The sequence below is a fragment of the Nuphar pumila genome, chromosome 6 (genome assembly GCF_984573655.1).
Source record: "Nuphar pumila chromosome 6, dmNupPumi1.hap1.1, whole genome shotgun sequence".
Lineage (NCBI taxonomy): Eukaryota > Viridiplantae > Streptophyta > Magnoliopsida > Nymphaeales > Nymphaeaceae > Nuphar > Nuphar pumila.
Window position 1 is genome coordinate 105253536 of NC_143254.1, and position 124781 is coordinate 105378316.

Genomic DNA, 124781 nt, shown 5'->3' on the forward strand with positions numbered 1-124781 from the left:
TCCAGCTCGCATCACTATATCCCTCAAGAACAGCCAATGTAAAAGGTTGGTGAAAGGAGCACAATCAACCAAATAGAAGGTGTTCAAGCTCTGAAAAAACTGAGTCAGTCTCGAGTTCATGGTGAGTCCAAGTTAAACGAGCCAAGTTCAAGCTGGTTCGTTAATTAATAAAAAGTATATACACTTTTAAATTAAAAATAATAGAAATTGGGCTATAAAAAGCTATTAAGCCAAGCTCAATCTTGCTTATTTATGTATATAAAATAAGCATACTATTTCAAAGGTGTAAGAAATAAGATTTGAACTCTTAAACTTATTTGCAAACCAAACACTTCAACCATCAATGATATAACTATATCTAAAATATAATTATTAATTAATGAGCTTATGCAAGTTAAGGAAAGCCGAGCACGGACAACTTGATGCTGAGCTTTGTTTTGATATATATATTTGAAAGGAAAACTGGGTTATACAATTATATCATTGAGTTTTGAACCTGCAACGTTCCAACACAAAGTGACGTGCCTATCAGACAAGCAGAAACCCAGTTGGTAGCTTTTTTTTTTATACTTACACGGACCTAGCCGTGCTGGCACATCTTGATTCCCAGCACTGCTAATATATAACATGCCTTTGAATCAGTACTCTCCACTTTTCCCATCAATGATTGCCAAAAAGTTAAGAAACACAGAATGAGTAAGCATTATGGCACATGGCATGTCCCTCTTCCTTAATAATGTGAATAGTGCATGATGATGGTGATGTTGTTGATGATGATGAGGACGAACTGGCCAAATCTTCCGTTGACTCCATGGATGTCCCTGACTTTTGCAGTGTCAAAATGTGCAACGAATCACTTTGCACACTCTTATTGTTTCCATGAGTAACGAGTATGCAACTATGCATATAGTGTTTAATCTCGAAATAGAAATGTCTAAAAAAATTTATTGGAACAAAGATACTCTAGTAGTAGTCAGGTCTCTCTCTCTCTCTCTCTCTCTCTCTCTATATATATATATATATATATATATATATATATATATATATATATATATATATATATATATATATATATATATATATATATATATATATGGGTACCACCTGGCACGTGACACAAATTTGAACAGCGAGTTTGGAAATTTTTTGAAAATTAGGAAGCGAGGATGAGAATTAAAAGCATGTATTAAGAAAAATACTCTTCAATATTTTAATATATAAGTATTATTTATATTAAAAGTTATACCTTTTTTATCCAATCGTATAAAAAAGGACACGACACGAAGCCAAAATGACGTTTTCCTGCAACGTAGCACGCACAAACTCTCTCTCTCTCTCTTAGTTATGGTAAAAAGAGATGTGACTACGAAATTGAGTGAAAGAGTGGATAATTAGTCCAAGAATGCCAAAGGACAAAGAAACCATTTGGATTCCAGTGAATTTTCAGCCATAACAGAAAGGAGGACCCTTCCACTAATTTGAGAAAGGGACAATGAGATGTGCATGTCTCTTTATGAGACTGACAAAAATAAAGATATGCATGTCTTTCTTCATCCCACCTTAACCTCTACCTAATCAGCTATTTTTGTCACCTTGCAAACTTATTTTAATGACTAGAAAAGGAATTTTACATTTGAAAAATATCTAGGTCTTCTGGCTAACTGAGCATGAAAATTACCTTAAAACCCTCCAAAAATAGAGGTCGTTGGCCGATGATGATGTTTATGACAAGTATGCAATGAAGATAAAATATCTTTAAATACTTAATATATATTCATATTGTTTGATGTGAGACATCAAAAATGGGATTTGATCAAACATAAATAAATGAATGTATATGACAAGGATGGTGACTATGGTCATCAAAATGATAGCATCCAGTAGTGATTAAAAGCTAAGGAAGATAATCGTGACATGAATTGCCATCAACATCACGGTCTTAGAAAAGATTCTAATGTGCCGGCTCCACTTTGGCATCGAGCAAATATAATATGGGCCAAAAGGTATTTGAGTCTGGTGGAATGATTGCTTTCCAGGGGTTATAGATAACTGAAGCCTCTTCGGAAGGTTCGAAGTCATCCTCTCTCTCTCTCTCTCTCTCTCTCTATATATATATATATATATATATACTAAAGAAGTATCATCAGACCCCCTTTGGTCGGTCGAAATCAAATGTGCGCTAGTTGAGCGCATCTTTATTTTCGCTTTTGGACCCTTCGGTGGTCGTGGACCGTCGCTAAAAGTGCTAAAATGCAAAAAAAAGAACATTGTCTTTGATTGCATGTGCAATCAATGGGGGCACTTTGCTCGACGTATCATCATTGTTGTAAAATAGAACGATTTAAAAAATGCCTTGCAATTTGCAAAAATCCTTCTCATGTCTAAAATTTTGATTCTCAAATTCTTTAAGATATTTTTACCCTTCGCACAAACGAACTTGCTAATGTTCACGTGATAGAGACCTACATTGTCCGAAAGTCACATCTCAATGAAAAAGAAATTCACACTCATAAAGTACTTGCAAACATGCTAACCTGAATCCCAACACCAGATATTTGCATATAAAATGCATGGACCTTCTAATATTCGCAAGCCCAATGCGAACCTTCTATAATTTAAAAGTTTGAGCTTGACAGGTTCACTCCATACATTTGCAGCAATCCTGACATTTACGTAGATATCTTATGAACCTCCACTAACTAAAAACTTGCTTAAAGTTAGGATGTATGTCTGCAAATATATAATAAACCTTCACAATTGTCTATTGTAAATGTTTTTACCTTCACGTGTTTCTAATTCATGCTTGGCAAGTTCATGTCACACATTTACAGATGTCACGACCTTCGTGCAGATACCATGCAAACCGCTTTTAACTAAAAACTTACATACAGTTTGGACGTACGCAAGTCTACAAATATGTGTTTGACATTCACAAACATGTGTTGTGAATGTCCTTATATTCACATATTTTCTAATTGCAAGTTTGCATCATATATTTATGAATGTCACAACCTTCACACAGATTTCATGCGAACCTCCTCTAATTAAAACTTGCATAAAGTATGAACGTACGTCTATAAAAGTTAGACATTCGCAAATGTCCTTACCTTCACATGTTTTTTGTTTCTGATCGCACCATACATTTATGGACATCTTCCTGACATTTGCATAGATGACTCACAAACATCCTCCGTGCATGTGAAACTTCTGACCTCAATTGCAGACATATTGAATTTTTGCATAATCAACATGAGATTCGCAAATATTTTATATGGTTTTTGTGAATCTCCTGAATCTTGTGGTAACGTTTGTAAACCTTTGTATATGCATTAAATGTGACTCTCCACATGTATAAAAGCTTTATTTCCCATTTAAGGATCATTTTTGCATAACATTAAAGTTTCTTAGCAAGGATTTTATGGTCCCCAACCTTTATTCCTTGACAAGTTTTTCGGTGAGGTGGGGTTGATCTTGTCTGATCTCCAAATCGTGGTAGCACATCATTAGCGGCAAGATTTTTTGGTAAGCACAAGTTTTTTTTTTCTTTTAACGATTGAATGAGTTATTTCTAAAACAATTGTATGAAACTATTATTTTGTGAAATAGTGGCATGAATCAATTATTTTGAAACAATGGTATGAATTAGTTATTTTTGTATATTAATAGTTTAATATTTTTGTTTAATTTAATTTTATGTGAGTCTCCTTTGCTTACTTTTTTTCCTTAATTGTGTATGCCTCTATCTTCGAATTTGGTTATTTATCTTGTATTATAAAGATGATGAGGGAACAATTGCATGATTCTCAAATTGTTTTTGCATTTTAATAGCTTATTCTACTTGTTTACCACTATCCTCAAATTTGGTTGTGTAAAAAATTGTTCATCTTGTATTATCAATATGACGAGTGAAAAAAGTGTCATAGAGGCACCAACACCTACTAGTTCATCACGAAAATAGGTATGATATGTACATGTTATAAGTAGGTTAATTAAAATTGCTCTCTACCATAAACCTTGTGCAATATACAAAAGTTGCTTTCTTTTAAATACTATTTTTTTAAGAAATAATACCCACAGGTTGATGGTTCATACTATGATGTACGAGAGTAGCTTAATAAGTTTATAGATAGGAAACCTGCTATGTGGCCAAGAACATAGGTTTTCAATGTAATTTACAAGAAATACATCAGTAAGATGAAGCCAAGATTGAAAAAGGAGGCTTCTGTAAGAAAAATTCTTGCAAAAATAGGTTAATGTTTTGGTATCCACATTCATGTTTCTCATTTAGGCAACATTTAAAGAAGGAGAGGGGGATGTGAGTGTCAGTAGATAAGAAGTGTAAGAAGATAATGAATTTTTATTTCCTAACCATTGCTAACTTGCATGCCCAATTGGAGGAAGTATGAGATATAGCCACTTGTAGTGGCGATAATGAGATGGATAAAAAGAGGGCGAACATTGTGATAGTGGAAAGGGCGGAAGAGGACCCTCAGCAAAGAAACGAGGCCAAGGCTGAGGTAGAGGAGAGGGTAAAGAAGAAAGAAGATCCACCTCAAGTAAATAAAGAGGCCAATGTTGAGGTGGAGAGTGAGAGTATGAGTTGTAAGAGGACAAAGGAGAAACCTCAACAAAGGGAAGGTCAAAAGTGTGAGTGTAGGTGGTGAGAAGGCAAATGAGGATGACAATGATAAGAGGGTAGACAGGGGGGAAGATCATCCTATAGAGGAGAAACTACATGCTCCTATGAAAAGGTCATGGTGGATCACAAGGCCCAATGCTCGTAGATAAGTACTTTATAAATTTATTGATGTATATGCAATAATGGATCAATTATTTATTGATATATGTATTTATAACTAATAAACTAAAATAAATCACTTTTAAAGTTATATTCAATGATTAAATGATATGTGAGTGTCTCTGAAGCATGTTTATAAGATAATCAATAATATATTGCAATTCATTATCATGTATTCAATGATTGATGTGTATACAATAGTGAATCGATTATTTGTTGATGTATGAAGTTGTAACTAGTAAATTAAAATGAATAAATTTTAATAATATATTCAATGATTAAATTATGATATGTGAGTGTGTTTGAAGCATGTTTATAAGAAAACCATTTATATATTACAATTCATTATCATGTATTTAATTATTGATGCATATGTAACATTGGATCACTTATTTGTTAATGTGTGCAGTTGTAACTAATAAACTAAAATGAATCATTTTTAATGTTATATTCAATGATAAAATTGTGACATGTGACTGATTTCATGTAAAATTTATTATCATTACAGGATCCGCAACCAGAAATAGTTGATGAACAATTGTGTTTGACACATTGGTTCCATTGGTTCCATTGGTTCCAAGCACACGAATGATTTGTAGTACTATTGGACAAGAAAAAGGATTTACTTGATCAAATATACTTTCAACAATTCCTGAAGGTTGCACCATGAACTATTGGTTAAAGTCTTATAGATTTCATAATGTAGTTTTGGAATCTCACTACGAACACTTTTTAGTTCTTCAAATTTGAGTTAACCATCAGTTTGAAAGACATGACATGCATAATAGGATTAAAGTGTCACGAGGAGCCAGTAAATGCACCAAGCTTTGAAAACTTCAAGTATCAATTTGAAGTTTTATTGAGGGCAATCGATTGTGAATTTGAAGGTAATAGACTGAAGCTGTCATGATTGAAAATGACATATGATAGCAGCAAAGCGATGAGATTGAAGGAAAAGTTGCCTTATGTGGGAGGGAAGAGAGCTCACAAACTAGACAAGCAATTGAGGGCATTTATACATTCAAACATGAAATTACATGTAAATAATAAGTTTTTTATATTATGTTTGAATGTATGGATGTATTGGTAAGATTTAACTGAGTGAATGTCTTCGTAAGGTTTGAATGAATGAATGAGATTTTATATAAATAACAAGTTTTATATACTATCTTTGAATGATCATTTTCGCATATCAGAGTGTGTGAACATCAGAACAATCGTGCAATAACTTAACCTTCAAATTGAGTGATGTTTGTATATATCAATGTGTGAATATTAAGACATTCATGCAATAACTTAACCTTCTAATTTAGTGATGTTCACATATCTTAGTGTGTGAATGTTAGGACATTCATGTTGTAACTTAACCTCCTAATTTAGTGATATTTACATATCTTAGTGTGTGAACGTCAAGACATTCACATAATAACTTAACTCTCAATTCAGTGATGTTCGTATATGTCATGATGTTCACATATCAAAGTGTGTGAATGTCAAGACACTTGCATAATAACTTAACCTCTCAATTCAGTGATGCTCTCATATGTCCAAATGTTTGCATATCAGAGTATGGGAACATCAGGACATTCACATAGTAACTTAATCTCTCAATTCAGTGATATTTATCTATCTCAATGTGCAAACATCAGAACATTCATGCAGTAACTTAATTTCTCAATTCAGTGATATTCGCATACTGAGGTATGTGAACATCACCGAATCGAGAGATTAAGTTACTGCGTGAATGCCTTAACATTCACACATTTTGATTTGCAAACATCATAACATATATGAATATCACCAAGGTGGAAGGTTAAGTTACTGCGTGAATGTTCTGATATTTGCACACTTTGATATGGAAACATCATTGAATTGGAAGGTTAATCAATTGCATGAATGCCATAATGTTCACACACTTTGATATGCAAACATTTTTCGAATTGGGAGGTTAAGTTACTGTATGAATATTTTGATATTCATGCACTCTGATATGTGAACATCATATTCAAACATAGTATAAAAAACTTATTATTTTACATAAAATCTTATTTTTTGTAAAAAAATATATATTTTAAAAAATGTCAATAATTTATTCCTTCAAATCCTCTTAATACATTCATTCATTCAAACATTGTCAATACATTCACTCGTTCAAACTTTGTCAATACATTCACTCATTCAAACCATGTCAATACATTCACTCATTCAAACCATGTCAATATATGCATACATACAAACACAACATAAAAAACATGTTATCTACATGTAATCTCATGCTTATATCAAAATACATTAAAAATCTTAACAACACATTTATACATATCAAATACAATATAAAAAATGTATGTTATTTACAAAACATTTCATGTTTTTTTATAAATTAAAGCACACAATAGTTCATTTCAAAATGTTAAAGATTTCTTAAAGAACAACTTCATCACAAGCCTCCGGCTCTACCAGACTAGTTGGAGTCATGTCATGGTTGCCTCCGACTTTTTTTTTTTGGCATCTGGAGTCTGTCATGGTTGCCTTTGCTTTATTTTTTGCCTTTGCTTGCATTACTTTTTTTTTCTTCTTCTTCTTCAGTTTCTCATAGTATCTGACCATCAACATCCTTACATATTTTATGTCCTCCTGCAAAGGTAATCAACAAATAATTAATTAGATTATATTTTAAACACCCAACAAAACCATATATGACAATGTACCTAGTAAAACTGAGTTCTATCTCTTTGCCCAAGTACTTCATGGACATTAGCACAAATATATCACAAGCATTCATGTAACAATTGCATTGTCAAAAACATGTACATGTACATATCAAGTTAACAATTATATATGGAAATATTACTCATTATTTTGTTGAAGAACCCCTTGCATAGGATAAACTTGACATTCAATGTAAATGTTGTAGCCAAATTGCTCTACAAAATAATATACCTAAAACCTAATATTAATCATACCTAATATGAAAGTAAATTAAAGACATTATTGAATAAGTTAATAAGTCATACTAGATCTACAATATTCTTGTCTTTATTTGCTGTGGTTCTAATGAAATTGTATAACCTAAACTCCTTGGTATTCATTTCTATTTTCCAAAGAACCTAGTGTTGATTGCCCCAATTGGGAGGAATTAAATTTGCAACATAAATCAGGTTGAAGATATAAGCATGCATTATATATAGTGCAAATGTAAGTATGGACTATAACAAAGAACCAATACACTATGATAGATACAACGTCACGTTCCGTAAAATGATACTGTAACGCCCCAACTTTTTATTGTAAAAATTTTGGAGTATTTTTTTTAATAGCGAAAGTGTGAAAACAAGAGTTGGGTGCATTACAGGGTAAAAACAGAGAAGTACTAAAAGCATACCATTCATTAATTATAGCATTAATGTCATTAATTATATCTCATAACAGAAATATAAATCTACTAATCAGAGTTCAAACATAAAATACTGAATTAAATGAGATCTCTTGGCTATTATCCTGAAACCATTGGATTTTACCATTGGGTCTCATGAATCGGGTCGGATTATCGGATCTTGCCAAGATTCGAATCCAAATACTAATTTTGACAGTTTGTTACCGGTTTCGTTCTAGAAACCTCAAGTCATCAAAATTGTACTGCATAGCATAAAATCTTACTATTTCACATAAATGCTCCACTTTTATTCATTTAGAATTTCATAAATTTTACAGGTTTTACATCCTTCCCCTCTAAAAAGAAATTTCATCCGCGAAATTTGTAATACATATCAATCAAACAATTAAGGGTACTTGTCCTTCATTGTTGCTTTCAGTTCCCATGTGCATTCTTCTAAGCCATGATGTCTCCATCTCACTTTGACTAATGGGATGATCTTGTTTCGCATCACCTGCTCACTACGATCTACGATTTCGATCGGTCTCTCTTCTATGGTCAGATCTTCTTACACACTGATGTCCTCAAACTGTATCACGTGTGATGGATCTTGAATGTATTTTCTCAACATCGATACGTGAAATACATTATGGATCTTGGCAAGTTGAGATGGTAGCTCAACTCGATAAGCAGTTTTGCCGATCCTCTCTAATATCGGGAAAGGTTCGATGTATCTAGGACTCAACTTCCCCTTCTTTCCGAATCTGAAAACGCTCTTGGTCGGCGATACCTTGACAAACATTGCATCTCCCACTTCGAAACTAAGCTCTCTATGTCGTTGATCCGCATAACTTTTATGTCGACTCTGCGCTGCTCTATGTCAATCTTGTATCTTCTGTATTTGTTGAGTGTAATGTTCAAATACCATTGGTGACTCAACTGTTCTTTCGCCAACTTCATCCCAATATACTGGTGACCTACACGGCCGCCCATACAGTGCTTCGAAGGGCGCCATGCCAATACTCGCATGGTAGCTATTATTGTAGGTGAATTCTGCTAGTACCACGTGAGTGTCCCATTCGCCTTTCCAATCCAGCATACAGGCACGAAGCATGTCCTCCAGTGTTCGTATGGTCCTTTCTGATTGTCCGTCAGTTTATGGATGAAAGGCAGTACTGAACTTCAACTTAGTTCCCAATGCCTTTTGTAACTACCCTCATAGTCGTGAGGTAAACTGAGGGTCTCTGTTGGATATGATAGAGATTGGCACCCCATGTAGTCGTATTATCTCTTGGATATATAGGTTGGTCAAGCTCTCAAGTGACTGATTCTTCCTCATTGGTAGAAAATGTGCTGACTTAATTTATCGGTCGACCACTACCCAAATAGAGTCATGGTTCTTTTGGGTTCATGGTAACCCCATCACGAAATCCATTGTGATATGCTCCCATTTCCATTGAGGAATTTTCATCAGCTGCATCGTTCCTCCTGGCCTTTGATGCTCAATCTTGATTTGTTGACATGTCAAACACTTCGCGACATATCTTGCAACATCGCACTTCATACCATTCCACCAGTACCTATATTGTAGATCTTTAAACATCTTGGTACTACCCAGATGAATGGTATACTTGCTCTTATATGCCTCTGCCAATAACTCTTCTCTGGTCTCTAGATCGCTCAGCACCCATAATTGATCCTTAAACCATGTACTTTCGTCCTCTTTACATTGGAAAGCGGTGTCTTCTTGCAATGCTAATGCCTCCATCTTCCCGTACTACGAATCTTCCTTTTTGCTTAATCATGATTCGCTCTCGCAGTTTTGATCATATTGTCAGGCTAGACAGCCTAAGTATGCCTTGATCGTCGGAGAAAGGTCTCCATTCTGTGAACTCAAAAATCATCTTCCATCCAAGACTTACCAAGCTAGACAAATTTCCCTCAGCCTTGCGACTAAGGGCATCAGCAACTACATTTGCTTTCCCGGGATGGTAAGAGATTGTAAACTCGTAGTCCTTGATGAACTCGATCCACTTTCTTTGTCGCATATTGAGTTCCTTCTGAGAAAACAGGCACTTCAAGCTCTTGTGATCAATGAAGACTTTGAATTGTTTCCCATATAGATAATGTCTCCAAACCTTCAAAGCAAAAACCACGGCTGCCAACTCCAGGTCGTGAGTGGGGTAATTCCTCTCATGAATCTTCAGTTGTCGTGATGCATATGCAATGACCTTGCCATGCAGCATCAGTACACACCTCAGCCCAGTACCAGAAGCATTTGTGTACACCACGAATCCTCCGCTTTCAGACGGTAAGGCAACACCGGAGATGTGGTAAGTTTAGCTTTAAGAGTTTGAAAACTTTCTTCACTCTTCTCATTCCATTCGAACTTTATCCCTTTTCGTAAAAGCTTTGTCATTGGCATAGCGATTCGAGAGAAGTCTTGAATGAATCACCTATAGTAACCAGCTAACCCTAGGAAGCTTCGAATTTCGCTGACATTCTTTGGTTGTGACCAATTCATCATAGCTTCAACCTTGGCAGGATCCACTGAGACTCCATCCTTCGAGATCACATGCCCAAAGAACATGATTTCCTCAAGCCAAAATTCGTATTTCGAGAACTTGACATATAACTAATGTGTACGGAGGGTTTTCAAAACAATTTTCAAATGTTTTTTGTGTTCCTTCGCATTTTTCGAGTATATCAGTATGTCATCAATAAAGATGATGACAAAAGAGTCCAAGTATGGCCTGAATACTCAATTCATCAGGTCCATGAACGCTGTTGGGGCATTAGTGAGTCCAAATGGCATCACCACAAACTCAAAATGCCTATATCTGGTTTGAAACGCTGATTTTGGGATATCTTCATCTTTTATTCTCAACTGGTGATAATCTGACCTCAAATCAATCTTAAAAAAGACTTTTGCTCTTTTCAGTTGATCAAATAGGTCCTCAATACGGGTAGAGGATATTTGTTCTTCACAGTTGCTTGGTTCAACATTCTATAGTCTATGCATAGTCTCATAGACTCGTCCTTCTTTTTCATAAACAAGACCGGTGCTCCCCATGGAGACGTGCTCGGTTGTACAAAATCATGCTCCATCAGCTCTTGCAACTGCTTCTTTAATTCTTCCAACTCTATTGGTGTCATCCGATAGGGTGCTCTTGATATTGGCTTCGTACCTGGCATCAGTTCTATCCCGAACTTGACTTCCCGCTGAGGAGGAAGTTCCTCTGAAAATACGTCGACAAAATCGCAGACAATTTCCAAATCCTCAAGTAGAGTTAGTTTTGTTTCACCTCCAATCATACTAACCAAGAAAGCCATGTCTCCCCGACGAAAATACTTCTGGGCCTTGAGGGTCGAAACAACCCTTTTTTTAATACCTGATCTTGCCAGACGAAATACAACCTCTGGCATACTTGGTCGAGATAGAATAACCTTTCCTTCTCTATAGAGGATCCTGACGTAATGTTTAAACAGCCAGTTCATGCCTAATATGATGTCATACTTGGTCATATTGAGTAATACTAAATTAGCAGGCAGGTTGTGTTTCCCTAATATGATCTCTACTTCTGGCATATAGTTCACAAAGATTTCATTGAGCCCTATGGGGTTGTATACTACTAATTCATGGTTCAGTGAATCTGTGGGATTACTAAGTTGTTTTGCAAAATTAACAGATATGAAGGAATGTGAAGCTCCACAATCAAATAAGACAAGGGCAGCTTGGCCCGAAACAAGCATGGCACCTTGCACAAGGTCCTCCTTCTCCAGTTGGTCAGGTGTAGTGGCATACACATGCCCCGCTACACGTTGTGGGGCCACCTGTGGCTGTGGTGACGGTGCACGGTGCTGCTGAGGCTGCTGTCTTCCAGTGTTATGCCGTGCATCATCGGCCTGCTTCTTTTGACACTCTTTGATATAATGTCCCATTTTTTTGCAATAGAGACACCCTCTTGTCTCACGGGGACATTGTTGTCCAGGGTGAAAGCGGTTGCACTTCTGACACCTTTGATTTTGTCCTGGCTTAGGTTTGGTGTCATTCTCGTGTCGTGGCTTCTTATTCTAAGGGTGGAATCGCCTTCCACCAAACTTCTTCTTGAATTCGGGTTTTTGAACCCCGATTTTGTTCTTCTGTGACTTTTCACTACAAGAAAATTGTTAATTAGCGACGGAAATTAGGGACGGATTTTTCCCGTCGCTACTTAGCGACAGATTAGCTAGAGATAGAATCTGTCGCTAATTAGCGAGGAAACAACTTTTATCGCTAATCTGTCGCTACTTAGCGACGGATTAGCGACTGCATGTTTTTGTCGCTACTTTTTATTACAAGAACACCATTTTAGCGACGGATTTAGAGAGGGAACTCTGTCGTCGCTAATCCGTAGCTAATTAGCGACGGAGTAGTGACAGAATATATTCCGTCGCTTTTTTGGTATTTTGGTTTCGCGACGGCTTAGCGACGGAAAAATTCCGTCGCTAAATGTCGCGTAAATCCCTAATCCCATCCCTCTTTCTCTTTTCCCTGTTTCGCTGTATTGCTCCCTCCCGCCGCCCGTCGGCTCTCGCCACCGTCCGGCCGCCGCCGCTCGCCAGCCGCCGCTCCCCGTCCACCGCTCGCCAGCTGCCGCTACCCGTCAACCTCCCGCCACCGTCCGGCGACGCGCAGGTAATATTCTTCTTCTTCTTCTTCTTCTTCTTCTTCTTCTTCTTCTTCTTCTTCTTCTTCTTCTTCTTCTAAACGCAGGGGGTACGCCCCTTCCCTGTCGGAAATGCAGGGGGTTTAACCCCCTGCCGTGCTTTCCGGCAGGGGGGGTCGACCCCCTGCGTTTCCGGCAGGGGGGGTCGACCCCCTGCCGGAAAGGCATGGGGGGTCGACCCCCTGCCGGAAACGCAGGGGGTCGACCCCCCTGCCGTAAAGGCATGGCAGGGGGGGTCGACCCCCTGCCGGAAAGGCATGGGGGGTCGACCCCCTGCCGGAAACGCAGGGGGTCGACCCCCCTGCCGTAAAGGCACGGCAGGGGGTCAACCCCCCATGCCGGAACTGCCTTTCCGGCAGGGGGTTTAACCCCCTTCCCTGCCGAAAAGGCAGGGGATTTAACCCCCTGCCGTGCTTTCCGGCAGGGGGGGGTCGACCCCCTGCGTTATGCTGCCTAAGTGACTTGTCAAAAAAAAAATCTGTTTTTGAATGCCTATGCTGCCTATATGAATCGTTTGAAAAATAAAATCTGTAGTAGGAATAAACATGCTGCTGATGTGTATTGCTTTTAAAAAAAACAATCTGTTATGAGATATATTATGTTGTCTATGTGAATTGGTTTCAAAAAAATCTGTTTTTTAATGCATATGCTGCCTATGTAAATCAGTTTGAAAAAAAAAATCTTTAGTAGGAATACTATGTTGCCTATGTGTTTGTTTGAAGAAAAAAAATTTGTTATGAGATACCTACGTTGCCTATGTGATCTGTTTTGAAAAGAATTTTCGTTATGGATACCTATGCTGCCCATGTGATCACTTTTTAAAAAAAAAAAAAGTTATTATGTGATCCCTATGTTGTCCATGTGATTAGCTTGAAAAAAAGTTTGTAATATGTGTATATAAGATGTCCATATGGTTTTAAGTGTAGTTTGCATATATGTTGTCCATATGGATTTTAAGTTGAAATTTTTTTTGTAATGTATATATACAAGTTGTCCATGTTGTTCAATTTGTTAGTTTGTTAATGTCTACTGGTAGTTAGTTTTACTTCAATTTGTTTTCTTGAAATCTGGTTAGTTAGAGTATTTCAATCTATTAGTCTTTTATAATTATATTTTTCTTAGATAGATTGGTATTTAATGTTCTCACAATCAGTTAGTTAGATTAGAGCTATTTGAATTCTTTATGATAGTGGTGGTTAAACGGAGTTCACATCTTTTCTAGTAAACTAATTGATTGATTTACTATTCCTTTGCTAAGTAGTTCAGATTAGAAATTGTCTATGACTTTATGTTAGTCGACTGGTTCAACATGTTATAGCTGGTTTGTTAAATTAGCATCTTCTAGTTAGATTTGGCTTAACATATATACTATTTTTCTTTTCTCTTCTTTCAATTAGTTAGAGTTGTTTTAATTTGTTTTAATTTTTTTAGTTAGTGTTTCATCTTGTTTCATGATTAGTTAGTTTGTTACTTAATTTGTTTTGTTTTTGTACAGATTTTTCAACGGAACCAACTCGTGCTCGGCCACCTGTGGTAAGTAAATGACAAAAACAATGCAAATCGGGTAAATACCCGTGGTGAGTAAGTGATGCAAACGTATCACATGTTATTTAATTTATTGAATGCAGCACTTTATTGTTCACACACTCACTTAGTTGTTGATATCTAGGACTGCTTTGTTGGAGTTCGGAGATCATGCTGAGCATGATTTTAATGTAGAAATATGGAAGTGTTCTTATTTTTGGAGTACGGAGTCCATGCTAAGCATGGTAGTAGTTAGTGAGATATTGAAGTGTGTTTGCTGCAGGTACGTGTTTGCCATTTATTTGATATGAATGATTATGATGTATTGCAATGTTTGATGTAATTGTATTCATGCTTGCATGTAGTTACTTTCAATTTGATTTTGACTTCCATGTGAAATTTTATAATAAAAGCATGCTTCAAATGATTGTATCATGTCATTAATAGTTTGCACATGAAAATATTAAGTTATCAATGCATGCATCAAAATTCTTGTTATTGTTTGACATAGTATATTGCATGATAAATTTGATATTTTCTTCATCGTAGCATTCTGATTGTTTTTTTCTTAATTCGTTAGGATACTATTCGTAACATCATACGACAGAATGACTGCAAACCGTGAATGAATGTACCGTAGGATAGTGGACAATGAGTTATCGCATGAATATATGGATGGTGTCGATAGTTTTATTGAATTTGCAACGGCGAGTGTCAGTACGGTAGATCCCACAGGTCAGATTAGGTGTCCCTGCAAGATTTGTAAGAATAATCGATTTGTAGAACCTCATGGCGTTAGACATCACCTATACAGGAAGGGTTTTGTGAGTGATTATCAGAACTGGACGTTTCATGGAGAAGAATTTAGAAACGATTTTGATGCACGGGTGAATGTGGTGCACGATAATCCATATACGAATTTGATATTTGATGCTGCAGGAACAGAACTGGGTTCTGCTATGAGTTCCAGTGATGTAAGAACTGCCGTAGATGAAGAATCACCAAACGATGCAGCTAGTAGATTTTATGATTTACTTAAAGATGCTGATGAGCCACTTTGGAACGGTTGTGAGAGTCACACTATCTTGTCTGCAGTTCTTCAACTAATGAATTTGAAGTCCGAGTATAATTTGAGTCAATCATGTTTTGACCGTTTGTGCATGATTGTGAAGAGTATGTTGCCTAAAGATGAGAAATTACCACAAAATTTCTATCGTGCGAAAGTTATGGTCAACGCTCTAGGTATGGGTTACAAAAAGATTGATGCTTGTCCAAATCACTGCATGTTGTATTTCAAGAAGCAGGAAAATGACATATCATGCCCGTCATGTGGGCATCCTCGGTTCAAGCCAAAGACAAGAGGCAATGGTAGCACGAGATCAAAGGAAGTTTCATACAAGTCGCTCCGCTACTTTCCTATCACTCCTAGATTGCAGCGATTGTATATGTCTTCAAAGACAGCTAAACACATGAGATGACATGCAAATAAAGTTCGACACGATGAAAACAAGATCACGCATCCTGTTGACGCTGAAGCTTGGAAGCACTTTGATCGTACTCATCAGAACTTCGCAATGGAAGTGCAAAATGTTAGACTCGGTCTATGTACAGATGGATTTAATCCATTTGGGGGTAGATCAACTCCATACTCATGCTGACCAGTATTTGTAACTCCATACAACCTTCCACCAAGCTTGTGTATGAAACGTCCAAATCTTTTCTTGTCTCTGTTGATCCCTGGTCCGACCTCACCTGGCCAAAATCTTGATGTATATCTAAGGCCATTGATTGATGAATTAAAAGTACTGTGGGATGACGGTGTTACCACGTATGATGCCCACAAAAAACAAAATTTCAACATGAAGGCCGTTGTTCTATGGACAATCAGTGACTTCCCTGCATATGGTATGTTATCTGGTTGGAGCACACATGGGAGGTTGGCTTGTCTGTACTGCATGGAGGATTCCAAAGCTTTTAGATTGAGGCATGGAAGGAAGCCTTGCTGGTTTGATTGCCATCGCCGATTTCTACCCAGCGATCATCCGTTCCGACGTCAAAAGAATGCATTTACAGCAGGCACAACTGAAATGGAAGGTCCATCCTCAAGATTGTCTGGCATAGAGATTTTAAGAAGATTGCGATACTTTCCAGATGTATTAACAGATGCCCGCAGTCCTACACCCTTCCGTGGATTTGGGAAGGAACACAATTGGACGAAAAAATCTATTTTTTGGGAACTACCATATTGGCCGACCCTATTGATACGACATAATTTGGATGTGATGCATGTAGAGAAAAATGTGTTTGATAATGTGTTCAATACAGTAATGAATATTAAACGAAAAACGAAGGATAATCCGAAGGCCCGTATGGATTTAAAATTAATATGTAAAAGACCAGAATTGGAACTCAAAGAGTATAATGGCAAAGTACTGAAACCAAAGGCGAAGTACGTGCTCGGATCTGATCAAATAAAACATGTATGTCAATGGTTGAGACAACTGAGATTTCCAGATGGATATGTCTCTAACATTGCTCGGGCTGTGAAGATTGACGATGGACAGTTATATGGGTTGAAGAGCCATGATTGTCATATCTTTATGCAACGATTGATACCCCTAGCATTCCATGATATGTTAGACAAACCTATATGGGGGGTATTGTCTGAGTTGAGCGGATTTTTCAGAACATTGTGCGCATCGGAGGTCATTGTATCAGATGTAAAGAATCTCGAGGACTCTGTCATCACCACTGTTTGTCTGTTAGAAAAGATATTTACGCCAGCATTTTTCGATGTTATGGAACATTTGATCATACATTTGCCATATGAACTAAGGGTTGGTGGCCCTGTGCAATATCGATGGATGTACCCATTTGAAAGGTATATGTTTTTTTATATTTGTCTCTTTAATGACAGATATTTAAAATTTGAAATGTATATTCTTGTCAGATGCATGTTCGACCTAAAAAAAAAGGTTCGTAATAAAGCAAGAGTAGAAGGCTCTATTTGTGAGGCGTACACTTTAGAAGAGATTTCAAATTTCTCATCTATGTACTTCGAACCTCATATTTCAACACGTTACACATGCCCGCCCCGTAACGATGATGGAGAACAAGTAACTGTAGCTGACAAGCTGTCGATATTTCAACCACTTGGGCATGCATTTGGTAGTTGCCGATCAAGGCTATTGACAGATTGAGAGCAAGATGCAGCACACATCTATATTCTTTTTAATTGCTCAGCGATCGACCCATACATCGAGTAAGTATATGTATATGCAACTCAATTATAAATCCTTTTATGTTCTATATGTGGATACATGACTCGGTAATATAAGTATTTGTGGTTTGCAGACGATTTGATCTAGAGTTGCGAAACGAAGTTTCACATCTCACTGATGCAGAAGTACAAAAAAAACGTGAAACTAAGTTTGTGGAGTGGTTGAAACAGTTGGTAAAGAAGCTAACATAAATTTTGTACTTATAAACAACACTAAGTTACTTAATTGATCGTGATCACAATCATTGTTTATGTTTGTGCGTAGGTTCGCAATGGTGATGTTAAAGATCAAGGAATATGTGATTTAGAAAATGGTCCGACCAAAGTTGTGCAATGCTACAACGGGTATATCGTAAATGGTTATCGATTCCATACAAAAGACTACGGTATAAACAAATCAACGATAAATAGTGGCGTGTGTGTCAAGGGTAGCAGCTACGGTGAAAATGAACATGATTACTACGGTGTTATAGAGGAAATAATGGAGTTGACTTACTTAGGCATGAATAACAGGGTTACGGTATTCAAGTGTCATTGGTTTGATCCAACTGCAACAAGACTCGACAAATCTTCAGGCATTGTGGAGGTGAATCATAAATCCAGGTTTGGAACATATGAACCATTCATATTAGCCTCGCAAGCTCAACAAGTTTATTATACTTCATATCCGAATATAAAAAAGTCAGATAGAAATGAATGGTGGGCAGTTTGCAAGGTGAAATCCAAACTATACCCCGAGTATGATCTGTTACAGGAAGATGAGTTAGCTGAAGACAGTGATTACTATCAATCAGATGATGTCTGTGACTTTGCTTATGGTCACGATGTTGCGCATGATATGCATGTCATATCTCCATTGGCTGATGAAACATTCATAGAGGAATGTGATCCAAATGATGTACCAAGTGGATGGGCAAACAATGAAGAAGAAGAAAGTCAAACTAGTGACGAGAAAGAATTCTCAAGCTAGTGAGCAAAATCTTATACTACAAATCTCTATTTAAATGCATTGTAATACTTGATGTGAGTTGTATTGCAATACTTGGTGTGAATGATTAAAAATTTTATTTCAATGTATTGTAATACTTGATACGAATGATTCGAATGCATTGTAATACTTGATGTGAATGATTTCAATTATCTGAATGTATTATAATTTATGCAATTAACGAATGATTTGAATTAGTGCAATACTTGATGTCAATGATTTGAATTATTTGAATGCATTGCAATGCTTGATGTGAATGACTTGAATGCATTGTAATACTTGATGTGAATTATTTGAATGTATTGTATGACATATGTTATTTGTTAGAATATGGTTCGTGGAGGTTATAGTGGTCGCTCATCCAGTAGTAGCCAGGCTCAACCTTCATCTTCACGGGCTCCTGTGATAGGTATATCATATAACTAATTAGATGCTTGATTAGTTCAGATGCACATTCTGAGAATTTCTAATGTATTTTTTTACAGATGATGTTGCGCCTGTACACGACCCACCTACACCAGTTGATCGCACAAGTCAACAGCCAACACAGGAAACAGGGTCTTCTCAGGCTGGCACAAGAAGACTCATTCGAATAGTGTATATCGATAATCGACCGTAAGTATTTTGTTTTCAATTATTGCATATCTTTTAAATATTTTATATTGATATTTACTGTGTAACAATTCATGTGCAGCACGAGGTTTGAGCCACAAGAAGTAGTACGGGAGATTAGGAATTCACTTCTTCAACATCTACCAGGACCAGTTGCTCAATGGAAAGAGTACCCAAAGGAGGTGTTAGACAGATTGTGGTCCTCATTCATGGTATACAGTTGTTCCTCATAGTTAATGTGTTTCATATTTAATTTATTTAAGCAATGTCTACTAACTTTCTGAAAATATTTGTAGGCTTCGAATCGCTTTGCAACTACGGTGGAAGAAAATGATGCAAGGAAGGTGTGGCAGAAGGTGGTTGCCAATCGATTTGCAGACATGCTGCACACTATGAAGACTGCAGCAAAAAAAGCATATGGCGTAGTAGATGATCCATCTGCTGTATCGAATCGCTTCTGCAAGGAAGGTGTGGCAGAAGGTGGTCGCCGTTTAGTACCGGCGGATTGGCGACGGAATATAGCGCTCGTTATTCCGTCGCAATTAGCGACGGACTTGGCGACGGAATTATTCCGTCGCCAGTTAGCGTCGAAATATTCGCGACGTAAGCATACTGTCGCCGCGTTGTCGCTAATCCGTCGCTAACATGGTTAGCGACGGATTAGCGACGGAATGTGGTTGTCGCTAATCTACTGCTTTGTTGTAGTGTTTGTCCCTCCTTCCAGTCATCATCAAGGAGAGTTTCCACCTGTGTGTCCAGGACGGACAGAAACAATCCATTAAATTTAATGGTTAACGGTACCTTATAAAATTTTATGCAACTTATACTACGAAAAGAAAATGATCTTTTACCTGAATAGCCTCCTCAAGGTTCTTGGGCCCTCGAGTGTATAGACGGTTCTTCAGGCCCGTCTTCAAGCCTCGAGCAAACTTCATGGCTCGATCCTTGTCTGATGTGAACACGTTCGGACAATATCATTCCAAACTGTGGAACTTAGTGATATAATCGGCGAGGGGCATCTCGCCTTGTTGCAGATCCAAGAATTCTTGCATCTTCTTTGCCCACTCGTACTTTGAAAAGTAGGCAGCGTTGAAGACCTCTACAAACTCCGTCCAAGATACAGGACCATCCTAGAACTTGACTGCCCTGGTGGTTTTCCACCATTTTTTGATGTGGTCCTTAAGACGATATGTCCCAAAGTCTACCCGACGCTTCTCAGGTACCTCCAGTACACGAAAGATACGTTCAATCTCCCGTATCCAACTCTCAGCGGCCTTTGGATCCGTCTTTCCAGAGAAAGCAGGAGGATCCATGTCCATGAATTTCTTGTAGGACATAGTCCCACCGTTTGTACTCTTCTCATGGGCCACCTGGTGTAGATTGTCGCCCATCTGCTGCATCGTCGTAGCTTGTTGGCCTACTACCTCAGCCAGGTTATGTAGTGTCTCCATAATGTCATTGCAGCGGTTTGCCCCCAAGCCATCTATTTGAGCAATTAAAATCCATTATAACCTTAGCTATAATTTTGTGAAAGGATCGTATATACTTATGTGGTTTTTATCTCTATATTACAAAAACAGCATTCTTACATACTTACAGAGTCATCGCGGTCGTTGGAAGAGCCAAGATCTCATGTTTTTCAGTCCCGCTCTGATACCAAAGTTGTAATGTCTAAACTTTTTATTGTAAAAATTTTGGAGTAAATTTTTTTTTTTAATAGCAAAAGTGTGAAAACAAGAGTTGGGTGGATTACAGGGTAAAAACAGAGAAGTACTAAAAGCATATCATTCATTAATTAAAGCATTAATGTCATTAATTACATCTTATAACAGAAATGTAAATCTACTAATCAGAGTTCAAACATAAAATACTGAATTAAATGAGATCTCTTGGCTATTATCCCAAAACCATTGGATTTTACCATTGGGTCCCGTGAACCGGGTCAGATTATCGAATCTTGCCAATATCCGGATCCAAATACCAATTTTGAGGGTTTGTTACCGGTTTCGTTCTAGAAACCTCAAGTCATCAAAATTGTACTACATAGCATAAAATCTTACTATTTCACATAAATGCTCCACTTTTATTCATTTAGAATTTCATAAATTTCACAGGTTTTACAGATACCGCTGATTATAGTTCTCCAAGAAAGCACGAACCTCAAATCGCCCATCGAGTTTGACAATCATTTACTGTGAACAATAATGTTAAGTAGTTAGTTCCTATGAGTTGGGAGAAAAATAGGACTATTGCTTTCAGGACTCACCGAAAACCATAAGTTAAGGTAAATGATCTTTACTAATTTATTTTCTGTTTATTGGTCCTGTATATTGATGCATTCAAATTTGGTTATGAATATTTATAGATGTTACATAATCAACATTTTTGGTACATTCATGTTAGATTTAAATCAATATATATATATATAAAGAAACATGAAAACCTAACACTTACATCACTGGTCAATAATGTTCCTATGCCAAAGTCATATTCGTGCTCCACTTCCTCTAGCTATTGATTTGACTGATTTTTATTCACTTATTTTCATGCTTAATTGTAATTAAATATAAACACTATATGTACTGTAAATAAATATATGAATACACAACGTATTTTCTTATACATCTTACTACAATTGGTTGTGTTTCTACATGTAGTTATTTTATTGTAACCTTTTTTCTATCATGTTTTCTTTTAGGTGTTTTATTTATATCGCAAAAGACCTAAAATATACATAGAAGATATATGAGCATTAAATTCATCATCTCTCAATATTAGAGCAATTCATTAAAAAAACTTGAAAAATACATAAAAGAAATTCATTCAACAATTCTTAATAAATACACACATATTTAGCAACAAGTACTCAAACATAATATTATACGTGTGTCCGCCTCTCTGGTGGATGATTGAAATAAATGTGCTATATACAAAAGGCATGCAATTGGAAAATATGAGAATATATGATATGTAGTTATATACAAATCAACTTTGACTTATTTGCTGCAATAATTTTTGGGTAGTTTGCCCTCATACAAAAGGTATGTAATTGCGTGTTCACATGAAAATTCACTCACCTATCACCCATTACAAGTGTCCCATTATCATGTGTATATGTCAATCATGATAAGTTCATTCATTTTTCAATATTATCAAATATGATAATATGCAATCAAATAATAATCATGTGAACATACAAGTTCAGATCTATTACCGGATAAAAAAAAACTATATCCAAATCCATTGAATTTATACTAGTTCATTTCTGAAATTGGTTTCAAATGTTATCACCAAGTCCAACATGATTCATAGTAAAAATAGATCTCATGCAAGCTTAAATAGCTTTAAAAAAACCATGGATCACATAAGATTTATCTGTAGTCCAAATCTTTATCCGTAGGATACATACCCCATATCCAACATTATACTTTTTTTATCTATCTCTGGATTCATTCTAACATGGTCACATGCATTAAAAGATTTCAGGTTTATACTTCAAGCATATGCATGATGTGTGTTGCTTTTTCTTGCTTTGCACACAATATAAACTACGACTTTGGCAAAAAAAAGTAATACATATAGTTTTATTCACACACACATGTTTTGGGCATAAGTATATGGATATGTGTCATGTTGTGAAACATAAGAGAGGTGTGCAAGAATGTTTGTGCACACCAAGTGTTTGCTAAAATGCCTCAATGAGTTTGCAAAAACACAAACAAAAAAATACTTGGATGTTGTGATCCGAGTGATCAACACAATCTGACGACCCTAGTGTCCACAAGAAAAGGGATTGTCAACATAAATCTGATACCAACGTAGGAACATGATGGTTCCAAAATTGGGTATGGATGGAGTCGCTAAATCGAATGGGGCATGTGCCAAAAGGACTTAAACATTCATCTTCATGAAGACACGTGCTCTATTGGTTGAGCTATTTTAGCTCATCTTTAAGTATGGAATCTCTTTCAATCCTTCAAATGAGCTCACAGATTGCTCTCTGCATAATCTGTCGACATTCCCTGCCATGACCATAGTCTTATGTTGAGATCCATGAATGATTGAATTAATCCACTACTAACTTAGAGATAGTGTTCCATAAAACCCAATAACCCCCTCCATAACCCATATTCATTAGGTTACATGCAGCCCATAAAACATATTAAATTATCTTAATGAGCTCATCATTCTTGTGACTCTTGGGGTTTTATTTATGAGACCCTATGGCCATACTAGTTCTAACACTTCACTTGTAAGCTCATTGGTGTAAAAACATTGTCTCCTTTGCCCACTAGAAAATATACTCAGCTCGGCCTTACAACAAGGGATGTGTACCCATCTGTTTCAAACTTGTGACATCCTTTCAATTTGTTGGGTTCATGAGGAATCTCCGAGTGAGCAAGAAGTTTTATGATTTAAAAAAAGGGGAAAATGTAGATAATGTTTTAGGGCAGTTATAAGTGCCATTATTATGTGAGTTGGAAACACATCTTAGAATATTGGGCTTAGACAAATATGCCCAAAAAAGGCAGTTGCATTATGTGGTTGGCAACTTGTGTCAATGTTAACCAGAAGGATCACAATAGACTATCATGTGATTATTATCTGATTTTCAACATTTATTTTGACGAATCCACAAGCAGTGGTGGAGCCAGTGGTGGGCAATCGCCCACCCTAGAATTAGAAACCGAGTCAAAAAAAATTTGACACATGTCGGGCACGTGTCGAGGGTGCTCCCTTAAGTCAGACCCGGATCAGATCCAAGCCAGACCCAGACCCGGGCCCGACTCGGGCTCTCGATCATTCAAGAGCCTACATCTTTAAAAGACTCAAGCCAAAAGAGGTGAGGGGTAAAACCCTCGCCACTTTCCCTCTCTCCTCTGCTCCGCCCCTCCGTTCCCCATCTATCACCGGTGACCACATTCGCCAGTGCTCTGCCCCCGTGCTCTGCAGCCACCGATGACTGCATCGTCGGCCTCCCTTCGGTGAATCCACGGTGGCCCCCTTCGAGCTTCTCCCACTCTGCAGTAAGCTCCGGCGATGCGAGCTGTCGGTGTCAGACCTTCCTCCTCCTTCGTCATCTTTCTTTCGCTGGCGACCATCGCCAGCCGTCGGCCGTCGCAGGAAACCTCCTCACCCCCCTCTCTCTTGTTTTTCTAATCGATCGACAGGGGCTGAAGCCCTGCCTGTCACTCCGTTTTCCGGCAGGGACTGGCCTACCAGTGGGTGTGGTCGACAGGGGCTTTGGGAGCCCCTGCCTCTTGATGTTGTTCGATAGGGGGCTTCACTTCCCCCTGCCTTGTGTTGTTTCTCGACAGGGGGCTCTTCCCTCTGTCCCCTTGTTTCCCGACGGGGGGTGAGGCCCCCCCTTCCCTCTTATGTTTTTCGATAGGGGGCTTTGCCTCCTACCTTCTTGATGTTTTTTCAGCAAGGGGGCGAAGCCTCTCCTGCCCTCTTTTTGGTTCCCGGCAGAGTGTGACCCCCCCACCCCCTTCTGTTGTTTCCCAACAAGGGGGGGGGGGGGGGGGGGGGCTGCCTCTGCTGGTATTTCCAGCACGAGGCTTCACCCCCCTTGTCTCTGCGAGCCCTTCCCGACAGGGGGCTTTGCCCCCCTATCCCTCGATTGTCGGCAGGGGCTTTGCCCCCTATCTCTCGATTGTTGACAGGGGATCTGCTTCCCCTGCCTCCTCTGATTGTCGGCAGGGGGCTTCGCCCCCTTGCCTTGTTCTTGTTGTCGACAGGGGTGGAGCCCCTGCCTTTCTCCTTTCCAGCGGAGGGGGGGGGGAGTCCCTTCTTCCTCCCTTGTCTTCCTTGTCCTGGCAAACAAGGAGCCCTTTCTCCCTGCCTCTGCTTCTCTTTCCTAGGTAGGGGTGAGGCCCCTGCCCCTGGCACCCTTGCAGGCAGAGTGTAGTGTCTCTGCCCCTACAGCTTGCAGGCAGAGAGCCTCTACTACCTGCAAGCGAAGAACTGAGTCCATTCGTATGATCATACGATGATGGGTTAAGGCTCGGCTTATGCTTGTGCATTTATTTTTTTAGCGACATATTATTAACGTTTTAAGCATATCGGCATATTACTAGCCTCATAGAAGATTGTCATTTTCATTTTGCTCGATCTTTTTTTGCAATGAGATTTGGCTCATAGAACATTGTCTTATTTTTTTTTGTTGCATAGAAATGAATAAGTTTATAATGAAAAGGCCAATCTTTGATAAATCTTTTGTAACTCGAGAAGGAGAACCAAGTCAAAAAATAAGCAAAACAAAAATTGATGAATGAGAGTTACCTGCAGACCCTGCACTTTGTCCTTCTATTTCTAGTTATCATCCTAATATCCAAGATAATGTTCATAGAGCATATATGATCTGAGGTCCTTGTCAACCTCAAGATTGTATGTTTCAACTAAACCACCAAAAACAAAGGTTCATTCCAGCTTGGTATGATGAGTATAAGGATTGATTGGAGTATAGTAGAAGTAAGCATAAAGCATATTGTTTGCAGTATTATCTTTTTAGGCTAAGAAGCATAGAGAATATTAGTGCAAAGGCATTCGTATCTGAAGGATTTGATAACTGGAAAGACAAGAAGAGGTTTGATAAACGTGTTAGAAGCTCTAGCAGTTTTCACAATTCAGCACGAATCAAGTGTCAAAATTTGATGCAACAAAAACAACATATTGATGCTATACTTTATAAACAAAGTGTTCGATAGAAAGATGAATATAGACTTTGCCTTTGGGCAACTGTTAATGTAATCAGATACTTGTTAAGTCAAGGATTGGCATTTTGAGGGCATGATGAAGCTGAAGAATCTCTTAATAGAGGAAATTTTATTGAGTTGTTGAAGATATTTGCAAAGATCAATATTGACATAAATAAAGTTGTATTGAAAAGTGCTCCAGAAAATAACAAATTGATATCACCTGATATACAAAAGGATATTGTCAAGGCTGCTTCTATACAAACCAAAAATGCTATTATCATGGAACTTGGAGATACTTTTTTTTTCTATTTTACTTGATGATTCTCGTGATGTATCAACTAAAGAACAAATGGCTATTGTTTTACGGTTTGTTAATGAAAAAGGTCTAGTGGTTGAACGATTTCTTACTCCTGTGCATGTTCTTAAAACAAGTTTTACGTCACTCAAACAAGCAGTTGAAGAAGTATTACATGAAAATGCATCTGCATATTATATTCATTGTTTTGCATATCAACTTCAATTGACATTAGTTGGTGTTGCTAAAAAAAATCCATTGCTTGATGTGTTTTTCAATATATTAGGCAGGTTGTCAACTTTTTTCTCCACTCTATGCAAGAGATTTGAGCTTATTCAAGAAGCAGAATTTATGTGAATTGCTGAAGCACTTGCACTGGGTGAACTTGAAACAGGACGGGGATTAAATTAAGAAATGAGTTTCAAATGACCTAGTGATACTCGGTGGGGTTCTCATTACGATGCTTTGGTTAATGTACCCAGTATGTATTCTTTTGTTATTCAAGTGTTAGATTTCATTGCAGAAGATACATATTCAGGGAAAAGTTCAGATGCAATTATTTTATATCATCAGTTGCAAGATTTTGAATTTGTTTTTTGCTTGCATTTGATGTGTAAAGTTTTGAGAATAACTGATGACCTTTCACAAGCACTTCAGCGAAAAGATCAAGACATTGTGAATGCTATGAGTTTAGTCACTACATCAAAACAGTGCCTTCAAGGTCTGAGAGACAATGGATGGGACTCTCTCATAAACAAAGTGTCCATATTTTGTAAGAGAATTGATATTCTGATTCCTGATCTAGGGGACTCATATACACCTCAAGGACGACCAAGACGTAAGGTTGAAAAGATCACCACATTGCATCATTATCGTATTGATGTGTTTTATGTTATTATTGATTTGCAACTTCAAGAGTTGAATGATCGTTTCACTGAAGCAAATATAAAGCTCCTCCTTTCAATGACATGCTTGAGTCCAAAGAATTCTTTTTCTGCTTTTGATAAAGATAAGTTGATTCATCTTGCTGAGCTTTACCCTAAGGACTTTTCTAGAGTAAATATAATTAGACTTGAAAATCAATTGGATATATATATATATATATATATATATATATATTACAGAAATGTGAAACAGTGATCAATTTTCAAGTTTAAATCTTTAGCAGAGCTAGCAGAGGTGATGGTAGCAACTCAAAAGCACATTGTATTTTCTCATGTGTATCTATTGATTAAGTTGGCATTAACTTTGTCAGTAGCAATAGCAAGTGTTGAAAGAGCATTTTCAGCTATGAACAATATCAAAAATCATCCACGTAATAGAATGGGAGATGAATGAATCAATGATGTTTTGGTTACTTACATAGAGAAGGAGACATTTGATACCATCAATGATGATGCAATTATGAATTGTTTTCAAAATATGAAAAATAGAAGATGCCAATTGTAAAAATTTTATGAATTTAGTTGTTTGTATTTCTTAAGTAAACAATCTTTATTTTAGTTTAAAAGTATAATTTAAGGTTTTATCTTATTATGTTCATAAATTTAGTTGTTTGTATTTTTAACAATTGTTATTCTAATTCAAAGGCTTATTTAAGTTTTATCTCTCTACGAACGACTGTTTTTTCAACAAAAAATTTTTGGCTCTGCCACTGGTCCGAATAAATGGATCGTCCTTCAAGACCATAGCATTGTCCCCGAGACCTGAAGTCTGCCCATCCAACAAAAAACTTCTGGCTCCGCCACTGTCCAGAGGCTTTTCTATCTATAGTGCCTTAAGATATGGAAGACTTATTTTTAGATGCATCAGTTTTCAAATATTTAAGACAAAACACTTACACTTTTAAGAACTTCCTCAACATGACTAGGGCTGCACAATGGGCCGGGTGGCCCGCCGGCTTCTTATATATATATGGTCAAATATGATTCAAAAATTAAATTTATATCGAATTCTACTTAATTTTTTTGTATTTTTCATTTTTTTTTTTACTAAAACACGTGTATTGAAAGAAATGGATGCAGAATATCATGAATATAGATCATTTGTAACCTGGCCCGGCTCAGCCATGTTCCCAATGGGTGGGCGGTGGACTTTGTATTAGACCCAAGCCTAGGCCTGACCTGATTAGTCAACTGGTCGGGCTTGACCAGATCCAGCCCATCAACCGCCTAGTCAATTAACTGGGTCGGGCCAGCCCCCCATGCCCATTGTCCAGCCCTAAGCATGACTGCCTGAATTACTGTTTACCAAACCCTAATGACACTTTTAACCTTTTTTTAATGTCACTTTTATAACTCCTCATTTTTGTAGTTACAGTCAAGGGTAAGCACATATTTATAAAAGGTAAAAAGTAACATCAATAGTCAACTGATCAAGTTCTTAAAACAAGTCAGCATTTTATCTTAAATATTAAAAAACCAATCCGCTGAATGAGACTTTACCAAACATTAGGTGCCTAGATGTAAATTACCCTCAATAATATAATAACCGACAATCTGATGATGCTAGCCCTTTACTAACGAGGAGAAACCACTGTTATGGTTCAAACTTCTAATTAAAAATCGTGACAGGGAGGTGACACGTTACCGTGTCCCTGTTTCAGTATCTGCAGTATAAAATTCTACGAGTACTCTCATGGCCCTAGAGATAGTTTTCCATTTGCTTCCACCTTGTGGCTAGGGGTGGCAAAACCTGACACGACCCGCCAACCCGCCTCTTAGGCGGGTTTGGGTTGGGCTTAAGCCAACCCATTTAATAAACGGGTCGACCCGCCTAACCCGTTTATTAAACGGTTCGGGTTCGGGTTGGGGGTATGCCAACCCGGCTGACCCGTTTAATAAACGGGTTAGTCGGGCAGGTCGACCCGTCAACCCGACCCACCAACCTGACCCGCGAACCTGAGAACCCGTTTACCCGACCCAACCCATTTATTAAATGGGTTGGCGGGTCGTGTCGGGTTACCCGTTTATTAAACGGGCCGGGTTCGTGTTTGCCACAGCCGACCCGTTTAATAAACGGGTCGGGTTCGGGTTGAGGTATGCTGACCCGCCAACCCGTCGGGTCGACCCGCCAACCCGACTACTTGTGGCAAGGATGCTAACTCTAGATTTTTTTTTTTTTGAGAGGAACTCTAAATATCAAAATGCCTTAAGCAAACCCACCTACCTAACCAGGTGCGCTATGGCAGTGTTAACGCTTAATATAGAATGTGAGCAGTTTGTGGAGTTGTCTGGCAGGAGCAGTTAGTGCAGGTCACTTTGTGTTGGGACGTTGCAAGTTCGAATCCCAATGGTATGGTTGTATAACTGGTAGGGGTCTGCCTAACCATAGCTTTATCTGTCCAACAAAATATAGGCCGACCCCCACCAGTTATTATTCAAGCGTACCACTTGGGTTTGAACCTGCAACGTTCCACCACAAGGAGACGTGCACTGACAGCTCCTACCAACCACGTGGAGCCCCCCCTGGTAACGACATAATGTTCTGCCCTGTGAACCTTAATCAATGCATATTACAGCCAATAATGTAGGGTTAGCGTGGAACAAAAGAAGCGTGAAGGTTTCTTCGCCATGACCCAGGTGTGTGCCTCATATGGCCATTAAAATACTCAAAGAAGAAACAATCATCCCAAAATTTAGTTACTACTAAATTCCTCACCAATTGATGGATGCTAAGCAATCATTTCTTGAGTAAAGAATGGGGGTAGGAGGCAAGTTGTGGCTATGAGATCTTCAATTATGAGTGTGCAAATGTGGGAGTTGATGAAGAGAAGAAGTTGACTCAAATGCTTAGAAAAGTGTGAGTGGGAGATTGGCTCGATGCAAGTTTGGTACAAACCTAAGATTTTGCCTTTCTCTTCTCATTTGTCCGAGTATTCTTAAATTTTTATTATTTCTTTATTAGTTTCTGTTAGCTTAAGTGTCGACCAAGTTACTCTCATGAGCATTACTTAAATCAATGAATTTGATTTTTTTATTCACTAAAAGTTAATTGATTTTGTCTGCATATTTTATAATCCCTTTTGTCTGGCAAGTTGGAATGAAAGCGAAAGCAAAAAAGAAAACGTTTGGTAACGTTATTATCGATGGCATAAATAAGTGGTGCTAAACTTGGGGATTAAGGAAAGGAATGGGCTCGACAAACAACATCAACAACTAGGGTTTGTTATCCAGACTTGGGAATTTCACTGTCAACTAGATTAGGTCAAAAGTTGAAGGACAATTTTTTTTTTTAGTAAACAAAAAAAAGTGTAAGAGAAAGTAGCAAGAAAGAGAAGAAGTTGAAACCAGAGTTTGACTCATCGTATTAGACACTAATCGAGTTCAAACATACCTAAATCGATCTTGACTAATTAAATAGCACACAGTTTGTTTTTTGAGTCAGTCAACGACACCATGAGCCAAACCCACCTTGGTAGTTTTCGGTTTGACTCGAATGGCTCGGTAGGTTTGGAGATCTCCCAATATGTCAAAGAGGTGTTGAACTTGGCAAGCCAAGATGTGCACGTAGAGGCTCGGTAACGTCTTGATCGAATCACCATGCCCAACTAGGCCTTCCTGATGTCCGGTAAATGTCTCACCGAGCCAATGAACTGCATCATTGACAATGAAGACCAATTTGTACCTAACAAAGCTATATGACCATTATTCATGCTACTTGGCTCGATCACTGGCCATGCAACTCAGCTAATTTAGTGGTAGTAATCAACTTATCCAAAGACGCACACAAGGGCTCCACACACCTGGCTAGGTGGGTCAGCTTAAGGCATTTATTAAGTTAAATTATGTCGTGAGTTTGATACTCAGATTGTGCATCGCATGTTGCAAGTCACAAAATGTCATGCATAAAAAATATATATAATATTACACCCATTAAATGTAAAAAAATTATAAACCATATTTACTGCATTAGTAACGATAAAAATGAGATAAATTCAAAAAATAGGTCATATTTTGAGAATATCATGATTTTTTTTTTTTGGATATCATACCCGCTTCTTATTTCAATAAAACAAATTTTTGTTACATAGAATGGCATAAGACATGAACAAATTAAGCACTCCCTTCTAAGAAGATGATCAACAATAATCCAAAATGTTTTAAGTTAAGCAAAATATCCTCAATAAATTGGAGCGGCAGACATACATGGTCAGACGTGACAGCAATTGGGGATGGGAATGGATAGGGATTGCTAGGTCCCATGCAGGTCTGATTGGAGCTGTTCCTCGTTGGCACTGTGGGACGGTCAGTAGGTGCAGTATGGAGGCACCTTTGCTTCTGCATGCAGACGACCACTCTTTTGCTTTTTGTTTTGTTTCTACTATCCTGATTCATGGAACTCCAGTTTGGTCTTGTAGTTTTCTCAATGCATAATGCATAGGGGGAGCTTCCAACTTCCATGACCTATTCCTTTTGTACTCTTGCATGCCTGCTTTTTGATACAATGTGACAAAACACTGTAGGTAAGGGCTGGGATTTGTGATGAAGTTCAACTGATCCAGACTGGTAAAGGACAAGGCCACTAAGCGTGATCACTATCGTCATATCCTCAACATTAATGACCATTGTCCTCAACTGTGATTATGTCATTACGAAATTACAGATAGGCAACATTAGCTAGTAAAAAACCATCATGATCATCTTGGTTATTGTTTCAACTTCATTATGGCCATCAACATCATCATGAATCCATAGTGCATCATGTTATATGAATGCAAGAATTGTTGAAAGTATGTGGTTGTGCCAAGCCACTCTCTGCACCCTTGAGTGACGGTCTGAATTTGACTTTCCTTATTAGGCCTTTTTTTTTCTGTCTCAACCTATCGTAATACAATATCTGTTCATGTGATGCAAATAGGATCTTCGATGTGCAGAAAAAAAAACTCTACATTGTGCTACTCTTACATACGAGAACTAAAGGAAAGCGGGAAAATTATGAAAAGTGCAAGAAAGGAACTAAACAACAAGAAAAATATTAAATTCAATATCCCAAATCAACTCTAATGTCAATGTAGGGCTCTTATCTTTTTTATAGACCAGGACTCTTAAATCTCAATTCAAGTAAACTAGTTAATCTGATAAACTCCTAAAAACATAAAACACTTCTTAATTATCCTAATCTAATTAAATCTGAATATTGGATTCAAGATCTATTACAAAGGATTCAAATGCTAAAAAAATCTAAAACATCAAAGTGGATCCAAACAGATTCTTATAGACCCGGGTCCTCTGCTTCGCTTCTGCATCATTCTTTTCTTTTCAGGTTAGAGAAGACTTGCCCTCAAGTCTGAATCTCGCTTGCGCTTCTTCCAGTTGAGCTCTATTTGTAAGAAATAATGAACCATTGGGACCTCTGAATGGTATAAATTATTTAGCTCTAGTGTGATCTGATCCGGAGATTGTTTAGGCAAATACAGAATGAAGAATTGATCATCTATAATGGCTAGTGTAGCATGTAACCAAATGAATCTTCACGTAGAACATCAATCAAACTAGAAAGATCCATCTTAAGATGCACCTATGTATAAATAGAATCCAAATGAATCTTCACGTAGAACATCAATCAAACTAGAAAGATCCATCTTAAGATGCACTTGTGTATAAATAGAATCAACTGGATCAAATGGATAGGTTAGGTCAAGCTTAACTGGATCTGATATGCTTTGAAATGGGTAAGATTTTAAAAATGGCTCGTATTGACCCGTGTTTCATCCCAAACCCACCAGGCTGGATTCAAGATTCAAAATTTGACCCCATTTTTTACTCTAATCCATCCTAAAAGCCTATTATATTCAATTCAGCTTGACCTAACTTATCCATTTGACCCTGGACCTATCATCATCCACTTAGATCCAATTGATTCTATTTGGACCCAAGTGCATCTTAAGATTGATCTTTCTAGTTTGATTGATTTTCTATGTAAAGATCCATTTGATTACATGCTACACTAGCAATTAGACAATCAATTCTTTATTATGCATTTGCTTGAACAATCTCTGAATTGATCGCACCAGAGCTAACAAATATATGTTGTTCAGAGGTCTCAATGGTTCATTATTTTCTCCAAATACAGCGCAATTGGAAGAAGCGCAAGCGAGATTCGGACTTTGAGGGAAAGTCTTCTCCAACCCATAGAGAATAGTGCAAAAGCATAGTCGAAGACCCAGGCCCATAAAGATCCCTTTGTATCCACTTTGATGATTTGGATTTTTTATCATTTGGATCATTTTGTAATAGATCTTAGATCCAATATTCTGATTTAATTAGATTAGGATAATTAAGAAGAGTTTCATTTTTTTAAGAGTTTATCAGATTAGGTAGTTTACTTAAATTGGGATTTAAGAGATGAGAACCCTACGTAAAGATTAGAGTTGGTTTGTGGGCTATGGGCGAGTCTTTGAATAAATCAAGTAGCATCACTAGAACATAATCTTATTAGACTTGATGAATGTCGGGTAACTGAACAATAGAACTAAAATTTGCTGCTTAACCTCATCTCTTTGACTAATAACCACTCATCAAACAAAGAATCTCTACTAACCTGAGTTTCGTTATTTTCCTTTTTAAAAAAATAAAGAATCTCAGAAATTCATAGAGATTTGTGATAGCAGGATCCGCAATCCTATGATCTCAAATCCTCAATGATCTTTAATCGTGCATCCAAATGTGTCCAAATACATAAAAGCTATTAATGTTACTAGTAATGTGCTTAATGTGTTGTACCAAGATTGTGCACTATTGCACAAAAAAACAAATGGTTATTAAAAATTGCAAAACAAGAGAGTGTAGATTAAATAAATATTTAAAAGTATAAAAGGCAAGTCAAGAAGCTATGTTTAAACTTGTCAAGAATCGATTTCGGTAAAATCAAGCATCTAGAACACATTTTACGATTAGATTCAAGAAAAACATGGAAAAAGCCTACCAAAAGTCTGTTTAGCTGGCTGTTAGCTAAAAAAATGGTTAGCAGTTACACCTCTCTCTCTCTCTCTCTCTCTCTCTCTCTCTCTCTCTCTCTCTCTCTCTATATATATATATATATATATATATATATATAGAGAGAGAGAGAGAGAGAGAGATGTCATCATCAGCTCAATGGAGAGTCTGTCATCATCAGCTCAATGGAGAGTCTGGTGGTGTCCGAAAACAAAGGGTTGACACTTTCTTTACATCAACTTAGTTTAGGCTCACAAAAGTCAACCAGCCACTCAGGCCCTTCCACCTCTCATTCTGAAAAAGACTAGCGTGCTCAAAGAAAAAGGATGTCCCATATGGATTGTCATCCCACGGCCTTCAAAACTTGAATTCTATAAAATAATCTTTTGAAAAAATAAAAATAAAACCAAAAAACCAAAATCCCCAAAAAAATCAAAAAGTTTTAAAAATCTAAAAAAAATAAAATATTTCAAAAATCCAAAAAAGAATGAAAAACTAAGAAAACCCAAAAAGATTTTATGGGGTCTGAGTTATCCTCTTCGTTGCAAGAGTATGCTATTCTTGTTGACAAGCTCAAAAAAACTTTTGCCAAACCCCATGTTTTTGTTTTCCTCCAACCTATCTAGTGATGCATTTTTGTCAAAATCATGTGGGAGCATGTCAAAGGAGTCTGAACATATGCAAAACCTAGGGACATGGCATCTTCAAGGTCTAAATGTCTTAGGCAAGAAGGAACCTCTAGCAGCCAAGCATACAAATCCTAAACTGGCTCGACCTCATTCGACGAGACCTAAGTGGTCTTGAAAGCTTGGTTTACCTCTATACACTGGATCGGCCTCGTTCAACAGGACCCACAATGGTTTCCACATCCAAGTTGTCCCGGACATTGGCCCGATCTCATTCAGCGAGACTACAAAATGGTTTCAATTGTCCTTGAATTGGTCTGACCTCGTTGGACAAGATTCAAAATGGTCTTGACAATCTTTCTCACCTTGACTCCAACAGTCATAGAAGGAGGTTAGAGCTTTATCATAATGTTATCCATATCATTAAAAGATCATTAAAGGTCAGGAATCTTTTTTCAAAACATGATCCAACTCTCTTTAAAATGGTTATTTATTTAAGTAGGTCCTTGTACCCGCGAATCTATCGCATAGGACATTCAAGTCTTAAAGTGAGATAAGAAAGTGACACGGTGAGGCTAAAGTACCTTAATTCAATAGTTCTAGCTTATAAGTCTATAAAGATGGATTATAGGGGCATGAGATCATTATCAATGCATAAGTTTAGAGCTTGTGAAACCCACCTAGGCAGCCAACTTTCTAGAAAAAGAGTTAGTTGTTGGATACCTTCGGTGCAAATATGTTTTATAGGTTGTCCCACCGTGGAGTCTTTTTCTTTATCTCGATAGGGATGACATTGAAAAAGTATGAAAAAAAGGAAGAAAACATAAAAAAGTAAGAAAGAAAAAGCAAAGCACAAAAAAGAGCAGTGCATTTAGGTTAATATCTACTCCGAGTCTATGGCGATGTGGCAGGCGCCGATCATGAGATTGCCTTAGAGGTAGAGGTTAGAATAGAAAAGCATGAGCTAGGAGAAAGTCAATACTTACCTCTAGATCTATGATAAGGTGGTAGACTTTGATTATATGGTCTTTGGAGGCAGAGGTTGGATAGTTAGGGGCATCCCTCCTGGACCGAAAAGTCATGATACTCATAGTTGTCAAGCCTCAGGTTAAAGGATGGTAAAAGTGAGGAATAAAGCCCCTCTGAGCTAACGACAAAGACTCCAGTGAATTCACCTGAGAGTAAGAGGTGCACTTGAATGCATTCTCATTAAGCTCTAGTCCTTCAGAGTTTAAGCTTTAGTAAAGACCATCAGACTTAACAGGAATGCCTTGAAACTTAATCTCATTTCCCTACAACTAGTCACTTAAAAAATAAGGTAGAATTAGAGAAAAAAATATTAATGAAGCCAACCTGAGAGATAGAAAGTCTAAAGTGTAAAAATCTCAAGTATATGAATCAACTTGTTAGGAATGTTCTAATTTGGAGAAGGGAGAAATGAACAAAAATCTCTGACCTTGTATAATCAATCATTCATGGTTGTCATAGGCTACCAACTCTACTACACTGCATATCATAAAATTTCATTGCATGCATCAAAGAGTCTAGACATAGAGATCCTAAGTGTGAGGAGTACATAAAAAAATTTGTCCTCTCTTCGGTGCTACCTAATTGAAGTATGCCTAACTCTCCTTATTGGGATAGGAAGTCTTACGTCTAAATTGATTATCTTAGGAAGGGTAACTCTATCCTAAGGCCTTATTGGAGCAACTCTATCCTATTTATGAACCCACAAGAGGTATAGGATTCCTAGTGCTCGCCCCTCACAAATTCTAAAAAAAATCATCAAAAGATATCAAAAATCAAAATGGGCCTAAAAATCATGAAAGTAAGTCACATTTCTCTTATGTTACCCCTACCTAAAGCCTAACATTTTCTCTCTCTAATACAAATAAAGTAAAACTGCTGACATCGTTCGGTGAGACCCATAATGGTCTCCATATCCCAGTTCCTTATCCTTTCGACACTGGCACTGACCTTGTTCAGCAAGACTACCAAATAGTCTTATCAATCTATTTGTCTTCAGATAGATCGAACCTCGCTCAGTGGGACTACCAAAATGGTCTTGGCAATCCAGTCATCCAAAAACCAAACTGGCCTTTCCCGGCGAGACCACAGATGGTCTTAAAAACCTGATTCACCTCCTGACACTAGCCTAACCTTGCTTTGCGAGATCATAAACGGTTTAGAAAACCCAATTGTCCTAGCACTCGACTGACCTTGATCGATGAGACCATCAAGAAATTCACGACAATCCAGTAGCACCAAAAAATGGTCAGTTTCTATAGGTGTCTACTTCTTTGTCATAAATCAAACAACATTCAATTAATACCAAAGAGGTGCATCTGTAAACACTTTAATTTAGACCAGGCTATTATAAAGTTATGCTAATTTAAACTTTTGAACTCCATAATGACATCCTCTAAACTTTTATTTAAAATATTAATTAAACTAGTGGGCCTTAGTTTTCAACAAGCTAAAAATTAATTCAATATGATATCGGAATAGGAAGTTATGATAAAAATAATATAACTTCTTTAATAAAAATCTTGTTTTTAGGTAGAGACCACTTTGAGAGCATGTTTTACCACCAAAACAATTGAATTTGATGCACTTAATAGATGAATTAAATTTGGGAATGCTAGCTTTTTAATGCATCAAACGGTGCCTTAATCTGACATCTAAATAGAAAGTTATGGCCAAAATAAGTTACCTTGTCATAACAGTTCTGAAGTACAACCTGGTTTAAGAGTAGAGATCTAAAATTTCATTATTCAATCCTTAGGAAACCTCTAGAAATCCCATCCACACATGTTCTTTGGATAGAAACTACTCAAAAGTCTATTATTGTCTTCCTAGGGCCCAAAAAAATAGAATATTGTCCTACCTGAAGTCCTATCACAAGCAGAAATCTTTTTGGATGAGACTTATTTTTCCATAAAGGATAAGAACATATCCATTTGGTTTGGATTCAAAATAAAAAATTATTAGATCTATATCCCATGCAGAATTCTATAAATATGGGCTCACCCCTATAGTCTAGTCATCTAGAAATTTCATACCTAAGTGTTGGTCTTGGAGAAGAAGTCTACTCAAGTCCTACCTGCACTCTGTCCCGACGTCATTAAAGGACACTCATACCTACGTGGAAGTGTTAATGGACAAAAAGAAGCTTGAACGATAAAATGGACCCTCGAGTTCGAAAAGAGTATTTTGTATATCCTTAATCTGCTTATTTCAATTTCATATAATCTTTTAATTGGGTTCTTATACACATTTTGTATTTGTTTGCATACTTGAATCTACGGTGATGCAATTCGAACTACGGAAATCGAAAAACTTGTTTTGACTTTACCTTTTCTTCAGGCAAAGTACGGTCAAAGCTTGCAAACGACATCCACACATTTTAAAAAAAAAATTGTGTAATCCAAGTAAGTCAGATCTTTCTCAAACTTCCATTTTTTTTATCAACATGCTTGCACATAAGACAACTATATCATTAATTGGTTGGAGCAACTGCACGCCCTCTACGTGCATGTTACGAACATCCATGTTGCTAACTATTTTGGAGAGTTGGATGTTCACCACATGATTGCCCTCAACAAATATTATATGCAATAAATGCATATTCTTTATAAGTTTCTCATCATCGTTTGAAGCATTGCTTTTTGAGTGGCTATTTCAATCATCAACTATTTCTTGAAAATCACTTTAAAGTTCTTCTTGTCTAACTTTATCATGTAGTACAATGAAAACAATTAAATAAACATCACTACTATATAATATATAGTCTACATCATCATCATCTAGAACAAGTATTAATCTTTTATGGCTTTCTATGTCTGTAGAATAACTAAACTGGAAGCTTAGATACACTTCAGCATATCCGATTTTATGGGACATCAATGAGATAAATTCTTTTAAGCTATTATTTTTGACAACATTATAGATCTCCAATAAGAATAATTAATAAGATGGTAGTGTACTTTAACCCTTTCTGATGACATTGTTAATTATCAACACTAACCATACAACATATCATGCATCAAATGAACATATCATGTAACAAAAGGCTTTTCATATAGCCTCCATACATTCAATTGACATAACTACCTACATCAACCATGGTTGTTGTCTCATACTAAAAACCAGTCATTTCAACCCTAACTTCATTGCCTCAATTGAATGCTTGTGCACAATCAACCATAACTCTATTATTCCAAAACAAAATAATGATAAATAGTCTTGTGTCAAATATTAATAAAATACAAGCAACTAAATACAAATACTACAAGGCCAACAAAATATATATATCTATAAGAAAACCTTAATCTAACAAAAATATATACAAATCTCCCTTTTTGTCTTATGTTTTTTTAGGCTGAAAGATGAGAAAGGTTGACTAAAAAGTTATCGCAACCTCGTCGAAATGCTACAAGATGAAATACCTATGAATCGCCACAACGAGAGAGGAAAAGTGGTTAGGGTTCTAATGAGAAACAAAAAAAAAAGAATCGTCAAGAACTTTATATATGAATCAAAAAGCATGTGAAGGTAAGAACATTCATACTTTAAAATAGATTGGCATTGCATTAACAAGAAATTCACAAAACATATTTGCGAATGTTAGCAGCATATTTGTGGGATTCAAGTTAGCCATGTTCGCAAATACTTTTTGTGAATTTCATCAAGTCCATGAAATGTTCATGTGAATCTTTTTTTTATTAAGATGTTGTGACCTTCGGAGGGAATATGAACATCATAAAGTTCGCTTGTGCAAAGTGTAGAAATTCTAAAAAAGTTGGGAATCAAAATTTTGGGCTTAGGGAGGATTTCAGCAAATTGTGTGGCATTTCCAAAATCATGCCATTTTGTAAGGACAGTATGATCATTTTTGTTATATTTTTTTTATCGTTGGATGAGAGAGAGAGAGAGAGAGATTTCTTGCTTTATATGATTATATCCCATCTTTTTTTGTACATAATTTAAAATTCACCTATTCATTTGAAATTTTTAAAAGAGGTGAGCATGGCTAGATCTACAACTAATGGTTCACCCATCTTCATGTTTTAGACAGTTGGTTCTTGGCCCAGAAAAATTTTGCCACTCGAAAAAATGGTGCCTGGTTTGAAAATGGTGGCTTTTTCGGCATGTTGGCTGGTTTGGAATAAACGGAATGCCAGAATATTTAGGGATGAGAAAGGAATTCTATTACAGATCTCTCATGCTATTCAAGGTGATATCTATCTCGTAGACCATTCGGTTTGACCAAGTGTATTTCACAACTGGCTGGGTCCTTCTTGGTTGGGTCAATATTTTGTAACTAGGTCTATAAAATTGTTACACTATTATATGGAGTTGAATGTTGGACAATAAAAAAAAGACAAGAAGATATAATACACGTTGCAGAGTTGTGTATGTTAAGATGGATGTCCAAAGTTACAATAAAGAATAAAATTAGAAATGAATATATTAAATTGTGCTTAGGAGTCAGATCAATAAAAGATAAAATAAGCAAATATCGTTTAAGATGGTTTGGAAATGTTGCACGAATACCTCTCTTAGTACAAGGGTTGACCAATGAAGACTTTGAAAGAGGCAATTAGAGGTAACATGAAAGATAGTACAGTAACCAAAATTTTAATTCTAGATATAAAAAATGAAAAACAAGACTCGTAAAGCTGACCCCATATAGTTGGGATAAGGCTTGATGATGATGATGATGATTTCTGTAAGTGGGTGCCTCTTCGTCATCCTACAGTTACTCTTTCATAACAAATATTTAATAAAGTTTTTCTTTCTCAAAAAATCATTTTGTAGGTTAAAAACAAACTTTTGAAAAATAACTACGTGCAGATGACCTATCTTGTGTAAGAAGATATTACCCTTTTACCCTCCAACTGTTTGCATATATTCTTGATCTTATATGTCAAACTAAGTTTGTAAGGCTTATGAATTAGGTGGGTTTGGATTTGATACCTATCTCCAACAATTTTCATATAAATACATAAATATATAAAGATGAGAAAATTATGTGCTAAAAAATATTAAATAATGGTAAATTTTAAAATGCATAAATGTAAAAACTTGTATTAAAAAATTAAGAAAGAACACTTGAAGAAATAACAAATGCATCTACTGCTTTTTACTTTTTAGTACTGTTGATGTGAAAGGACTACGAAATTATCTCATGGAGCCAGGGTAAATGCTTCTGCACGGGGGCCAACAACAACAATATCACAACGTATCTTTTCCTACGAAAATGGCGGACCCACGAGGGTTCCACGTGGAAAACTAGTGGGAAGTGGCTCATTTTCATAACCACTAGCTAGTTTGAATGCCAAACAATACAGGTCTTACGTCTTGAGTTGGCGTTTCACAATAATGTCGTGCCTTTTTTTTATTCACTCGTGTGGGAAGCGACAGTTGGGTTGGGGATACGTTTTTTAGAAAAGTGGACAAAAAAAATTGATTAAAAGTTTTGTTTGCCCTACCAGAAACCAAATGACGTGATTTGGAATCATGTGATTAGGAATCATAAGGGGCTCCAAATAGTGAGCTCGTGGCTTTGGTTCTTAACTCAGACTTTGGGTTTTGTTCTCTCCTCCTCCCCTTAGATTTAGGAGCAATGACTCTAAGCAAGTTTAATAAATAGGCTCTCTTTTTTTTCTTTTCTATTTGGACGAAGAAACCGCCCCCAGGAACAGAGACCTAGCTGTGCTGGCTCTGCCTGCCATGCTTATGGTCACTGTCCTGGTAGCTTAAATCTCCATGGGTTTACCCCTTGCCCCCAAGGAGTCACCATGCTTCGGCTTGCACAAGGAGTGACGCCCATGAGATTTGAACCTAGGCTGCCTGCCTAGCGGCTAGGTTTAATCCCACTATGCCAAACCCCTTTGGCGCTGATAACTAGGATCGCTTGAAGACTGGTTTATAGGATGGGCATAGCTCATCAACCTGTGAGAGATCCACTTATCTTATTTGGATCAGTTTTGGGCTCTAAATAACACAAGTCAGACGGTTATTATAGCATGGGAACAATCAACAATATAAATCAGATGGTTTTTTATAGCACGGGAACAATCAAATGGGAACTGGATCTGGATAATGGATATGCTATTCACATTCAAAACAGAGGCACCTGTTGGCCACGTAAACGAGTTCAAGGAGACTGTAAGATCAACAATTTTCTTATGGTTATGATTCGCATTCCCATTCCTTTTATAGGGTCCTTATACAAATATCACAATCTTAATTTTCTTGTACACAGTAGCAGATCTTAGTGGAAGCTCAATTGGAATCGGATAGGCATTGAGAATTTATAAACCATACCTGGGTCCATATACTACTTGGATCCTCTGGGTCAGACCAATTAACTGATCAGACCTATTACATTAAACCCGCACCCACTGCCTATCAGGATCGATTCTGTGTTGGTCATACCCAACAAGTCGATAGCCTTATTAGGTGCGCAATTGCAAATTACAATAAGATACCCAGTTTACATCCAGACTTTCTGTTTCTAAATTCTAAGAGGTTGTAGTTGTAAGGGGGATACCTCTTAGTGACGATGATGGATGCTAAGATTGGATACCTAGAAAAGTCTGGTTTGGATAATGGGTCCTGGAATAAAAAAATTCCTAGGTCCTTTAGCATTTGATATCACTTAATTAATTGAGCCATTGATTGTATTGTTACATATAAAATTCAACATGAATAATTTTTTGCAAGTGGTTTGAATATGAAGAATCAGATGACAAATCTTCATGAACCATCAGCCCCTTGAAACTAATATCAATTGTCTACTAAGATCCAAAAAGCCTATCTACAATGATAAGAAAAAAAATAACACTACTCAGGTATCTCAACAGCTAGATCTAACGCTGGGTGAACAGATCTATTGACATTCCAAGGCAAATACACATTGTGCTTAGGTACCTTCACAGTTTATAGTTGGGTAAAGTAGCATATACCTATGCACCCATCTCCTATGTGGGAGATCAATTTAGTCATCTGCATCTGTACATGATACAGTCCCTTGTACAAGAACGTAACTTTGTGTGTGCTTGTGAATGTGTGCACAAGCGTGCACTCACACGTGTTTAACAGATCTCTAGCTATGTAAAGGCAGCTTCAGAATGCCCACCTGTTGGGGAAACTTGCTATTCTCAGAACTGTTGTCCTTGACACACGAGCATGTTGAGGGTTTGCACATGGAGATTTGCAAGGCCAAAACTCAAGCATTGTGATGCCGATCATCTTTGATGATGTCCATCGCAACAACCAGATTGTGCAGGTCATGGAGAATACAGCTTTCTGATGCCGGACACACTCAGATCATAACCCCAACCATTGAATCTAATTTATTTATCTCAAGAAGTTAAACATAGTACACACCATAGACAACATTGTGGAACAAATGAACATGCAAACATGAAAAGAGTTGGTACAAGTAATACAAGAACTGCACTAACGAAGCTTAATGCCATGAATCATGGTCACAAATCTCATTCTCAGGAAAATATCAGGGAGAGAAAACAGCACATTTTTTTTTAAAACAAGTTTTTCTTAGAAAAAACAAAGTATCAGTAAATAACAACACAACAACAACGCCTTCATCCCAAACAATTGGGGTCGGCGATATGAACCAAAAAGAAAATCATATAAAATATATAAATAAAAATGAAAGTATGAAAAGATAGGCAAAAAAGTGTTTTATTGCATTAATATTAGATTAAAAACGTGATAATTTCAAAATAAACTACATTTTGAAAATATCATTTCTTTTGGGTATAATATCCTCTAAAATATTGTGATAAAATTGCAATATTTTCCTAATATCAGCAATATCTATGACTATGCTATGAAAGCACCAGTAACTCTCCGCCATAGAAGACTTTAAGCTAGCTAAGCTCATACAGGACTACTTCGCCCCAAAATGCAATATTTGGTAGTCCTATATAAACCATAGATGGTAAAGTTGTGCAGACAACAGTCGGAGTTTATCTTCCTGAACAAGTTCAATAAAAGCAACCAAATTGCTTCTATGAGCCAAGTAGAATTGCTTCTAGTGTCAATCTGGAGAGCACGTTCTTCATCACCAGTTCAACCAAGCAATTCTAGTCTAATTCACATGTTGAAATAGAACACTTCGTTAAACTGATTTATAAGATTTTAACACGGTTCTGAGCTCAGAAGTTGCATCATTCCCTTCAATTAAATGAGCGCAAACTGAGAATACAAGTGAAATGGACTGATATCTAAATAAAGTAATCGCACATCTGGGATCAATGCAGAAGAAATAGAGAAAACATTAGTGAACAAACCCTCTTAAGTCTTAAGGGAAGGAAACATACATTAAGACATCCCAAAAGAAAAGAGGAAGCATGTTACTGATTGCTCGCTTACACTTTTCTCCCTTTGTCGCCTACTGGGTACGAGTTCTGCTGGCTTCTGCATTTCTGGCTGGATAAAAATAAGGATGAGCCTACAACAAAACCCACAAGATAAGTGAGGACATCATCCAAGATCAGATAAAAGGAGTAACATGGGATAACCGATGGATACCATGGCTTCTTTTGCTGTTAGTCGCTCCTGGTGATCATATCGAAGCAACCTGTCTAGGAAATCGATAGCCTGTACACCTCTAAAGTCAGGAAAGGCAAAATGCAATTAAAATAAATGTAAGCAACAAAAGATCCACCTCAGGAACAGCCAAGTGTTGATTATCTGAATTAATGAACTTTGTCCACGACTTCCTAGTATGCCTGCAGCAAACATTTGCAAGAATGCCAAGCAAAACATAAGCTTGGAAAACCATAAATCATAGGCCTGACCAAAGCCCATTCACCAGCACAAAATCAGGACTAATTCACAAACATTAGGTTGCTGGATTCCACTAGGTAGCCTGAATCTTTTTGACTAAACTAGGACACACTAAATGAAAGTCAAGCGACCTGATCTAAGGCAAGGTAAACAGGCTATTATATGTTTCTTTGCAATAATGAAATCTAATACGTAGCATAGAAAAAAAGTGTTATCTACCTTCCAACAAGTGCCTGAAGATGGGGGTCAAGTTCCAAGCGATACTTGCTAAGATAAGCATTTAATTCATCTGTTCCAAGCACCTGAAAACTAGGAGAAATAAATTAGATGTATTGCGTAAACAGCTGGATGGATTATATTGCTAACTAATTGATGGAGCCAAAATAACACCAAGAGAAGCAGAACGACAGACGGTATATTTTTTTCTAGTTTGTCAGAGGATTCCACTAAATATTTGAAGAACAATTACCAAGTAAATAGAACATGAAGCAACAAAACAAAAAATCAACACTCCCTGAATTCAGTCACAGAATTATCGTCAAACATGCACTTTTTTATGTTTGTGGCGGCAGTCTCTTTCTATACGTCCATCCGCACCAAGCACTAAGGCCAGTTGCCAGCCCTCTCTAGAACTGTGCTTGGAATTTGACAAGGCAAAGTCATTAATGGTTTCTCCATGGGTTTTTTCAGTGAATTTGAATACCCACAACAGGCAAGCAAAACTCTGGCCCAGGAACACTGATAGAGAGAGAAAAAATGGGCCAGTGCGGCAGAAACTAGACAAGAAGTTAGTAAAAAATCATGGTTCCATGTACATTTCTAAGGAACTGGATTATTAGCGCTAGTTCATGGTGAACAAAATTTTCAAGCTATTTTTGAGCAAACAGTGGAAGTAATGTGATCCATAGATCAATGCCACATACAAAGCTGTAGTGGGACATGAACTATCAAAATCAATCAAACGATTATCATCACAATACAACAAGGGGAAGGCACTCAGATTCATCAGAAAAGAATGTCATGGATCAATGAATCTGCTCTAGGTATCAAAAACTATGGATGGTTCAAGTAACTTTCCAGGATTCAAGAAAATCTCTAAGTTTGGCAACAGATTACCGAGACAAAATTGCAAATACAGCTTTCAATTTACATAAGAAATGTAATTATTCTTACTCACATGGAAAACAATTCAAAGTAGTGGTTTGAGCTCCGAATAAATGATTTCAGTGAAACAGGTTTGTTCAATACAATTCTTTCCCTCCGATGATTTCATCTATGGCATAAAAGATCACTATTTCTCAGGAACTCGTGATTTTTGCAAGACTAAAATTTAACATGCAAGTTGCCCAAAAATTTGTGTTAGGTGCAACTCACTTCTTCGCTAGCAAGCTGTTACCTGTAGGGTGAATATACCTACTCTTCTAATGGCAGGAAAAAGGTGCCAAAATTCAAGGATTGGAAAGGTAAAACCAGCAATCAATTGTAGATCATCCCAGTTCTTGCTCAAATGAGAAAATAAATTATCGGTTATGAAAATATTAACCATATCATAATTTAGGAGAGGGTGGGAATTTATTCCTGAGATGGCAAAAAAGATATTCAATGGTTGCCAACGCAGGAAACAAATTTGGGAAACAGTACAAAAGCATATAGGAGAAATATCACAACAAAAGATAAATGTAATAGAAAAGAAAGTGATCAGGAAAAGTGCCATGATTGAATTCAAGCAAGCTTTGAAGCTATTAAAAAAGGTTCCCGTGTTTAACATGAGAAATGAGTAATGATTCCATGAAGAAAACCACAAGCAGAATTCTGATGAATGAGAAGTCAGCAATAGAAATCGGTGGAAATCTAATATCGAGCAAGAAAAACTTGAACTAATCAGTCAACTAGTTCTGATTTAACAGGGAACCTCTTGTAGATGTTACCCAACTTTGGAGGCAATGTTTTCCCATCCCTCACTTAGGATAGACAAGTGTGATGCTTATGTGCCACAGATAGTTAACTGTAAACCCATTTTAGTATAAGTAAAGCAATGCGGAGGTGTCAAAAGATGTGGGAATCTCCAACAACCTACTTCTGACTCCTGATAGACCACTTTATGAAGGTCTTGAGTCAAAGCTATCTGCAGGAGCACTCACAGCCACACCATCATTAAATCGACCAGTACAAATGAGATTATTCCTAGACAATCTTCTTAGGAATGATTTCAAGGCTCACAATGGAAGTCTATCTCCCAGAGCATCACATTTGCTTCCTTTCATGTCGTCTGTGGACTAAAACTGAACTGGATCTGTTAGAAAAACATTTCCTATTGGTCCCTTCAGAGAAAGAGCTCCCTTAGAGCTTGATCAAGTATAACAAAAGAGGTCGCCATGAAGGCTAGAACTATTTTTAATTGATATGATGGGTTTCCACTAACGAAGCACTGGAAATATGACTCATGGAGTGTCATCAATGTGTACATGTATGTTAATCTATTAATTTTGGGAAAACCATGTGTACGCTAAAGAATTGGCTGCTTGCTAATTTCATATACAATTGAAATTAAAGTAGTGAAATCATTAATTCATATTGGTGTAGTGACAGCCAGGAATTGATCAACCTGACAAAGCTAAATTAAAAAGACAAAAAAAAGTTGCCAAAAAAGGTGAAGTTAATACAGAGTATCTACACCTTGGCTATTTTCACCAGTTGATCATAATTATCATGTCCATAGAAGAAAGGCTCCTTACGAAATATCTGCAAATGAATTGCATCAAGATGTCTAGAAGAAAAAAATAAAAAAGACAGAGGGGGTTGTCAAGTGTTGAGAATTACTTACCATCCCTGCAAACATACAACCCAAACTCCACAAATCCAAGGAATAATCATAATCTTGCAAATCCACAAGGAGTTCAGGGCCTTTGAAGTATCTGTTACAATTTCAAAAATCATTTTCGAAATGACAGATACAATGTCATCATTGTGATGAAAACCCAAATACAAGAACAATCACAATGGTCGTAAAAGCAAAAAATGTAGGGGAAAAGCACAAAGCCACAAATGCAAAACACAAGCCCCTAATGGGCAAATACAAGGGCACACTTCACAATAGCTCACAAAAGTACACGAGAGCACTCAAAATATAAAAAATAATATTTTATTCACTTAGAAATGCTTAAGAGAAGCATTTCTTCAATATGGGAAATATCCCACTTATATACAACAAAGGAGAGGCAACAGGGCTAGTCTAACAAGCTGTTGGGCTAATCCCAACAGCTAGATAAAATATAAAAAAAGAAAAAATAGATAAGATAAAAATACAAAACTGCCCTTAATGGGCAGGGCCTATTACACAGTAAAATGACAAAAATGCCCCTAGAGGGCATGACCTATTACATGAATATTAAAATATAAAAATACATACACATATTAATATTAATACATATACACATCACGTATATATATATATTAATATATACATACTAATCATGCAACTTAATATTGCCCCTCAAACTTACGGTATGATAACCAAAAGTTTGCTAAGCAGAAACATGAAACTAGATGAAATTAGGGTCTTAGTGAAGAAATGTTTCAGTTGACACTCGAAAGTCACATAGGGAAACTCAATTGTTCCTCTCAAGTACTTGTCCCTTACATAATGGAAATCTATCTCCATATGTTTTGTTCATTCATGGAATGTGTGGTTGCTTGTAATGTATATAGCACTTTTATTGTCACAACACATCTTCGAAGAGCTAGAGATGACAACTCTCATATCTTTGGAAAGACTTATTAACCATATAACTTTTACAGTTGTTGTCATGGCACGATACTCAACTTTTGTTGGAGACATCAAGACTTTCTGTTGCTTCTTACACCTCCAAGATATTAGAGTCCCTTAAAAACACACACAAAACGGTAGTTGAGACTCTATCATTAAGATTTACTCTTCAATCTACATCAGTATCCGACTCTCAACTATCGGATCATGGGTGTGATATCAAATTTTCATCAAATAAATGTTGGATACAGGATCACCGGTCCGGAAAGTTGATTGGGGAAGGCTCTAGGAAGGGAGATCTATACTTATGGAATTTCTTCAAATTCCAAAACACTCTTTTTGTAAAGAATATAAATGTTTGGCATAAACGCCTTAGGCATTCAAATATTGTCAAGCTTTCTTATTTACATTTTACCAAAACTTTATGTAAAGACAACTTCAATTGTAATGATTGTATTTTTGGTAAAATGAAAAGCTTACCTTTTGGACAAAGAACTATGTTTTCAACTAAGCCTTTTGAAATTGTGCATTCGGATGTATGGGGACCGGCACCCGTTGTGTCTAAGGGAGGATTTTCATATTATGTTATTTATGTTGATTTTTCAAGATATAGTTGAATCTACTTCCTCAAGCATAAACATGAGGTGTCCTCTACCTTTAAGGTTTTTCATATGATGATACAAAACCAATTTAATAGTAAATTACAAATTTTTAGACCCGATTCCGGGGGAGAATATCTTTCAAATGATTTCAAAAGTTATATTGAAAATAATGGAATTATCCATCAAAGGTTTCGTCGCAAAACTCCTCAACAAAATGGATTAGTCGAACAAAAGCATAGACATATAATAGAAACTACGAGAACCTTACTCATTTCTCAAAAAATTCCAAAAAGATTTTGGACAGAAGCGGCTCTTGCATCAGTTTACCTCATAAATCGACTTTCATCCAAAAATTTGAACCAAATAACCCCTTTTGAAATCTTATATAAAAAGGAACCCGACTACAATAGACTAAGAATTTTTTGTTGTAAATGTTTTGTCCTCACCGACAAAAATTATAAATTATCTCCTAAAGCTATTCCTTGTATATTTTTGGGATATTCGGAAACACAAAAAAGTTTTAGATGTTATGATATTAAAAATGATAAACTATATGTTTCAAGAAACGTGACCTTTTTAGAGAACATAAGTGGTTTTGAAGAACACAAAGCTCATGAAGATAATGTCGATTACTCTTTCTTGCTTGAACTATTATCTAGAAATGAAGATTTTTTTAATGCTGATGAAGTAAATGAGGATGAGGGTAGAAGGGAAAGTACTCCACAACCCATCCAACATGAAGAAGAAATGATAGTTGAACCAATCACCTATACACATAGAGATAAAAGTACCTTTAGAAGTGCAATAGAAAAATATAGTGACCCTAGTGAATCTTCTAACCAATCTCGAAGAACCGAAAGATCTAGGAAAAATCGTTCTAGATTTATATCCTATGAGTCCTTTTCTCCAAAGCATAGGGCATGTCTTAGTGCCATTCACTCCTACCAAGAACCTAGAAATTTTGGAGAAGCTAAGGAAAGAATAGAGTGGAGGGACGCCATGGATAACGAGCTTAGAGCCCTCAACAAAGCTAAAACTTGGGTTTTTCAAGATCTCCCAAAAGGAAAGAAATTAATAGGATGTAGATGGGTTTATAAAGTCAAAACCAAGAGTGATGGCACTCTTGAGAGATATAAAGCCTGCCTTGTCACTAAAGGATATAGTCAAAAATACGGCATTGATTACGAAGAAACCTTTGCCCCTGTTGCACGAATGATCATTGTTAGGCGTTTGATCACCATTGCCTCTATTAAAAACTGGAACATTTATCGAATGGATGTGAAAATGCTTTTTTAAATGGGGACCTTAATGAAGAAGTATATATGGATGCTCCTCCCGGCTTGGATGTTCCAAAGGAAAAAGTCCTTTGTTTGCAAAAAGCTATTTATGGTTTAAAACAAGCTCCTAAGGCTTGGTATGATCAATTTAATGAAGTAATGATTCAAAATGGGTTTGTTTCATGCTACACTGACACTGCTTTGTTTGTTAAAAGGTCTGATGCAGGTATTGTGATTTTATTACTCTATGTTGATGATATGTTGATAACAGGTAGTGACATAAAGGGCATCAAAGGTGTTAAAAACACTTTGAAAGAAATATTTGAAATGTCAGATTTGGGGTATCTAAGTTATTTTCTTGGTATTGAGGTAGCCTATTCTCATAGAAGCTATTTTTTGTCCCAAACTAAGCTTGCATGTGAGATTCTTGACAGATCTGGTATTACCGATGATAAAATTTGTGAAACTCCTGAAATTGTGGGTTCAAAGGTGAAAAACGATGATGGGATTCCGTTGAAGGATCCTACCCCCTACCGACAACTTGTGGGGTCTCTAATGTATCTTAGCATCACAAGGCCAAACATCTCACATGTCGTGCACACTGCAAGCCAGTTCCAGCATGCTCCTACATCCGTTCATATGGGTGTTGTTCTCCGAGTTGTCAGATACATAAAGGGAACTTTAAACAAGGGAGTTTTCCTTTCCTCATCTTCTGAGTTAAATTTAATTGCATATACTGACTCTGATTGGGGAGGTGACCCAAATAACTGTTACTCTACTACAAGATTTTGTATTTTTTTAGGTGAATTCCTAATCTCATGGAGATGCAAGAAACAACAAAAGGTGTCTCTGTCATCCACAGAAGCAGAATATCGAGTCATGGCTTCTATAACTATGGAAATTGTGTGGATTCATCAACTGTTACAGGATATGGGGATTCAGGTTCAAGGACCCACTAAGTTATGTTGTGATAATAAGAGTGCAATCTACATTGCCAAAAATCACACATTTCATGAACGCACAAAGCATATTGAGATGGACTGCCACTACGTTAGAGAAGCATACTTGCAAAGAATTATAGATCTTCCATACGTAACTTCAGAATATCAGTTGGCAGATTTCTTCACCAAAGCTCTATGCTCTCCCCGATTCAATTTTCTTCTTGGCAAACTCTCGGTCATTTCGCCCTAAGTTTGAGAGATGGTGTTAAATTGTATCTCCTATGTACATATATTTTTATATGTATATAACGAGAGATACATATACATATATGTATATGTATATATATATATTCCCTTCATGTAACCCCAGGGGTATTTTTGTCTTTTGTTCTATTTTACGCATATTTACATTTGTAAATATGTTTGTAATTTATTTCTTCTTCTTTTCTTCTTTTCTTCTTTTCTTCTTTTCTTCTTTTTTTCTTTTCCTTTTTTTCTTTGTCTCTTTTCTTTTTCTTTTCCATTTGTTGACTTAGTCAACCTTGGAGGGGGGTCCAACACTAGTCGTTGGACCCCTTCAACGGTTAGATTTCTAACCGTTGGAGGGGCTCTAACGACTAGTGGGAGCCCCTCCAAGGCTTCCTCTCCTCTATAAAAGGGGTTGACCCCCTATTGTAAAATCATCCAATGCTTGGAGCATTGTTCTCCAACTTGTTCAATAAAATTCTTTATATTTTTGCATTTGGGTTCTTTTTTTGTACCTTTGTGTACATTGTTCTAACTGTTCTTGTGCCTTTGTGCACCTCTCCCTTTGTGGTGGTTGTGCGTATTTAGCACTATATCTCTTTTGAGATATTTTCACACTTGCAGCATCAGTTCCTAGTGCAGTGTGGCTATAGAGGGAATAGCATGGGGACTGTCCCTGAAAGAGATGATTAAGATGTTGATATGCATGTTCAAAAATGGCATCATATTTCAGTCTTTCATAATCTAATGGTAATATAGGAGAGTGTAAAAACAAAATAACACTATATACTGCTGCATTTTTTGACATTAGCAATCTGTACCCTTATTTGATATGAAATAAAAGATCGTATTGTTCATATCAGCATGACAGAAGCATATATAATGTACAATCAAATCTTCTGATTTAGTTTCATGATGGATCTATAATCAATTCTTTAATGCCATAGATTGGATATCACTTTCCACTTTCCAGCAAGTTTAAAAGTTCTTTACTCTTAAATGCATGATACATCTCCACAGATCATTGTGAAGATATTTTCCCTCCCATTTACCCCAACGACATTTATTTTTTTTAACTGCAACTGGAAATGTGAAGGATGTATATTTTGTTGCTAACTTCCTCGGTCTAGAGTTTTGCATGGACTAGAAGAAGATATATGTTGTCATGGCACAATTATGCTATAGATTCGGTTTCTAATGATCATTTTCAAGATGCCTGTTAAAGAGTCGACACATTGTTTTTTTGTTAATTCCAAATTTTGTTAAATTAAGGTGTACCATTTGATGGCCATACCGTGGATGTTGGTTGAGAACATAATTAAGCTGTCCAGATCCTGACCTTGCAAAGCTTATAAAGTTCATTCCATTGGTTTAGAAGTTTCCCAAATCAATTCACATGGATGCAGCACTTAAGATTGTTTATTTACTTTGGAGGCACACAGTACCACGAAGTAAACAAAATAATCAATAGATCAGGAAAGAATGTCTAAGCTGCATAATATTACTGGTGGATGACATTTGCAAAGATACCAAACAACCATGCTCTCATACAAGGAAGTGGTTGAGACAAGGTTGACCCTTTGAAGTACCAAAAGTTCGCAATCAGATCAAGTCATGATGTTATACAACTTGAGCCATATGTGATAACTTTGATGGATATGCCTATCCCTAAGAACCATGTCTTCTGCATGGTTAACCATCTGTAAAGGAACCACTATCTCATGGCAACTGACAAACAAGGAGAAAAAAAAAAGGTTAGCCAAGTTCGAAGATGTTTTATCTAAGAAAAAGACAAGAAACATGTACTTATATTTGTAACCAAAAACAAAAAAGACCATACAGTTATGTACTTACATTTGTAACACCCCAAAACAAGACCATATAGGATCCCTTAACTCTTATTATGTAGCGCATAAAGTCATCATGGAAAATGGCAGTAACTTCCAATAATTAGTGTCATGCATTTAGTGGTATGAGTTTAGAAATTCTAGGGACCTTAAACTCATAGAGGAAGAATACAAGTACTAGATGATACTACTAAGGATGCTTCCTGTTATAAAGATCAAACAGTAAGATGAAGACCTTACACGGGAATTAAAACAACATTGAATGGGTTGATTTCCTAAGAAAAGTAAATAAATGATGTGAGAAATATATGATTTTCTTCTAGTAAACAATGTGCCCAAGGTTGTTGATATTTTATCATAACGTCTTTGGATGAGTTGGCATTTCTCTGACATTGTTTGGTTCAAGAAGTAAATAAAATTCAGCAACACTAGCAAAACCCCAAGCTAAGATACCCTTCAAGTTGAAATTACAATTTAAAAAACCCACACATTATAAATTTGTATGCATCAAATATAAACAAAGTATTTATAAATATAGAAAACTACACATACAACTTTAGCACTCGAAATGAAAACCATAGAAAGTTATCCAAGTAACAAACAAGGACCACATGAATTGAAAAATCCAAACGAGCATGTCCAAGCAAGCAATGGAAAGTGAGTCCACCTTGAAGCAACTCGGACATTGTATTCTTTTCCTGGATGATAAAACTCAGCAAGCCCCCAATCAATTAGACGAAGCTTACGTTGCTCGTGATCAATCATGACATTATGTGGCTTCACATCTCGATGCATAATACCTTGTGAGTGACAGTAGTCCAATGCCTACACGAGAACTCATATAAACTCAAATAATGATAATCTAAACAGAAATTAGAGAAAAAAAGATCTGTACAGCACTCATGATCAATATTGCAAACTTCAATATAGCACTAAAATGACAGTGAATACTTGCAGTATCAACTTCAAAATGACTATTGCTGAGGTTATAATATCTGTTAAAACCACTATAACAAATGAGGGAAGAGAGGACTTATGATGACCTCAAAGAAATTTAGTATGAGGATGGGTTCATCACGGGAAGCAAGAGTAAAATTGTTTTAACAAAAGACAGATAGTGTAACAAACAAGAAACAGATTCAATGTGCAACTTCAGACATTGTAAAAATGGCAAAAAGAAGAGGAAACTCAATCTGTCATTTTATTGCCTGGGCATGAGACATTTTCTGCCATCTCTTCACAAACTCCTCATCCCTGGCAATGGAACTACTACTGCTTTCTCTGGTGTACATGTTCATCCATTTCCCATGGCAAAACAAACAATAATTTTGCTTTAGCATGGTTGAAATTTGAAACTTTTCGTGTAAAAATGATCTCATGAGAAAGTACTTCCTCATTAAACTGGCACGCTATGTAACATGGACTCTTCTAACAGGGCACTTGATGCAACTCACGTTGAAGGAGGAGAGAAAATAATGGCCCACCGTGAATCGGTGGGACTGACTTCTTTATTAACTCAGAAATGTTTCAATAATCAATAAAAGAAATGCAATAAACAGGGAAGAATGCAATGGAAAAACAGGAAATAAGTAAAGAAGGGAAAACTGCAGCAAAGAAAAGTCGGCTGGGCTTCTTTTTTAATCTTCAATGCTCTTCACGCAACCCTAGACAGCCTTTTAAAGACTGTTTACTGGACCGGGTCGTGGATCCAGGTTTGGATCCGACCCACGATCCAGTTCAGTCTCCCTTTGCAGCTGGTTCTGGGGCGTGCGAGCTCCACCACGCCTGACGTAGGTGCGCAGGGGTACCTCCCTGCGTCGTGGCTCCGTCCCTGCAGGTGAGTTATCTCCACGGGGTCTTGCATCTGCCCTGTGTGGTGGATCGAGTGGCACGCTGGGCCCAATCGGGTCCTGCCCTGCATCATTCTCCCCTGGTTGGGAAGAAGTCGGCTCTGTCGACTTGTTGTCGCCACGGTAAGCATATAGATCAGCCACGTTAAAAATAGGGGAAATATGCCAATCATCGGGCAGCTCAAGGAGGTAAGCATTTGACTCTAACCGTTGGAGGATCCTAAAGGGGCCATACTTCTTAGGACTTAATTTGCTATAGGTACCGACAGGAAAACGCTCTGGACGCAGGTACACCCAGACAAGTTGATCAACCTCGAAATGGACATCACGACGACCCTGATCTACGAAAGCTTTGTAGGTCTCGTAGCTTTCAACAAGTTTGGCCCGGACTTGTCTGTGAATGTCACGCATATATTCAACGGCATCAAAGGCATCCGGAGCTGGAGCTGAGAGATCTGACACAGGGGCGAGGTCAACGACATGGGTGGGAGAACGACCATACACTACTTGGAAGGGGGATTTACCAGTGGACCGGTTAATGGAGTTGTTATAGGCGAACTCGGCTTGAGGCAGAACGAGATCCCAAGTTTTGACATTTTCACCCACTAAGCTCCGTAATAAATTTCCTAAGGTGCGGTTCACGACTTTGGTTTGACCATCAGTCTGGGGTGATACGCGCTACTGAACTGGAGCTTAGTTTTCAACAGGGCCCATAACGACTTCCAAAAATGGCTCATAAAACGCGTATCGCGATCGGAAGTGATTGTGTTAGGTAGACCGTGGAAACGGGCAACATCTTTGAAATAATATGAAGCAACTAAAGAGGCATCGGTGGTGCGCTTGCACGGGATAAAGATAGCCATTTTGGAGAACCGGTCAACAACGACTAAAATTGAATCAAAACGACGTGGTGTACGGGGAAGGCCCACAATAAAATCCATGGACACATGCTCCCACGGTCGCTCAGGAATGGGTAACGGGGTGTACAGACCACTATTCTGACGATGACCCTTGGACACTTGACACACATGACAGCCTTGGATAAACTTGGCAACATCTTTGCGCATTTTGGGCCAAAAGTATCGTTCATCTAAGAGAGCGAACGTCTTATCATGCCCGAAATGCCCTGCTAACCCACCTTCATGTAATTCAGAAATCAACTGAAGCCTGAGATAGAAATTGGGTACACATAATTGGTTGCCACGGAAGAGATAACCATTATGAATACAAAAACGGGGGTCAAGGTTACGAGCGGAAGAGGTGCATCCTTCCCAGACTTTGTGAAAATCAGGGTCCGTAGAGTATAACTCTTTGCATTGTTCAAAACCTATGACCTGCACCGACATAGTCATCAACAGGCTGTTCTTCCTACTAAGAGCGTCAGCCACCTTGTTCAGGGTACCCGATTGATGCCGAAGCAAAAAGGTGTACTCTTGCAAGAAGCTGACCCACTTGGCATGACGGACACTCAACTTTTTCTGACTATTCAGGTACTTCAATGCCTCATGATCCGTGTACAAGACAAATTCCTTGTAAATGAGATAATGCCTCCAATAACGAAGGGCTTGTACAACGGCATAAAACTCAACATCGTAAGTGGAGTATTGGCACCTGGCCTGAGTCAGCTTTTCGCTAAAGAAGGCGACAGGCCTACGATTCTGACTCAAGACGGCGCCAATCCCCACTTTGGAGGCATCACATTCAACCTCAAAGACTGCACAAAAATCGGGGAGGGCTAAGACAGGGGCACTGGTCATTTTGTCCTTGATGATCGTAAAGGCTTTGCTCGCCGCTGGCGTCCAATGAAAGCTAGTATCTTTTAGGCACTCTGTGATGGGGGCCATAAGGGTACTAAAATTTCTCACGAAACGTCGGTAAAAGGTGGCTAACCCGTGGAAACTACGGATCTCTCCTATAGTCTTTGGGGTAGGCCAATCGACAATCGCTCGGACTTTAGCGGGGTCGGCCTTGACGCCATCAGAAGACACAATAAACCCTAAGAACACGACACTGGATGTCATAAACTCACACTTCTTGGCATTGGCATACAATTTTTCCTTTCTCAAAATATATAAGACTTGACGCAGGTGACTCAAATGATCCGACAATGAAGAACTATAGACCAAGATGTCGTCAAAGTAGACAACAACAAACTTCCCAAGACACGGACGCAAAACTTGGGTCATCATGTTCATGAAGGTACTGGGGGCATTAGACAACCCAAACGGCATAACTAACCACTCGTACAATCCATCACGTGTCTTAAATGCTGTTTTCCACTCGTCTCCCTCGCGTATCCGAATCTGATGATATCCACTTTTTAAATCAATTTTAGAGAAAATGGAGGCACCGGATAACATATCAAACATATCATCTAGACGAGGAATGGGAAAACGGCACTTGACGGTAATGCGATTGATCGCACGACTATCGACACACATGCGCATGGACCCATCTTTCTTGGGACTGAGTAAGGCAGGCACGGCACAAGGACTAACACTCTCACGAATGAAACCCTTTTTCAGTAATTCCTGAACCTGTCTTAACAACTCCGCGTGTTCGGAGGGGTTCATGCGATAAGCTGGAAGGTTGGGTAGACTCGACCCGGGTACAAAATCAATGGCATGCTGAACCACCCTTGTCTAAGGTAATCCATCAGGAAGGTCATCCGGCATAACGTCGCGGAATTCCTCGAGAAGAGGGGCAACATCCGCGGGAATGGACACTGGTGAACTCGTTACTGGCTTAGCCACCAGGGCATAACAATAGCCATCTTCCTGGCAGTGGTCCAGGAAAAGCCGGTACGAGAGGCCTGCGAGTCGGGGGACTCGCTCGGGTTTGTCAACTGTGGGGAAACCCGTCTCCCGGATTGGTAGAAGGACGATCTTATGGCCATTAAAGATAAAAGAGTAAGTGTTCTTGCGGCCATCGTGAGTGGTCTGGCGATCAAACTGCCAGGGACGTCCTAAAAGAATGTGACACGCATGCATAGGGGCCACATCACACCACACCTCATCGTGGCAGTGTTCCCCCATGGAAAACCGGACTAGGCAACGCTGAGTGATGGGAACCTCATTTCCTTTCTTGAACCAGGCCACCTTATAGGGTTGGGATAACGTTTCGGTGTTGAGTTTCAAGGTAGACACCACACTCTCAGATACCATGTTCTCACATGCTCCGGTGTCAATGATGACATCACACGCGTGACCTTCACAGTTGCATCGAGTCCTAAAAGTGTTGTTCCTTAGCCATTTCGATGGGGTCAATTCTCGGGGTGTGGTCAACACATGACGGATGGACAAACAAACTTTCGACGTTGCCGTCGAACTCTATAACTCCCCGCTCATCCTCATCCTCAACCTCAACTAATGAATTGTCCTCACTATCACTCTCACTTGCGGACTCGACAATCCCTTCAACTAGATGAGTGTTCTTGCTCACGGTCGGACACTTGGACGCGACATGTCCTAACTCTTGACACCTAAAGCAACGAAGGGTTGACTCAGTAGGTTTGGTTTTGGACCGGGTGTGGAAAGCTGGACCTGACTGGTCAGATTTGCTAAGGTCGGTCCTAGGTTTTGAGTCACTAGGGGAGCTTGCTCCCCTGGTTGGGAAACTCGGCTTGGGTCGGTTGGAGGGCTCACTACGGGTCGTCCGATATTCCTGCCTCCGCTTCAGCTTATCCTCGATGTTCATGGCATAACTGCTGGCTTGATCTAATGTTTCGACTGTGACACAACTAAAATCATCAGAGATAGCAGGGCGGAGACCCGAAATGTACCTCGTGACCTGCTGACGAGTTGTTTCCTCGATCTGCACACGAAGGGAAAGACGATGGAACTCCGCGGTGTACTCTGCTACAGTTCGGGAACTTTGGCGCAGGGTCAGGTATTCCTTGTAGGCTCGCTCGGCGTGATCCGAAGGCACGAACTTTGACTGCATCAGTCTTTGCATTTCCTCCCACGACTGTACGCGTTCTAATCCCTGCCGCTCCCTTGATCGTTGTAGCTCCACCCACCATGTCTGTGCTAGGCCTCTCAATCGTGTAGAAGCTAACGAAACACGACGATGTTCAGCAACTGTGTGATAATCGAAGAAAAACTGCACTGCATAAGACCAGTCGAAAAACTGTTCTGCGTCGAATCGCCCCGCAAACTCCGGAAGATCCAATTTCACGCCATAGGTGGAAGAATGGTCTGGTGGTCTCTGTTGTCGCGGCTCCACTATCCCTGCAGGATGCTCGTTCCAGAAAATGTCGTCGTCCCAAACTGCTTCATTGCCCATATGGTGGTATTGTGCGCCGGGATGCTGGTGTTGTCGAACTCTCTCGATGGGGGGTCGGCGGTCGGGGCGCGCCGGTTCCTGCTGACATTGCCTCGGTCGGGTTTGCCCGTGGGTGGGCACCATCTGTGGCCGGTATGGTGGTACTGGAATGACGGGAAGTCCAAGGTTCGGGGAAGGGTTCGGTTGAGGTTCTGGTGTCGGACGGGTAGGATTGGTATAATATGGTTGTGGGTTAGGAGTCTGGTATGCGGCCGGATATTGGGTTGGGTTTTGGGTCAGGTTTGGGTAAGTAGGTTGGTTTGGGTTTAGGTATGGGTATGGGTATGGGTATGGGTATGGGGTTTGGTGGGTATATGGATGGGTTGACTCGCCCGATGGGATGTGAATCGGGCCCACTCCTACACTACTCGTCGGACCCAGATATGAGTGGGTTGGATCGAGGTTCGAGTTGTGGAGATAAGACGCTTGGTTTGAACTCGATCCTCGATCCATAGCATTATGGGTCTGGTTTTGACCCGGCTCAAATCCAAACTGGAGCTCCGTCCGAGTCCGATATGGGTTAGGGTCGGTCTGGGGTATCTGTTGAGGGTCGGGATTAGTGGGTTGGTTCTGGCTCGGGACTGCCCGCGAACCGGAACCAACTAGGTAGGCTGGGTAAGGGGTGTCTAGACCCAAACCCGTTCCCTGAGACCCAATGGTTGGTCCCAGTGACACAGGCATGGGTCCTGTTGCATTACCAACTGGATTGGGTCTTCTTGGATCTGGATCCATCAACAAAGGTTCGCCCATTCCAGCTCTTAGGGACACGGCTACGGAGCCTCCCCGTGTGGGGTCGGGGAAGGAGTGCTCATCTCTCCCAAACTGGACTGATAGGACCGGGCCAGCAGCAGGGTCCAGCGTGACGCTGGGCCCTGCCGACTCAGCTCACCCTGCGACACAGCCCGAGCGAGTCCCTGCCACGATCCTGGGCCCGCAGGTGGGCCCAGCGCAACACTGGGCCCCTGCAGGTTCGGGCCGACCCTCAGCACACCTGCTGTTGCGCCTGGCCATGCACCCTGGCCTGCAGGTGGACCCAGTGTACTGCTGGGCCCCTGCAGGCTCGGGTCCACCTGTGAAACAGGCGCAGGCAGCCTTTGTCGGGAGTGGGGTGCTCTTACCAGGGCATCATTGTTTGGCGGGATCCCCTGGTGCTGTCGCGAGGTGTCTGGACCCTTCGTGGATGCTGAAACAGGCGCGGTCACTCGCTGCAGAGGCATCGGCTGGTGTGATTCAGCCCCTTGGATGTTCAAATTTGCAAACACGCCCTCATCGACGTCAGCACCTGGTATTGCGCACGTTCCCTTGCGCGCCTCAAGCACTGTCAATCGATCGTCCATCCCATCCAGCCTCTTCGATAGGCTTGCCACATCTCGGGTCACACGCAACACGTTCTCCTGGATTTTCGTCAACACCTCCATGACACGCAGCATGGGATCTTCGTTGCTCGCCTCCTCACACGCTTCGCCTTGTACCGGATCGGTTCCCTCCTCAAGAGCCATACCGCTGATGAAGTCGGAACGCCCGCTGCTCTGATACCACTTTGATGCAACTCACGTTGAAGGAGGAGAGAAAATAATGGCCCACCGTGAATCGGTGGGACTGACTTCTTTATTAACTCAGAAATGTTTCAATAATCAATAAAAGAAATGCAATAAACAGGGAAGAATGCAATGGAAAAACAGGAAATAAGTAAAGAAGGGAAAACTGCAGCAAAGAAAAGTCGGCTGGGCTTCTTTTTTAATCTTCAATGCTCTTCACGCAACCCTAGACAGCCTTTTAAAGACTGTTTACTGGACCGGGTCGTGGATCCAGGTTTGGATCCGACCCACGATCCGGTTCAATTGCAGCTGGTTCTGGGGCGTGCGAGCTCCACCACGCCTGACGTAGGTGCGCAAGGGTACCTCCCTGCGTCGTGGCTCCGTCCCTGCAGGTGAGTTATCTCCACGGGGTCTTGCATCTGCCCTGTGTGGTGGATCGAGTGGCACGCTGGGCCCAATCGGGTCCTGCCCTGCATCAACACCACACGACACTTCGACATGGCTTCCTTTGTGTCAGGTGAAGTCAACCACACTGAGGTCCATTTCTGTCCAAAAGTGGATTCAGTTAACCCTAACCAAGTCCAGTTATATATATATATATCCGCACCAGTGTGGTGTTATTTTTTATTGATGAGAAATAGCAATTGTAGATTGTTAATTTGATTTATTGCATGAATTGATGATAATGATAATTATTTTTATTTCATTAGTATTAACTTAAAACTGTTAAAAATTATATATATATATATACCCTCCATGCACTCAAGTTTTTTTTAAAGTGCCGCATCGCCGCATCCGCACCCGTATCCACACCAGCATCTGCACTCACACCAATGTGAAATATGTTAAGATTTTATATATATATATATATATATATATATTCAGTTTTATACGCATGTCTTGCAGGGGCATTTTAGTCATTTCATGCATGTAATAAACTGTTTTATTAAAACAGTTATTTTTATTTTTTCTCGTTTTTAATTTTTATTGTCCCTTTTTGTAATACTAAGGGACCTCTAGGAGCTCTATTGTCAAATTCGTTGGGGGCTCCCAACGGTCATAAATATGACCGTTGGGAGCTCCCAACGGCTCCTTTGGGAGCTCCCAAGTGTCCCCTATTACCCTTTTTCATGTCTATCAATATGGAGGCTATTCCCCTTTGTAATGTGAGCTTCTTGTGAAGCATTTCATCAATAAGAGATTATGTTTTTACTTCTTGAGTGCCTTTCATATCTTCTTGATCTTTTGTATTGTCCCTTAGAGGACTTGTGCATGTGCACTTACATATTTGTAATCTTGTAAAGCCTTCAAGTAGCTAGTATTTTCGTGCTTCCACATATTTCCTTATAACATAGCTGACACGACATTAGAATATCCATAAGGACGCACTTGATTGCATTGAACGAGAAAGCTGTTCCATGGACATTTTTCTCCTCAAACAATTTTCTCATAACAATTTGTCAGACAATATGAGGCCTGGCAACTTTTTGGGAGAAAGTTGACACTTCTCTCCAAAGAATTCTGTCATGTGTTTGATGAGGCTTGGAGAAAGAACAAGCCCCACCTTTTTTCTTAACAAATTTATCCATTGGACCATCCAATGGCCCCTGAAGGGGAAAAAACACAAACTAGAAAAATTAGAATGTCCATGGTAATCTCATAGGGGCATATAGTTCCAAATCTCCTGACACAAAAATCATGTTGCAAGCCTCAGAACACTGCAGCAAGTTCCTAAGAATCATGCTTACATAGATCTTCTAAGCTTTTCTTTTTTAATATCTCATAAAACCTAAAGGTTTTTTTAATGTTTTCCTAGGTTTCTTATGTTCGCTGAAAAATATGTCTCATTTCCTGTCAAATATTTCGCAAACTACAGTCTTCAGTTTTTGCTTGAGCATTTACTAGAGAATCTGGTTTCTATTGGTGGGATGTCATCTTCACACAGGCATTTACCTACAAATATTTAAGCATGTCGTATCTCTTTCTAGCTGATAAAAATAGATGAAGCCATTAGATACTGTGACTGCTTATTCTAGCCATTTCTAGATGAATATTTGATTTCCTGACAATTGCCAAAGTCATGAACAATTTTTTTTCCTTCTTTCACATACAAAAGCGCCTTGCAGATTGATGCTGTAACTAGTACCCACTAATGGACACAACGATCACTCTTCCAAGCACTTATGGAGAAGCAAGTGTAAAAGTATCGCAACAAGATACTAAGATCAAGACCTCAATATTCTTGATAACAAACTAGGCACATATGCACGATAAGAACACTTGTACACAAAAGCACAACTCACAAAATCTCACAAATGCACAACGGCATAAAAAATATTGGAATCACTTTATTGAGCACTTGGGCTTTGACCCAAAGCCATGAAGAATACAAAGGGGTGAAACCCCTATTTATAATCACACAAAGGAGCCACAAAAGGGAGCTCCCAAGAGAGTCATTGGGAGCCCCAACGGTCACATATGTGACCATTGGAGGCTCCCCAACGACTCTTTGGGGAGCCTCCCTATGTGGCGCAAAAACCAAAGATGAAAAAAGAAAAAGAAAAAAAGAAAAGAAAGAGAGAAAAGAAAAAGTAAAAAGAAAAAAGAATTACAATCATATTCCAAGGGAAATATGCGTAAAATGGGAATTTACAGAAATACCCTTTTCAGGTAAAAAGAAACAAAAAAGGAAATTCGTAAACATATATATATATATATATATTGAGATCAGAGTTACCGGAAGCGCCCCTACTATCGGGGAAGCGCGCTTCCCCGATACGCGCTTCGGAAGCGCGAAACGCGGCGCTTCCGAAACGCGCGGGGAAGCGCACGCTTATGACAGGAAGCGCATCCCCCTTTAATGGGGTACGCGTACCCCATTAAAAGGGTACGCGTACCCCATTAGAGGGGTACGCGTACCCCATTAGAGGGGTGCGCATTTTACCATTTTACCCTTTTTTTAAAAGAAAGATTTTTTTCATTAAGGGTAAAATGGGAAATTTTAAAAAATCGTGAAATAAAAACTCGAAAGGGCTTAGGGTTTTTTTCACGCCTCTCCTCCTCCCTCTCTCGCTCAGACGACCTTCTCCGGCAACCTCCGACGTCCGACAATCAGTTGAGTGGTTGATTTTCTATCTATTTTTTGGTGATTTTTGGATATTGAGGTTTCTTATGTCCAGATTTGGTTTTTTGTTTAATGTAATCCAATCCGTGAGTGTTTGGGTCTCGGATGGATTGTATTTTGGTCGTTTTGATGTATACCATCAGACATATGTGATTTGGGTTGATATTATTCATGTTTGGCTGAGTTCTCGTGATGCTTATGAAGTGGTACTAGAGGCAGTAACCTGGATTTGGCTTGATGCACTTATCGGCATTGTGAGGTAAGTTCATCTCATTGTATTGATGGCTTGGATATCATGTATGATATTTGTGGTAGTATGGATGTGATATACTCAGTTTGGATGTGAACTTATTGTTAGTTCTCGCTTACTTTTGGTGCCTATAGTTGAGTATTCATATTTCATATTCATATGAAGCTAGTTGTATGATATTTTATTGGTGTTATCGTGCCGAGTTTTAGATATATTCTGCATATTTTTTCTTGGTGTTCTATTTGTGTGCAGGGACATTAACAACAAATACAATATCTCGAATCTCCAATGCTCAGCCAATTTTACAATGATGAACACTAAATTCATGTATACGATTTGGCAATCAACATAAAATAATAAAAAAACAATAAAAATTGGGAATCATATCCCAAAATCGATTCTCTTTCGCTTCTCATTTGAATCCTGTCGCTTCTTAGGTCGCTTTCGGTTCGCTTCCTATATCGCTTCTGAGACGCTTCCTAGGTCGCTTCCAAGATGCTTCCCGGTTCGCTCCTAAGTCGTCCCGCGCTTCCCGCTTCCTAAAATTTTAGAAGTGCCTCGCTTCCCGTATCGCTTCCCGCTCCCGCTTCCTCGACTGGCAACTCTGATTGAGATACATATACATATATACATAGTACATATGTATATGTATTTCAATATATATATATGTGAATATATATACGAGATTACAATTGATACATAATTTAACACCCCCCCTCAAATTTAGGGCATGATGACCGAAAGTTTGCCAAGGAGAAAGTTGAATCGTGGTGCACATAAAGCTTTGGTGAAGAAATCTGCCAACTGATATTCTGAAGTAACATAAGGTAGATCAATGATTCCTTTTAGATAGGCTTCACGAACATAATGGCAGTCCATTTCAATGTGCTTAGTCCGCTTGTGGAAAGTATGATTTTTGACAATATAAATTGCACTCTTGTTATCACAGCATAGCTTAGTGGGCCCTTCAATAGTGATCCTCATGTCTTCAAGCAGCTAATGGATCTATACAATTTCCATGGTAGTAGTTGTCATGGCATGATATTCAGCTTCAATTGAAGATAGAGAAACTTTTTGTTGCTTCTTACATCTCCACGAGATCAGTGATTTACCTAAGAACACACAAAAGCCAGTGATGGAGTGACGGTTATTTGGGTCACCTCCCCAATCAGAGTCAGTATAAGGAATTAATTTTAAATCAGAAGAAGATGACAGAAAAACTCCCTTATTTAGAGTACCATTTAAGTATCTTACGACTCGTAAGACAGCACTCATGTGAACAGAAGTTTGTGCGTGCTGAAACTGACTTGCCGTATGAACTGCATGTGAGATATCTAGTCTGGTAATACTCAGGTACATCAACGATCCTACAATTTGTTTGTAGGGAGTAGGATCGAAGAGAAGAACACCATCATCAATCTTCATTTTAGCTCATATTATAGCAGGAGTTTTACAAACCTTATCATCTGTAATACCTAACATGTCAATAATCTCATATGCAAGCTTCGTTTGAGACAAAAAATACCCTCTATGAGAGTATGCTACTTTAATTCCCAAAAAATAAGTTAGAAATCCCAAGTCAGACATTTCAAACCTATCTTTTAAAATTGATTTTATGCTTTTAATCCCTTTAGAATCGCTTCCGGTTATAAGCATGTCATCCACATATAGAAGTAAAATAACAATCCCTGCATTGGATTTTCTGACAAACAAAGCAGTATCAGTAAAACAGGATGAAAAACAATTTTCTATCATTACGGAATTAAACCTATCATACCAAGCCTTGGAGGCTTGTTTCAAATCATAAAGTGTTTTTCGAAGGTGAAGCACCTTTCTTTTAGGAGACTCCATTCCAGGAGGAGACTCCATATACACTTCTTCATTTAGATGTCTGTTTAGAAATGCATTCTTAACATCCATTTGATAGATGTTTCACTTGTTGATTGAGGCAACGGTTATAAGACATCGGACAATGACCATTCGAGCTACCGGGGCAAAGGTCTCTTCATAATCAATCACATATTCTTGACTATATCCTTTTGCAACCAAATGGGCCTTGTATCTCTCGAGGGACCCATCACTCTTAGTCTTAACCTTAAATACCCATCTACACCCTACTGCTTTCTTACGTTTAGGAAGGTCTTGAAATTCCTATGTCTTGGCTCTTCTCAGAGCTTCGAGTTCATTATTCATTGCGGCTATCCATTCAGGACATTTTCGTGCTTCCTCGAAGTTTCTAGGTTCTATGTAAGAATGAATGGCGCTTATACAGGCTCTATGTTTAGGTGAAAAAGACTCATATGAGATGAACCTAGAAGGGATTTTTCTATGTCTTTCAGTCCTACGAAGGTTCTCCTCACTTTGAGGAGCAGTCCCACCAGCATCATCATATCTTTCAAGAGCACTCCTAAAAGTTTTTTTATCTCTATGAGTATAGGTTATGGGATCTTTATGTGGTTCCTCATTGACATGTTGATGAAATGAAGAGGACATAGGACTGGTTTCATTATCACTTAAGTCATTCTGATTTGACTCATCATCACTAGTTTCATCACCTTCTGTTAAAAGATCAAATAGAAAAGAATAGTCTATATTTTCGTCATTAGGTTCAAGTTTTTCAAAACCACTGAGGTTTTCCAAAAAACTTATATTTCTGGAAACATAGAGTTTATCATTTTTAATATCATAGCACCGAAAACCCTTTTGAGTTTCGGAATAACCAAGAAAGGCACAAGGAATGGCCTTGGGGGAGAGTTTGTCATTTTTATCAGTAAGGACAAAACATTTACATCCAAAAACCCTTAACCTGCTATAATCAAGTTCTTTTTCATACAATCGTTCAAATGGGGAAACTTTGCTCAAATTTTTTGATAGGAGTCGTCTACTTATAAGATAGACCGATGTAAGGGCTGCCTCAGCCCAGAGTCTTTTCGGAATATTCTGTGAAATGAGCAAGGTTCTACTTGTTTCAATGATATGCCATTGTTTTCGCTCAGCCAACCCATTTTGTTGTGGGATTTTTGGACAAGATTTTTTATAGAGAATACAATGACTTTCAAGATAACTTTTGAATTCATTTGAAAGATATTCGCCACTGGAGTCGGTTCTAAGTATTTTTAAACTTCCATTGAATTGATTTAAAATCATCATATGAAATGTTTTAAAAATTGAAAAAACTTCATGTTTATGTTTAAGAAAATATATCCAACAAAATCTAGTATAATCGTCCACAAAAATAACATAGTATGAGAAACCTCTTTTAGATATCACAAGTGTCGGACCCCATACATCGGAGTGGATAATTTCAAACGATTTTGTTGTAAACATGGATCTTTGAGTAAACGGTAGACTTTTCATTTTCCCAAGAATATATTCATTACATACAAAATTCTTATCACAAAGATGCTTAATAAAAGGCAAATAAGAGATTTTAACAATGTTGGGATGCCTCAGTCTCTTATGACATACATGAATATCTTTGTTTTGAGCAACATTACAAAATTGATTCTTGGGAATTTGGAGAAAATCAACATAGTAAAGGTCGCCTCTCCTAGAGCCTTCCCCAATCAACTTCCCAGACTGGCGATCATGTATCCAACATTTATTAGAAGAAAATTTTATATCGCAACCATAGTCCGAGAGTTGAGAGACCGAAAGTAAATTCAAGTTTAGTTTTGGTATAAGACGAATTTTTGGAAAAAAGAAGTCTTGTTTTTCAAAATTGCATATTCCTTTAATTTCAAGAGGTGTTTCATCCACCGTTGAGACAAAAAATGGAAGAGAATTTTTAGAAAAATCGGAAAGAGAACAAGCACTTGGAGTCATGTGAAAAGATACACTGGAATCTATGAGCCAAGATGTCTTACCCGGAGGCGAGGAAGATGACATAGCGGCTCCGGAAATGCCTCCCTTGAGAAGAGGTTGTAGAGCATCCACAATTTGTTGAAGGAAAAGAGGCTCATTTGATGAAGATGGTCGTTCCTCTGGTTGGGATGCCATAGCCGCAGCAAGTATTTTCTTCCATTTGGGGCAAATGGGTTTGATATGCCCGGGTTCTTTACAAAAATGACAAGTTAATTTGCTATAGTCTCTTTAGCCATATCGAGCATTTCCTACTTGACCTTGACTTTTGAAATGAGGAGGTTTGTAGCCCTTCATATTATTCCCGAGTCTGAAAACGGCATTAACCCCTTCACAATCATCTTGAAAAGAAGATGTAGCAAGGATGCTAGGATTATTTTTACTAATCCTCATACGGGTTTCTTCACCACTTGGCTTAGTGATTACATCTTCAATAGAGGGAGATGTGAAGGCGGATAGAAGAGAGGACCGAATTTGTTCAAATTCGGGTCTAAGTCCATTTAAAAAATTGAAGAATCGATCTTCCTCTAGTTGTTTGTGTTTTAACTCAATTGCTTCTCCGCTCCATTTTGGTTCGAGCATAGCTAGCTCGTCCCAAATAGACGATAGTTCGGCAAAATATTCTCGAATAGACAAATCGTTTTGTTGAAGGGTCAATGCCTTCTTTTAGAGGTAATACTTGTGTGATAAATCCCTTGAAGTATACATCTTTTCAAGGTACAACCAAGCTTTGGAGGCCTTTTTTAACTTAATGATGTTGGCGTTGATCTTGGTTTCTACGGATGAAAAAATTCAAGACAAGATCTTGAAGTTCTTCATCTCCCACTCATCATGCTTTTTTGAATAATCTTTTAGGGCTTTTTGTCTATCTTCCCCTTCAAGAATCTTAATATCCCCTTTTTCAATGATGGTAAGTTTGGATTCGGGTTCCAGTATTGAACCTTGAACATACCCCCAAAGGCCCTTTCCTTTGATATGGGCTTTCATATTGCTGGCCCAAACATGATAGTCTGAACCACTAAGTTTAAAACCGAGGGAGAAATGGGAGTCTTTTTCACCCATTTGAGAGAGTAAAAGATAAAAAATAACACGTACCTCAAAAGATTTTCAAGTCTTTCTTGACAAAAGAGACTTCTAAAATATTGCCCGAAGAAGACGATCCACATCAAACTCCAATAGCTTGAAGATATGTTTTTTGAGGCACTTCAAAAATGAAGAGATGCACGATCCTCCTTCTTCAACGAGGCTCTGATACCATTGTGAACACCCCAAATTTTCCAAAAAATCCAAAATTTCCTTTTTTTACCCCTGGGGTCTATCTTATGAAAAATCGGGTCAATTTTAAATCAAAATTTTCATTCATTTCTTGGATTCACGGGAATCTAGACTCAATTTTCATTTTTTACCCAGTTTCTGATCCAAATCGCATATCCAGATCCAATTCTGATCCTGAATCTCTTATTGTTCAAAAAATCAAAAAAAATCAATTCTTTGAATTTTATCGGATGTTTCTGAGATCCGAAACCAATATTCTCTAAAAATCTTGGATCCAGATCTATGTTGGAGTTCATTTTCTGATATAAATCGGTTGTTTTTCCTCAAAAAACACATTTTAGAAAAATCTTAAAGTTTTAGAGCAAAATTTTTGTAAAAACCTTCAAAAATCTTGTTTGGATCCCATTTTTTTTAATTTCCATCTTATTTTAGAACTTTTCTCAAAAATATAAAAAGATTTCAAAAATATATATAGCTTAAACCTCCTTTCTGAAAAACTTTGTAAAGAAAACCCTTGTTTTGAAAAAAAACTCTTTTCTAAAAAACCTTTTATTGAAATTTTAAAAATAGCATAGGACCTCCATTGTAAAATCCATAACGGATTTTCGTTATAAAAAGGAGTTGAAGGCTCCCTTCCTTCCTCACCGCGCTTCACCCCCCCCCCCCCATCTAGCCTTCTCTTCTTCTTCTTGATTTTTCTTTTTTTCTCTGCTCTCTTCTGAGCCACCGAAGAAGACTCTCCTCTTTCCTTCAAAAGCTTCGATCAATAAATCAGGTAAGCATCATTTGCCTATGTTTTTCTTCTAAATCTTTTTAGTTTTTTTTTTTTTTTAGTTTTTGGCCCCCATTTACGCACCATTGATGGTGTCGAGTTGCTTGTGCAATCTCGACCCATCTCCGTGCAACAGCAACGGGATCTCTGATCCCAACAATTTTTCTTTATATATATTTTCGATCTAATTCGATTTTAGTTTTCTTTGTCTGATTTTGTCTTGCTCGATTCCTGTTCTTACTTTTTATTAGCTTGATTCCTGTTTTATTCTCATGTTTGATCTGCTTGACTTTTTTATGCTTGAATTCTGTTTCGATTCAGATTCGAGATTTTGTTTTGTTTTTTTTTGGATTTGCTCGATTCCTGTTCAATCCCTATCTGGTCTTATTTTGATTTCTTTTTTTTATTATTATTAGTTCAATTTCCTGTTTGTAATCGGCTTGCATTTTCTTTATTTCTCAATTGGCTCTCGATTTTCTGTTTATATGTCAACTATCCCCTTATGAATTTTTTCCTTTTTTTTATCGCCTGTTTCTGTTTTGAATATCTGTTGACCATAATTGTCTGCCATGTTTCCGATCTCCTGTTCATATCCAATTTCTCATTTCATGATGTTCACAGCATTTGTTTATCATCCCTGCAGTCCCTCCCCCATACAGTATCAGCATATGCTTGTGTGCTGCCTTATTCCATTCATTTGTTTTTGTTAATGGATCTAACGAGTCATATCGTGTTATTAGAATCATTTACTTGATATTCTCGTCTAGCATCATCAATCATTTGTTTCGTTATCTCATTTCTCTTAATTAACCGATTAATTATATTTACTGATTTCTTTGTTCAGTATCATTATTGTTGAAGACAGGTGGTTTTTAAGTGACGTTATTTTATATTTAATGCTATTTGTAATTTTACCTTCATTATGGACTTGGCAGTAATTTTTTCTTTAAGCCTCTCTCTATTTAACATAGAGAGAGACCCTAATAATATTATCGAGTCTCTCTCTCTCTCTCTCTCTCTCTCTCTCTATATATATATATATATATATAGGGTTCGGTGCTTTTCTCTACATGGTATCAGAACGTAGCCGATCGTGGGAGCGTGATCGATAGTCGGTCGAGTGTGATCAAAGCACAGTCGATCGTGGAAGTTTTCTTGATCGTGATCAAACTTCTATCTAATGAAAATATTTCTCCAATAAGGTCAGCGATTAAAAAAAATTTTCTAGGTGTGTTGCTGGTTGTGGATGCTTGCTGTGGGTTTGGTAGCTTCTTCTACATTTTTTTTCGTGACTACCTGTCGCCGTGGTTCTTTGTTGCCGAGTTTCTTCTTCGCTGTCAGCGATTAAAAATTTTTTCTGGGTGTGCTGTTGGTCATGGATGCTTGTTGTGGGTTTGGTAGCTTCTTCTACATTTTTTTTTGTGACTACCTGTTGCCGTGGTTCCTTGTTTTCGAGTTTCTTCTTCGCTGTGAGTGCCTGCCGTGGTTCTTTGTTGCCGAGTCTTATTTCATTCCAGGTTGACTCTGTTGTTGGTAAGAATTGACGAATATTGGTTAGTGGTGATTCTGTTGTTGGTTATTTCATTCCCTGGTGAGTTTGCGGTTGTTGTTGGTGATTCTATGTTTGGGCCATGGGTACAGGTTGCACTAAACCACGTTAGCTCCTGTGTGTTAATCTATTTGCTATCCTGATATCTATCCTGATATTTCAGCCGTGGATGTGTTAATCTATCAGTTTGTTTTCAGCCATGATACCCTGATATTTGGGCCCTGAGTTTTTTTATCCTGAGTTCATGTTGCGACTTCCTGTTTTTTTAAGAAACAACAATCAAACAAGTAGTGGTGTTGTTTGTGATTGAAAAATGACTGATTGACGAGTTGTATATGTCCGAGGAGCAGCCCTTGTTATGAACCAGATTCTGCGTATGCAGAGTTATGTTGGTCGTGATTCACTGACGTGCTGAAAGGAAAAAAATTTTATGGTTGTGGGCTGTTGTACCTTATTATAGTGAGTTTTTTTTGAACAGTTGTTGATTGTCATATCGGTTGGTGTGTGGGTGGTACACACGTGTTTCCCTGAGTTGATTGGAGTTTGTCTAGATTTTTCTGTTTACTGAACCAAAAGTATGGCTGAAACTTCGAAATGTGATTCAAAATTGGAAAATATTGGAGAATATAAGGCTTTTGTCAATCCATTTTCGTACAGCTCGTCTGTAAGGTTGAATGAAACTAACTATGCTATGTGGTCCAGAACATTCATGATGTCGGTATTTGGACATCGTAGAAAACATGTCTTGTTGGAAGACGAACCCACTGAAAAGGTGGGAAAATATGTTACCTGGAATGAAGATAATGACAGTTATGTCATGGATTATGAATAGTGTTGAACCTCATATTGCAGATGGTTTAATTTACTATAATACAGCCAGACAGATGTGGTACAATCTTCGAGATACGTACTCACAAGAGACTAATGTGAGTCGTATCCTGCAAGTTGAACAGGAAATATATAATTTATAGAAGGGAGATCAAACCTTGTCCCAGTACTATGTCTCCGTAAAAGCTGCTTTTGAAAGACTTAATGCGCACAGACCTCTCTGTTGTTCGAAACAAAAGGATCATCAAGAACAAACTATGGTTGCTCGGTTTCTTACAGGTTTATCTTCAGAATTCTCTGTTGCAAAAGTCCAAATGTTGACTGGTTCAGATGTACCTACTCTTGCTGAGGCATATAATCGTCTGAGTAGACTTGCGATCTCTCTTCCACATTCTCAGCCTGTGACTCAGTCATCTGCTTTAGTTGTCTCATCTGGATATGGGCGTGGAAATTTTCATAACATCAGAGGACGAGGTCGCGAACGAGGTGTGGGAGGCAGAGGAAAACTTCAATGTACATTTTGTGAAAAATCTGGACATTTAGAAGATCGTTGCTGGGATAAGCATGGCCGGCCAAACCCCTCTTCATCAAAGTCATATGCTCCTAAAGCAAATGTTACTACTCTCGAGGCAACAAAGGCACAGGAAAATATTTTTGCACATGAAAGTAGTATCACCCTTAGTCGTGCGGAATATGAGGAGCTGATAGCTCGTCGACCTTTGAGTTCCACCCCTCCTGTAGCTGGTGTTGCCTATTCAACCGGAACTCATCTTCATCCGACTGATAGTAAGTGGGTTATTGACTCTGGTGCATCCAGACATTTGTGTGGAAATTCACGTGTTTTTTCAAATCTAACGGATATTAAGGCTCAGCATGGAGTCTCATTAGCCGATGGGAGCTCCTCCCCGGTTGTTGGTCAGGGAAATATTTCTATATCCTCCTTATTACAGTTGAAAAATGCTCTTCATGCTCCAAACTTTCCTCAAAGTTTACTCTCTGTTAGTTGCCTTATAAAAGAACAAAATTGTAGAGTAATATTTGATCCAATGGGTTGTCATTTTCAGGATTTGCTGACGGGGAAGAAGATTGGTGGAGGCTATGAAGAAAATGGAATTTACTACCTACATCATCCAATGGGTACTGTTCATGCTGCAGTGGAACATTCATTCAGTCCTGTTCAGTGGCATCGTCGTATTGGTCATCCTTCATTGTCAAAGTTTCGGTCGGTCTTTCCTCAGATTCCTTCCACCACATCATTTCAGTGTGAAGCATGTCAGCTGGGCAAGCATCATAGAAGTTCATTCCCTTCGAGTCAAAGTCAGTCTAGTAATAAAGTCTTTGAACTGCTTCATGCAGATGTATCGGGTCCTAGTAAGATTCCTACTAGGACTCAGTGTCAATACTATCTAGTTATTGTTGATGGTTTCTCTAAGTTGTCATGGGTGTTTTTAATAAAGGAACGATCTGAAGTTCCAAGTATTCTCTAATCTTTAATTCTTGAAATAAAAACTCAGTTTGAATCTATTGTCAAGATTGTTCGCATTGATAATGCTCTCGAGTTTAAATCAAAAGGTCTGTTACAATTTTACCAAGATAATGGCATCCAACCCCAAACTTCTTGTGCCTATTCATCTCAACAAAATGGGGTGGCTGAGCGGAAACATCGTCACCTGCTTGATGTTGTCAGGACCATTATGATTCAATCCAATGTTCCTGCGTTATACTGGGGTGATGCGATTACAACTGCTTGCTATCTGATCAACCGCATGCCTTCATCTTCTGTGGATGATCAATTTCCAATTCATATCCTAAAACCCAATACCCCCTCTTTTCCCTTTCGCCCAAAGTATTTGGATGTGTTTGTTTTGTACACAAACTTTACCCTGACCGTGATAAATTAGTTGCTCAAGCTACAAAATGCATATTTATAGGTTATCCCAAAAATCAAAAGGGATATCGATGTTATGATCCTACTTCTCGCTGAGAGTATGTCAGTACGGATGTCTCTTTCTTGGAATCCACTCCATATTACTCTAGTACTGGTTCCCCGCTGCAGGTTGATCCAATTGAGTCTTGTCCAGTACCTATACCTCCTTTTCCTTTGGAATCCATACCCTCCTTCCCGAACCAACCTTCATCATCTTCCAGATTTCATAATCCTCCATTGGTATATATGCATAGAGATCCACCTTCGCAAGAGCCTTCATCTTCTTCTTCCCCTGAGGTAAGTTCTCCTGACAATCGTGATCTTCATGATGATGATACCAGGCCTATTGCTCTACGAAAGGGGACACGACAATGTACCTTATATCCCATATCTCATTTTGTCTCTAATGCCAGAATTGGAAATCAGATGAAATCTTTTATTTCAGCCTTATCTGCTGAAACTATACCTCTGAACTATCAGCAGGCAGCGCTTGATACTCGCTGGAAGCTGGCTATGCAAGAAGAAATGGATGCTTTAATATCTCAGCATACATGGGATCTAGTTGATTCCCCAGTAGATGCCGACATTGTTGGATGTAAATGGGTATATACCATAAAATACAAATCTAATGGTTCTATTGAAAGGTACAAGGCCAGATTAGTTGCAAAAGGGTATACTCAGACATATGGTATTGATTTCTTTGAAACTTTTTCTCCTGTTGCACGGATGGGTACCATTCGTCTTGTTCTCTCAGTAGTTGTTCAGCATGGTTGGAACTTGTACCAATTAGATGTGAAAAATGCATTTCTCTATGGGGATTTATCTGAGACCGTTTACATGTAACAACCTCCAGGATTCGCGGTTGAGGGGGAGTGTCAGAAGGTGTGTAGATTGAAAAAGGCGATTTATGGCTTGAAACAAAGTCCTCGTGCATGGTTTCAAAAGTTGTTTGAAGTGATGTCACGCTTTGGCTTTAATAGGTCAGCAGCAGATCATACACTATTTATAAAGAAAACTAGCTCTGGCATAGTTGTTATGGTGGTATATGTGGATGACATCATTCTTACAAGAGATGATGTGAAATCTATTGAAGCCACAAAGGCTCATCTTCAAAAAACTTTGTTACAAAAGACCTTGGTTCACTCAGGTATTTTTTGGGTATAGAAGTTACCAGGAGCCGTGAAGGGATGGTTTTGTCTCAACGGAAGTATGTTTTTGACTTATTAAAGGAAACAAGAATGTTGGGAGCCAAACCAGCAAATATTCCCATGGACCATAAAGTTCAGTTGTTTGAAGAAGGGTCAAAACCGGTTGATAGCAAAAGCTATCGCTCCCTAGTAGGGAAGCTATTGTATGTAACTGTGATCAGGCCGGATATTGCTTTAGCAGTAAGCAAAGTTAGTCACTTTATGGACAAACCAACTGAGGTACACTGGAATGCAGCTATTATGATTCTCAGATATCTAAAATCTTCTCCTGGAAAGGGGTTATTGTTCAGGAAAGGTGGGACTCTGCAGATAGTGGCCTATTCTGATACTGACTATGCAGGATCTGTAGTGGATAGAAAATCTACCACAGGATTCTGTGTGTTTCTGGGAGACAACTTGATTTCTTGGAGAAGTAAGAAACAAAATGTGGTTTCTAGGTCGAGTGCAGAATCAGATTATCGGGATATGGCCCAAACAACTACTGAATTGATGTGGGTTCGTACTGTTCTTCATGATCTTCAAGTGAAGGTTTCTTCTCCCATGACCATGATGTGTGATAACAAAGTTGCAACATATATAGTGAACAATCCTATATTTCATGAGAGAACAAAGCACATTGAGGTTGATTGCCACTATGTAAGAGATATGGTTCAAGCTGGTCATATCACTACCAGATATCTAAAGTCGGAAGACCAAGTTGCAGATATGTTTACAAAACCTCTTGCTAGACCAAATTTCTCAAAATGTTGTGACAAGCTGAGCATGATTGATATCTATGCTCCAGCTTGAGGGGGAGTGTTGAAGACAGGTGGTTTTTAAGTGACGTTATTTTATATTTAATGTTATTTGTAATTTTACCTTCATTATGGACTTGGCTGTAATTTTTTCTTTAAGCCTCTCTCTATTTAACATAGAGAGAGACCCTAATAATATTATCGAGTCTCTCTCTCTCTCTCTCTCTCTCTATATATATATATATATATATATATATATATAGGGTTCGGTGCTTTTCTCTACAATTATGTTCATTTGCAGCATTTCGTCTCCTCTGTTAATTCACTTGTTCACCCTTGCATTATCATACATTCCCTTGCATATCACTAGCATTGATCCAGCGTCATCTATTTATCAATCGCATTTGTGTTTGTTGAGTGTTAATCGTTGAATATTTTAGCATTTTGTTTTGCATCCATCTATTCAATCGTTTCGGTATTGGGTAACATATACGATTTGGTTTACTTATAAGTTTTTTTTTTGCTGCAACGATTTCATCGTGAATCAACTCTGATTCACGGTGAAATCTACTGTGAACTCCCTGAATCTGCCAAACTCCATTGGGTTATTGGATGAACTAGAGTCATTACAACAACAACTACGCCTTCATCCCAAAACAATTGGGGTCGGCGATATGAACTAACAAAGAAAATCATTCTGGGTCTTCCACATGAATCCTTTTCCTCCATTTATTTCTATCCAATGCCATGTCATCAGTGAGGTTCAAAGCATTCATATCCTTTCCTATCACCTCCATCCACGTCTTCCTAGGCCTACCCCGACCTCTTTTAACTAATATATTTTCCCATTTCTCCATCCTTCTAACTGGAGCATCATTAGGCCTTCGTCGAATATGTCCAAACTAGGGTTACCGAAAGCGCCTAGCTAAAAGGGGAAGCGCGCTTCCCCGAAGCGCTCTTCCGAAGCGTGGGGGGAAGTGTCCCCCTTTTTTGGGAAGCGCGCTTCCCTTTAATGGGGGACGCGTTTCCCTTTCATGGGGGACGCGCTTCCCTTTAATGGGAAGTGCGCTTCCAATCACGCTTCCCCTGTTTTTTCAATTTTTTTGTATTTCTTATTTTTATTTTTTTCGCTTCCCCCTCGCTTCTGAGACGCTTCCTAGGTCGCTTCCGAGATGCTTCCTAGGTTGCTTCCGAGACGCTTCCTGAATCGGTCCTAAGTGGTCCCACGCTTCCCCGCTTCCTAAAATTTTGAAAGTGCCTCGCTTCCCGCTCCCGCTTCCTCAACTGGCAACCATGGTCCAAACCACCGTAAACGATTCTCTCTCATCTTATTTTCAATGGGTGCAACACCTACCTTCTTACGTATCTCCTCATTCTGAATCTTATCTTTTAGTGTATTTCCACACATCCATCTCAACAATGATGAAATAAAATTGTGGAAACATCAAAGGTTTGCATACCTCTTGCAGGACAACTGAAAGGCCTAGTAAAGTTAAACCTATTAGGAACTAATCTTGCAAAGGTTCCTACAGATTTTGGAAGTTTTATAGTGTTGAAATCCCTATTTGTGAATGGGCTCCCCATGATTTCTTCATTTTCTTTCATATAAACTCCTTGGAAGTGCTTCTGATCGTGCATCTGTTGTCTCAATAAATTTGTTTGTAACGCTCCTTTGTGCCTGTATTGTCATCGGCCACCTGTTGGAAGAGAATAAATGAATGAATGAGTCAATTACAACACTTATCATTGGGTTATGTACTGGGGTTACTATTTTATTGACTACAGGAGGAAGAAGTTCATGTATTCTGGTCTCTAGTGAAGATCTTTTCTTCATTAATCCTCTTCCACCTATCATATTCAATGCAGGGTTTCAGTTGGCAAATTAATATTCTTTGGCATATCCTAGTTGGAGCATTGCTACTATTCAAGAAGTGTGATATAGCCCTTTTTGGATATTGGAGACTATCTTGTAATTGGAGCAATATTTTTTGCAACCGATTATGTTTGCACTCTATAGGTGCTTAACCAGGAAGAGACGCCTCTGCTTTACAGTCTGGTTTTTGGTGAAGGTGTGGTGAATGATGCCACTTCAGTGGTGCCTTTTAATGCTATCCGGAACTTTGACCTTAGTCACCACTTCAGTGGTGCCTTTTAATGCTATCCGGAACTTTGACCTTAGTCACAACAACCACTTTGCACAAACTCCCACTTCACATTCTTTCACTAGCACAGTATTCCATTTTCCCTTGCTGCATACCATCTATCCACCTGCCTCACAAGCACCTCACGCCCAGTCCACCTATATGCTGCAATTATTTCACTGTATCCCATATCCTTACACATTTTCACAAGCCTCCTTCACGCCCCTTGCACCAATAGACCCAACACTTCACCTCACGACCATGTCTCGTGCACAGTTGATGCATATCACGTGCACCTGCTGTACTGTCACCATGCCACAGCACCCAGTGTTCCCCATTCTATACAGCACAACACCACTGCACATTTCCTCCCTACAACCACTTTTCTCACCTCATATTAACCTCCTTATTTCACCTGTTGCATCAGCCCTCATTTCCCAACATAACACCAATACTTCTTCACCCAGCACATGTTGATCAAAGCATAATACATCTTATATTTTTCATTATCATCATTGTTTCCATTGTCATCATTGTCATTGTCATTATTGCCATCATTGTTGTCCTCATCACTGTTAAGTTTAGCATTGTCATCTCTTTCATTGTCATCATCATCCTGTTCTTCACTGCCAGTACCATCATCATGAAGTTTATATTTTTCTTCTCCACATTGCTACTGCCCATCTACTGTCCATTGTCACCCTTCATTTTCAGCTGCCTTCTATCATTCCAGTATATCACCCTCAGCCAACCCCTTTGCTGCTACCTTGGTGCTATCATCTGCCACCTCTGTGGCCAAAACCCACATGTACTTCATCATTTTAAATACATTAGTTATCAGCTAGCATGCCTTCATTTTAGTGTATAAAATATGCTCCAACCCATGTTTTCTTATAAGTTCAAAGCTTTATACATATATTTTGACAATCATTTCTTGATTAAGATTAGGATATCACATACATTTTTTTCTCTCTTTTACATCGGTTACATTTTTTTATCATTCATATGCTTTTTCAATGTATTTTAGTTGTGTACTAACCATGTTTTTGCAGAAAATGTATGAAAAGGGTTGTTTTTCTTAAGCTTAGAAATTGTAATTTTCATTCCAACGATGTAATAGCTAGATTATAGTGAGAAATTTTCATTCCTCAGATTAGATTAGAATGAATGAGCATATAAATATCATGAATTATTCATTTTCATATCATTCTCCTCTTTTATTTCAAAAATTCACGAATGGGAACACGAATGGCACGTGCACCATTCTAATAAAAGGTGATTAAATCATAAGTTGACGATTTGCATCAATGGCCATAGTCAGGGTGTAAACAAGACTTAGGATTTTCATCTTTTATAGAATAACACTGGATCTCCTTTCAAAAATCATCATATTTTCAAAATATTTTTTCTTTATTAGAGTTTAACTTAAAATTAACTCAAGATATATATCAATGACCATAGTCAGGATATATTGAGAGTTAATTTCATTTTAAACTCTATAAAGGCACCAAAAATGTGTTTTATTCTTCATTTTAATTTAAGTATGATTATTATATAATACATCTTATGACCATAGTCCGAGATGTATTATATTTCCAATCTTATTTCAATTCATTTAAAGAATGAGATATGATTTTCAAAACCAAATCTCAAATTCTTTCATTCATTTCATCATTTAGGATAGAATTACATCATATTTTCAAAATTCTTTTTCAAAATCCAAGTGATTTTGAGATAATTCTTCAAATACCTTCTTCATTTCTTAAATCAATTTTTATTTATAAATTCAAATTCATCTTCTCAATTCTATCTCATTTCAAAATTCAAAATTCAAAATTCAATTTCAAAGTCCAATTTGACTTTGAAATTTCGAATTCATTTCTATATTCCAGATTCAATTTCCAAATTTAAATCCAAATTCAAAGTTCAATTCAACTTTGAAAATTCATATTCAATTCCATTTTCAGAATTCGATTTTAAATTCAATTCAATATCCAAAATCAAATTTCAAAGTTCAAATTCAACTTTGAAATTTCCAGATTCATCTTCTGATTTCAAAATTCAAGTTTTCAAGTTTCATTCTCTATCCTTCTTTCCAAATTTTGAAAATTAATCTAGGATTTCTCAAATCTCATTTTAAGTTTTATCTGGATTCCTAAAATCCAAATCCCATCTATATTTCCAAAGCCCAGACCCATCTTCGGATCTCATCTGGATTTCCAAAATTCCAGATCCATCTTCAAATCTCATCTGGATTTCCAAAATCCAGATCCATCTCCTAATTCCATATTGGATTTCAGACTTCGGATCCAATGTCATTTAGGATTCCATATTTCGAATTCAAATCTGTCTTGAAATCCAATTCTGTTTTCAAAATCCACCTAGACCCAAGATCCACTCTGGTTTCAAACTTTAAATCTAGAATTCCACTTCATTTCTCAAATACCATCTTGATTTTCAATCCATTTTTGAAGTCTATATTCATTTTTCAAATCTTCCCTTCTTCAAATTTAGGTTCATCTCAATCTTTGATTATTTCAAAATTCAAGATCTATTCTAAATCTTAAAGCTAGAAAATCTAACTTCTCTAAGTCCGTCTTCAACCTTCAAAAACCATTTTTTTATCATATTCTTCATAATTTCAAAATCACTTGGATAAAATTTCCAAATTCTTCTCAAAAGAGCATACATCTTTTGCATTTATACAAGCATGATTCTTTGTGCATCCTTAGACTTAGAATAAACTCTTAGATAATATTTAGGCAAAGCAAAAAGGTATAAATTCGATCATTGGTTCGATAACCCCTGGTAAAGGCACCAGGAACGGTCGAACCTCGTACCGACGAGTGAGCCCCGTCTCTCTTTTTCCCGCAAATATTTCAAAACAGAGGCGAGTAATCTTTTAAATCTTTTCAAAAGTAAGGTCAAGTGAGACCTTCGCAAAAGAGTTCTTCTCTCTCTTCTTTTCTCTTCTCTCTTCTTTTCTGCCTTTTATTTTTCCCCTTCAAAAAGGGAAATAGATGATAGAAAGGAAAAGAGGAGGAAGAGAGAGAAACCGAGAGAAGAAAATTTTTACGATGATTACAGAAGTTGGCGACCGAGATGGGACTCGTCTTCGTCCGGTCGAATTTGTGCATTTTTGCTTTGCTTTGATATTATCTAAGTCTTTATTCTACAAATGTCAGCTTCATTTCCATGCAAACGTTAGGAGCCGAGACTCTGTCCTAAGCTGACATAATGCATATAGGATTTAAGTATGGTTTGGTAGGACCATATTGAAGAGATTATTCCATGTTCACTTAGACTTAGGTCTGAAATACAACTCTCCTCAATTCTAGGGATTGAATGCAAACAATATATGCAAGTGTATGCTTCTCTTCATTTAAATTCTATCTTTTTAGGACTTGCATTAGAGACATCTGATTTCTTGCATGTTGAACATGTTTTTGAAAACATCCCTACCTATCTTGTCCAGGTCTTCACGTTGCTGGGATGTCTCACTGAACCATAGTTCGAGAGAGAGCCTCACAACGGGACCACTTATTTGGGTTAGCGCCCCCTACCACGTACCTAAGGGTCATAGTCCGAGGTATATCGGTAGGTGCTCAAGGATGTTGGGAAGTCATTACCTTAGAACTGGACAAAATATTCTTATGCCACGTACTTCGAGCTTCGGCTTGAGTATATCGGTGTATCTTGATTGGAATCAAATGATCTGAACCTTAGAGTTAGGATTAAGGTCCTACGAGCCTTTTCAAATATTGCATTTAGAGTCAGCTTCTAGGGAGTGCTATTTTGTACATCATTGCTTTTATAATTTGATTCTTTTGTAGATGTTATCTTATAAATTCTTATTTACTTCATCTTTTCAAAAACCTGGATGTTTATTTCAAATTTTTCTTTATTTTCTTAAAATCCAGGATTTTGTATTCCTTATTTCTTTATTCTTTCACGAATTTTCTTAAAACCTGGACATTCTTTTAAGTTTTTCCTCCATCTTTCAAAAGTCCAGGCATATTTTTCCTTTTTTCTCTTCTGATTTATTCAATTCTTTTGATCCTGCCTACAATTTTTTAAAATATTCATGGTCTTGTCATCCGTCTTCAAATATGTCTTCAAATTTTGTTTTCTCATCCAAGATCTCTTTTTATCGAGAGAGATCTCTTCAAATCTTTTAGTATCTCTTTCTTCATCTCTTTTTTTCCCAAAAAAATCCTCGAGTTTTAAATCCTTCCTTTATTCTACAGAAAACATCGACATTTCATCATGGTTCAAACAAGAGCAGGAAGGAGGGCAGCTCAACAGCACGATGACAGTGAGGTGGAGGAAGTGAACTCTCCCAGATTATCCCGGAAACATGATTCAGATGAGGATGATGTTGATCCAGCAATGTACAAGATATTCCGAACAAGCTAGGGCAGGTTCAAAGAAAACATCCTCTAAGAACAAGATCAAGAGAAAGTCAGTGAAAAAGCATGTCAGGATCAGCAAGAAGAGGGTCCAACAGGACAATACCTCTGAGGGTACAGAATCGGCAGAAGAGGCTTCCGAGGAAAAGCAGTTTGTGTTCGTCCTGAGACATCTACAACAACTCAAGAAAATGGCAGAAGAGCCTGAATCAGTGAACGAACAAGCCTAGAGATGGGGTCTCAGCAGAAGATTCAATCCAAGCACTAACTAAGATGGTCAAGGATTTGCAAATCCGAGATAAGGGAAAGAAAGTGTATACCAGGCAAGACTTCTACCTCGATCTAAATGGGGACAGCAGCTTGGAAGATCTCCCCAGAAAATTCATTAAATTTGATGGATCCGGCAATCCAAAGGCCCACCTTGCAATGTTTTTCGCAGAGTGTGTCAGATTCAGCGAAGACAACCATGCTTTTTTCTTGTGCTTCCCGCGCAGTCTCGAAGGCGTAGCAGCAAAGTGGTACGCAGAACACATCAATCTCGTTGAGCTGCGAGATTTTGACAAGGTCGTTAATCTGTTTGTGGAGAGATTCATGTTTAATACTGAGGCACTGTCAACCCTCAATCATTTATACAATCTGAAACAGGATGATAAAGAAAAGGTCATAGATTTCATTCGCAGATGGAGAGACACATGCAATAAAATGAGAACCCCCATCTCGAAGGAGCATGCGCTCCAAGTTATCCTGAACAACTTCTCTCAACCTCTCAGGAGCCTTATTTTCACCTTCCCATCAAAATCGTTCATCGAACTCATTGAACGGGCTGAATGGCTCAAGATGGGAATGGATAACGGATTCTATGATGGTATCACCCTGGCAAGGGGCAGTCAAGATGCGAAGAAGAAGCCCATTTCACTCTTTTTGCTAATTCCTCATCTGACAACAGGGGTAACAAGAATGATCACGACAACAATTCAGAAGGATTCAAAGGTCAAAAGGGGAAGTTTTTCAACAATAATAAATCTTCCCAATCCAATCCTCAGCAGCGAGAAAAAGATCAAGAAAAACCAAAGCGCAAGGACTGGAGTCCTGACCGCGAGTTCACCCTTTTGGAACAAACACTTGAGGAGGTTCTGGAATATATGCTCACGAAGAATATGATCTGTCTGTCAAAAGTTGTCGATCCTCCAGTAATCTTGGGCAAATTCAAAGAATAGTTCTGCAAGTTTCACCGAGTAGTGGGGCATGATACAGAGCACTGATTCGTCCTCAAAAATATCATCCAGGACTGCATCGATAAAAACCTTTTGATAGAGGACAAGGACAAAGACGAAGAGTAGCCCGCCGTCCTGACCAAGCCTTTCCCAGATCATTCAAAAAACTGATGATGCTAGAGTCTTTCTGCTTTCCTCCATTTTCTTTACCAACCACCTTGTAAGGGCAAGTCAGCCTGAGTCTTTTGTGACCTTTTTTGTCAAGATGCTTGTAAATATTTTAGTCTATGTTATCGGTTTTTGCTTATAAATGAAATGTCAATCTCCTTCATATCTTTGATGTTTAATTCTTATTTCTTTCACCATATTGGGGTATCTTTTTAAAAAATTACATTTACACTTCAAAAATCTTCTTTGCCATCAAATTCCTATTCTTTTCAGGATGAGGGACAATCCCGACATCATCCACGAGAGAAATGAAATTATTTATGAGGGTTTTTCAAAACCGTGAAATTTTCTGCAAAATCTTCGTCATGATGACCAAAAGTTCAAAATTTTGGTCCAATCTTTTTCATAATCAACCATCTCGTTGGTCCTCCTTTTCAAAATCGGTTTTAAACCGTTGTTTTCAAAGAATCAACCCTCATGTTGATCTCTCCTCAAAATCAACCATCGTGTTGATTGTTCTTCAAAGATCAACTCTCGTGTTGATCATTCTTCAAAATCAACCTCACGGTTGATCCTCTTTCCAAAAAATGATTTTCTCATGAACATTCTCATCTCACTTTAAAGGTCCCACGTGCAGGCAGGATCAAACAAACTCTTTTCCTCAATTTTTATCATTTTTTTTCATTTGTCAATCTTTATCAGCCTTATTAATCTTTATTCATCTTTATCAATTTTATTGATTTTCATCAATTTTATTAAATTCTCTTGTGAATTCTTATTTTAAATTACCCTTTCAGGTTAAGGGATAAACCTGATGCCTCTTTTCCCATGAGGTATTCCTTTTTCCTTCATTTTTCCCGTTCAGGATAAGGGATAATCCTGAAACCATTTATAGAAGCAGTGCAGCCTTCTATAATGGTCCTTCCAAATCTAGTCTAACGCTGGTCCACCAAATCCAATTTTCACATTGGTCCTTCCAAATCCAGTCTAACACTGGTCCTTCATAAAATTCAATTCTCACATTAGTCCTTCCAAATCCAGTCTAACATTGATCCTTCACCAAACCCAATTCTCACATTGGTCCTTCCAAATCCAGTTTAACATTGGTCCTTCATCAAATCCAATTCTCATATTGGTCCTTCATCAAATTCCAATTTCTCAAATTGGTCCTTCAAAATTCCAGTTTTACACTGGTCCTTCAAATTTCAATGGTCCTTCATCAAAATTCCAATGTTTTCATTGGTCCATCCAAATTCCAATTTCTCAAAATTGGTCCTTCAAAATTCCAGTTTTACACTGGTCCTTCAAAATCCAATGGGTCCTTCATCGAAATTCTAATGTTTTCATTGGTTCCTCCAAATTCCAATTTTCTCAAATTGGTCCTTCAAAATTCCAGTTTTACACTGGTCCTTCAAAATTCCAATTGGTCCTTCATCAAAATTCCAATGTTTTCATTGGTCCTTCCAAATTCCAATTTCTCAAATTGGTCCTTCAAAATTCCAGTTTTACACCGGTCCTTCAAAATCCATTGGGTACTTCATCAAAATTCCAATGTTTACATTTGTCCTTCAAAATTCCAATTTTTCAAATTGGTCCTACAAAATTCCAGTTTTACACTGGTCCTTCAAAATTTCAGTGTTTACATTGGTCCTTCAAAATTCCAATTTTCTCAAATTGGTCCTTCATAATTCTAGTTTTACACTGGCCCTTCAAATTCCAATTTCAGACCTTTAAAATTCGAAATATTTACATTGGTCCCTCAAAATTTCAATTTTCACAAATTGGTCCTTCAAACTCCAGTTTAACACTGGTTCTTTACCAAAATCTTTTTACCAAAAAAAAATCATTCTCAAATTCCAGTTTAACAGTGGCCCTTTAGCAAATTCTTTTACCAAGGTTCTTTACCAAAATTCTTTACTTAAACTCATTTTTTAAGTTGGTCCTATAAAAGCCAGTTTTACTGATCAAAATTGCCAAAATCAAAATTTCCAGCTTAAGGTCCTATCAAAATCTATATTGAGTGATTATTTCAGAAAAGATTCTTGAAAACTTTGCCAAATTTGCTAAAAATTTGTGTTGATTCCAATATTTTATTGCACACAAGAATCACCTCAGATTATCTCTAGTATTCCTTTCAAAAGGGTGAAGCTTTTTGCGAAAAGGAGTAAAATTCAAATCTTCTCTTTGTTGATCAACCAAGAGGACGTAAGAAATATCCTTGGTATGATTAGCGAAAGAAATATTCAATGATATTGAAAAGCTAGAAGTGAATCGATATTAATCATAGCTATGGCGTATGTTTAAAGACGACTTTCTGGCGATCAGGCAGTAGAAATATCCTGAGCGATAAAAAGAATCCACTAAATTCATATCTCATCATTCATTTAAGCTACAATCCAATATCCGTAAAAAGATCTCTCAACTGTCGTCAAGATGAAAACGAATATGCGACTTCGACCCCAGGGGCCAAAGAAGATTTGGATCATCTCCGAGATAAAGGAGTTTGTGACAGATCCTTCCAGGGAACGTTCAGATCACCGTCAAGATGAAGGCGACTGCGCTGAACCTCCCGACAAACCCTGTTGTTATCATCAAGAGATTTTTTTAACCAATGAGCCAATATCACCAGTACAATTCCTGAGAAAAAGAAGGATCGAAGCATCTCCAAGATGAAGAGGTTTGTGACGTACCCTTCCCCGAAGAAAAAAAGAAAAGCCAGGACATCTCCAAAATGAAGGATGATGCAATGAACTTCCCCCAAAAAAAACCCAAGAAAACTCAATGTCTCAAAAAGAGTGCTAGAAAGATCATTATGGGAAAGGCTCAGGATATCAAACTGCCAATATTGCCAGAAATCATCTTTTCTTATGCAAAATCCTTTCATCAATGTCTTTTCACTACTTGCTTTTATGAAATTAAGAGTATTTCTCCTTTGTTCATATCAAGAAAATGGATAGCTTTCTTGAAGAAACTCAACAGCTTTAAAATTTGAATCTGACTCTGAAATCCGGGAAGCTAACCCCGTTGGAGGAAATACACTAGGTAAAAGAGGGAATATCTTTTGCACATACGTGCACACTTTCAAGCATTTGAATCAACCACAATTTCATCTTATTGGCAAAATTTTCTGGTTATCCAAAAATGAAATAAATGCTCAATATTTATTTTGATACAACTTAGCATTCTTTATATTTTTCAAAAAGAGTTGCCTCATTCTGGTGAGGTATTTCTCCCAGTTCCATCATGGTCTTTCCCCGTGAAGGAATCCATGCTTTGTATATCCATTCAAACAAGGATTATACCTGAAACTCGTCCCATGAGGTATTTTTCAAAAATATCCCATCGTGGTCTTTTAAATATCTTCGTCCCATCTAGGTTAAGGGCTAAACCTGAGTCTTTTCAAAAATCCTTACTTTTGTCTCAGCAATGAGACTGTTAAATTGTATCTCTCTGATGTATATATTTACATATATATATAAAGAGAGATGCATATACATATATACATGATGTATATATGTATATATATCTATCTTTATATATATGTAAATATATATGTTTCTCTCTCTTCTTGTAAAACCTGCAAGGGTATTATAGTCATTTCCCTTCTTTTGCGCATATTCATAATTATGAATATGCTATAATGTTTTTGTACTTTTACTTTTTCTTCTTTTCTTTTTTCTTTTCATTTTATTTTTTCTTTTTCTTGTTTGATTGACTCAAGTCAACTTGGAGGGGGCTCAACACTAGCTGTTGGGCCTGTCCAACGGTTAGAATTCTAACCGTTGGAGGGGCTCCAACAGCTAGTGGAACCCCTCTAAGGCTCCTTGCTTGCTTATAAATAGGGGAGTTCTCCCTTTGTAAAAACCACTTCTTGGAGCTTTTGTTCTCCATTCTTCTCAATAAAATTCTTTATATTTTGTATGCCTTTGTGCATTTGAGTTTCTTTATTGTACCTTCGTGTACATTTGTTCTAAGTGTTCTTGTGCATTTGTGCACATTGGTGGTGTTGTGCTTATCGCACACTTTATCTCCTTTTTGAGATATTTTCACATGGTATCAGAGCTAGGCTTAATGGAAAAGAAGATCGTGCATTTTTCTCTCTTGGTTGGAGTACCTCGTAAAGTGTGCTATTAAGTTGTGGTGGTTGGAGTGAAGACTCGGTCCTTCATTCTATATTCTAGAAGCTTTCTGCATCAAGAAGGAACTCATTTCGCATTGTGGTACGCATTTATTTCTCTTTGAATCCTCTCTAATGGGCGAAAAGGATTCACACTTCTCTCTTGGCTTCAAATTAAATGAAACGAACTATCATGTATGGGCCAGGAATATGGAGGCCCGTATAAAAGGAAAGGGTCTTTGGGGATATGTTCAAGGAACTATTCCCGAACCCGAACCTAAATTTACTATCCTTGAGAGAGGGGAGATCAAGGTTCTTGAGGGAGAAGAAAGAGAAAAGGCCTTTGAAGATTACAATAAAAAGCATGGAGAGTGGGAAATGAAAAATTACAAAATACTCTCATGGTTCTTCTCTTTGGTTGAGACCAAAATTAATGCCAACATTCTAAAGTTCAAAAAGGCATATCAAGTATGGGAATATCTTGAAAGAATGTATACTTCAAGAGATTTGTCCCATAAATACTATCTCCAAAAGAAGGCTTTAACTCTTCAACAAGGAGAAATATCCGTTAGAGAGTATTTTGCCGAGTTATCCACTATTTGGGATGAACTTGCTCTCCAAGAACCAAAATGGAGTGGTAAGGCAATTGAATTGAGGGCCAAACAATTAGAAGAGAATCATTTCTTTAACTTTTTAAATGGGCTTAGACCCGAGTTTGAACAAACTAGATCCTCTCTCTTGTCTTCTTTCTCTTCTCCTCCATTGGAAGATGTGCTTACCAAATTAAGTGGAAAAGAAACTAGATTGAAAATGAATAAAACCAATCTAAGTGTGTTGGTTGTTCCCTCTAAAGATGAGGATGAGGGTACTTATGCCGTCTCAAGACCGGAGAATAATGTTAAAACCTATAAACCCCCTCATTTTAACAAAAATCAAGGAGGAAGAGAAAATGGTGGGCATTATGGAAGAAGAGATTATAGTAAGATCATATGCCATTTTTGCAAAGAACCGGGTCACATTAAACCGGTATGCCCTGAATGGAAGAAGATGGTGGATATGTCTACTACTTTCCAATCAACCAAGGAGGAAGGTCCATCAACTTCCAACCATGCTACTTTGTCTCTCAATCAAATCATGGAAGCTCTTCAACCACTCCTCAAGGGATCCGTTTTCGGAGCCGCCATGACCACCTTCTCTCCTCCCGGTAAGTTTCTTTGGCTCTTAGACTCGGGTGCATCCTTTCATATGACTCCAAATGTTTTTGCACTTTCTAAATACTCAAAAAATTTGTCACCCTCTTTTGTCTCTACCGCGGATGGAGCTTCTCTTGAAATAAAAGGAATTGGTGATTTTGAAAGACAAGGTTTTTCTATTCCTAAAGTTAGATTTATACCAAAACTAAATTTAAATTTGCTTTTCGTCTCTCAACTATCGGATCATGGGTGTGATATCAAATTCTCATCAAATAAATGTTGGATACAGGATCGTCGGTCCGCGAAGTTGATTGGGGAAGGCTCTAGGAAGGGAGATCTTTATCTTATGGAATTTCTTCAAATTCCAAAACCCTCTTTTTGTAATATTGCCCAACATAAAGATATAAATGTTTGGCATAAACGCCTTGGGCATCCAAATATTGTCAAGCTTTCTTATTTACATTTTGCTAAAACTTTATGTAAGACAATTTCAATTGTAATGATTGTATTCTTGGTAAAATGAGAAGCTTACCTTTGGACAAAGAACTATGTTTTCAACTAAGCCTTTTGAAATTGTGCATTCGGATGTTTGGGACCGGCACCCGTTGTGTCTAAGGGAGGTTTTTCGTATTATGTTATTTATGTGGATGATTTCTCAAAGTATAGTTGGATATACTTCCTCAAACATAAACATGAGGTTTTCTCTACTTTTAAGGTTTTTCACATGATAATACAAAATCAATTCAATAGTAAATTACAAATTCTTAGAACCGATTCCGGGGGAGAATATCTCTCAAATGATTTCAAAAGTTATATTGAAAATAATGGGATTGTTCATCAAAGGTCTTGCCCCAAAACTCCTCAACAAAATGGGTTGGCCGAACGAAAACATAGACACATAATTGAAACTACAAGAACTTTGCTCATTTCTCAAAAAATTTCAAAAAGATTTTGGGCCGAAGCAGCTCTTGCATCGGTTTATCTCATAAACCGGCTTTCATCCAAAAACTTGAATCAAATATCTCCATTGAAATCCTGTATAAAAAAGAACCCGATTACAATAGGTTAAGAATTTTTTGTTGTAAATGTTTTGTTCTCACCGATAAGAATGATAAATGATCTCCCAAAGCTATTCCTTGTGTGTTTTGGGGATATTCAGAAAGACAAAAAGGTTTTAGGTGTTATGATATTAAAAATGATAAACTATATGTTTCAAGAAATGTAACCTTTTTAGAAAACATGAGTGGTTTTGAAGAACACAAAACTCATGAAGATAATGTCGATTACTCTTTTTTGCTTGAACTATTATCTAGAAATGAAGATTTTTTTAGCGATGATGAATTGAATGTGAATGAGGATATAAGTGAAAGTATTCCTCAAACCATTCATAACGAGGAAGAAATGATAAATGAATCAATTACCTATACACATAGAGATAAAAGCACTTTTAGAAGTGCAATAGAGACATATAGTGACCTTAGTGAATCTTCCAACCACTCTCGAAGAACTGAAAGATCTAGGAAAAATCCTTCTAGATTTATATCTTATGAGTCTTTTTCTCCAAAGCATAGGGCATGTCTTAGTGTCATTCACTCATATCAAGAACCTAGAAATTTTAAGGAAGCTAAGGAAATGATAGAGTGGAGGGATGCCATGGACAACGAACTTTGAGCCCTCAACAAAGCCAAAACTTGGGTTTTTCAATGTCTTCCAAAAGGAAAGAAAACAATAGGATGTAGATGGGTTTTTAAAGTCAAAACCAAGAGTGATGGCACTCTCGAAAGATATAAAACTCGTCTTGTCACAAAAGGATATAGTCAAGAATACGGCATCGATTACGAAGAAACCTTTGCCCCCGTTGCACGAATGGTTACTGTAAGATGTTTGATCACCATTGCATCTATTAAAAAATGGAATACTTACCAAATGGATGTTAAAAATGTCTTTCTAAATGGAGACCTTAATAAAGAAGTCTACATGGATGCCCCTCCTGGTATGAACGTACCAAAGGGGAAAGTCTTTCGTTTGCAAAAAACGCTTTATGGTTTAAAACAAGCCCCTAAGGCTTGGTATGATCGATTTAATGATGTGATGGTTCAAGATGGTTTTACCTCATGCTACACTGACACTGCTCTGTTCGTCAAAAAGTCTAATCCAGGAATTGTGATTTTACTGTTGTATGTTGATGATATGTTGATAACAAGTAGTGACATAAAGGGCATCAGAAACATTAAAACCACTTTAAAAGAAAGGTTTAAAATGTCAGACTTGGGGTATGTGACTTACTTTCTTGGTATCGAGGTAGCCTACTCTCATAGAAGCTATTTTTTGTCCCAAACTAAGCTTGCATGTGAGATTCTTGACAGATCTGGTATTACTGATGATAAAATTTGTGAAACTCCTGAAATTGTGGGTTCAAAGGTGAAAAACGATGATGGGATTCCGTTGAAGGATCCTACCCCCTACCGACAACTTGTGGGGTCTCTAATGTATCTTAGCATCACAAGGCCAAACATCTCACATGTCGTGCACACTGCAAGCCAGTTCCAGCATGCTCCTACATCCGTTCATATGGGTGTTGTTCTCCGAGTTGTCAGATACATAAAGGGAACTTTAAACAAGGGAGTTTTCCTTTCCTCATCTTCTGAGTTAAATTTAATTGCATATACTGACTCTGATTGGGGAGGTGACCTAAATAATCGTCACTCCACTACAGGCTTTTGCATTTTTTTAGGTGAATCCCTGATCTCATGGAGATGTAAGAAACAACAGAAGGTGTCTTTATCGTCCACCGAAGCAGAATATCGAGCCATGGCTTCTACAACTATGGAGATTGTCTGGATTCATCAGTTGATGCAAGACATGGGAATTCCAATTCAAGAACCCACAAAGTTGTGTTGTGATAATAAGAGTGCAATCTATATTGCAAAGAATTACACTTTTCATGAGCGGACAAAGCATATTGAGATGGACTGCCATTATGTCAGAGAGGCATATCTACAAAAAGTCATCGACCTTCCTTATGTGACTTCAGAATATCAGTTGGCAGATTTCTTCACCAAGGCGCTTTGCTCTTCAAGATTCAACTTTCTTCATAGCAAACTTTCGATCATTGCGCCCTAAGTTTGAGGGAGGGTGTTAAATTGTATCTCTCTGATGTATATATTACATATATATATATATAAAGAGAGATACATATACATATACATATATACATGATGTATATATGTATATGTATCTATCTTTATATATATATATATATATGTAAATATATATGTTTCTCTCTCTTCTTGTAAAATCTGCAAGGGTATTATAGTCATTTCCCTTCTTTTGCGCATATTCATAATTATGAATATGCTGTAATGTTTTTGTACTTTTACTTTTTCTTCTTTTCTTTTTTCTTTTCATTTTATTTTTTCTTTTTCTTGTTTGATTGACTCAAGTCAACTTGGAGGGGGCTCAACACTAGTTGTTGGGCCTGTCCAACGGTTAGAATTCTAACCGTTGGAGGGGCTCCAACAGCTAGTGGAGCCCCTCCAAGGCTCCTTGCCTGCTTATAAATAGGGGAGTTCCGCCTTTGTAAAAACCACTTCTTGGAGCTTTTGTTCTCCATTCTTCTTAATAAAATTCTTTATATTTTGTATGCCTTTGTGCATTTGAGTTTCTTTATTGTACCTTCGTGTACATTTGTTCTAAGTGTTCTTGTGCATTTGTGCACATTGGTGGTGTTGTGCTCATCGCACACTTTATCTCCTTTTTGAGATATTTTCATAGAGACTTCTTCAAAATCTCTCCTTTTTACCATTTCGGGACATTCATCTCAAAGTCCCAACTCAATTTCCTCAAATTCTTTTGTCCAAATTACTTTCTTCTCGAGGATTTCGTTTTCTTCCCAAAAATCACTCGGTATAAGGTGCAAAACCTGAGAATAATGTTTTACAAAACAAATTCTTCCACACCCAGATTGTCTGATTGGGGCATTTTTAAGAAAATTTGCCGTGTCTTCTTTGCCGTTAAGCTCGGCTTACAACCAGCTTAGCAGCAAAGAGGGGCATCTGTGAACACCTCAAATTTTTCAAAAAATCTAAAATTTCCCTTTTTACCCCTGGGGTCTATCTTCTGAAAAATCGGGTCAATTTTAAATCAAAATTTTTATTCATTTCTTGGATTCACGGGAATCTAGACTCAATTTTCATTTTTTACCCAGTTTCTGATCCAAATCGGATATCCAGATCCAATTCTAATCCTGAATCTCTTATTGTTCAAAAAATCAAAAAAAAAAATCAATAAACCAATATTCTCTAAAAATCTTGGATCCAGATCTATGTTGGAGTTCTTTTTCTGATATAAATCAGGTGTTTTTCCTCAAAAAACACATTTTAGAAAAATCTTAAAGTTTTAGAGCAAATTTTTTGTAAAAACCTTCAAAAATCTTGTTTGGATCGCTTTTTTCTTAATTTCCATCTTATTTTAGAACTTTTCTCAAAAAATATAAAAAGATTTCAAAAAAATATATAGCATAAACCTCCTTTCTGAAAAACTTTGTAATGAAAACCCTTGTTTTGAAAAAAACTCTTTTCTAAAAAACCTTTTATTGAAATTTTGAAAATAGCATAGGACCTCCATTGTAAAATCCATAACGGATTTCTGTTATAAAAAGGAGTCGAAGGCTCCCTTCCTTCCTCACCGCGCTTCACCCTCCCATCCGGCCTTCTCTTCTTCCTCTTCTTGATTTTTCTTTTTTTCTCTGCTCTCTTTTGAGCCACCGAAGAAGACTCTCCTCTTTCCTTCAAAAGCTCCGGCTTCGATCAATAAATCTGGTAAGCATCCTTTGCCTATGTTTTCCTTTTATTTCTTTTTAGTTTTTTTTTCTTTGGTTTTTGGCCCCCATTTACGCACCATTGATGGTGTCGAGTTGCTTGTGCAATCTCGACCCATCTCCGCGCAACAGCAACGGGATCTCTGATCCCAACAATTTTTCTTTATATATATTTTCGATCTAATTTGATTTTAGTTTTCTTTGTTTTATTTTGTCTTGCTCGATTCCTGTTCTTACTTTTTATTAGCTTGATTCCTGTTTTATTCTCATGTTTGATCTGCTTGACTTTTTTTATGCTTGATTTATGTTTCGATTCTGATTCGAGATTTTGTTTTTTTTTGGACTTGCTCGATTCTTGTTCAATCCCTATTTGGTCTTATTTTGATTTCTTTTTTTATTATTATTAGTCTCATTCATGCAGTGAGGGCACGATGAAACCTTCACGGTGTTTTGAATCTGATGTGGTTGTTCTTTGTTGTCACGTGAAAACCCCCAAACAACCACGTTAAGGGGACTGTCACAGGGCAGACCTACCAACAGATGTCGTGTGGAAGGTCGGCTGCAATATCCCTGTTTGCTTAGAAGGTTGGCACGCTGCTCACGAACGTACGATATGCAGTGCTAACAGGAGAAAAAAAGAGCCACCCAAAACTATCGGTGCTGTTTGTTTTCTTTTATTCAAGTGGAACGTCAACTGAAACAAATGATGGAACTGTTGGGAAGGAAGCAATAACAGTACGTGAATGAAAAAAAACACAAGCTAATCAAATAAGGAATCAAAGAATATCTGAAAAGACCAAAAGTTGTTGAACCGAAGACTTGAATAAAAAGTTGTTGCAACAAACAAAAGACTTAAATGCAAATATCCAAAAGTTGCTCTAGCGTCAGAACGTGACAGACAAAGAAACAAGTAAAGCTAAATGTAAAGACAAGAGGACAGACCAATAGAAAAAGGAAAAAGGAGAAAGCTGACAGTCAGAAGAAAGGCTGCAAAACCAATAAACTAAAATAAAAATTACAGGAAACGAAAAAATTGCTGCTGCGTTTTCTGAATCTCCCCCTTCACGAAACCCTAGGCAGCTTATTTAAAGGGTTTTGGTTGGATTTCGGGTTTCGGGTCTGGACCCGGACCCGATATGAACTCTACGTGTTGTTGGATCTGGACCTGCTCTGCATCATTCTCTCTGGGTTGAGAAGAAGTCGGCTTCGACGATTGATCTTTCTCACAGTAAGCATATAGATCAGACACACCGAAGATAGGCGCTTCCATTTAAAATTATGATCTGCTCTTGACTCTGCAAGCGTACCAATGACCACCTCAACCCAGAAGTTGTTGCCTTCCTCATCCCGAAAAGTTCTTGATGATGGCTTGCTGTCCTAGAATCGACGGTGGAGACGCACCCAACGTCCACGTTGAAAACGAGTAGTGGATTGAGCGTCGATGTGGTTGGCCACCCGAGTGCGGTGACAGTCGACCCATGCCCACCGAACCTCCAACTGTCGAGCGTGCCATCAGAGTCCATCGAAGCGAGCCTGCACAGGGATGCCCGATGCACGATGCTCCAGCAAGAGGCATATGCAATGTTTGATAACCAGTTTGAGAGTCGCCTTTTGCATCAAAAATTGTTTCAACCATTCAGTGACCAGCAGCAACGACAATTGCAAGAGGACTCACCAGGAATTCTCCAAAATTCGAGACTTGACCCACCTGACCAAACATTTATGAAGGTTTATAAATCTGGTTGTGTTGGGCGATCACTAGACATTGCTCGGTTTAGCAGCTACCACGAGCTTTTGACTCCGTTTGGGATTGCTTTTGGAAACAAGGTCTTGGATGGGTATTCCTCTATGAACAGTGAGCAGAGTCACTTATGCATCCGGGGCAGATATAGTGAAGTTTTCATAAGGTGGTCCGGTTTTTGGTAAGCATGCTTGTATTGTTGGTATTCTAGCCAAACCCTTACCGCATGCTGGAGGGACAGAAATTCAGCCTGTGCCTCCATGGGGTGACATAGCAGATGGCACAGACGGACAATTTTAAAACAAATCTACAGGCTTTGATTTGGAGTCGTCTAGGAATATAGATACATGTTGCCTATCATCAATGTGTTTGATTTATATGCATATCATGGTGACAACAAGTCGTCAAAGCCGACTTTTTCCCAACCAGGGGAGAATGATGCAGAGTAGGCCCAGATCCAACAACATGTAGAGTTCATATCGGGTCTGGGTCCAAACCCGAGACCCGAAATCCAGCCAAAACCCTTTAAATAAGCTGCCTAGGGTTTCGTGAAGGGAGAGATTGAGAAAACGCAGCAGCAGTTTTTTCCTTTCCTGTAATTTTTATTTTAGTTTATTGGTTTTGCAACCTTTCTTCTGACTGTCAGCTTTCTCCTTTTTCCTTTTCTTATTGGCCTGTCCTCTTGTCTTTACATTTAGCTTTACTTGTTTCTTTGTCTGTCACGTTCTGACGCTAGAGACACTTTTGGATATTTGCATTTAAGTCTTTTGTTTTGTTTCAGCAGCTTTTTATTCAAGTCTTCGGTTCAGCAGCTTTTGGTCTTTTCAGATATTCTTTGATTCCTTATTTGATTAGCTTGTGTTTTTTTTCATTCACGAACTGTTATTGCTTCCTTCCCAACAGTTCCATCATTTGTTTCAGTTGACGTTCCACTTGAATAAAAGAAAACAAACAACACTGATAGTTTTGGGTGGCTCTTTTTTTCTCCTGTTAGCACTGCATATCGTACGTTCGTGAGCAGCGTGCCAACCTTCTAAGCAAACAGGAACATTGCAGCCGACCTTCCACACGGCATCAGTTGGTAGGTCTGCCCTGTGACAGTCCCCTTAACGTGCTTGTTTGGGGGTTTTCACGTGACAACAAAGAGCAGCCACATCAGATTCAAAACACCGTGAAGGTTTCATCGTGCCCTCACTGCATCACTCATACTTGCACTTTAGACAAAATATGTTTATCTTATCATCGAAAAATCATTTCTAAATACCGTGGTTGTTCCATGTTAAAGGATGTGGCAACCAAATACATGAATTTGTGATGTCTATCCACTCGCTTGGCTAGCTCCAGCTATAACACTTCAAGAAAAAATTTAGTAGTGTGCTTCACAAAAAGTGGTGTTTCGAATAGGTACAACAGGAGCACAACACCTAGAAAGGCTTTCATCCTGTCCTTTATCGATTTGAATGGCATGACAGGTGCTCACAAGTCCTTCACACTTGATAATCTGGCTATAAGCATTCATTTCCTGTTGACTGGTTGCATGACTAAAAGACTCAAAAAGAAAGACGACACACCATAAAATAAATTATTAGTCATAAAGCATGGATTGGATGTTTCAATCGGCAAAGGCTACCATGTGGGACCAGATACAGGCAATGCAAATGTCACCCAACAAAAAGGCAAAAAGTGAAACTTCCAATAAGCAAAACCAAGGTTAACGATCATTAAAAAGGACTTTTATCAAGCAGTGGTTGATAATATTTCATAGTCAACATATGAATTATGTAGAACATTAAAATAATTCTACAAATTTCAAACAGCAAGATTGTTTATTTTGTGAGAGTTTTAGAGGTTAAGGCATCTGTTGAAACATTCAAAAATAAATGGAGTTTGAAGATAGTTTTCAGATAGCACATAAAAAAACATCTAACACCTACTCAAATTCCCATGCGAAGCACAGGAACAAAAAAAACTCAATTGCCATTTTCACAGAAACACTGCAACAAATATATGGAAAAGCATAGACTTGCCTTCAGCAGCTCAAAAATATAATATCGTGTATCATAGTCAGATAACGTTGGATAAAGAACTTTGAAGTCCGCATTGTTGACATATTCAAATATTAGACTGGGGGTCTTTGACTGCTGATCTCTAACAATATCAAGCAATTTCACAATGTTTGGCCCGCCACAAAGGTTCTGCAAAATCTTTATCTCCCTCTTTATCTGCATCCACAAGATTAACCAGAGAGAGATGAGGAAATGCTAAGTAAAAAAAAGTAACAAAAAGAACCATAGAAAGGTCATACAATATATGAACAATGACGGTGTTTGGCGTGCTTGATAAAACTCAACACTTGTAAAAGAAGACAAAGCAGAAAAGCCGATTCACAGAAGGAAGCGATGCTCAACTGACATGGAGATGTAACTTGAGGCAAATCAATTACATGTACATAGTATGCGATGCAAACTGATACTTGTTAGTTGTTACACCCTTCCAACAAAGGGTTAGCTGTGTCACCCATGAACAACAATATCATGCTCATTGGTGAATTATAGCATTCTGAGGATTCTGAGCATCCCATAGTCCACCTCTGCCCTTATTCTTAAAGAACTGAGAGCAAGCCAAAATAAAAAGCTACGGACGACAACTGTATTCAATTACGAAATAAATTGCTATAAGCCATACAAAATAAATGTCAAGCCAAATGAATAATGTTCTGGCAAGTAGTTCTATCAAGGAATAACGCAACATCAAGAGAAGAGAGACTTCTAAATTCATACTTTGAAGACACGGGATATTATGAGAGTCCTACGTAATCATGAATGACATTAAGAACGGTAAATATATGTACACAAATAAATCGTAAAGGCCAATCCTTACCTTCTTTTTCTTCACAGGCTTAAGGATCTTAATGATGCAACGCTCGTTGTTCGTACAATGAACACCTTCGAAAACCTCGCTGTATTTGCCCCTTCCTACCTTCCGAACCACCTCATACTCATCCTGATCCCTGCAAGAAAGAACTCCCGCGCTGAATCCAACCCAACTCTTCCCAAAATCTCAACAAAAAAACGCTCTAAACTCTAAATTCAACCCAATCCCTTCAAGCATGCCCTCAAAACCCCCTACATTTCACCTATTTCAACCGAGAATCCTCAAAAAGGCACGTAAAATTCCGATCTTAAAACCCTAACTCCAACAACAAGAAAAAAGACAATGCCACACTAATTCACTCAAAAATTCCATCGAGAAAACTAGATCTTACACCTGTTTAAACAAATATGCCTGCAGATCAACGATCTCATCAGAATGAGACTCAAAGATCCCTAAAATCCAACCACAAGCGAGAGAGAGAGAGAGAGAGACTGACCCCCACTGGACGGTGAGGTTTTCGTAGTCCCAGTAGTCCTTGGGGCGGAGGACGTTGACGTCGCTGTAAACCCTAGATTTTGAGGTGGCTCCGGGCCGCCGGACGGACTTTCCGATCTTCTGCGCCAGGGTTTCTGGCGGGGGAGGGCGTCGGCGGCAGGCGGGATCGGGGAGGGCGAGTGGGGCTCCGCAGCGGATCTCCCGGCGAGGGGCAGAGAGCCGGGCTGCGGGTGGTGGGGCGGCGAGGGGCAGGGAGCGGTGGTGGACGAATCGGCGGAGGATGTGACGGAGAGGGCCCTCGGCCATTAGAGGGCAGCCGCCAGCACCACCACCATCGAGCCCTCTCTTCGAGTTGCCTTGCCTTGCCTTACCTTTTTCCTTCGTTTCCTAACCGGAAAACCCAATCAGGCAATAGCTGCTGATGCCTTCATTTAAAATGGGTCGGACGTACGACCCAGATCCGAACTGAAACTTAATTTAATTATCTAGTAATAAAGTCCCGTTTAAAACAAGTTTTTTTAATATAATTTTGAAGACCAATATAAACAAGAATAAAACTGGTTTTGTTTTAACTATGACGCCAAAAAAACGTAGAAACACTTAAAACGTGAAAAACTATGCTAAAAAAAAAGTCACCTTCTGGATAAAACTCTAACGTGGAATTGAATTTTATTGGATCTCAAGCGTTTGAAAACTGACCCTGATCACTCAGCAAATGCAGTAATAAAAACGCAAAAATACTTCCAAATTGTAGAGATATTGAGGTTACTAGGGGTGGCAATTTCTGACACGACCCGCCAACCCGCCTCTTAGGCGGGTTCGGGTTGGGCTTAAGCCAACCCGTTTAATAAATGGGTCGACCCGCGTAACCCGTTTATTAAACAGGTCGGGTTCGGGTTGGGGGTATGTCAACCCGCCAACCCGGCTGACCCGTTTAATAAACGGGTTAGGCGGGTGGGTCAACCCGCCAGCCCGACCTGCCTACCTGCCAACCTGATCCGTCAACCCGCCAACCCGACCCGCGAACCTGAAAACCCGTTTACCCGACCCAACCCATTTATTAAATGGGTTGGCGGGTCGTGTCAGGTTACCCGTTTATTAAACGGGTCGGGTTCGTGTTTGCCACAGCCGACCCGTTTTGGGTTCGGATTGAGGTATGCTGACATGCCAAGCCGACCCGCCAACCTGCCAACCCAACCCGATTGCCACCCCTAGAGGTTACCACGGACTCTTCATTTTTTTTTTTAAGAACCCTCATCGAAGGGAGGTTTACCTCGGGTGGGCTCCACACCCACCGATGCTTTACGTAGCCCACCTCTGAAAGGTACGGACACTTATAGTACCATTCACAAACATAGGCAATATTTGAAAATATCGCAAGAAACACATCTTTTGGTTGTCTTTCTGAACAACCAAAATATTGTAATATTATAATTTTAACAAAAATATCATGATTATGTCTCAATGCTTAGATTATTATCGGCTAAGTAAAATAGGTTACTTTTGTTAGATATTTAATGTGGTCTTCTAAAAACTTTTGAGGAAATTGATAGACATACAAATATGGTTTTAATTATGTCCATGAAATGTTGTTTAATGTGGTATTGCATGCAACTATGATTTGTTAGAGATCTTATCTTAGTTTCTATCAATTTTGGTTGTGAGAAACTTATATAAGTTGTATCAATTTAAACACTTTAGCCTTAAAACTTTAAATACATTATTTTTTATGTTTTATATATCAGGTTAGGGGTAAATGTTGAGGGCATTGAAGTGACGTGGTGTCTTCTTTTGTTTTTTGTGCAATAGGATATTCTAAAAACTAGGCTTTTAAAAAATAGACTTACTTACGGTGTTATTATAAGAAAATCATTAAAGAAGTAGAGAAAGAAACTGTGTAACATGTTGCACACATGCCTGTAGTATACTCGACATTGTCTCTTTGTCAGTTAAGCAAATTTAATATGCACGGAAGCATACAGTCTTATTGAGAAGCAATGGTTGATAACCACATTGTTAGTAGCCTTGAAGATAAGTTGATTATGTAAACATTGGTCTTAGACACAAAAGGTGTCTTATATTGAAATTATATGTTTATGAACTAGGTAAGCAAAGCTTTTATGATGCTCATAACTGTGATTAGCAAGAGTGCATTATATTAAAGATAAATCATTAGTACATCTTTCAATATTGTGTCAGTTAGTATGTAAATAAATAGGTAGCCAACATCTTGTGGTTTTTCCACCACTAACCACTCACAAGCATCTCATGACACTTCAATCCGGTGATTCATGCTACGTCTTCAAACGTGATGATCATCTCTATATCTCCAAATCAAAAGGTGTTAGTTTTTAGATCCTAAAACTCCACCACGACTTCTTAGAGGGGATGATTGATCTTCCATGGTGAGATATTAAAAAAACTTCAGAAATACATATCATCAAGCATTTTCTTCATGTCCTTCGGGAGAGCTTGGAACCACTGTTGTGCTTGAAACTAATAGAAGCGGTGCATGCGGCTGTCATCGACTTATTGCTTCTGCCCAGGGGCATCGGACCTTCTTTTCCTCTTTGAGAAAATCCTCAGAGCTTGCACTTTTTTTCTCGGCATTCGCCCCTTGCTGAGTTGTCTTTTCTCCTTGTTGAAAAGCGTCATCACATTGCACAACTGTCTCTAACCCTGATTGAGAAGCATCGGGCCATTGTGCAACTTAGTCCTCCCCTTACTGTGATTTATCCTCTACTCTTCTATCCTCTACTCTTCTACCTCAACTGCATTTTCAGCATCCAAGTGAGCACATGGCTCAAATAAATGCTCCTTCGTTGAGTCCCCCTCGTTAGAGTCTTCGAGAATATCAGACATCATTATGACAACAACCCCTTTATCAATTTTTTGGTTAGTGTTTGCAACTGCTTCTTAAAGAGTGACGAAAATTTCAGCTTGCATTTTATGTGGTAAATGTCTAAAAACCTTTGTTTCGGCCATTGTTGAGGCAAAGACTATGAGGGTGTGACACTCTCTCTCCAAGTTTCAAGATATTCATGTACTTTGCGATACAATGGTTGAAGGACAACATAGTTCACGGATACAGGGTTTTCAGTCATCATAATGCCAATAAAAGGTCATTAGAATGTCAAAAATAGTTGTCGAATTATTTTGGGGACCACAAATAAAACCTTAGATTATGAAAGAATAGTGTTAGAATTCGAGCCCTAGAATGTGATATATTGGCTGCTACTATTTATATAACACGGAGGAGCCCAACAGTCGGTTCAAGTTTAAAAGATAGTTCACATACTATTTTATGTGAATTGCCTATATTTTTTTGTGAAGTAAGTCAGGTAATTGTGATGTTTGGAGGTTCGAGTTTAAAAGAAAGTTTGCTAGCACATATTTTATGCTAATTTAGTAAAAATTTTATGCGCAATAACTCAAATATTTGTGAGGTTTGGAGGTTTGAGTTTAAAAAAAATTACAGATTTGTTATACGTATTTTTGATTTTTTTATGTGAAGTAATTTAGGTATTTGTGCAATTTGGAGGTTCAAATTTGAAAGAAATTTTGCAGATATTTTATGCGACGTTATTATATTTTTTATGCAAAGTAACTCAGGTATTTGCATTGTTTGTTGATTCGAGTTTAAAAAAAAATACAAATTTTTTATGTAACTTTAGAATTTTTTTATGCGAAGTAACTCAGGTACTTGCGATGTTTGGTGGTTCTAGAGTTTAAAAAAAAGTTCTCTCACACTTATTTTATGTGAATTTCATAAATTATTTATGTGAGGTAACTCAAGTATTTACGATGTTTGTCGGTTTGAGTTAAAAATAAATTTCATAAATTTTTCATGCAACATTATTACATTTTTTATGCGAGGTAACTCAAATACTTGCAATATTTGTTTGTTTGAGTTTAAAAGAAAGTTCACTCACACTTATTTTATGTGAATTTGGTAATGTTTTAATATGCGGTAACTCAGGTATTTACGAGGTTTTAAAGTTTGAGTTTCCATCAACTCAGGTCATTCTCCGCTACCAAATGGTGAATCCGCCATACCCGCACCACTAGAGGATCCACCAAATTGTTTTTTGACAAGGTGATAGAGATTAAGTGTCGGTTGAGGCGGCAGCAGTCATCGACTAAGGCATATATGGTAGAGACGAAGGAAATTCATATGTGAAGGAAATTCATGCCGCAAATGATTGTGAAGGCTAAAAAGGTACTAAAAATAAAAAAATTTAGGATTTTTGATAGTAGAAGAATTTATGAAATTTCAAGGTCTTTCAGGAAATATATCATTTTTGCCATACAATATGAACATTTTGGTAAAGGGATATTAAAAGTTTCCTTGAATGGATGTCTGCTAACATCCAACCAGTATTGCCAGGAAGGGCCCTTTTAACCTTATATATATAAAATTGGGTAGGTACTTAGTAAAATATGCTTAATGATACATGCTTAATGGGTTTTTCTGCTCTTTTAGTATTTTTTCACAGTTTTGACCCCATAAATGTGTTGGGCATAGTCGATTGATGAGGAGTCCACACCTGGATCATATGTTTTCGATGAAAAAGTGATCCTTGGAGCCCCAAAAATTTACAAAGATTTTAGATTACTAATCCCTATAAAATCAAGCACATAGATCACAACTGTACGATAAAAACATTTGAAAAAATATCAAGCACATTTCATTAAGCACCTACCCCTCACTATATATATATATATATATATATATATATAGAGAGAGAGAGAGAGAGATAGATAACTCCGCCTGTGTATAACTGATTAGTTATACACTGTCGGTCCCAAGCTCGAATAAAGGAGGAGGGTTGCGGTAGGCCTGTGACAGCCAGCATAAAAACTTTGTCATACCCTATGAAAATGAACCAATATGAGAATTTCGTTGGGGCGTTCCCTACTGAGCGACACGCTGTCCTCTCTAGGCCCGGAGGCAGTGATAAATGGGCAAGGGTTGCTAGGTCGTCGCCCAGAAGCGACGCGTCACACCGGTGCCCGGGTGTGGTGTCAAATAGGCAAGGGTTCCCTCACTTTGTTGGACGGGTAGGGGTAAAGAAGTTAGTCCAAGACCATAAAATTAGATTAGCCACTTGGAACATAGGGTCTTTAACTGGTAAGTTGGTAGAGTTAGTAGATGTTATGTGTAGGAGAAAGATTGATATTTTATGTCTTCAAGAGACCAAATGGGTAGGTGAGAAAGCTAAAGTGATAGAACCTTGGGGATATAAGATTTGGTATACAGGAATAAATAAGAATAGGAATGGAGTAGGGATTGTTATGAGTCGTCAGTTTATAGATAATGTAGTTGAGGTCCGTAGGAAGGGTGATATAATTTTACTTATTAAATTAGTATTAGGTACAGATATTATTAATATTATTAGTGTTTATGCACCTCAAGTAGGTTTAGATGATTCCATTAAGCATCAATTTTGGGAAGATTTAGATGAAGTAGTACAAGGGATATCTTATGGAGAAAAGCTTTTCATCGGCGGTGACCTTAATGGACATGTAGGCATTAGTAGGGATGGATTTGAGAGTATCCATGGAGGCTATGGTATAGGAGAAAGAAATGAAAGTGGAGAAAGGATTTTAGATTTTTGTTTGTCCTATGATATGATCTTAGCAAACACTTGGTTTAGGAAGAGGGAGTCTCACCTAGTAACTTTTAAAAGTGGGGTTAATACGAGTCAGATAGATTTTTTCCTACTTAGAAAGAGAGATAGGGGTTGTTGCATCGATTGTAAGGTTATACCGGGAGAAAGTGTAGCTACACAACATAGAGTCTTAATTTTAGATCTTAGAATTAGACAATGCCGCAAAAGGGATAGACATAGGATAGATCCTAGAATTAAGTGGTGGGCACTGAAAGGAGCTAAACAAGGAATGTTTGTAGAGCAGGTAGTTAAGGAAGCTGATAGGTGTCTCGAGGAGGATTCAGAATCAATGTGGAATAAGATAGTTGGTGGCATGAGAAAAGTGGCTAAGGAGGTATTGGGTGAGTCTAAAGGCGGTGCACCACTAGGTAAGGATACATCATGGTGGAATGAGGATGTCAAATTAGCTATTAAGGTTAAAAGAGAGTGTTATAGAAATCTAAGTAAGAGTCGTGATAATGAGAATTTGGAGAAGTATATGATAACAAAGAAGGAAGCTAAAAAAGTTGTTCGGAACGCGAGGGCTAAGGTATATAAGGCGGTTTATGACAAGTTGGATACCAAAGAAGGCGAGAAGGATATTTATAGGCTTGCAAAGATGAGAGATAGGAAATTGAAGGATTTGGGTATGGTTAGATGTATCAAAGATGATACGCAAAGGGTTTTAGTCAAAGATGAGGAGATTAAGGAGAGATGGAAAGATTATTTTGATAAGCTATTTAATGATAGTCATGCTCAAGATCTTGGAGACTTCTCCATTCCTTTTCATGAGATAAATCGTGACTTCATGCGCAAGATTCAAAAGAAAGAAATTATAGAGGCTTTGAAGAAAATGAAATCAAGAAGGGCAGTTGGCCCAGATGGTATACCTATCGAGGCTTGAAAATGCTTGGGAGAGAAAGGTTTAAAATGGTTGACAAATCTTTTTAACTTGATTTGGCGAACAAATAAGATGCCTAATGAGTGGAGGAAGAGTACTTTGGTGCCTTTATATAAGAATAAGGGTGATATACAAGATTGCACAAACTATCGTGGTATAAAACTCATGAGTCATACTATGAAACTTTGGGAGAGGGTGATTGAGTCTAGGTTGAGGAAGGTTGTCATGATATCGGAGAATCAATTTGGTTTTATGCCTGGAAGATCAACTATGGAAGCTATACATCTTCTTAGACAACTTATTGAAAGATATAGGGAGAGGAACAAAGATTTGCATATGGTTTTTATTGATTTAGAGAAGGCATACGATAGAGTACCTAGGGACGTTCTCTGGTGGACAATGATGAAGAAAGGTGTTTCTCTCAAGTACATTAGTATAATTAAAAATATGTATGAAGGAGTAGTAACCAATGTCCACACTTGTGGAGGGGTGACAATCAATTTTCCGATAACGGTTGGGTTACATCAAGGATCTGCTTTAAGCCCTTTCCTATTTGCGATAGTGATGGATGAGCTTACGAGATCAATTCAAGAAAATGTACCGTGGTGTATGTTGTTTGCTGATGATATTGTTTTGATTGATGAGTCTAGAGCTGGGGTTAATGCTAAGTTAGAATTATGGAGACAGACATTGGAAGCTAGAGGTTTTAAGTTGAGTAAGAGTAAGACTGAATATATGGAATGTCGGTTTAGTAAGCAACGAAGTAGTGATGGGAGTGTAGTGAAGCTTGGTGAGTAAGAAATACCGGCGAATGATTATTTCAAATATTTGAGATCCATCATTCAAAAGTATGGAGAAATTGATGAAGATGTAAATCATAGGATAAAGGTTGGGTGGATGAAATGGAAAAGTGCAACTGGAGTGTTGTGCGATCGTAGAATGCCATTGCGGTTGAAGGGAAAGTTTTATAGGACGACTATTAGACCCGCTTTACTATATGGTACGAAATGTTGGGCTGCCAAAATACATCATATTCAAAAAATGAGTGTAGCTGAGATGCGGATGCTTAGATGGATGTGTGGAAATACAATAAAAGATAAGATTCAGAACGAGGAGATACGTAAGAAGGTAGGTGTTGCACCCATTGAAAATAAGATGCGAGAGAATCGTTTACGGTGGTTTGGACATATTCGGCGAAGGCCTAATGATGCTCCAGTTAGAAGGTTGGAGAAATGGGAAAATATATTAGTTAAAAGAGGTCGGGGTAGGCCTAGGAAGACTTGGATGGAGATGATAGGAAAGGATATGAATGCTTTGAACCTCACCGAGGACATGACATTGGATAGAAATGATTGGAGGAAAAGGATTCACGTGGAAGACCCGAAATGAATTTCTTTTTTGGTTCATATCGCTGACCCCAATTGTTTTGGGATGAAGGCGTAGTTGTTGTTGTTGTTGTATATATAGATAGAGATAGATAGATAGATAGATAGATAGATAGATAGATAGAGAGAGAGAGAGAGAGAGAGAGAGAGAGAGAGAGAGAGAGAGAGGTGTAGTTGCACAATCACTAGGAGCTCAATGTCACCGAGATGATGTTGAGCATGTGATGGATGTTCCTCATCAATTTTCACAAAAATGCCTTTACTGGCACACTAAAAGTTTGCGTCAGTAAAGGACTGGGACGTTTAGAGGCGCACCTAGGACTTTTACTGGCGCTTTTAGTGCACCACTAAAGGTCGTTTATGAAAATTAACGTTGAGCGTCTTTTATGCATCCCAATGGTAGTTGCACACTTAAGAATTGCACAACTACCACTTTTTCTCTATATATATATGTCTATATATATAGAGAGAGAAATTGATAGTCGCTTACACGTTAGGTGCAAAATGATACATGCTAAATGGGTTTTGGTGCCATTTTGGTGTTTTTTTTAGTTCTGACCTCATAAATGTACACGACATGGTCGATTTATGAGGAATCCACACCTAGATCATGTGTTTTTGATGAAAAAATGATATTTGGAGTCTCAAAAATTTACAAAGATTTTGGACCATTGATTTTTTGAACCTTATAAAAACTCACTTATGTCAAAATTGAACACTTCAAGAGTTGATTCCTATAAAATCAAATACATAGATCACATCTCTATGATCATAATTTTAAAATAAAATTAAAAAGGTTGAAAACTCTATTTAGCAAGTTTATTTTGCACCTAAGGTGTGAGCAGCTACCAATCCCTTTATATATGTATATACTTTCAAAATGAAACACGTGGTTCTGCACAACCCATATAATATATAACAATTTATTTTTTTTAGTTGCACAAAATAACAAAAGTCCCTCTTATTTTTTAGAGAGAATCATTGTTATATTAGGGTATGTTTGGCTTGTCTCGTGCATCACACTGTACAAAAAAGACTTCAAGAACATGATTTTTAACAAACATAAGATGTGGCGGATGGCGTTTCGCAGATCCGCCACATCCATTATTGTGTATAATTTTTTATCCACCTCCCCCCTTGTTACAAAAGGAACGGGGATAGAGGGAACAAATTAAAAAAAAATCGTGCAGTCCCTTCCAGCAACCTCTTTGACTACCTTCCCTTCGAGCTTGGAACCCTCTTTTTCCTCCGCCGCCTCAACCACCACACCCTCCTCTTCCTCCAACCTCCCCTCGGTCGCCCCCTTGCTCCTTCTGTATCAATTTCCCAAGGAAGAGAAGTCGACAACGACGCAAAGGAGGAGGAAGAGCTCTCTGTTCCTTGTAATTTTTGCATGAGTTTCCTATTCCTTTAAATTCTCCTCGTATTTTAGCATTTAATCTCGCCGTCGTCGACGATGTTGGTGACTCCTGACCGATCCCCTCATCACCTCTCCCTTTCGAAATCCACTACTCCCCTCTGAAGCCCTAACCCTAACCTTGTCATCGCCCCCAATTCCTTTGCTCTACCGCCCAAGTGATGCCATGCCTCCCAGCCCACCATCCTCGAGGAGGACACCTACATTGCGGTGATTGAGCGAATAATTGAGTATGACTTCTTCCCTGACATCCCCAAACTCCACGTTCGGCTTGACTAGATCTACGCAGTTCGTTCCGGAGACCCCTTGCAGATCAAAAATGCCTAGTTGAAGATTCTAGACCATTGTCGTGCCGTCAGCGATTCCGCAAGGCCTCAAACCCTATCTGAAACCCTAACCCTACGATCGACTTTCATGATGACCCCATGGACGCACGATTGTATGTCATATCAACGATCAGCAGTGGCAATGATTATGCATACATTTTAGGGTTTAATTCATATTAAACTATGCATGATTTTATAGAAAAACGCATTAAAAACCCAAGTTTGTTGTTAGTTTCGAGAAAATATGCAAAAAGAATAAAAAATAAAAAATGCTTGAAAATGAGTTTAATTTGCAATTTAGTATAAAGTTTATCACTTGCAAATAGTTTTAGTAAGTTAAGTTAGTAAAATAAAGTCTTTAGAAATAGTTATGGCTTCGATTTGCTAAATAAATAAGGAATTAGTGCATTAGAAAAGAAAATACCTTTAGAGAGCCTTGTTTTGGAATTATTTGAAATAACAAGAGGACTTTTTGTAATTTTTTAAAACACCCTAACATGAGCTTTAAAAGCTCACTTAAGGGAGGGGCCTCTCCTCTACGCATGACCTCCCTCTCTCTTTCATCCAAAATTTTCTCTTTTTCTCTTCTTCTTTCCTCTTTCTCTCTTCTCTTTTCTTCTTTATTGATTGGAGCTTTGCAATCCGGCGATGGTGTGAAGGTTGGAGGCCATCTTCTCAACCCAAACTGATAAGATCTTCCCCTTCATTCTTCTTCTCTCCCTCTTCTCCTCTTCTTCTCTTCCCCTTCTTTCTTCTCTTTGTTATTGATTTTCCATTTTAATTTTAGTAGAGTAATTAGATTAGATTACTGAATTCAAAATAAAAAAAAGAAACAAAAACAAATAGAATGAATTCTGTCCATTTAAAAAGTTCCTCTGTTGCATTTTTGTAGATCAGCCGGTGATTTTTCATATTTCTTCTGCGTATTCCGTGCATTAGATATTCTATTTTGAATCTTAATTACAATAGTTTTTTAGTTTCATTATGTAGTTCTTTCGTTATTTCCGTGTTTGCATCTCATTTCATTGTGAATCAACTGTGAGATTCACGGACTTTTTCTATGAATCAGCCATGAGATTCACAGAGTTCTGCTGTGTTCTGCATTCACGATATGTGCTCTGCTTCCAGAGTTGCAAACAATCTGATTCACAACACTCACTTCATGCTCAATCACGATCTGCAACATTCACAAATCACTGTGAGAATTAGATGTCGAAAATCCTAATTCTGATCTCAGATCGACAGATCTGCAGTGAATCTCATTTTCACGGCAAACCGAATTCACACAGCAACATCTCATTTTCACGGCAAACCGAATTCTTCAGCAGCATTCCCTGTTTATTTTCACAGCAAACAGATTCAATTTAGATTTTAAACATCATCTGCCTGAATCATTGTCTGATTTCAGTTTTTTTTTTCAAACAAATTTTAAATATCGTCTGATTTCAGATACAATTCCATCAATTGTCTGCATAAAGGATCTGCCTGAGATTTTTGTTTTGAGACTGTCGTAGAATCAAAGCACAGTGAAATCTTTGTTCATGACAACTTGATTTTCATGGTTTTTGATTCTCCGGCAGCCCACCGTGAAAACTCACATTCTCTGATTCAACTGTTAAAAGTCATTTTTTCACAGGCTCTGTTTCAATTTCACGGCAGCTGATTGTCACATTGAAATTCCTTTCTCACGACGGTTGATTTTCACTACTGAAATTCATTTCACATAGCATTTTATTTTCTTAATTTTTTTATTTTCATCTTAAATTTCACAAGCATTTCATTTTCACTACATATCACTTTTATTTTTACGGCATCTCATCCATTGCATTAGTTTTTGTTTTTCTATTTTTTTTTATGTAAATCTTGCATTTTAGTTCTAGTCTTTTCCTTTTACTTTGTGCAATTTTCTTTTGTGAATTTACATTTATAATGTCATTCTCGCATTGATAGCTAGCGTTAATTACATTTCTGTATTTTATATTTTTTTTAGCATAGTTTTGTTGTTCTCCTTTTCACGCTTGTGTATTCGTGTTTTGCGGGATAGCGCAAAATGAAGGCAAGTGAGCGATACACGTGGTGGTGTGTGTCCGACACGCGACATGAGGTGCGAGTATAAAAGACATTTTTTGCTTTTTTCTAGAATTTAGGAATTTAATTTCAATTAAATTTTGGGTTGTAATAAAACCATTTTAAACCCTCTGCGTAGGGTATACATTTGATGTAATAGTTAAATAGTTTTATTTTCTCGTACTTTTAATTTTGAGCAATAAAGCGTAGTTTAGTTATGTGTTTCAATACAAGTATCCCCCGTTTCCTGAGATCGACCCGAACTCTACCACTTGTGAGAACAAGTTTTATATTTGGCGTTTGGTTTTCACTAGATTTTCATATAAAAATATTTTTTAAAATATTTCATAAAAAGAATAAACATCAGGTGACGACAGAAGAGGAGACCGATCTCTCTGTGGATGCACTGGTTGATTCGATTCATGGTGGGTGTGGTGCAATCGAATAGGGACCAAGCCAAGTAGGCCCTCTGGCAGGAGTTGTGTCGTTTCTTTAAGGTTTTCGACCCTGGTTCGAGCCCGAACCCGCATCTTGATGAAAAATTTGAATGCCCTTGAACTCGTCGTGTGCCAATCGAGTCTGGCAATGGCTGTCACCGATGTTGAAGAGCAGCTCGTTGGAGTCCCCGTCTATGCTCAAATTTTCCCTCCTCAATGTCACTGAGAGTTGTTTACACATCGTCTATGGTCCAAACAAACATTAGACTTGGAACAGCTGTTACGGAACTAAGGGAACCAATGTTCTCTTCTATGTTTTTTTTTTCATTTCGTCCAACCCTAAACAAGCCATCAAACATACCCGTAACTGTTTCTCACGTCAAATCTCATGTTCGGTTCCGAACATGAGATTTGAACAGTGAACTGATTTGGATTCTCACACTCCACCCGTGAGATTTCGATTAGGGTGTGATTTGGAATCAAATGATTCGAAATCACATCCCACGGGCTCCACTCTGCAAAAAGGTGAGTTACCCCAACGTTCTTCTTCTTCTTTGCCTAAACGTGAACGTGGGTTGGGGGGCAAAGCAACAGCCCACCACTCCACCAGCATCCAGCTCACCGGAGAAGTGGAGGGCACGCCGGAGAAGTGGAGGGTACGCCCCAGGTGGAGGGCCGGAGGCAAGCTCCACTACCCTCCGTTCTACCCTGATTCAGTTTTTTTTTCTGTTTGGGGGCAAAGCAGCAGCCCACCACTCCACCTGTATCGGGCACTTCGGAGAGGTGGAGGGCACACCGGGGAAGTAGAGGGCACGCCGGAGGGAAGCTCCACTACCCTCCGTTCAACCCTGATTCAATTTTTTTTCTGTTTTATTTTTTTATTTTTATTGTTCTACAGCCATTCGTCTGAATGGCAGCACGGGTGGGGCTCGCCGGAGTACCACCTCAAGCGAGCTCCACCACACCTCCTTGCCTTCCCTGTGACGGAAGATGGGTTCATACCATAAAGCCCCTTTAGTTATTTTTTCTGTTGTATTTTTATTGTTTTCCGGCCATCCAGATGAATGACAGCATGGATGGAGCTCACCGGAGTACTGTCTCCGGCGAGCCACCATGCATATCCCGCGACCGAAACAAGGCCTCACGCCAGAGAGCACCTGTTTCAGTTTTTTTTTTTTTGAGATTCTATTCCTCACGTTAAATCACATGAGATTCCAAATCAAGTGATTTTGAATCTCATGTGATTCATTTTCATTTTTGAAAAAAACAACCAAACGTACCCTTAGTGACTTGTAAAATATGTTTTCTCAGCATCTTTGGCGTGGGGCTGGAAAACAAGTTGGGTTGCTCGCGGTTTGGCTCATGTTCAGCTGGTAAAGAACTCGTTTAAACTCTTAAAATAGGTATGGCAAGCTCAAGCTTAATATGAATAATAGGTACTCAACTCGCTTGACTAGTATAAGCTCGTTAGGCAGTAAGTAAGAAATACATTTTACATGTATTTTTTTTGTAATTTTATTTCTTTCAACTAAAAATACTGTAAATTTTCTATAAACAAGCTGACTCGAACTTGACTTGTTAAACTCAGGCTGATTATGAGCTTGAACTCAACTTGTCTCGCTACAAGAATGAGCCAAGCTTGAACTGGCTCATCTCGTAAAGCTCATTTACCAGCCCTACTTTAGTGTGCAAGAGGTCTGGGGGTGAAGTGCCTTGCTAGGTACTCGGTTGGATCATTGGATCAAACTTCAGGCAGGATTTTGTTAATCATATAAATCTTTCATCCGAACTATTTAGACCTGGTGTGAAGCTAGTGTTGTCTTTCTAGGCATCATCTAGGCCTAAGGGCCCTTTTGTTTTATTCTCATGGAAGGGAAGGCCCTTTCAAGGGAAAGGGCATGTTTTCAGAGATATCCACACTTCTTCTCATAAACACTTTCTCAAGGGAAGGAAGTTTCATGTGAAAACTTCCCTAAATTGGGGCTTGCACCAGATATGCTAGACATTTCTCTTATGCACTTTTTTTGTGTTTGTTTCACGTAGGGTGACAAAGTCTAGGGCTCCCACTGCCACGCAATTTTTTTTTAATGACAACAAACTCTTCAGCATACTCCAAAACATATTTAGAATCTTGTTAAATAAGGAGTATTGCTTGTATACTTGATTAGCTTCAACATCTTTGTGGACCTGATATGGATCTGAACTTACTGGATCAATTCTGTGTTTGGGTTGGACCTTGATGGGATCAGATCTTGGGATTTTTTTGAGTTTACAACTAGACTAGCTTAGAGTTTGAGTAAACTGATTGTTGGGTAGACAGGATCTGATTGGGTTGGGTAAGTAGGTGGAATCCGGTTGGCTCAAATAGGTATTTGGGCCCTTGTAGTCTTGCCAGCCTCTGTCGTGTGCTGCGGCAACAGCTAGAAATGGCTTACCCACCATTGACTGCACTCTGGTTGATGGCAACCTCTTGCCGAGCTGGAACAAGCAAGGCAGCAATGGTGCTAATTGGATTTTCTAGCAAAATGAAGGTTTCCACTAGAACAATTGGTTCAGGTAGCCATGGACTTGTTGGCTGGAACATGTAGTCCGGTAATTTAAAGAGAAAGTTGAACATGCTGCTCCATCACGAAGAAAAGTAATGGTGATCATGGTGGTGGTTTGAGGCCATGTGATGTTGCTTATCAGGGATCATGCTCACCACTGGTCTGAGTAGCCGTATGACATGTGATCGATCAATTATACTCTCTGGGTTATGCGGTTCATAGTCTCGACTAATTGAGAAAAACAAACCCTTTATTCATGAGGTAATGATTCAAGAAAGTCGTTTATGAAACCTGCAAATTTGATACTTGAACATACATTTACATTTAGGGCATGTTCGGCTGATCCCAACCTATGTGATTTAGAATCTCATGAGATTTGAAATGGTATGAGAATAAAAATCATTTGATTTGGCTTCTCATGATATTTCATTTCTCATGTTTGGTTGGCTTGAGGAAAAAATCACATACACTCATATTTTAAAAATTGGATTATGGATTAGATCTAACGGATCATGGATTGGATAAATGTTTTTTTAGATTTAATGACCATGGATTGGAACTAATGGATCATGGCTTGGTTTGATGGATTTTTTGGATTTATAATAATAGATCATGGTTTGTGTTTATCATATTTGGTTCTAGTTAGGATTAAACTTGGATCCAATAAAGTGGTTTTTCGGATCTTAATCAAAATCGATTATGAAGTCCTGTGCTTCAAAAAACCAGATTTGAGATTATGGTACCGGGTTTGGACCTAAATCTGATTGGACCCATCATAAGAGAAACCATTACCCGAATCCTATAAGGATTACATGAACCACACCAGCACCATACCTGGTAAAATAAATTTTTTTTTTTATCATTTTTACAATGAAAATTTGTGGATCTTAATCGGAACTTGGGTTGGGCCTGGGTATGGTATAAAATTTCACAAACCATACCGGGATTCTAATCCTTTCGAGGCTAGTGGATTCTAAACCATACCTAGATTTTTTTAACTAAAAACTAAGAATTAACTGATTTTTTTTATGACAAGGAACCCTCGCGCGCCAAAGTGAGGGAAAACCTCAGGTGGGGCCCCATGACCACCCTGCCTTACGTGGCCCACATATGAAAGCTACAGACATACCCGTGTGCCAGCGTGGTTTGATCCTGGGTCTTGAACTCAACACCTTCAACCCGCCCCCGGCGACTAAGAAATTAATTGAATTGATTTCAAAATCCAAATCTCAACAAGTTCATAAATCTCCCATTTAATTATAGATGGGAGTTTCTTAATTTTAAACAAAACAAATTACCAATTCTGATAACCATTTAAATAAAAAAACATATTCTAAAGACACAGACCATACACAATAACCAAAGGTTCAAATATGCAAATACAATATATCCAAATAGCAATAGAATCCAAAATATAAAATAGATGAGAATGGACTCTTGTGGACTTGGTTTACTTTGCTCCACTCTTGCATCATAATCTATTGAAATTTATAAGATATTGCATCACATGCAGCAGTTTTCAAGATAATTGTTTATCTTGTAGGGCAGTTACAATCCCAAATATTATAACTTATCAAACAAAGTGATAATTTATAGTTTTCAAAATTACCGCCAGTCTTTATTCCATCTTGAATATTTTTCATAATTTTTTATCGTGATTATAAACGTGTGAGTCGAGACATTGAATAAATTAAAAAAGTAAAAAGAAAAAGAGGACGTTAAAACTTTTTCCCGTGGATTTAGGCGCATCTAACAGAACCACGTATATTTTATTTATTTTTTATTCAATCAGTTCTTTATTTTTTGAACATAATCCCACCCAAAAAGGCTTTCCTCGCAACAAAAAAGGAGAGGTCGACGAGCCCTCATCATTGATATTGTCCGACCCGTGACCACGAGCAACGAATCGAGCCTCTTTATTGCCAAACTCAGCCGTCCACCACAAGAGCTTACCACCATTAGGGAGCAGCTGAAACTCTTTATATCTCAGTTCTTTAGGGAGCGACTTGCAGCAGAGACTGTACTCTTTCATCCAAACTTGTCTTGCATAGTCCTTCAAGATCCACACGTCCATCGTCGAACAAGGGACGTCGAAGTACAGCAGATGCAGTTGCCCTTCAACCTCAGGCTCATGTTGAACCTTCGTCGCGGGTCGTTCTCGTGGAAGTTTTCTAGCTTGTGTCCAAGTTGAGGAGGATACGAAATCTCTCTTCCCCAATATCAAAGGCAAGTATATATGTTAGGAAAGTTTTAAAATATTAATGATTACTACCAAAAGAGTTTTGAAAAAGTTTAGTCTCATATCTAAGAGAGAAAAGTTTTTCAAGAGGTTTAAATAGAGAGCTTGTTATCTATTCTTTATTTTGGTAAGCCTTGATTTTTTAGGTGGATTGCAGACATTGTTATGCATCGTGCAGCAACGGACGTGCCGTTGAGGCGCACTTTGCACTTCGCACGCTCGCAGTGGTGCGAGGTGCTTATGAGGTGAAAATATCCGTTTTGTTTTTCGGTTTGAGTTATCTGGCCGTTTAAAAACCTTTAAGTTGCATGCATATCGAGTTAATGTTTCATTGTGACTGTTGGGCGGTTTTGGAGGCCTTTGATTGACAGTCAAAGGTGGGTGACCGTTCAGGTTCTTTTTCGTCCTATTTTCAAATCGTCAGATTTATGACCATTAATCTCATTTATCGCAAAACGTTTTGGCCTCTCTAAAAGTCTATAAATATCTTCTATTTTCGTCTTTTGAGAATACAAGAATTTTACGACTCTCCAAAATCTTCTTCTTCCTTCTTCTCAATTTGGCTTGCAGAGTACAAGTGTGATAGAGATCATCTGTTCTTGCGAAGCAGTGACTCTCTGGAGGTTCAAGCCTAGTTGTATCCTGGGAACTCAGTCGCATCAAATCCCTTTTCGCATCTTCGGTCTTCCCGAAGTGGGGCGATTGAAGTTCTAAAAATAGCGATCTTAAGAACGTGCCTCTAGGCTTGAGATCTCTTTTCTGAAATCCATTTTCACAAGGTTGGTGTAACAATATATTCTGGGTAGAAACACAGGAAATCGATGCCGATCTCGAAGTCACCTTCACACAGCCAATGCATGGCTCCTTTGACGCAATATCCCCAAGAAGGATACACAGAGATAGCCGGCATGCCAACCAAAAATGAAACCTCGCTGCACTCACCGAGCTTTCGCCAGGAGTCGTCCATGCCGAGAGTGAAGATCAAAGACTCGCAATGGGCGTTGGCCGGATAAAGGAGGAGAAGCTCTTATGGAAACCCGAGGTGGGATCACAAAAGAGCTCGAGCTTGTAAGCGATCTCGTTGGGAAGGGTTACAACAGGGAGCGCGTCGTTGGGAAGGGTTTTGCTTCTCCTTGCCCTCTTCTTCCTTCTTTTCTGTCCCCTCTTTCCTTTCTTTGTAATTTAAGAGAGTGAGAGAGAGATTGTCCACATAATTAACAACTATGTCTTGGTGGTCTCGTAATAATTGGCAAGTTGCTTGATAGAGTTCTCTTGTCAATGGAAAGAGAGGCGGCAAAAGAGTCCATGTTCAATTCTCTCTCTCTCAACACAAACTCTCATATCCAAGGTGAGATTGAGGCAATTAATCGCGCTCTAACCAACCTAGGCCGAAGAGGGATCCAAGTTGGTGTAGTCAGACAATTGGCTCAAGTAGGTTAAGTTTTGGCTCAGTTGGTAAGGCTGCAGCTAGTTCATTAGATCATGGTCGAGTTTGATCCTAACCGAACACTGTTAACATACTAAAATGAGTTTTGGGCAGTGAGGTTTTTTCATTAGCAACGCAAAGCCTAGCCAGGGTGTGAAGCAGATCCATTGTTCAGCCTATTAAAAACTTTGGTGCCACTGCACCTGATCGCCATACATCTGTACAATACATTGCATTTGTGCTATATGATTGCACCTGATCCTGCCTCTGTTAAAAGGGGGCGAACACTTTTCGCCCCCAAACACGAGACCACGCCTCGCCAGAGGGGGTTTTTCTTCCTGGCTACAAACGATGTAGGTTTGAGTAAACTTTTTTTTTTTCTTTGATAGTCAAGCTGAGGAGAGCCACCGTGGGATTCGAACCGAGACACCTTGATTATGATGGTGCAATTTAATCATCCAACCCTTCAATCTATTATGTGTTTCTAGTCACAAATGTCAGTCTGCAGCATTTCAAAGTCCAAACTATCATGATTTTGGTTGTTATTTATTTTATAATATTCTCATAAAAAAAGCAATCTGCACAAAAGATTTATCATTGACTTTTACGTGATATCATGAGGTTTTCTTTAAAAACAAAAGAAAATATCGTGAGATTTCCCTTGCCAGCAAATATCCCAATGCAAGATTTGTGACAGAACTAATTGATGCCTCGAGCACAGAATGGAAAAAAAACTTGGGCACTATTTTTGGTAGGAGGCAGTTCAAGGGCTGTTACAGAGACACTGTGTGTCCCTGTTGACACGATGGACAGACTATGACATATGATAAGGCCACGGATATGCATGAATCATAGGGCAGTATCTGATGCATACAGTGAAAAGAACTTGACATTTAGCAATACTTTTCATAACTCTGCTGATTCGAAAAACAGAGAGAATGACTGTACTGTATGATAAGAATGATATGTTTCAAAAAATACTTCACAATTTATCAAATCCACCAAATGAACAATTCTACATGTTCTTTATTTTTTTAGGACTTTTTTACTCTTCTCATACGTGAACCTCATGAATTTTGCAACCCATGCAAATTTTCTCAAAAATCTATAAAGAGTCTTTGTTCTCAGATCTATATCTTAGTTATCTGACATTGAAAACCTACATTTTATAGCCGTGGAAAGCTCGAACACAAATATTAAACTTTCTTAATTATATTGAGTTAGAATAAAAAACATCTCTAGAATTTTGATTTTTGGATCTAAAAACGTAACAAAAAATTGTTTTACATATTATTATAATCGAACAGTTTGTGTTTCAAAAGAGTTTTTTTTTTAACTATTCATCAAATCAACGTGATCTTAGTGGTGTTGGAAAGTTAACATCTTAATCTTTCTCTGTTAATTTTTTTGTTTCCCAAATTCTTGGAACATGTGACAAGAAAATTGCATATAATCATCAGGATAAGCACAATTGTGCTTGTTCATCTCCTCTTTTAGAAACGTTCTCAGGGTTGTATCTTAACGATCGTTTATTATTTTCTAGTGAATAAAATATCATTGAAAAGCTATTTTGTCTAAAATCTCTATTCTTTTTTGTGTTTTTTTGAATTCTTTCATGTTATGGGTTAAAAATCAGTGACAAGACGAAGTATCGCTAATGAAGTGTCATCGATTTGTATTTCTTCGGAAACAAAATGTTGCATTTAATGCGGCAATAATTTTTGTGAAACTTTGTGAATTTCATAAACATTTCAAAAATTTTACAAACTTTTTAGAAATTTTGCATCCAACAATGTGAAACTCTTGATGAACTTTACAAGTAGTATCACAATTTTTGTATTATAGATGCAAAAATCGTGAGAAATTTTACAACCCTCATGCAAAATTATTAAAACTTGCAAAATTTTCAAGGAGTATCGCACGGGGTTTGCAAAATTTCACACAATTTTTGCATGGGGTTGCAAAATTTCTTATTTTCCTCCACTATTTGTAGGAGATTTGCAAAAAAAAAATCATTGGAGGGGGCCAAAATTTGGGCTTTGAGAAAATAGGGCATCCAGATGAAAAAAGGGGTATAAAGACAAAGTGTCGCTATTTTACAAAATAAAGTCGCTCATACATTGCATTCATTTCATTATTTTAGAGAATGAAGTTGCTCATATGTTGCATTCATTCCATTCTTTTACAAAATGCAGTCACCCATATATTGCACGAGGAGAAAACATCATCATCTTCTAGCACATTTTAGGGGTTTTCACATTTCATTAGAGCAGAGGCCCTTCATCTATTCTACATATCATCATCCTTCACGTTCTCTATGATGAGAACAAATTTTCAACTGATCAACTTTTGCACTCACAAACAACTTATGTAGTTTTGGTTTCCTATCCTACCCATACCATAACATCTCACCGCTAATGCTTTTATAAAAAAAAATTCACCGCTAATGAAGTACCACCAATATGTTCACTATTGATGCTTTTATCAAAAAAATCATTGTAGATGAAGTGTCATCGATCTTCTCACCGCTGATGCTTTTACCTAAAAAAATCACTATTAATGAAGTGTTGCTTATGCTTTTACGAAAAAACTCACTATTGATGAAGTGTTGCTTATGCTTTTACAGAAAAATTTCACTATTGATGAAGTGTCACCTATTTTTTCAGAGGTTTTTACCATTGTCGATGAACTGCTGCCGATCAGAGCTTTTTGCAATGCCGAAATGTCGTCAGAAGGATTGAGAACCATTGGTTGGGGACCAAAAGAACCCTAGGGTTGCAAAAATAAGGCATCCGCATATAAATAAGGGTTTGAAAAATAAAGCGTAAACTTTTGCAAGGTTTTTTTTTAATACCATTGTGATACCCCTTGAAAATTTTGCAATACAGAACTTTCACAAGTTTTTAGTATTTTTTGCAAGGCAAAAGATTTTCACAATAATTTTTAGAATATCACGATTTCAGTTGTGACTTTGTTGACGAGTTTCGTAAGTCAATCAACTTTTAGCATCATGACCGGCGAAAATAAAAAAATTCGCAGTTGCAAGGGGTAAAAGCATCCAAAAAACTTAAAAACATGTAGAATTATCCATTTGGCAAATTTGACAAATTATGGGACATCTAGAAAAACACATCAAATAGTAGAGTCACTTTTTCGTTCAAAAAATATGGGCCTAGAAACACTCACGACATATCACAATATCTAGAGCAAAACTTTCCAAATATTTTTTTTGATATTTATCTATTTCTAAATTTTATTGATTATTTATATAATTTGCGCAATCAAACTCAAGGATTTTGATCTAGAATTATTGAAAAGATTGGGATTCTTGTAAATCCTCACTTGTTCCAAATTTTCTCTTTAAAACTTTATTTTCAAGCTTACCAATTGAGTTGCCCAAAATTTTCAGTTAACTTTTTTATTTTTATTTTGCACATAGGTTTCGATTTATTGGTTTGTTTGGATTGAGTATTAGGTTGTGTTAAGCACATAATAAGTATTTATTATAATCGTTAAATGGGTTTCTAATTAACGGTCTAACAAATCAGATAGGGTTTGTTTATTTGGATTTTGATTTAGGTTTTTATATTTGTGTCCGACAAGTGTTTTCCAAAGTTTCGGTTTTGATCCAAATAAATATAGGTCTAGATCTTAGTGACCTGTGATTGCAAGTTCCTATACATATCATTAATGTCTTTCCTGCCTTCAATTGCTGCCTGCAGCCAAGTAGTCCACCCCAAGTTGTTTGACACAACTGAACAAACTTCTGCGGAATCAATCTGTTTGTCTAGGGGCTGGATCCTGATCCGCCCGATTAGAAGGATGATAACGAAGTTGAGGATGCTTAAGATGCGGAAGAAGGGGAACTTATATGAGAGAGAAATCCTGTTGGAGAATCTGATGGCGACTATCACCTGCAACCACCGTCCCTTCTCTGAGGGCTGTGTGAGAGGCATGATGCCTCCCACAGCCCAAGTCTGGCCACCCAACAGCCAGTGCAAAGATCCTGGGCCAATGCGGTGGAAGGATTGGCCCCTACAGGATCATCTCCCAGAGCAACTATGGTCCAAAGTGGCGAGAAAACTCGACTGGAAATCACACCAGAACGCCACGAGAGAGAGAGAGAGAGAGAGAGAGAGAGAGAGAGAGAGAGAATTTCACGTCCTCAAGAAACCGGACGGTCCAAATCCGTGAGATTCAGGGTTTGGAGTCTTTAGACACCAGTGGAAGATGGAGTTTGTTTGGCGCCAGGGTCTGTTTCCCGTGGGAGGAGGACTCGTCAAAGAAATTGTCAATGATGAGGATACCACCCAGACATGGTTGGGCAGTAAAAAAAAAATAATTTGTCAACAATAATTATGGGATTAATTCCGTTTTAATTTTACAAGAATGAAGTAAAAAAACAAATTAGGATATAACAATGAGATTCAGGTTCAAGAATCATTATGATTGGATCTAATTGGATCCATAATTGAGTTCTTTTGAAAAGTATTTTACTTAATTATAAGTTTTCATGTTCTAAACGCTTCTCTCCAAAGAGTTTTTTGCTGATTTTTTTAAAAAAGACAGTTTCAAATTTTTTTTTTCATTTTTCAAATTTTTATTGAAAGAAACGTGTCCATAGAGTTTTACACTGCCAGGACAGCGACCATAAATACACCTGACAGAGCCAGCACGACTAAGTCTCTAATCCTGTGAGCGGTTTCTCCGTGTAAATATAAAAGAATAATAGAGTTTGGCTAAATATATATATATATATATATATATATATATATATATATATATATATATATATATATATATATTTGAAGGGCAAGCTGGGGTTAGGCAGACCCCTACCAGTTATACAAACTGTATCATTGGGGTTTGAACCTGCAACGTCCCAACACAAGGTGACGTGGACTAACTGCTCCTATACCAGACAAGGAGAACTATGTTCCAAACACAAATTCTCAGATTCAAAGTGAGATTTGAGGAGATTAAACACACTCCGATCAACCTAGTTTAAATCGGAATCACTCCACGTGCTCCCGGGTTGTCCGAAGCAACAGTTTCTTCATGTGAATCTTGCTGAAACTGTTTTGGATCCGGCATGGCCCGAGCCCTGGCTTGCTATGCACTATCTAGCAAGGCCTAATCTTGATGTTACCGGATCTAAGCGAGCACGCATCCCAGTCCAGGCCATAGTTGCACTGGTAGTCAATACACCTTAGCATATCGTATATCAGGCATACCAATACCAGATACTAGTATGAAACTTGTCTCAAAAACCATAAATAGAAATATCAAAACTAGTTACAAATTATCATTTTCATTTAAAAGAAGTAATAAATATCTTTTCATATACTTGTTATAAAATTTGTATTTATTATTAATAAATATCAAGTTACTGGTAATTTCGCAATATAGGATATTGATAGCAAACAATAAGTAGACTTATATATTCACTTGTGACAATGATATGAATACTATGTTAATAATTTTTAATAATATTTCAGTAAAAAATATTTTTATGATTAAAAAATAAAAATCTGCGTCCTTGAGCCCCATTTTTTAAAGTTTTTCAAACTAGCATCATGTGTCAGGTGGTATCTGTATCTTTGTGACGGTTCGAGGGCCGTTCTACAATTGGTCATAAATTTATATGGAACAGCGGGCATGGAAAAAATTATATAACCAACATTTCACATACACACAACATACCGACCACACCCTGATTTAAGATGAAAATAATTTACGATTTATTTGTTATAACTAGGAATCTACATCGTATTACAAAACTGAGATGTCCGATCAAGGATACTTTGGCTATTGGATGGGATGCAACAAAGTTCAAGAAATAATGAACGAACTCACTTGCGCGTGCACACACACAGAGTTAAAGTTTGCTAAAATCGTTGCATGTAAACGACTTAGCACACATTTTTTTTGTGTATAATCGACTCCATGAATGTGATCTACATGCTGTTTTTAACGGAGCCAGCCTTTGAATTGCTGGAATCCATGTATACAGGTTTTTCCTGTGATGCAAAAACCAACTGTTGTAAATGCACCAATTTTTTAGATTTAAAACAAAAAAACAATTTTTTTTCTCGAAAAGCATAATTGAAAGGTTGATTCCCAGTAAATCAACCATGCGGAACACATCTATGAGGTTAGATTGAGTCAAAACAGCTTGCATCTTGAGATTCCAACTAGATTGTACCAACAATCGACTGCATTATATATATATAGTCCCATTAACAACTCTTCCAGTAGGGACTTTAAATGCATGTGAAAATCTTGATGAAAAACCTGCTCTGAAGAGATGGAATTTACATCCAGTGGAGAATACTTGTTCATGTTTCACGCTTTTGGTCATAAGTGAGATTCTATATAAACTAGTCAAACCAAGGCACTATACCTTGTCTGACGATATTTGCATGAAAACAGAGACGCCACACATCAAGTTGATAATTTAACAGTGTGCTCGTGCCGCAGTTACCTCAAAACACTGCACAAATCATAGTAGCACATAAAGCCAGAAGATGATTTACAAATGAACCATCCTAATGTATATTTGGCAGCACAGGGCAGTTGCCCATTGAGGCACAACCAAGCTTGTGTACCGTATTGACATTTGACATGGT

At 38.1% G+C, this 124781-nt stretch overlaps 3 protein-coding genes across 5 annotated transcripts; 1 reads left to right on the forward strand and 2 right to left on the reverse strand.

Moving 5' to 3' along the window:
- Positions 1 to 7219: 7219 nt before the first annotated feature.
- On the reverse strand, positions 7220 to 12113 carry LOC149835536 (uncharacterized). The gene is made up of 2 exons (XM_090009610.1): positions 11232 to 12113; positions 7220 to 7432 (listed from the first exon to the last, which is right to left on the reverse strand). Exons 1-2 carry the CDS (start codon positions 12111 to 12113, stop codon positions 7220 to 7222), a joined length of 1095 nt encoding a protein of 364 aa, XP_089865736.1.
- Positions 12114 to 19002: 6889 nt separating this feature from the next.
- On the forward strand, positions 19003 to 20289 carry LOC149835537 (uncharacterized). The gene is made up of 5 exons (XM_090009611.1): positions 19003 to 19081; positions 19158 to 19287; positions 19367 to 19496; positions 19581 to 19764; positions 20144 to 20289. Exons 1-5 carry the CDS (start codon positions 19003 to 19005, stop codon positions 20287 to 20289), a joined length of 669 nt encoding a protein of 222 aa, XP_089865737.1.
- Positions 20290 to 43086: 22797 nt separating this feature from the next.
- Positions 43087 to 100163, reverse strand: LOC149835538 (casein kinase II subunit alpha-like). Of its 3 annotated transcripts, none has more exons than XM_090008569.1 (11): positions 99759 to 100163; positions 99269 to 99398; positions 98416 to 98610; positions 54015 to 54172; positions 47493 to 47583; positions 47345 to 47410; positions 44888 to 44970; positions 44547 to 44610; positions 44411 to 44479; positions 44252 to 44330; positions 43087 to 43159 (listed from the first exon to the last, which is right to left on the reverse strand). In XM_090008569.1, exons 1-10 carry the CDS (start codon positions 100061 to 100063, stop codon positions 44271 to 44273), a joined length of 1221 nt encoding a protein of 406 aa, XP_089864695.1. In that variant the 5' UTR covers positions 100064 to 100163; the 3' UTR covers positions 43087 to 43159; positions 44252 to 44270. The 3 variants fall into 3 exon arrangements, with proteins under 3 accessions (XP_089864695.1, XP_089864694.1, XP_089864693.1); XM_090008568.1 differs by lacking the exon at positions 43087 to 43159 and adding an exon at positions 43980 to 44124; XM_090008567.1 differs by lacking the exon at positions 43087 to 43159 and having other exon boundaries at positions 43980 to 44330.
- Positions 100164 to 124781: the final 24618 nt, after the last annotated feature.

Coding starts and splice junctions, on each gene's coding strand:
- LOC149835537 (XM_090009611.1), top strand. CDS start 19,003: ATGGTTCGTGGAGGTTATAGTGGTCGCTCATCCAGTAGTAGCCAGGCT. Junction 19,288..19,366: donor GTGTATATCGATAATCGACC/GTAAGTATTTTG, acceptor ATTCATGTGCAG/CACGAGGTTTGAGCCACAAG. Junction 19,497..19,580: donor GATTGTGGTCCTCATTCATG/GTATACAGTTGT, acceptor AAATATTTGTAG/GCTTCGAATCGCTTTGCAAC.
- LOC149835538 (XM_090008569.1), bottom strand. CDS start 100,063: ATGGCCGAGGGCCCTCTCCGTCACATCCTCCGCCGATTCGTCCACCAC. Junction 47,584..54,014: donor AATGTCCGAGTTGCTTCAAG/GTGGACTCACTT, acceptor AAATTGTAACAG/ATACTTCAAAGGCCCTGAAC. Junction 44,331..44,410: donor TAACAGCAAAAGAAGCCATG/GTATCCATCGGT, acceptor GTTTTGTTGTAG/GCTCATCCTTATTTTTATCC.
- LOC149835536 (XM_090009610.1), bottom strand. CDS start 12,113: ATGGGACATTATATCAAAGAGTGTCAAAAGAAGCAGGCCGATGATGCA. Junction 7,433..11,231: donor CGTCTCCATGGGGAGCACCG/GTCTTGTTTATG, acceptor TTACCTTTGCAG/GAGGACATAAAATATGTAAG.